Raw genomic sequence first — 144,179 nt, 5'->3', positions numbered from 1 at the left:
AGGGTTACATATCGATGAATTTTGATGCTCGATTACCTATCAGATTTGGACTCAATATTTATGAGAGGTTTAATTAGTGATTTGATCACTAATTAACTCAATTTGATTGAATAATTATTTTTGGATCAAGTCCAATTGAATTGGATTCAGTTGGGTTTGACCCGATTAGGTTAAGAGTTAACCTAATCGTCGAGATGGTTTGGTCCCTGATTTGATCAGGGGTTGGGCTTAATCAATTCTGATTTGATTAGGATTTTATTGAACCTAATTAAGCCTAATTTAGTTGGGTTTAAATTAGTCTAATTGGGCCTAACTTATTTGGTTCAATTAGGTTGGTTTAAATAATGAAACCACCTTGACCCATTCTCCCTGCGCCACCTCACTTCCACAACGTCCATTTGAATTCACGACAAGGAAGTTCTCATGAATTTTTTCTCACCAAAGCCCTCCTCACACCCTACTTTAATGCACCAAATGAGTGGATAAGGATGATTGGTTGGCCATTCAAATTCAAAAAAAGTTTGAATTTGAATGAGCAATCAATCTTAGCCCTTGACCTTATCCTCTTTTAACGCCCCATTTATTACATGAGAAAATATTTCTCATGAAATCACTCATGCACAAATTAAGCCACACCCTCCTCTTCTCACGCCTTAGTGGATAGGAAAAAATTGGTTTCCATTTGAATTCAAAATTTGATTTGAATTCAAATGTGCAATTACTCATCTTTATCCTCTCACATGGATAAGATGTTTGACATTGTTTTAAAAGGAGGAGAAGAGTGGGGCATGTGCAAGAAAAATTTTGGAAGAAAATTTGGGCATGAGGAATCCTTGTGTGCTAGGTGAAGGTCTATATCCTTCGAGAGAAAAAGAAAGAAAAGAAAGAAAAAGTATGCGCAGGGTTTCAGTGAGTTCTTCAGGGTTTCAGCCTGGAGTTCGGGAAGTGAGAAGGTGAGCTACGAGTGTCGTGAGCCCACCAAATTTTAAGAAAATTTTTAACATCCTCTCAAGCACATCTGCTGATGATTCAGAGCATCCAATGAATCGACAAACATCGATCGAAGAAGTTCGATCAGCATCAGCCGTCGAAAGGGCTCTACAACGAGCTAGCACTCGTGAGGAGTCGATCAGATCGGAAGCTTCGTGTGGATGATCCGCAGAGGCCAGACACGCTATATGGCTATATCACAATAATCAGACTCTTTCGACGGTGATCAAATTGTGGTGATCTACTGTCCGCACAAAGGTATTGTGTTCTGAACACATTACAATAAAGTGTTTACTGTTCAAATTCGAATTTTAAATTTAAATGCATGCATGCTATATATCATATTTAGATCCTAGTGTAGGATAAATTTTTATTAATTAATTAGATTAATTAATAATTTTTACTGTAAAATAGTGATTTTGAAAAAATTTTAAAATTACCATTTTACCCCTACACTGAATTTCCCCCCTTCATACACTTCACATCAAGAGTGGTTTGCTTCTTATGACAAAACCAATGGAAGAAGTGTGAGTCTTTAAAATGATCACCTATTAAGATTACTGGTATTGATACCATTAGGATGAGGATGTATGATAGAGTCATACGGACACTCACCAATGTCAAGTATGTGCCGGAGCTGAAGAAGAACTTGATCTCCTTGGATTATTTAGAGAAGTAGGGGTATGCTTTGTTAGAAAGTACTATGGTTTTGTACATATAGTTTAAAATTTTCTAAAAAATTTATGTAGCAAAAGTAAATAAATTAAAATATTTTTAATTTAATACACATACCAAATCAGATCTAAAAATCAAACTAAGGATCTTGACATGAATAAGAGACCTTGATCTAAAATTTGAAAAGAAAATAAACATCAGTAAAATAAAATCGGAGATCAGATCTCCATACCTTTGGATCCTGTGTATGTTTGAGGTTCCGATTGTAGCCGCACACACGTCCGACCTCTGTTGATATCCACACGAAGATGCCTGATCGAAGCATCAAGATCATCGGTGTGTTAGAACCTTGCAGATCTCACTCAGCCTTAGATCTGCATCTCTTCTTCTAGATCGTGAAGAAGATGATCACTGCGTGAACCCCTTCGCACAGATCCGATGGGATCTGAACCAGATCACCAAGAAGGAAGAAGAACCTTTCTTCTTTTCTTCTTCTCTTCCTTTTCTCTTTTAGATCTAATCTCTATCAAATCTTGGGCATGGAGGTTAACGAAAGAAAGAAAGGAGGCATCCCCTTTTAGAGGTTGTGTGGCAAGAAAGAAGACCATCTCCAAATTAGCGCATGCCGCCTCTCTTCACAAAATTTTTATCACACAAAATTAAGGTCTAACACCTTTCCTCTGAGACATTATCTCTTTCTTAGTTTGAATCAAATTCAAATAGAAAGAGAAACAAAAATAAGGAAGGATGACACATAGAGGAGGGGCACCCATTTTTTTTTTCTTTCTTTCATGCACGCAAACGTGTGTCTCATTTTTTTTTCTCCAATTTTTGTCACACAAAAATTCAACTCCCATGCCACATCTGATAAGGATTTGATCCTATTTTAAATCAAATTTAAATAAAAAATAAATCAAAAAGAAAGAGAATCCCAGATGGAGTGGGGCGCCAACTATTGGCACCCCTCCCCTTCATGCGCACAAAAAACAAAAGGGGGTGCATCTCCATGCTCTCCCTCCCCTTTTCTACATGAGATTTGGAGAGAAAGTCTCAGAGAATCTAAGCTCTATGAATCATGATTCATCTAATTCAAATTAGATCTCAATCAGATTCAAATCGAGTCTGAATCGAATCGAATTCGAAAGGCTGTCAAATCTAATCCTATCACTTGAAATCTAAATCTGATTTGAATAATTAAATCCTATTAGTATTAAATTAAATTTAACTTAAATTAATTAAAACTTGATCCATAATTTAATCAGTTCTAAAATAAATTATAATATTTACAATTAAGTCGCTACGCTAACAATTAGCAGCTGCCAAAACTGTAACGTTTACAAATTAGCAGTTTCTAAAATTCAAACTATCAATCTGATTGATAATTCGAATATGATCCAAGTCATTGATCAGGTCATGCTCCTTTTGTATGTGACCTCTCAGGTTCTATTCTATCTGGTAGTGAGATATACTGTGACCTCCATCACAGTATCATCGAAACTCTTTTCAATGGGCTGAAAAAATTCTGACTCACCTCAACAAGAATTAATGATCCAAAAATGATCCTAGTGAGTTCTCATGATCTACTCGACGTTTGGATAGATCGAATGATGGTGAAAAAATATTCAAGAACTTACTGATGCATGGTTACCTTATAATTCATCCCTTTGACTCTAATGCTCAAGGACGACCTAGGATTTAACTATCAATCTGAGATAAGTCATCCATATTATATTTCAATCTTTTTCAAATCCATCTCATAGATTATCTAAGCTCAGATTTTACTAAATTAAAATATATTGATACATTAACTCCTACTAATTTAGAGGGGTCAATCCTATCTTGATTCACTCATTGACTTGACAAGTATTTGACTGCACCTAGAAATCTTTTATCACTGAATTAGAAACTCAGTTAGTCTGGCACCAAAGTACAATGAGTTGCTTGGAAGTCACCATGGTAATCTTAGATCAAAGGAACACTTATACTCATACTCTTTGCAAGCTACTCTTGACAGCAGAGTGCTCCACAGTTGGTCATGTTTAGTGACGATGTACTCCTACATCTCATCTGTATGCCATACCAGTGTCTCCACACCATTTGGTTACGAGGACAACCAATACATATGGCACACAATGACCTACACTTGATATCACTATCATCTTAGTAATAGTGTATCGTTTGGTCATGAACCAATTTGAGGATTACGCGATAAATCTTTTTTTATCGATCAAAGTAGTCCTAAGAACTTCGTCATAACATAGGAGTTTGTTAGAAGATGTGACCTTATGATGAAAAAGATCAAATAATTTTTATTATTTATCAATTTATATATATTTATAATTAGCACAATCATTAAACGATTGACTTTAGGATATATTTTTCAACACCCCTCAGGTTCTATTCTGTCTGGTAGTGAGACATACTGTGACCTCCATTACAATATCATCGAAACTCCTTTTGATGGATTGAAATGATTCTGACTCACCTAAATAAGAATTATTGATCCGAAAATGATCCTAGTGAGTTCTCATGATCTACCAGTGATGCCTAGCAGTATGTCGTGGCAACCCAATAGAACTGAAAAGATAAACCTTTAGGTACAGTTATCGTGTGATACAGTCCCTCTATCGTGAGTCCTGACTAAATGGAGGTCATGAAAAACTTGTCAAACTCCATCGTCAGTCATATGCTAGATTGGCTCAACTTCAGTTCATTTATGAATCCCGTGGAAACTCTTTTTCAGTATTCACTCTTGCTCTGGCTAGAGGCTTTTGAACTCAATATTGCAAATCGTATAGGACTACTTTTTTTCTGTCAAAGTTGATAGATTCTATTTAGATACATCCTACTCCAAATAGTGAATCTAAACCTATAATAGCCAACATACATAGCAAGGATCTAAATGGCTAGGGACCAAGAGAACATGCAATCAAACTAAGTAGCCTCGTTGCGAATGGCCAACACATCGTAGGTCAAAGGATCAGTCACACCACTGCAGCATCGAAAAAATCAATGACGAATGAGTAGACATCCAAGTGATTTCTCATGTTGATTACGCTCAATGCAAGTTATTCTCTAATAACGACTTGCACTCTCACTCTAGTGTCTCCACACCGCAAACTTGAGACTCATCTGCCCTAAAGGGAGGTGATTCATGCACCGATCTTGAATAGATTGATCACTATCCTTCGTGATGATCCTTCGATCGGAAGTATTTAAAATTAACCACTAATGATGTATGTCTCAAATTTCAACACTTTGAGAATATATAAAATCATCTTTATTAATTTTTAGGATAAATCATAGACACATATGATATGATTGGTTATAAAGACTGTCCGTCAAGTATAAAACATATCCTAAAAGAAAGTATATGTCAGTCAAGATTGGCTTATAGGGCACACATCTAACAAACTCTCACTTACACTAAAGTCAATATGTCATATATCTGAGCCCCATCTTCTGAAGACAGGCTTCGGTGTTTAGCTGGCTAAGTGACTCAAGCCGAGCACATCTTATGTGGAGTCTACTCTCTGCACCTCCATGTATTTCTACTTGAGTTAATCGCATATATCCCTGCTTTATGTGCATGGACTTCTGGTAAGACTTTGGTTCCTTAGCGAGGGCTATGGACCATTATCTTTGCAGTACAATGTCATAGCATCTAATGGTATGACATCCAATTTCATAACTATCATAAGAACCAGAATATATCCTGCACATCTATAGCATATTCAATTTTCATTGGTTGATTACCTAAAATCCTTCCAATATATCAAACCAACATAACTCAAGAATACATGCTGATGTAGATATTCTACCATCAGCATTAGTGTATCTTTCCACTCTTAGCTCTAATCCTTCTTCAAAGATGAAAAATAATCTCTTAGTGCTTCTCAAGTATTTAAGGATATTTTTCACAGCAATCCAATGCTCCCAGCCTAGATTCAACTAATATCTGCTTGTGACTTTCACAGCAAGATATACCAAGTTGAGTACATAGCATGGCATACACCTATGCTTAAGAGGATAACGGGTCCCTCTTGAAGGTTTTAATGTGGAACCCTTTCAACACCTCTTCTATGTACTTATCTATGAAAATCAAATATCCTTTCAGGATCTATCTATATAGATTTTTATTTCTAGAATACAGGATGTTTGACCTAGGTCTTTGATAAAAAAATTTTATATGTAACCACATCATAACCGATGTCAGCATGAGACCCTCCCACTGACCTTCATGTAACTACATGATTTCTTACATCACGTCATTGTAGGTTTTGGGATTATCTCTATGTTCCAATCTCTCTCGAGAAATATTTCTTTGAATTCTTTGTAAGAATACCAAGTACCTTTCTAAAGGATGGAAGATCCTACTAGATCTATGAGGTGGAGGAGGTCCTGCATATACTGACTCATCTTGAATAGGTTGTATAGATCTTGTGACTTGTTATTTTTTAGAGACTTTTCTTTAAGTTCATCCCCCCACTGTTTCTAAGAAAACAATATGATTGCTCACAATCACATTGTGAACCACTGGCAAGAAAAAGTGACATTCTAAACCCTTTTGGGATACCCCATAAATGAGCTCTTATAGACCTATCCTCTAATCTATCCACCATATCATATCTCATATGGTGTAGTGAAACCAACTTTAGAGGGAACCTAATTTAAATTTTCAAAATTAAATCTTGTTCCTCGAGAAATAATAATTAAATTAGTGATATTTATGATGGAACAGACCATATCTCATATAGCGCCATTGCTCCTCATAGATATCCCATTGAGCTGAGGTGTACAAAAAGAATTTCATCATGAAACTGTGCCATTCTCTTTAGATAATTGATAAATTTTTTATTTGGTATTGCATCCTTGATCTAATCGAAGTATCTTTAGGATATTTTTGATTTACTTTTTTACTTCACATCTAAATTCTTTGAACCTTTCAAAGTCTTCAAATTTGTATCTCACATATATACCTATACCATGATTGCTCATTGGTAAAAGTGATGTAGTGAAAACCTCCTAATCAGGCTCATCAAATGGGCCATGCACATCGTATGTGTACTAGGATAAGTATCACAGTGGTCCTATCCCTTTGTCCCATAAAAGATAGCTTGGTCATTAATTCTCAAAGAGATGGTTCACAGACTAGACATGACTAAACAGTCAATGAGCCCAAAGTTTCATTTTTCTCTAGTCAGCAAATCATTTCTTCTCATACATGACCTAGCCAAAAGAACCATCTATATACTTTAAGTTATCTGGTTCTGGATCTCTCAGACCTAATGGCATTCACTATTTGCTCAAATAAGTTCATAAATACATCACCATGCAAATGATAAAGAACCAAATCCAAACGGTAATCATCAAGGTTAGGTACCCACAGCCACAGTGCAACTTTTGCGCCTTTGCCGAGTCAAAAGAGTCACTTCACTTTTTCTCAGTCCTTTTCCTTTCTTAGACCCTATACTAAAGTGCGTAATATGCACTAGAGTCTAATGAAAAAGAAAAAATTGTAAGATTAGATTTGAGCAACTCGACATATCTTCCAAAGGTATGTAAATATTTCTTTAGGTTCTCCAGGTATGTACCTCTGAACTTTTCAAGGTCCCTTAGTTGCCAGCATATTGATCAATTCAGTTAAGGTGCTATGATATTTATTCATATAATAGTTTCATAACTACCTATATGAATCAGGGATTGTAGGATCAAATCCATTAGTAATTTTTATGTATGTCATGTCGAGCTTCTCAAGGTCTTTAATATCCTTGATCATCGATCATGGACAAACTATCCATCACGCATCTCATGTACTATATGACTCTGGTCATCTCATAACTATTGCAGATGAATCAGCATATCATTGACAGTCTATATGTCCTTATGCATATATTGGATTTCATCGACCATGGACTCCAATTTATAGCATCCAACCTAATTGTCAATGTCCAACCATTTGTCAAGTGTAGCTCGTTGACTATAGATTGAACAAGCTGATGACATTGGATTAACCTAGTCAAGAATATGGCTTAATTTCTAAAAGCTAAAAACTATTCTTAGATTTTTGAGCCAGAATATGTAATTGGTTTCATTTAAGTGGTTGATATCTAGGATTCGAACTAGAGTATTGGAAGCTAACAAAATGAACCATAGAGAGTAAGGATTTAATTAAATGATTATACTTATAATAGTTTATTCTAGGGACTTTAAAAAAAACAAAGGCTCTCACTAATTTTTTTGAGTCTCTCACACTCCTCGGATGGAGAAAACGAAACTCTAACATGATAAGTGGTTCTAGTGGGTGCTGCGGCCCGTTGATGTATGATATCTCATCTAACAGTTATTGGTAACATGTATATCAATGTGTGGATAACTCTTTATCCAGATGCTTCTCCAAGCATATTGCTGCGACTTGGTCTCTAAGTTCTGTGGCCTCACCTAACAGTTATTGGTATATTTTTTAGTTAAGTCCAATCCACCGTTCACCAGTGAGTGCAAAGCCATCATTGGATCCCTCACCTAATAGTTATTGGGTCCAACCTCATCTTTACCCTGGAGCATCTAATGCCAATAAAGTGGTTATGCCTTATCGATGCAATCAAACCACTGTAACCAATCGAGAACGATCAACGTCGAAAAAGACACCCATATCTCTACAATAATGGAAGACTAGTAAACTTAATATTTAGTGAAAAGATTTAGGTTTATATCTCTTCTAATTAGTCACATACATCTAATGCAATGACTAATATGGTTTGGATCAGCACATCTCATGTCTGACCAACCTAGTCGGTATGGGTGAACTCGAGTCAATAAGTAACCTAATACAAAACATAATCTTTCAAAATGATCAGGTAAGTGAAGGTGAGTGGGGGTCCCCCCATTGCTTTTCTTAGACACCAATGAATTGGCTAGATCAGACAATGGAAATAATTAAAAAATCACCATCTAAGACTTGCCTTAGACACCAAATTGGTTGATTAGAATTAATTAGGTTAACCTATAGACCTGAGCTCGAACCGCTAAGCCAAATTCGATCTTGATTTAATCAATTCACATCATATATGAATCAATTTGACCAACTACAACTAAATTCAGTTTTGAGCCCCTTTGATCTAATTCCAATCAACTCTTGATTAGGTTTGATCAACTGCTCAAAATCAAAAAAGGTTCTAACCTGATCTAATCAATGACCCTAATTGTAGTTTAGTCTCTAAACCTAATTTGTTCAACCCATATGCGAAGCTCATATTTTATGCATTGAAATTTAGATCTTAAATTTATAATTTTATATCTTATAATTTTAAATCTTAATTCTCAATTGAGTGCATTATGTACATGGGTTTTAGTTTAGATATCGAAATAATTTTTGATCTAAACTATTTATATTGTATCTTATACAATTTTACTGTCTGTAGAATCGAGTCGACTCATCCCGATACTCGAATCGATTTCTCATAGTGAGTCGATACAATACTGAGACAAATGAAAATTTATAAATCTAGCCTTCATAATTGAGTCAGCTCATCAGCAAATGAGCCGATCTACCAAGATTTCGAGTTGACTCCAACAAAAATAAGTCGACTCACCAAGTACTCGAGTCAACCCAATCAAGAATTGAGTGACTCCATAGGCATGCTAGTCACAGTTTCATGCAAATAAAACCTAGGATTTTGGATCTGGGGTTTTGCAGAAATTATATTTTAGATCGTGTGTCAAAACAATATATCACATATAATGTTTAGTGATCTAAAACACATAAAAATGCATACATAATCTAAATTAAATCTAAAATATGTATCACATATAATTTTTCATTCGTTATTCATCTTCATAGGAACATCACAATTGGCACTCCTACACGTCATAAGAGAAACCCATCGAATGGGCAAGAGAGGGACTTTAATCCCTTTATCTTTTTATGACCGAACGGCCATGGTGATTATCCTAATTTGATTACTAAGCTACTAAGAGATTAATCTAACATATCACATATGTAATCAATTAAAAATTAAATCTAATTATATTTCACATATCAGATATATGAACAATAATTTTGAATCTATGCATGTATGAAAATTTTCAGCAATCATACTAGTTCCAATTCCAAATTGATATATTCAGATCTATAACTAATTTCAAATCTGAATAACTCATGATTTATTTCAAATCTGAAATAATTTTATATTCGAAACAATCCTGTAATCACATTACAATATACAGAAAATTCAGATCTAATATTAATTGATATTCTACATCATTCTAGAATAATCATTCAGCATAACAGGATTATGCTAGGGCAACCTTATTTCAGAATGATGTGGATCATCTAACTAACCTTCAGATCTGATTTCTATAAATCAAATTTCAGATCTAAGAAATTTTTATGTTCGTATCAGAATCTATGCTCTGATACCACTATTAGAAAGTACTATAGTTTCATACGTATAGTTTAAAATTTTTTTAAAAAATTTTATGCAGTAGAAGTAAATAAATTAAAATATTTTTAATTTAATATATGTACCAGATCAAATCTGAAAACCATACTAAATATCTTGACATGAACAATAGATTTTGATCTGAAATCTGAAAAGAAAACAAACATCAGTAAAATAAAATCAAAAATCTGATCTCCATACCTTCGAATCCTGCGGATATCCAGAGTTTCAATCATAGCCGTGCATGCGTCCGACCTTTGTTGGTATCCACATGAAGATGTATGATCAGAGCATCGAGATCATCGATGTGCTAGTACCTTGCAGATCTCACTCCTCAACTTTGGATCTGCATCTCTTCTTGTAAATCTCGAAGAAGATGATCGCTGCGTGAACCCCTTCGCACAAATCCGATCGGATCTGAACCAGATCACCAAGAAGGGAAGAAGAACCTATCTTTTTCTCTTCTTTTCTCTCCTTTTCTCTCTTAGATCTAATCTCTATCAGGTCTTGGGCATGGAGGTTAACAAAAGAAAAAAAGGAGGCATCCCCTTTTAGAGGTTGTGCGGCAAGAAAGAAGACCATCTCCAAATTAGCGCATGCCACCTCTCTTCAGAAAATTTTTGTCGCATGAAATTAAGGTCCAACATATTTTTTTTAGATATTATCTCTTTTTTAGTTTGAATCAAATTCAAACAGAAAGAGAAACAAAAATAAGGAAGGATGACATATAGAAAAGGGGTGCCCCCTTTTTTTTTCTTTCTTTCACGCATGCAAATGTGTGTCTCATTTTTTTTCCTCCAATTTTTGTAGCACAAAAATTCAACTCCCACACCACATCTGATAAGAATTTGATCCTATTTTGAATCAAATTCAAATAAAAAATAAATCAAAAAGAAAGAGAATTTCAGATGGAGTGGGGCTCCAACTATTGGCGCCCCTCCCCTTCACGCCCACAAAAAACAAAAGGGGTGGGTCTCCATGCACTCCCTCCTCTTTTTTATATGAGATTTAGAGAGAGAGTCTCAAAGAATATAGGCTCTATGTGTCATGGTTCATCTGGTTCAAATTAGATCTCAATCGGATTCAAATCAAGTCTGAATCGAATTGAATTTAAAAGGCTGTCAAACATGATCCTATCAAGCCTGAAATCCAAATTTGATTTGGATAATTAAATCTAATTTATATTAAATTAAATTAAATTAAATCTGATTTAAATTAATAAAAACTTGATCCATAATTTAATCAGTCTTAAAATAAATTATAATATTTACAAGTAAGTCCCTGCGCTAACAATTAGTAGCTACCAAAACTGTAATACTTACAAATTAGCAGCTTCTAAAATTCAAACTATCAATTCGATTGATAATTTGAATATGATCCAACTATTAATTAGATTATGCTCCTTTTATCTGTGACCCCTCAGGTTCTATCCTATTTGGTAATGAGACATACTGTGATCTCCATCACATTATCATCGAAACTCCTTTCGATGGGTTGGAACGATTCTGACTCACCTCAACAAGAATTATTGATCCAAAAATGATCCTAGTGAGTTCTCATAATCCACCAGTGATATCTAGTAGCATGTAGTGGCAACTCAGTAGAGGAAAAAAGATAAACCCCTAGGTACAGTTATCATGTGATACAATTCTTCTATCGTGAGTCCCGACTGGACGGAGGTCATGGAGAACTCGTCAAATCCATTGTCAGTCATATGCTAGATTGGCTCAACTCAAGTTTATTTATGAATCTTGTGAAAATTTTTTTTTAGTATTCACTCTTGTTCTGGTTAGAGGCTTTCTGAACTCAATCTTGTGAATCGCATAGGATTACTCCTTTTCTACCAAGATCGATAGATTCCATCTAGGTGCATCCTACTCCAAACAATGAACCTGAACCTATAATAGCCAACATACACAACAAGGATCGAATGGCTAGGGACCAAAGAAATATGCAATCAAATTAAGTAGCCTCACTGTGAATAGCCAACACACTACAAGTCAAAAGATCAGTCACACTACTGCAGCATCGAGAAAATCACTGACGAATGAGTAGACATCCAAGTGGTTTCTCATGTTGGTCATGCTCAGTCAAGTTGTTCTCTAACAACCACCTGCACTCTTACCCCAGTGTCTTTATACCACAGACTCGAGACTCATCTGTTCTAAAGGGAGATGATTTATATGTCGATCTTGAATGGATTGATCACTATCTTCCATGACGATCCTTCAATTGGAAGTATTTAGAAATTAACCACTAATAATGTATGTCTCAAATTCTCAACATCTTGAGAATATATAAAATTATTTTTATTAATTTTTAGAATAAATCATGGACATATATGACATGATTGGTTATAAAAATTGCCCATCAAGTATAAAATATTCTTAGAAAATGTATGTCTCAACCAAGATTGACTTCTAGGGCATACATCTAACATGCTTTTGGTAGCCAATCGGGCAATGGATGCTTAAAGATAACTAAGGGGACCTTAATGGTGGTGAGAGGGTGAATACTAAGCAATAATTTATATAGGATGGAGGGCTTAATGGTGACAGATAGTGCGGAGGTGCTTGCGGTAGCACAGGAAGAACAGCTTGTCTACCAGCTATGACACTTCGAATGGGGCGCATGAGTGACAAGGGGCTCACTGAACTAAGTAAGAGGGTTCTGATTCCAGCACTTAAAAAGAAGAAAATGACCTATGTGAGCCTTGCATTTATAGCAAATAGCATAGGGTAAGGTTTGCCAGCAATACCAAGAGGAGTGAAGGCATTTTGGAGCTAGTTCACTTGGATGTATGGGGACCCACACCTATTTAGTTAGGGGTGGAGCTAGCTACTTTGTTATCTTTATAGATGACTTCTTAAGGAGAGTGTGGGTGTATCAGATCAGAGAAAAATTAGAGGTGTTTGCCTAATTCAAAGCTTGGAGAGCTGAAGTCAAAAAAGAGACAGGGAAGCTAATGAAGTGCCTGAGATCTGACAATAAAGGGGAGAACACCAGCTTTACTTCAAAAGCTACTGTGTGGAGGATAGAATGAAATGTCAGTTCACAGTGAAGATGACTCCCGAACAAAATGGTATGGTTGAGAGGATGAACAAGATATTGACAGAGAAGGCCAAGAGCTCGAGGCTGCAAGCATCACTGCCCAAGTCTTTTTGGGGTGATGCTTTAACTTTTCATATTTTCTTGTTAATAGGTCTCTCCAAAAAAATTTAATGGAAGAATTTTAGAGAAGGTTTGAAGTGGAAAGAAGATGGAGCTTAGCCATCTGAAGGTTTTCGGCTGCCCAGCCTATGCATTAGTGGAGGGAGCCACGCAAAGGAGTAAGTTGGATCCAAAGTCACAGAAACTGATCTTCATCGGGTATCCACAGAGCATGAAGGGTTACCTACTGTGGATCCTTATTCTCAAAGGTCCATAATTAGTAGGAATGTCATGTTTGATGAGAGGAGCATTCTGAAGAAGCCAAAGGTTGTAGATGGAGCAAAAAAGGTTGCACAGGACAACAGTAGGTAGCACTCGCATATAGGTGATATACTATCAATTTCTACCTCTAATCATATTCATTTTGAGGTGGAGGTGAGCAGGCATGTTCTCACACATGTGGAGGATCAGCAAGGAGGGCCATCTATCTGGCAGGAGATGTAGAGGCAGCCACACACAATAGACTTGCAGGGCAGCACAAGAGGAGTGGCACTACACAAGCCGAAGCGCACCATCCACAAACCTATATGGTATGGCCTTGATGAGACCATCTCATATACTCTCATCATTGCTAGTAGAGATCCAGAGACATTTGAAGAGATCATGGAGAGTTCAGATTAAGAATCATGGATGCAAACTATGATGGAAGAGATGGAGTCACTAGAAAAGAACTAGACATGGCAGCTTGTAGATCTACCCAGAGATGCTCGGGCTGTTGGATCCTAATGAGTTTTCACTAGAAAAGAGGTACCTTCAGAGAAAGGTGGAGTGAGGTACAAGGCTAATCTTGTAGCCAAAGGGTACTCATAGAGAGAAGGAGTGGACTACTCAGAGGTTTCTCTCCGGTCGTCAGACAAACATCCATCATGGTGTTGTTGAGCATTGTAGCAGCTTAGGACCTGAAGCTAGAGTGATGGACATCAAGATGGTGTTCTCCATGAACATCTAAAGGAAAGCATATACATGGAGCAGCCACTAGGATTCAAAGAATCTGGATTAGAGGGAAGGTCTATTTGCTGCAGAAATCACTGTACGGACTGAAGCAGTTGTCGAGACAATGGTACCAGTGATTTGACACCTTTGTGATGAGCATCAGGCTTTTCAGGTATGAATATGATCCTTGTATATATGTTAAATCTCTAGAGGATGGGTCTAGGATGTACTTACTCTTGTATGTAGACGACATGCTAATAGCATGCAAGAGTGGGAGGGATGTGCAGGAACTGAAAGCAGTCTTATCTCGAAAGTTCGAGATGAAGGACTTGAGGCCTATGAGGAAGATTCTAGATATGAAGATTTTTAGAGATCGAGCCAAGGGGTTGCTGCATTTATCTTAGGGAGGCTACATACAAAAGGTCTTAAGAGAGATTTGGGATGAAGGAAGCCAAACCAACAGTGATGTCATTTATCGGGCACATCAACCTTTCGAAGATTATGTCGCCATAGACTGAGGTGGAGGCTCAGGAGATGGAGAGAGTGCCATATACCTCTGGTGTGAGGAGCATTTGTTAGATGTATATCCTAAAAGCCAATATGGCTGACACATTGTAATAAAGCTAGGATATAATTTTATACTTAATATATTGATTTGATCAATAAAAGAGCAAGTTCATTTTTTATTCAAGTGTGATGTATCTTTGAATCATCCATGGAATTAATATTTTGATACATATTCTCAAAGTGTTGATAATTAGAGATATGTATTTAATTTTTAAATACTCTCAGTCATAGTATCATAATAAGATGGTGATCGATCCAGATAGACCGATGCATAGATCATTTTCTTCGAGATAGATGAGTCTCTGGTCTATAGTGTAGAGATACTGAGCGATGAGTGTGGATAGTTGTTAGAGAATAACTAATACTGAGCGTGACCATACGAGAGATCACTTGAATTTCTACATGATCATCAGTGATTGTCTTGATCCTGTAGTTGTGTGAATGATCTTTTGATCTATGATATTATGACTGCTCACAGTGAGGCTACTAAAATTTGACTGACATATAAACATGATCTCAATGAGCCTTTGTAGTGGTGTTGGCGACAGTTGATCCACTATAGGAATAAGATGCGCATCAAGATGGGATCTATCGATCTTGATAGAAAAGAATAGTCCTATAAAATTTGAAAGGCTAAGTTCGAGAGTCTGTAGCCACAGCAATGTGATTGATGGAAAAGATTTTCATAAAGATTATAATTAAACTTGAGCAGATTGAATCTATCATATGACTGATGATGAGGTTTGATGATTTATCCATGACCTGGCATCTAATCGGGACTCATGATAGAGGGACTGAATCACACGTTAACTATATCTTAAATTTTTTTTGATTCTATTGGGTTGCTACTACATGTTACTAGATGTCACTGATGGATTGTGAGAGCTCATTAGGATTGCTTAGGATCGACAATCCTTAATGAGTTAGAGTGAAATTATTTTGACCCATTGAAAAGAGTTTTAATAATACAATGATAGAGATCATTGCATATCTCACTACCAGATAGAATTGAACATATGAGGTCATACAATAAAAAGATTAGATCTAGAATAAGCAATTAGACTTATGAAGTCTCAATTGGATTTAGAGAAACCATATTGGGTTCAGGATAACCTTGCTAGCATATGGTTAGACCCAATTTTCTCTTTACGTTTGAATTTCTTATTTGATAAGATTAATTCAAACTAAATTATCTGTTAATAACCTAAATGAATTAGATTCATTGGGCTTCAATTGTTAGGTGTCTAAAATTTTGGATCAAATGAATTAAGGGTTCAAGTCCTTAATTATTTTCCTTGATAGTTTTAATTGGGTGCCACTTGATTTGATTTTGGGCATGTCTATCAATTGGTGGGCATGTGGGACTAGCTTTGGGCATCCTATGGGTGCAAAGTGGGGTGTGTTTTTGTGGGTGCAAGGGCTCCAATAGTTGGCACCTAATTGATTTTCTAAAGGAAGTCAAATAACTAAAGGAATAAAGAAACATAAAGCAAGTAGGACTTGTATTCAGTGCTTGTTTGATTTAAATAGGATTCAAACCTTATTCCTATTTAAAGGAGTCTCCTTTAAGATCCCTAGGCACTTCAACCAGTAGCCCCATGCCCCCTTAGAAGAGCCCCACATCCATCATCTCCCCTCTCTTCTCCCTTGGAGGTCCAACGTCCATCATCTTGGATGTCCTCCATCTTCATGCCCAAAAGAGGTTTGGGGTTCCACTTGATTACTGCCTTCTAGTCCCTGGTTGCTTTATAATCTAAGAAAGAAAAAATAAGAGAAAAAGAGAAGAAAAAGATCAAGAGAAAGATCAAAGAGTTGATCGTGATTTAGGCTTCGTTCAGATTTGTAGGCTGATTTTTCTTAGAAAAAAAACTAATTTTAAGAGGACTGTTCCAGAATGATCCTGAGTAGATATTTATAGAGATCGAATATTTACATGGCTAAGAGAGAGCCTCTTCTCTTTCAGATCTAGATTTGAAGAAAGAAATTATGAAATAGGTATGTGATTCGATCACATATTCAATTTTAACATATGTTCAATTTCAGCATATAAAGTAGATCTTTGTAGTTTATATTTTATGCAACATGATATAGATTAAAAGATATTTTAATATTCTATTCTACTATTATATTTAGAAAAAAAATTTGAAATATATATGCATGCCCCGACATCAAAATTTCGATCAATGGTATCAGAGCCACGGATTTCATATGCATGAAATTGACATACATATCTTGAAAAAGATTTCAAATTTTGATTTTTTCTTAATACATGAGATGTATAGATAAATATTTTTAATCTAAAATTTATTTTATATTTAATTATAAAATATATAGTTGATATGTGATAGCATGCATAGATCTAAATTTTATTCTAGAATGATTTTTAGTTCATAATTATGTGATATGTAGATGCATGCATAAATCTAAAATTTTATTTGAGCTAATTCATAATTCTTATATGAGATATATAATTGCATATTTAGGTTAAAAAAATATTTTTGATATGATTCATGATTTATATATGAGATATATGATATCATGTCATGATTTGAATTTTAGTTTAGATCTGAATTTTATATACATATATGAGATATATGTTTGTATGTTAAATCTGAAAATTAGTTTCATGATTTAAAACTTACCTTTCATATAAAGAATTTAGATCTAAAATTTAGTTTTAGAATTTGAAATTTGTGTTTATGCATGAGAATTTTGGTTATGAAAAAATCAAAAATTAGGTCATATAATTAAATTGTATCTAGGATTTTTGATTCGAATGTTATGGGTTAAATTTGATTAAGTAATTGATCAAACTGAGTCAATTAATGATTAAGGTTAGATCAATTAAGTTATATGATCAATCAATTATTGTTGATCAAATCGATTAAATCCCATATGTAAAATCGATTAATCTAAGGACCTAATTCGGCTCGATGGATTGAGCCTGATTCGCTTGAGCTAATATATTTGGATCAATTGACCTATTGGTGTCTAAGGCAAGTAATTGAAAGATGATTATTTAATTAGTTCCGTTAGCTGATCTGACTAATTTATTGGTATCTCACGAAAGCAACAGGGGGGACCCCCACCGATTTCACTTATCTGACCAATTTGAAAAATTGAGTCTTTAATAAGGTTGCTTGACATTTTGATTTAACCCATGCCAATTATATCAGTCATATGATGATTGATTAGATGAGATCTAAACCTAAATTTTTCTATAAATATTAAGTCCATAGGTCTTTCACTGTTGTAGATTGCAGGCGTGCTACTGGTGTTGATTGTTCTTGACTGGTTACAGTGGTTCAGTTGCATTAGAACACGCAACTACTCTATTAGCAAAGAGTTGCTCCAGGGTAAGGATGTGGTTGGGCCCAATAACTGTTAGGTGAGGGATCTAAGGATGGCCTTGCACCTGCTTGTGAACGGTGGGTCAGGCTTAACTAAAGAGTATGATCAATAACTGTTAGGTGAGCCATATGACTTAGAGATCAAGTCGCTGCAACATGCTTAGAGAAGCATCTGGGCAGAGAGTTATCCACGTATCGGTGTGTATGTTACCAATAACTATTAGATGAGGTACATGGCATCGGTGGGACTGCAACATCTACTAAAAATTTTTTATCACGTTAGGATTTTTATTTCCCACTCGGAGAGTGGAGGGATCTAAAAAATTAGTGAGAGTCATTGTTTGCATCTTAAAGTTCCTAAAAGAAATATAACTTTAAAAGTACAAAAGTATAACTGGAATCTCTAGTCTCACAGTTAAACAATATCATCCTTAAACCCTCTAGCCCACATCCTTGAATCTAATCGTATGATCTAAACAAACTATAAAGACTGGCTAAGAAACCTCAAGATTTTTTTGACTTCTAAAAACTAGATCATGTACTTGATCAGAAATCCTAGTGTTACCAAACCATCCTACTGTTGAGCAAAGAGCTACTTATGAAAAATAAATGGATGAAGACAATCGAATCAAGTGTATGTGTTGGAATCTATATCAAATGAGTTACAAAGTCAGCATGAGCATATGCCCACTGCCAAGGCTACGATAACTCACTTACAAGAGTTATATGGTGAGCAGAGCGTACAGCATGCTTCAAAATATCCAAGAGACTCTTCAATTTGAAGATGTATGAAGGGCAGTCAGTCTATGAGCACTGTATGACAGTGATTAAGGATATTGAGGAGCTTGAAAAGCTCGGGCTTGCTATGCAAAAAGAATTGCAGATAGATTTGATCCTTCATTCTCTTACGAGTTTATATAGTCAATTTATTATAAATTTTTATATGAACAAACTCGATTGTACTATACTCAAACTGGTCAACATGTTGGTCACTATGGAAGAAACCTTGAAGAGTTCAAGAGGCACTATTCTCGCTGTGAAGCGGACTTCTTCTAAGAGAAAGTCTAGTTGGAAGAAGAAAACTAAATCCGCTAAGAAGTAAAGAAAGAGAGCAAGCCAAAGAAAGATGTTCCAAAGAAGGCTAAAGGAAAGGCAAAGTGTTTCCACTGTGATGCTGAAGGCCACTAGAGGAGGAACTGTCCACTCTACTTGGAAAGCCTAAAGACCAAGAAGGGTGATAAACCTTCAGAAGGTATGCCCGTAAATGAATCTAACCTTACATTTCTTCTACTTCTAGTTGGGTATTAGACTCTGGTTCGAGTGCTCATATATGTACCTCAATGTAGGATCTAATAGAAAGTAAGAGATTGAGGGAAGGTGACATGATCCTTCGAATCGGCAATGGAGTAAAAATTACTGCAGAAGCCGTTGGTACTTATCCTCTTCGATTATCATTAGATTTAGATTAGATTTAAAAGACTGTTATTTTATTCTTGTAGCTAGTCAGAATTTGATTTTCATCTCTATGCTAGCACAGAAAGGTTTTGAATTTAATTTTAATAAAAATTTTTATTTTATTTATTTATGAAATAAATTGGTTGCATAAGGTCTTTTAATTGACAGTCTATGTCACTTGTATGTTGATGCGAATGTAAATTTGAACAAGCAAATAGTGAGTACCGTAGGTCAAAAGAGATTCTGAGATGAAATTAATCAGAAGTACTTGTGGCATCATAGACTAGGCCATACTGGAGAGGATAGGATAAACAAGCTGAAAAAGGATGGGATCCTTGGCTCTCTTCATCCAGAGTCGTATCTAGCTTGCAATTTTATCTTCAAAAAAAAATGGTCAAGTTACCCTTTGTAGGACATGGGGATAGGGCCATTGAGTTACTTGTCCTGATACACACCGATGTGTGTGGGCCATTTGATGTGCAGGTTAGGGGTGGTTACAGCTACTTCATTATCTTTATCGATGTTCTGTCTAGGTATGAGTATGTGTATATGATGAAACACAAGTCTGAAGCCTTTGAAAAGTTTAAAGAATTTAGAAATAGAGTAGAAAAATAAATAGACAAACCCATTAAGGTTCTTCGATTTGATCGAGGAGGTAAATACCTTAGTCAAAAATTTTTGAGATATCTTAAAGACAATGGCATAGTCTCTTAATGAACTCCTCCCGGAACATCTCAACTCAATAAGGTATCCAAAAGAAGGAATAGATCCTATTAGATATGGTCAGATCCATCATGAGCTTCACTGATCTACCCTTATATCTTTGAGGACATACCTTATTAACTGTCATTCACTTATTGAATAGGATTCCATCAAAATCTATTCTTTCCACACCATATGAGATATGGTACTGTAAGAAGTCGAGTCTAGATTATCTTAAGACTTGGGATGTTCGGCCTATGTCAAGAGACAGATGGCTAATAAATTAGAGGATAGATCTGTAATAGCTCGTTTCATAAGGTATCCAAAAGAATCAATGGGATATTACTTCTACTTTTCACAAGATCACAATGTGATTGTGAGTCAAAATGTCATATTCCTAAAAAAATAGTTTATCCAGGATGGTGGCAGTGGGAGGTTAGTCGAGCTTGAAGAGAAGATCTCTGAAGAGCAAAGAGCTATAGATCCTCAAGAACCCATTATTTATGAGTCAGTAGTTGACGTTCCTCTACCACCTTGTAGATCTAGCAGGATCTCCCATCCTTCTAAAAGGTACATGGATATGCTTACAAAAAAGTAAAGAAAATATTTCTTATGGGAGATAAGGGTCATGGTGATGATCCTAATATCTTTGACGAGACGATGTCTGACATCGATTTCGAAAAATGGTTAGATGCAATGAAGTCAGAAATTGATTCGATGCACTTGAACCAAGTATAGACCTTAGTGGATCCACCTAGGATATAGTACCCATTGGGTGTAAATGATCTACAAAAAAAAAAAGGTGCCGATGGTAAGGTAGAGACCTATAAAGCTAGGCTTATGGTAAAAGGTTATAGCCAGCGTGAGGCATTGACATCAAAAAACCTTCTCATTTGTAGCCATGCTAAAATCATCTGCACTTTGCTTGCTATTGCAATTATTATGATTATAAAATCTGACAGATGGATATGAAAACTGCTTTTCTGAATGGATATCTTGAGGAAGATATCTATATAGAGCAGCCTTTGGGTTTCACATCTGATGATAGTGATAACAGAGTTTGCAAGCTGCAAAGGTCCATATACGGATTAAAGCAAGCTTCTCAGAGTTGGAATCATCATTTTGATAATGTGATCAAATCATTTGATTTCATCAAGAACGAAGAGAACCTTGTATATACAAAAAGTCAGTAGGAGTGCAATAATATTCTCGTATTGTATGTGGATGATATTCTCTCATTGAAAATGATATTCCCATATTGATCATGGTCAAAAGATGGTTGTTCAAGAAATTCTCCATGAAAGACCTAGGAGAAGCATCCTATATTTTTGGAATAAAGATTTATAGAGATGGACCTAAAAAGATGCTAGGTCTGTCACAAAAGTTGTACATTGAGAAAATACTGAAGAGGTTCAGTATGAAAAATTCTAAAAGAGGACTTTTACCCTTAGGTATGGTATTAATCTTTCTAAGATGATGTATTCGACCACATTTAAGGAAGTTCAGGCATGAGTAAGATTCCTTATGCTCAGCAATAGGGAGCCTCATGTATGCCATGCTATGTACTCGACTGTATTGCCCTTGCTATGAGTATCACGAACAGGTATCAGTCGAATCCAGACGAGAAGCACTAGATAGCTGTGAAGAACATCCTTAAGTACTTGAGAAGAACTAAAGATTTATTCTTGATCTTTGAAGGAAGTTCTGAGTTATAAGTCGAAGGGGTATACTGATTCAGACTTCATATCTAATCCTGATGATAGAAAGTCTACGTCAGGATATGTGTTCGTTTGTAATAACGGTGCAGTCAGCTAGAAGAGTTCCAAGCAACCCATTATTGCAGATTTGACTACAGAGGTTGAATATATCACTACTTTGGATGCTGCAAAGGAAGGTTTCTAGTTCAAAAAAATTATTGTGAAACTTGGGATTATGACATCGGATGCCATACCACTTTACTGCAACAACAATGGAGCCATAACACTTGCTAAGGAGTCGAGGTCTCATCAGAAATTAAAGCACATCAAACAGAGATATCATATCATATGCGACTACCTTGAAAAAAAATATATCGAGGTGCGAAGAGTCGACTGCATAGACAACGTGGCAGACCCACTGACAAAGCAATTAAGTCAGCCAAAAATGAAAGTCCATCTTGAGAGGATGGGACTTAGATTAGTGCCAATTGACTTTAGTCAAAGTGGGAGATTGTTAGATGTATGTCCTAGAAACCAATATGGCTGATACATTTAATAAAGCTAGGACATAATTTTGTACTTAATATATTGATTTCATCAATAAAAGGGTAAGTTTATTTTTCATTCAAGTGTGATGTGTCTTGAATCATCCATGAAATTAACATTTCGATACATATTTTTAAAGTGTTGAGAATTAGAGATATGTATTTAATTCTTAAATACTTTCGATCATCGTATCATCATGAGGACGGTGATCAATCCGAATAGATCGGCTTATAGATTACTTCTTTCAAGATAGATGAGTCTTTAGTCTATAGTGTAGAGACATTGAGCGACGAGTGTGGGTAGTTGTTAGTGAACAACTAGTACTGAGCAAGACCATACAAGAGATCACTTGGATTTCTATCCGATCGTCAGTGATTATCTTAATGCTGTAGTTATGTGAATGGTCCTTTGACCAGTGATGCATGACTACTCATAATGAGGCTGCTGGAGTTTGACTGACACATAAACATGGTCTCAATGAGCCCTTATAGTGATGTTGGTGATAGTTGATCCATTATAGGAGTAGGGTGCGCATCAAGATGGGATCTATTGATCTTGATAGAAAAGAGTAGTCCTATGGGTTTGAGAGGCTAAATTTGAGAGTCCGTGGCCACAGTAATATGATTGATGGGAAAAAAATTTTCATAAGGATCATAATTGGACTTGAACAGATCAAATTTATCATATGACTGATGATGAGGTTTGACGATTTATCCATGACCTGTCATCTAGTCGGAACTCATGATAGAGGAACTAAATCATACGTTAACTACACCTTGAGGTTCTTTTTGATTCTACTAGATTACCACTACATACTGCTAGGTGTCACTGATGAATTGTGAGAGGTCACTAGGATTGCTTAAGATCGACAATCCTTGATGAGTTAGAGTGAAATTATTTCGATCCATTGAAAAGAGTTTCAATGATACAATAATAGAGATCATTGTATATCTCACTACCAGATAGAATTAAATTTATAAGGTTACACAACAAAGGAAAATCTGAATAAGTAATTGGGCTTATGAAGTCTCAATTGGATTTAGAAAAATCCTATTGGGTTCAGGATAACCTTGCTAGCACATGGTTGGATCAATTTTTTCTTTACGTTTAAATTTTTTATTTGATAAGATTAATTAAAACTAAATTATCTACTAATAGTCTAAATAAATTAGATTATTGAGCTTCAATTGTTGGGTGTCTAAGGTTTTGCATCCAATGAATTAAGGGTTCAAATTCTTAATTATTTTCTTTGATAGTTTTGATTGGGCGCCACTTGATTTGATCAAGTTGGGTGTGTCCATCAATTGATGGGTATGTAGGATCAGCTTTGGGCTCCCATGGGTGCAAAGTGGGATGTGTTTTTGTGGATGCAAGGGCTCCAATAGTTGGCGTCTAATTGATTTTCTAAAGGAAGTCAAATAACTAAAGGAATAAGAAAACATAATGCAAGTAGGACTTGTATTAAGCACTTGTTTGATTTTGAATAAGATTCAAACCTTATGCCCATTTAAAGAGACCTCCTCTAAGGTCCCTAGGCACTTCAACCAGCAGCCCACGTCCCCTTAGGAGAGCCCCACACCCCTCTTTTCGTCTCCCCTTTCTTCTCCCTTGGAGGTCCAACATCCATCATCTTGGACGTCTTCCATCTTCATGCCCAAAAGGATTTGGGCATTCCACTTGATTGCTGATTTCTAGTCCTTGATTGCTTCATAATCTAGGGAAGAACAAGCAAGAGAAGAAGAGAAGAAAAGATCAAGGGAAGAATCAAAGAGTTGATCGTCATCTAGGCTACGTTCAAATTCGCAGGCTGATTTTTCTTAGAAAAAAAAATCAATTTTAAGAAAGCTATTCTAGGCTAATCCTGAGTAGATATCTATAGAAGTCAGATATTTGTATGGCTAATAGAGAGCCTATTTTCTTCTAGATCTAGATTTGAAAAAAAAAAATTATGAAACAGATATGTGATTGGATCACATATTCAATTTCAGCATATATTCAATTTCAGCATATGAAGTCTTTGTGGTTTATATTTTATGCATGTATGATATAGATTAAAAAAAATTTAATCTTCTATTCCACTGCCATATTTAGAAAAAAAATTTTAAAACATACATGCATGCCCCGACATCGAAATTTCCAACAGCATTATATACGCCATGGTGTTGTAGACCAGATCTAGCCCATGCAATGAGTCAGGTGAAAGTTATTACAAGCAGTTTTATGCATGCAATTTTAATTTTTTTTCAAAATTTAATGTAGTGGATGGAATTTAGATCAATCAAACCAAGTATGCATTAGATCTGATCTAACACTATCTATCATGGATCATATGACATAAAAATACATGCATAATCTGGTATCAAATAGCATAGATCATATTTATGAACAAGATCAAATCTACAAGAAGTTCGAGATCGAATCTCGACACCTAAGCATGGGTCGATATTCACTGCAGCTGATTTTCATGGACTTGTTAGTTGCTCCTAACTGCACAGATATCTGGCCTCCATAGGTATCCATACAAAGTTTCTCATTCAATCAGAGATTCGATGATGATGATCTCTTCGAGGTGCTAGCTCCCTTACAGAGATATGCTCCTGATGGCTGATCGAACTCCTTCATCAGGTCACTCAGACCTTCCAGAGGATGAAGAAAGATTTAGGAGGAGGGTTAGGTGGTGGAAGAAAATGAAAATGGGAACTTTATTCTCTCTTTTCAAAATCCTAGATAGAACTCTAGGAAACCCATGCCCTAAAGGACTCATGCCAAAAGAGGATGCCCCACTCTTTCTCATGCACAACCCCAATTTTTCCTTTTCAGTGCTCAGTGGAAAAAGTAGTTTGCACACATAAAAAGCAGCCCTTCTTAAGGTTGGTGTCCACAAGTGGTTAGGATAGGATAAGGATAAAAGAAGTTTGATTCAAATTCAATTCAAACTCAAATTCAAAATTTGAGTTGAATTTAAATCCAAAATTAACCCAAATATTATCCAACCACCTGGGTGATGAGAAGAGGGTGAGAAGCTCAAATTTGTGTGGAGAAACTTCACACAAGTTCAAAATTTGCATAAAGAAAAATGGGCATGGGTAAAGGGTGGCACAAGGGGAGAAGTCCAAACTTTTTGGACTCTTAGTTGATCTATTTTGGTTCTCATCCAAATCCATTTAGTTAGACCTAAATAGACAAGTGAACCTAATCCAATTAGACACCTCAATTAAATCCTAATCAAATAAGAAATGAATTGAGTCAAGTCCTGATCAAATCAAAAATTAATCTCCCTTAGCGATTAGGTCATCTCATAACCTAATAGAGTCAAGCCTAATTGAATGTAATTTAATTAGACCTAATTTGAACCTCAATACTCAATTAAATTAAGCTAATCAGTAATCAATTACTAATTAATCTTTTTATAATTTAATAATTATTTTATCATAACTTTTGTATAAGGTTAATTATCAATTATATTGATGATTGTACCCTTAAACGATTCATAATCATTGATCAGCTATCTAATCAGATAGGAACTTCTATTGTGTGTGACCCAATAGATTCGAACATTAAGCTGGTAGTATAGGAACTAATTTCTATACTAATCAAAATGATCATCTAGTAATGATATCCAACGTCCGGATAGGTCGAATTATTGTAAAGCAATATTCAAGAACCTTAGAATATGGTTACTGTATAATTCATCCCTTTGACTCTTAATGCTTAAGATGACCTCAGAGTGTAAACTATCAACTCTTAATCAGTTCATCCGTATTGTGTCTCAATCTAATAAATTCTGTGACTCCTCACATGGATTATCTTGGCTAAAATTTTATTTAATTAAAATACAGTGAAGCATTATCTCCAAAATATGGAGCGATCAATCCCATCTTGACTCACACACAGAGTTTGCAAATACTTGATTGTATCCAAAAACCTTCTGTCACTGTATTAGAAATATAGATAGTCTGGCAACAAAGCATAATGAGTTGTTTGTAAGTCACAATGGTGATCTCAGATCAAAGGGACACTTATACCCAATCCTTCTCGAGCTACTCTTGACAATAGAGTGCTCCACAATTGGGCAAGTTCAGTACAAATATACTTTTATATTTCACTTGCATGCCATATCAGTGTCTCCACACTCCTTCGTTATGAGGACAACTAACTCATAAGACACACAACGACCTATACTTGATAAATGTTATCATCTTTGTTAATAATACATCATTTTGTCATGAACAAGTTTAAGAACTATTCGATAAATCCTCCTTTATCGATTGAAAATAGTTCTAAAGACTTTATCATAATATGAGAGTTCTTAAAAGAAAGATGCACAGATTATGATGAACTGCCAACTAACTTTTATTAATTTATAACTCATATACAATTTACATACAAAGAGCACAATCGTCTATAGTTAGACGATTGGCTTTAGGACATAATTTCCAATATCAGGTTAGCAGGCTCATGGCACAGCTTGATAGGAAGCACTAACGAGCATTGAAGGGGATCTTCAAATACTTGGCAGGTTTTGTTGGAGTTGGCATGTGCTACAGACTGTGAGGAGGTGCTGAGGAACACTCTAACATATCCAAGAGGCTCGGGTGCAGATGGAAGGGTTCGTAGATACGAATTTTGGTGGAGACGTAGACACCCGATGTTGGATGATAAGGTTTGTATTCAGTTGGAATAGAGGTACCGTTTCATGGAGTTCTTGCTTGCAGCCCATAACAGCCTTATCCACCACTGAAGTAGAGTACATTGGCATGATGGAGATAGAGAAGGAGGCTTTATAGTTGAAGGGCTTGATATTGGAGATGAGCTTCACACAGGAAGCCGTCAAGGTGCACTATGACAGCTAGAGTGCACTGTTGCTTGCACAGAACTTTGACTATCATGCGAGGATGAAGCACATTGACATCTGGTACCACCAGATCAGAGAGCTCATGGAAGAAGGTGAGGTGGAGCTGGTGAAGGTGTTAGATTTTAGGTATTTTGTATGCAGATTTCAAAATAATTTTGAATTTAAATAGCAGAAGATAAGATTAAATCAGATTTAATCCTACACATGCATTGATCTAAATCAAATACCCATAGATCTAGTTCATATGATGATAAATATGATATAAAGTATCTGATTTTAGAGAATAAAATTAATTTTGTGATCAAATCACATATCTGAAATATTGAACTCCTTCAGATCTGGATCTGAGGATGTCTTTAGGTTCCGATGTAGCCGCAAACATATCCGTCCTCTACAGGTATCCACACAATGCCTGATCTGATTGGAGGCTCTTTGATCTCTCCGAGGTGCTAGCTCTCTTTAGAGATTGCTTTCTTGATAGTTGATTAGGATCTTCTTCAATCTCTAAGACTCTCTCAAAGAAGAAGAAGGCTAGGAGGAAGAAGATTAGGAAGAAAAAACTATGAGAACCCTTTCTCCCTTTTTTCTTCTCTCTTCTCTCTATGATCCCACACCCATAAAGGAGTCCCACACTCAAAACACATGTCCAAAACTGATCCAATATCAGGTCTCCATGTCCTAAAGCTCCTCTTTAAATAGGCATCCAAGTAGTTAGGGTAAGACTAGATTTTGACAAGATCGAAACTAATCAAACTAGGACTCCTTCTTTGATCCAATCAAAACCAGATCAAATAGATTTGATCCTTATCAAAAGAGGAGAAATAGGGAGCATGGAAGGGCTTTGGTGTGGCCCTTTGGTGGCACAAAAACAAGGGAGGTGATCTCCCTATTTGGTGTGGAGATGGGTGGTGCAAGGAGATAAAATCTCAGTCCAACTGGAATTCCTTTAAGGGCTAATTTAAATCTGATTTAATCATAACCAATTTAGGATTAGGTAGCATCCAAATTAAGTTAATTCTTAGTTCAATTAGGAACTCAATTAAATCTAAATTAAATCTTAATCTAATTAAGAAATTGATTGAATCAAGTTCCAATCAAACTTGGAATTGATCTCCTTATGTAATTAGGTTCTCATAATCCAATTGGGCTTGACCTAATCAAATCCAAATCAAACAAAATTGAATCTAATTCAATTAGATTTGATTTGAATCCCATAGCTCAATCAAATAGAACTAGGTAGTAATCAAATTGCTAATTGATTCTCCAATAATTTACTAATACTTAGCAAATTTGTTAATAGCAACTTTTGCATTACCAATCATATTGATAACTAAATCCTATTATGATTTATAATCGTAATTCAACCATCTGATCAGTCAAGAACCTCTTTTATGTGTGACCCCATAGATTCTACTCTATCTGGTAGTGAGACATACTATGATCTCCATCATAGTGTTATCGAAATATCTTTCGATGGGCTAGAACAATTTTAACTCACACCCAACAAAGATCATTGATCTAGAGTGATCTTAGTGAGTTCTCACAATCCACTAGGATGCCTAACAGTATGTGGTGGTAATCTACTAGCATTGAATAAGAACCCTAGGTGTAGTTACCATATGATTCAGTTTCTCTATTGTGAGTCTTGACAAGATAGAGATTATGGAAACTCGTCAAACCCCTTCATCTATTATATGAAAAATTCAATTTGCTTAAGTCCAGATGTGATACTCATGAAAACTCCTTTCCATCAATCATCTTGCTGTGGCTACAGAATTATGACTTAGCTTTTTAAATTTTATAAGACTACTCCTTATCTACTAAGATCGATAGATCCCATCTAAGTGCACACCCTACTCTTATAGTGAAGCTACTGCAGCCAACATCTACTACAAGGATCCACATGGCTAAGGATCATATTTACGTGTAGTCAAACTACAGCAACCCCACTATGAGCAGTCGAGATACTACCAGTCAAGAAACTATTCACACAACTACCAATTGAGAGGATCACTGTCACCCACCGACCCGAGATTTGAATCGAAGGTCATGGCAACCGCCGCATACTTATAGAATACTTTTTCATAAGCATGCAAGGCATCTCATCATGATATCTTCACAAACAGTTAAATAAATTTTTCAATATTTAATAATCAAACCTTAGTTCAAATAATAAATCAAAACTCAGTGTTCAAAAGAAAATAACTATCTGACAAAGTCAATACTAAAACAAAACTAAAAGTCTTAAATAAATTCTGAGAAAATCCTAAATCAATGAGCTAACTCCATCTCTAATCGCTCTCCCAACCGAAATCCCGCATCACGCTAATTTTCTGGATCTGTAAGAAAAACATAAAACTCATCATGAGCTAAATAGCCCAGTAAGCAGTGTATACCTTTAACTGAATAAATCAGGCAAATAATACTATACATATCAATTTACTAATAATAACAAATCAATATGTAATTTCATGAAATCATATTCATACTATCAATCATATATAAAAGTCAATTCATCATAATTTCAATTATGATTTTCATCTTAAATTCATCAATTTCTTAAGTTCTTCTTACCAACCATGACTATGACCACATTATCCCTGTGGCAGGGTCATAATATCGCGTATCTGTTGCGGTGGGCTGCGAATCATCTGGCAGCCAAGTCCTTTGGAACCGTGGTCTCGCTGGCGGTTTGTCGCTGGTCTCTCTGCGACATGTCGCTGGTCTCGCTGGCGACATAAATCCTCAGGACAATCAATTGCCAACGTATATGCCCCATTGGCGGGGTCCTCAACACAGTCAGGTTGTCAAATTCATATTATCTTCCAATTCATATATTATTTTCAAAATAATATAAATAAATGATATTCGAGTCAAATCAACCATATCATTTCTTTGTGATCATACATCATCATAATAATTATTCAACAATTAACTTCAATCATAAATAATTTCTACAATTAACTTTAATCATAAATAATTTCAAAATTATTTCAATAAATAATTTCAATCAGAAGCATGCATAAATTTATTTAATTCAGAATTTTATAACTTACCAGATAAATTCAATAAAAGTAAACACTACTTACCTCAAAAGAAAATCCAAACTAAAATTCTAGGAATCTCGAAAATCCTTCTCTGAACCTGATACGTCAAATATCATATTTTTAATCAAAATTTATCAAATTAAAACTAATTAAAATTATTAAAATCTAATGTCCCACGAGGATCAACTTGACAACAGCATCCAGGATTTTTGGACTAATCCATGGATATTCTAATTATATTTATTTATTTATTTATTTATTTATTTTATTTTCTTTTTATTTATTTCATAAATCCTAAAAATCTAAAAGAGAGAGAGAGAGAGAGAGTTTCTCTCTCCCCTATTTTTTTTTCTTTTTCTTTTCTTTTTCTTCTTTTTTTTCTTTTCTTCTTTTCTTCTTTTTTCTTCTTTTTCTTCTTCTTTTCTTCTTTTTCTTCTTTTTCTTCTCGCTCTTCCCGGCCGGAACAGGGGACCGGTGTGGCCCTTCCTTGGCGGGCCGTTCAGGCCGCGGCCACCAGCGGAGACCGACGGCAGAGGGAGGATGCTCCCCCGATTACGGAGGAGCATGGCCGGCGTCGATTATGATCGCCGGCGTCAGAAAATCAAGGAAAAAGAGCCCAAAAAGGGTCTCTTTTCCGATCGAAAATCGGCGACACCCGTCGCCGGCAGCCTCAAGCAAAGGTATGGGAAGAAAGGGAAGGAAAAGAGGAAGGAGAGGAAAACTCACCCGCCTCCGGTGACCTCACCGGCGAGCAATCACGGCGAGAAACCGAACGGTGTCCGCGCTCCGATCGAGAAAGACGGAGAGAAAGAGAGAGGGAGGAGGCCGATGATTGGTTTCTAGGGGGAGGGGGTCTTCTTATAGAGGGTCCTAGGACTTCGGGAGGTCCTAGGACTCCCAAATCGCTCAGGTTTTCGCCGGAGAAGAAGACTCCTATCGGAGTCTTCTTCCCGATTTTCCTCTATTTTTTTTTTTTTTGGGCTTGGATCTTGATGTCATGGGCTTGGGCATGGGCTATAATATTCTTCACCCCTAAAAAGAAATTTCGTCCTCAAATTTTTCATACCTGTAGTCTCGAAGAGCTGGGGATATTTTTGCTTCATTTCTTCCTCTAGCTCCCAAGTAGCTTCTCTTTCTGAATGTCGACTCCACTGTACCTTGACATAAGGATGTTGCGACGTCTCAGCACCTGTTCTTTACGTCTACGATTCGTATCGGATATTCTTCATATGATAAATCTTTTCTGGCTTGTACTGGTTCAAGTTCCACGATGTGACTTGGGTCTGGTAAATATTTCTTTAACATAGAAACATGAAAAATATTATGTACTCCTGTAATGAAGGGGTAAGGCAAGTCGATAAGCCACCTCACCAATTCTTTCCAAAATCTCAAACGGACCCACATATCTAGGATTCAATTTGCCACGAATGCCAAATCTTGAGATTCCTTTTAAGGAGATACTTTGAGAAATACATGGTCACCAACTTGAAATTCTAATTTCTGTCTCCTTTGGTCTGCATAACTTTTCTGTCTGCTTTATGCTGCTCGAAGTCGTTCTTTAATTAATTGAATCTTTTCGACTACTTGTTGAACAAGTTCGGGACCCAATATTCTTCGCTCACCAACATCATCCCAGTGAATTGGTGATCGACATCTTCTACCATATAAAGCTTCGTACGGTGCCATACCAATGCTAGCCTGATAACTGTTATTGTAAGTGAACTCAATCAAAGGTAGATGCTCATCCCATGAACTTTTCATATCCAAATACAGGTTCTCAACATATCTTCTAAGATCTGAATAGTTCTTTCTGACTGACCATCAGTCTGTGGATGAAAAGCTGTACTGAAATTTAATTTTGTTCCTAATACCTTGTGTAAGCTCTTCCAAAATTGTGATACAAATCTGGTGTCTCGATCCGATACGATGGTCACTGGAATTCCATGTAGCCTTACAATTTCTTTCATATATAACTTTGCTAGTCTTTCCAAGGTAAATCCAACTCTAATTGGTAGAAAGTGTGCGGACTTTGTCAATCGATCCACAATCACCCAGGCTGCATCATTTTTACTGGGAGTCTTCGATAGTCCAGTTACAAAATCCATAGTGATATGTTCCACTTTCAAACTGGAATATCAAGAGGTTGAAGTAGTCCCGTCGGTCTCTGATGTTCAGCTTTAACTTGTTGACAGACCAAACATTGAGCCACGAATTGAGCGATCTCTCTCTTCATATTATTCCACCAGTACATTTCTTTTAAGTCTCTATACATCTTAGTACCTCCCGGATGAACTGTATAACCAGTCTGATGTGCCTCCTGAAGTATTTCATGCTTGAGTACTGAATCATTGGGTACGCAAATCCTATTTTCGAACCTTAACGAACCATCTTCATGTATCTTGAATTCAGATTGAACACCAGCTTCCACTGAATTTCTTATTTTCAATAGTTGTGGATCATCATTCTGGGCAACTGTAATTCTTTCTATGAGTGTTGGCTGAACCCTCATGTTAGCTAATCGTACTGTCGAGTCATATATTCGGATGTCTAATTCTATTTTTCTTATATCCTCCAATAATTGGCTTTGGTGTGTGATTAAAACCGCCAAATTTTCCACAGATTTTCTACTAAGGCATCAGCAACAACATTAGCTTTCCCGGATGATAATGGATTGTTAAATCATAATCCTTCAACAGTTCTAACCACCTTCTCTGTCTCATGTTCAATTCTTTCTGAGTAAAAATATACTTCAAACTCTTATGATCAGTAAACACTTCACACTGCGCACCGTATAAGTGATGTCTCCAAATTTTTAAGGCAAAAATCACTGCAGCTAATTCCAAATCATGTGTCGGATAATTCTGTTCATATGGTTTCAATTGTCTTGAGGCATAGGCTACTACCTTACCATGTTGCATCAATACACAGCCGAGTCCCTTTTTAGATGCATCACTATATATTGTGAAACCTTCATCTCCTGTTGGTATAGTGAGGATAGGGGCTGAAACTAATCGTTGTTTTAATTTTTGGAAACTCTGTTCACAATCTTCAGTCCACTCGAATTTAACCCCTTTTTGAGTAAGACGAGTCAAGGGTGCAGCTATGCGGGAGAATCCTTCTACAAATCGTCTGTAATATCCTGCCATTCCTAGAAAACTTTGAATCTCAGAAATATTTGTAGGTCTGTTCCACTGCATCACAGCTTTCACTTTTGCTGGATCCACAGAAATTCCATCCTTAGATACGATGTGTCCTAAAAAGATTATTTTGTCCAGCCAAAATTCACACTTCTTGAATTTGGCATAAAGCTTTTCTTTCCTCAATATTTGTAGTACACACCGTAAATATTCTTCATGCTCCAATTTACTTCTCGAATATATCAAGATATCGTCAATAAATACGACAACAAACTTATCAAGATAGGATTTGAATATTCTGTTCATTAAATCCATAAAGGCTGCTGGAGCATTGGTTAACCCAAAAGGCATTACTAGAAATTCATAATGTCCATAACGAGTTCTAAATGCAGTCTTTGGTATGTCCTCTGTTTTGATTTTTAACTGATGATACCCTGAACGAAGATCAATTTTAGAAAAGACTTGTGCACCTTGCAACTGATCAAACAAATCATCAATTCGAGGTAGAGGATACTTATTTCTGATAGTATTTTTGTTCAACTCTCTATAGTCGATACAAAGTCTCATACTACCATCTTTCTTCTTCACAAATAAGATGGAGCTCCCCAAGGAGATACACTAGGCCTTATAAAATCTTTATCCAATAAATCCTGTAATTATTCTTTTAACTCCTTTAACTCCATAGGGCCATTCTGTAAGGAGCTTTAGAAATTGGACTGGTATTGGGTGCCAACTCAATAGTAAATTCAATTTCTCTATCTGGTGGTAGTCCGACTAAATCATCAATGAATACATCCGAAAATTCATTTACAATAGGAATATCTTGTAACTTTAATTCATCATGTTCTTTATTCTTTATTGATACCAGGTAACTCTACATCCCTTTCTTATCATCTGTCTAGCTTGCACAAATGAAATAATACGTGGAGGGGTGGTTCCTGTACTTCCATCAAAACTAAAAGTTAATTCTCCCAGTATGTGAAAGTTCACTCTCTTTCCATGAAATCCACAGAGGCATGATAAGTAGCCAGCCAATCCATTCCTAGAATGACATCGAAATCATGCATGTCCAGGACCACCAAATCTGTCATAATTCTCTTTCTCCTATCTTGATACTACATGACTTGCACACACTTTCGGTACTCAAAATACCACCTACTGGTGTCTCGACATATAATTTGGTTTTCATGGGTTCACAACCTATATCATGTTGTCTAATAAAAGTAGTGAATATAAAGGAGTGTGTAGCACCAGAATCAAACAAAATTGAAGCATGAATACCAGATACAGGAATGATACCTGTCACCACGCATTGGAGGCCTGAGCATCCTGTTGTGTGAGTGCATAGATTCTTCCTTGAGTTTTCGGCCTTTGACCTCCGTCCTTTGTTTGTGTTGATCTATTTTCATCCATCTGGGGGCAATCTGCAATCTTGTGTCCTTTCTGTCCACATCTAAAATACGAACCGGTATTCCATGGGCAATTAGAAGTCTCATGCTCTCTTCGGCCGCATCTCGAACATCTAGCTGCCTCATTCTCACGATTCTTATCAATTGCTGGCTTCTTTGCTGGAGCCTTATTGTTCTAATTTCATCCTTGAGTTCCACCAAATCTATTTCTCTTCTTCTGATTTCGTTCTCACTCCGCATGAGCTTCATTAACTTCTCTCTCAATGATTAGGGCTTTATTTACAACTGAGGCATAGGTAGTTAGCTCATAGGGTACAATTATTTTCTGATTTCTGTCTTCAGTCCCATTTAAAATTTGTGTACTCTGTCTTGCTCAATCTCAACTAATCTTGGAACAAACTTGGCTAACTCCATGAATTTAGCTTCATATTCTGCAACGGATCGTTCCCCTATCTCAGGTGAATGAACTCCTGTTCTTTCTGTATTCTGACACTTCGGGGAAATACTTATCAAAGAATATTAATTGTCACACCCCCGACCCAAGATTTGAATCGAGGGTCATGGCAACCACCGCATACTTATAGAATACTTTTTCCATAAGCATGCAAGGCATCTCATCATGATATCTTCACAAACAGTTAAATAAATTTTTCAATATTTAATAATCAAACTTTAGTTCAAATAATAATTCAAAACTCAGTGTTCAAAAGAAAATAACTGTCTGACAAAGTCAATAGTAAAAACAAAACTAAAAGTCTTAAATAAATTCTGAGAAAATCCTAAATCAATGAAATAACTCCATCTCTAATCGCTCTCCCAAGTGAGTGGTATCCTATCGTGCTCATATTTTTGTTTCAATATACGCCACCAGTTGTATGCCTCACCTTGTAACAGATATGTTGTGAAGTGGATCTTCTCTTCATCTTGGCATTCTTGCACAGTGAATGCCTTCTCCATTTCCATAATCCAGTTATCTGCTTCAGTGGCTCGATGGTCCCTTTGAAGGCTGGAGGAGCTAGCTTCTTAAATTCGATGATATTGTTTCTCTGCATCGGATGTTCTCCATGTCCAGGTGTTGGTGGAAATTGCTGATGGGGCTGTGCATGTTATTGTTGAAGTAACTATTACTGTGTTTGAACTACTCCGATCAGAGTTTGCATTAGTTGAGTCATGTTCGGCTCCTCCTGTACTGTCGGAGTATTATCAGTAGGATCAAGGATTCCTCCTACTGAGTTGTGCCGCTATTTAAATGGGGAGTATTATCACCAAGTGGATTTGATGTCCCTCCTACCGCTCCTTGAGTATTCCTCGCTCGTCATGGAGGCATATTGACCTATGATAGATTTGAGATAATAACTTATCCTTAATAAGGTTATAAACTTTACTTGAGACAGGTCAGCTCATAATCATCATAACTAACCTTTCATTTTCCTAATGTCTACCCCTCACTCACTCACTCTATTTTACATGTCTCTATCTATCTACTTATGCTCTGATACCATATTAATTGTCACGCCCCCAATCCGAGATTTGAATCGAGGGTCATGGCAACCGCCGCATACTTATAGAATACTTTTCATAAGCATGCAAGGCATCTCATCATGATATCTTCACAAACAGTTAAATAAATTTTTCAATATTTAATAATCAAACCTTAGTTCAAATAACAAATCAAAACTCAGTGTTCAAAAGAAAATAACTGTCTGACAAAGTTAATACTAAAACAAAACTAAAAGTCTTAAATAAATTCTGAGAAAATCCTAAATCAATGAGCTAACTCCATCTCTAATCGCTCTCCCAACTGAAATCCCGCATCACGCTAATTTTCTGGATCTGTAAGAAAAACATAAAACTCATCATGAGCTAAATAGCCCAGTAAGCAGTGTATACCTTTAACTGAATAAATCAGGCAAATAATACTATACATATCGATTTACTAATAATAATAAATCAATATGTAATTTCATGAAATCATATTCATACTATCAATCATATATAAAAGTCAATTCATCATAATTTTCAATTATGCTTTTCATCTTAAATTCATCAATTTCTTAAGTTCTTCTTACCAACCATGACTATGACCACATTATCCCTGTGGCAGGGTCATAATACCGCGTATCTGCTTGCGGTGGGCTGCGAATCATCTGGCAGCCAAGTCCTTTGGAACTGCTGGTCTCGCTGGCGGTTTGTCACTGGTCTCTCTGACGACATGTCGCTGGTCTTGCTGGCGACATAAATCTTCAGGACAGTCAATTGCCAACATATATGCCTCCATTGGCGGGGTCCTCAACACAGTCAGGTTGTCAAATTCATATTATCTTCCAATTCATATATTATTTTTAAAATAATATAAATAAATGATATTCGAGTCAAAGCAACCATATCATTTCTTTGTGATCATACATCATCATAATAATTATTCAATAATTAACTTCAATCATAAATAATTTCTATAATTAACTTTAATCATAAATAATTTCAACAATTATTTCAATAAATAATTTCAATCAGAAGCATGCATAAATTTATTTAATTCAAAATTTTATAACTTACCAGATAAATTCAATAAAAGTAAACACTACTTACCTCAAAAGAAAATCCAAACTAGAAATTCTAGGAATCTCGAAAATCCTTCTCTAAACCTGATACGTCAAATATCATGTTTTTAATCAAAATTTTATCAAATTAAAATTAATTAAAATTGTTAAAATCTAATATCCCCACGAGGATCAACTTGACAACAACATCCAGGATTTTCAGACTAATGCATGGATATTCTAATTATATTTATTTATTTATTTATTTATTTATTTATTTTATTTTTTTATTTATTTTCATAAATCCTAAAAATCTAAAAGAGAGAGAGAGAGAGAGAGAGAGTTTCTCTCTCCCCCTTTTTTTTTTTTTTGTGGGCTTGGATCTTGATGTCATGGGCTTGGGCTTGGGCTATAACAATCACTAACAAGTGAGCAGACATCCATATAATCTCTCATATGGTCACACTTAGTACCGATATTCTCTAACAACCATCTGCACTCTTGCTAAGTATCTCTACACCATAGACTCGAAACTTGTTTATCTCAAAAGAAGTGATCTATGCATCGATCTAACCGGATCAATCACCATCCCCATAACGATCCATTGATCTAGAGCAATTCAAAAATTAATTATATATATCTCAAATTTTAAGCTCTTTAGAATATGTATCTTTAAATTATTAATTTTTTAGATGATTTTCAGACACATAACCCAAGAATGGATAGAAATTATTCATTTTAATAGTTTAAGTATAAATATATGTCTTAGAATTATTATAATGTGTCTGTCATATTTGCTTCTATAACATACATCTAACAATCTCCAACTTGACCTAAAGCCAATTAGCCACTAACCTAAGTCCCATCTTCTCAAGATGGACTTCAGTCTTCTACTGGCTCAACTATTTTATCAGTGGGTCTACCATGTTATCCGTGGAATCTACTGTTAGCACCTCAATATATTTCTTCTCGGGGTAGTTGCATGTTATCGATTTTATGTGCTAGGAATTTCAGTGAGACCTAGGCTCATTAGCTAGAGCAATGGCGCTAATGTTGCAATATATTGTTATGCTATCCCATGACATTATGCCTAGTTCTGCAACAAATCAGAATGCTTCCTTAGCCACCTCATACGTAATGATATACTTAATTTTTTTAGTTCCATAATGATCGATTGTTTGAAACTCTTCCAATTTATCAAATCTTTGTTACATAAGAACACTCAACCTGATGTAGACTTTCTATCAGAATCAGACATAAAGTCTAAATCAGTGTATCTTTCAACCCGTAACACCGTTCCTCCTATATAGACCAAGAATAGATCCTTAGTTCTTCTCAAGTATTTAAGGATGTTCTTCACAGCTATCCAGTGTTTCTCTCCTAGATTCGACTGATACCTACTCATAATACTTACAGCAAGGACAATATCAAGTCGAGTACAAAGTATGACATACATGAGGCTCCCTATGGCCGAAGCATAAGGGATCCTACTAATGAGCTCAATCTCCACAGGTGTGCAAGGATACATCTTCTTGGAGAGAGTAATGCCACACCTAAGGGGTAGGAGTCTCCTTTTAGAGTTCTCCATACTGAACATCTTCAGTACTTCCTCTATATACATTTTTTGGGACGAACCAAGCATTCTTTTAAATCTATCCCTATAGACCTTTATGAAAAAAATTTGCGGTAGTGCAGTACATGCAATTAAAAATTTTATGCAGTAAAAATAATAAATTAAACAATTTAATCTTACTCATATATATAAGATCTAATCTTAGACTACTATATCAAGATCTTTGATATGAAAAATATGTGCTTTAGATCTGAAAATAAAAATCATATTGATCTCATCGATGCTGAAATTCTAGATCTAACTATTAGATCTACCATAGGAATCAAAGAAAGTTAGAGATCATTACCAAACAAATTTTTATCTTGATCTCCTCTTATCCAATGGTTGGATAGGGTGTTTCTCAAGTCACTCATAGTCACACAAAGTCGTCTGGCCTCTATAGAAAAATTCATGCGAAGACTGGCGCAGATCAAGGGCTTGGAGATGCTAGTCTGCGAACAACTTCGACAGTTGACCTCTTCCTTCTTCTATAAGCACCTTGGACACACCAAAGTGATAGGAGATCTGGAGGAGGAAGATAGAAAGAGGAGAAGAGGCTCTAAAAATAAAAAATCTATAAGGAAATTGATCATGGGATGTCCAAGAGAGGGGTCCCCTTTTTATAGACTAGGAATTAGGACCTTCCAAGAAAGGATGACATGAATTAATGCCAAAACCCCTTTTTGGCATCCCCAAAAATTCCATAAAAATCATTTGGATGTGGAGAAGAAATCTAAAATCTCACATGCCAAATAATTCTTCAAGAAAAATAAGAAAAAAATAAAATAGCTCCAACAATATACCATATACGAAAAATCTCTTTCCTAGTCTGCATCTTATCTCTAATTTAGATCGCATTCGAATTAGGCAAGAGATAATATTATAACTCATCAGCTATGGCCAACCACCCTTATTGGATCCTCTCTCGTGACACCAAAAATCACAACCCAAATCCAATTAGGCATGGAAAAATTGATGTGGATCCAGATGTGGTGCAAAAGATAAGGATAGAGTCCTAGTCTGACTTGGACTCTTCATTTCTAATTCAATTCTAATCCAAATCAAATTTGGATTGAAACCACTAATAGAAATGAACCAAATATAATTAAAAATATAAATATCTCATTAAATTTTTAACCCAATTAGGAATTAGCTGAGTCCAAACTCTGATCGAATTAGGATCAAATTTTTTTTGTAATCGGGTTTGATCATATCAATCCCAATCTGAGTCAAACTGAAACTAATTCAATTAGAATTATTTCAAAGCTCTTTACTCAATCAAATTGAGTCAATTAGTAATCTAATTACTAATTAATTTTTATAAATAATAGAGTCACGATCCCAGTGGGACTCTCCCACAAAGTTCTAGTCCAAGTAGGACTATTCATCAGAGTCACAATCCAATTGGACTCTTCAGCCATCAGATCTGACCAAATCTTCTAATGCATGTGACCCCATAGGTTCGAACCTAAGCTGATAGCATAGGAATAATTTTCTATACCAATCGATGTAACCATCAAGTAATGATGACCCGACGATCGGATGGGTCAAAGTGTTGCAAAGTAGCCTTCTAGAACCTACTGGCGTATGGTTACCGTATAATTCATCCCTTTGATCTAAATGCTCAAGGTGACTTGGGGTTTAACTGTCAATCCTAATTAAGTCGATCACATTATATTTCAACTTTTGAAATCCATCTCATGGATTATCCTGGTCAAGGTTTTGCTAAATTGAAATACACTAATGCATATCCCTTACCAATTCAGAGGGGTCAATTCTATCTTGACTCACACACCGACTTGATAAGTACTTGACTGCACCTAGTATCCTTCCATCACTAAGTTAGAAACTCAGATAGTCTGATACTAAAGTATAGTGAGTTACTTATAAGTGACCATGATGGTCTCAGGTTGGAGGGACACTTATACCCATACCCTTCACAAGCTACTCTTGATAGTAGAGTACTCGGCACATAGTCACATTCGATACGAATATACTTCTACATTCTATCTGCATGTCATAACAGTATCTCCACACTCTTTGGTTAAGAGGACAACCAACTCATATGGCACACAACGACCTACACTTGATATCGCTATCATCCTAGTAATAGCGTATCATTTGGTCGTAAATAATTTTAAGGACTTAACAATAAATCCTCCTTTGTCGATTAATATATATAGTCCTAAGGACTTCATTACAACACAGAAGCTAAAAGATGGTTAATTTGTATTGAAAATGCTAAATAATTTTTATTAATAAAAATTCATATACAGTTTACAAGATGAGCACAATCGTCTAACGATTGACTTTGGGATACATTTTTCAACAACTCTCACTTAGACTAAAGCCAATCGGTACAGTATCGTATACCCATATTTGATTTATGATCATCAAACTTTTTGATTTCAAGATCTTTAGTAAATAGGTCAGTCAGGTTCTCCCTTCCATCAATTTTTTGAAGGTCGATGTCACCTCGATCCACGATCTTTCGGATAAGGTAATAATGGTGCAGAATATGTTTGGTGCATTGATGGGATCTCAGCTCTTTGGCTTGAGCAATGGCTCTAGTATTGTCGTAGTATAATAAGACAGGACCATCAATGGAGGGTGCCACTTTGAGTTCGTCGATGAACTTCCATAACCATACGGCTTCTTTCACAGCATCAGATGTCATGATATATTCTGCTTCGCAAACAGAGTCTGCCACAATATTCTGCTTGAAACTTTTTTAGTAGATTACTCCACCATTTAAGATAAAAATATAACCGAATACAATCTTACTATCATCATGGTCTGACTGAAAGCTGGAGTCGGTGAATCCTACAAGTTTCAAGTCAGTTTCACCATACACAAGCTACTGGTCTTTAGTATTTCTTAAATACTTAAGAATGATCTTTATGACCTTCTAGTAGTTTTCTCCTGGATCAGATTGATATCTAATCACTACCCCTAATGAGTATGCCACGTTTGATCTCGTACATATCATGGCGTATATAATAGAACTCACTGTCGAAGCATATGAAACTCTACTCATACGCTCTCTCTCTTGAGGAGTTGTTAGACAATCTCCTTTCGAAAGAAAAATTTCTTGACCTATTGAAAGATAGCCTTTCTTAGAATTCTCCATGCTGAACCGTTTCAGCATAGTATTATGTACGTGGATTGGAAGAGCCTGTGCAGCCTCTTAGATCTATCCCTATAGATCTTCATCCCTAGGATGTAGGCTGCTTCTCTCAGATTCTTCATGGAGAATTATGACGACAGCCACACTTTTATTCCCTGTAATGCAAAGACATCATTCTCAATTAAGAAAATGTCATCCACATACAACACAAGAAATATAATTATCAAACTATTTGCCTACTTATATATGCAGGGTTCCTATCCATTCCTAACGAAGCCATACGTTCTGATCACCTTATCAAAATGTATGTTCCAACTCTGAGATGCTTGCTTCAATCCATAAACGGATCTCTGAAACTTGCACATCTTAGACTCATCTGTGGATATGAACCTTTCAGGTTGTATCACATACACCTTTTCATTCAGCTCTCCATTTAGGAAAGCTGTCTTCACATTCATTTGCCAGACTTCATAGTCTAGATATGCTGCTATCACAAGCATGATTTGAATGGATTTGAGCATTGTCATAAAAAAAAATATCTCATCATAGTCAATACTATAATGCTGACGATAACCCTTGACAATCAAATGGGCTTTATAGATCTCCACCTTTCCATCTGCGCCCCTCTTCCTCTTGAAGACCCACTTACACCCTATGGGCTTAACCCCTTCAGGTGGGTCAACTAATGTCCATATATCATTGACCTTCATAGACTCCATTTTGGATCTCATGGCTTCAAACCATTTATTAGAGTCGGATCTCTGCATTGCATCCATGTAGGTGATCAGATCCTCATCGTTCTCATCGAGTTCGACAGGATCTCCATCCCGAACCAAGAAACCTAAGTATCTGTCTGGCTGATGTGGTACTCTATCGGATTGCCTTAAGGATGTTTGTTCACTGGGCTCCAGGTTTGATCTCATCAAATTTGATTCAGATTCAATTATTGGTGTCAGTTCTTCTACCTGTCGAACTTCGTCAAGCTCGATTTTAGAGGCACTTATTCCTTCACTAAGGAATTTATTTTCCAAAAAATGTGCCTTACTGCTGACAAACACCTTTTATTTTGCAGGCAGATAAAAGTAATATTCTCTCATTTCCTTAGGGTACCCAATGAAATTACACTTATCAGACCTAAGACTGAGCTTATCAGTTTATAATCATTTAACATAAGCTGGACACCACCAGATCCTAAAGTAAGAGAGGTTTGGCCTACGTCCTGACCATATCTCATATTGGTGTCTTACTAACTGACTTGCTCGAAATATTATTGAGCACAAGACAAGCTATTTCAAGTGCATATCTCCAAAAGAAGATCGACAGAGTTGCAAACCCCATCATGGATCGAACCATATCCAACAAGATTCGATTCCTCCTTTCTGAGATGCCATTATGTTGTGGTATCCTTGGAGGAATCCATTGAGAGAGAATCCCATTCTCTCCTAGATATATCAGAAATTCACTGAAAAGGTATTCACCTCCTCAATTAGATCGAAGAATTTTAATATTTTTTTTAATTTATTTTTTTACTTCATTATGGAACTATTTGAACATTTCAAACGATTTGGACTTGTATTTCATCAAGTAGACGTACCCATACCTAGATAGGTCATTTGTGAACGTGATGAAGTAGCTATACCCTCCTCTGGCACATGTGCTCATGGGTCCATATACATCGGTATGTATTAGACCCAGCACATCACTGGCTCGTTCATCTTTTCCAGTAAAAGATGACTTGGTCATCTTTTCAAGCAAACAAGACTCACAGGTAGGTAACGATTCATAATCATGTTTAACAAGAATTCTTCTTGAGCCAACTTGTTCATCCTGTTCTTGTTAATATGACCTAGCCTACAATGTCAAAGGTAGGCATTTGTGACATCATCTATTCTAGGACATTTATTTGAAATGTACATTACATTAGGCCTAGATACAATATAGATATCATTGTTCAACTGTCCACGTAAAATTGTAACACCATTCAAAATGATATCATAAAAGTTTTTCTTTATTGACATTTCATAATTTGAATTGGCCAAAAGGCCTACAAAAATAATATTTAAAAGAAAACTATGATAGTAATGACACTCATTAAGAATAATATATTGAGACTCGAATACAAGCTTGATGATTCTTAAAGCTAGAACTAGAACTGATCTTTCATTTTCAAATTCAGAAATCTCTCACCTTCTCCAAATCTCCTAATGACCTGAAGACCCTACAATGAATTGCAAATATGAATAGGGCTTCCAGTATCCAATACCCAGGTCATTGTATCTATAAGAGAGAAGTTACAAGATGTTATCACATAAGTACCTTGTCCAGCAACTGATTGCTTCTTCTTTTTTGACCTGTTCGGGTCAAGAAAAGTGATATACTGAGGATAATTCCTCTTGCAGTGACCCTGCTTCTTGCAAAAAAAGCACTCTGTCTGACTTTGATCAGCCTTAAACTGGGGTTTCTGGGACTGACTCCCAGCACCAGGCACCTTCTTATTCTTCTTTTTCTCTTTCTTAAAGGGACGATGACTACACGAAGAAGATCCTCCCACTAGATTCACTGTCTCCTTGTGGAGCTGGTGATCTTTCTCAAAAGTCTGTAGCAACCCCAATAGACTGTGGTAGTTGACTACAGGCTTCGTCATTCTGAAATGATTGAGGAATGATAGGTAGTACTTGGGAAGAGGGTTCAGGATTGCATCTTTTCCCAGTTGTTCATGCAAAGAAAAATTGAGCTTGCTCAATTTTTTAATCTACTCGATCATGTACAATATATGATCGGTAACAGATGTACCCTCCCTCATTCGGGCATTAAAAATGGTGCAACTAGACTTGTCCTGGTCAACATCGTCAGGAGTACCAAAAGAAACCCTCAACACATGAAGCATTTCCTCTGGCGAGCTTCTTCAAACTTCTGACTGAACTCGTCATTCATAGAGGCCCGCATGATGCAATAAACTGTGGTGCGATCATTGAGCCACTTCAAATAAGCATCTCGGACTGCTCTTCGGGTGTTAGGAGTAGGCTCCTCAGGTGCCGGCCATATCTACATACACAAAAAAAATTCATAATCTAATTGTTATATGAATTTATTAATCTAAAGATTTGAACTTTAGTCTAAAGGCCCTCCCACTATTTTATACGAATTGGTAGCCTCTACTATCAATTGAAGAATTACCTTAATTTCATAGCGGGTATTAGAATCCATACAGACTACATATAGGCCCGAGGATGGCTTGGTCAACCCATATGCACTTATAGATAAGTTCTTAACCAATTATTTTTTCAAATATTTTTAGTATTTAATTTAGCCCCAATTTTATTTCAGTGGGTGATGAGCCTCCACTGAAAGTTTCGATTAGGTCAAACTATTAACATGAACCTACTCAGTGATTCTACCTAATGAGTGATCAGGCTCGAGGATGGCTCGATCAACACAACCATCATTAGATAGTTCATCAGAGTCATCATATGATGAATGATAATTTCATCATTCAAAGAGAACATCAGACGGATGGTGCCTGCAATGTCAATCAAAAATAATGGACCCATTATCACTCACCTTAATGGGAGGCTATAATCTAGTTATCACCATAACCAGCTCATTTTAAGGACCTAATAATTTAGAAATTTAATCGATTTAGAGAAAAGAGAAGAAAAGATCAATTAGTGGATCATAATTCTCTCACTGACTTCACCAAGTCACTGAATCAAGTTAGGTCATGCTGATTGAACTGGCACCTAGATCAGTCACACTAATCAACCTTAATAGCATGGGCTAACTCGAATCACTTAGCGATCTAATCAAAATTTAGTTCACCAAATTAGCTAGATAAGTGAGATCGATGGGAGGATCTGCTAAGCTTGCCTTAGACACCATCGAAATAGCCAGGTAACCCGCTCCCAATTAAAAACCATCGGTCAAATACCAAACTTATCTTAGACACCAATTGGTTAACTAGTTTTGATTTGACCAACCTAATAATTCAAGTTCAACCACTGAGCCACAATCAAGGTCCATTTGGTCTAATCAAAGATATAGACTTGACCATCTACAACTATTGTACTAGAGAAATTCCAATTAATCTAATTAACATTTGGTTAGACTTAATCAATTTCTCTATATGGTCAATCAATTCTTTGATTCTAACCTTAGGTCTAACCCAATTAAAGAGAAGGATCTTATTTGAGCTAACCCATGCCCCATGTTTTATGCAGTGTCATTAGATCTAAATCACAATTCTATATCCAATCAACTTGATACTTAATTCTCAATTAAGTTTTGCATCAATATGATTAAGATTTTGAAAATAATTTTTTATGTAAATATTTTACATCAAGTCATAAAATCTTTTAGATCAAATCTAAATTTTTTATGATTTTAGATCAAAATAATTTTGACTAAACAAGATTATATGTAACTAACTATCTTCACAACTTGCATCACATATAACAACACCTAGAGTTTCAAGATCTAGGATTTTGCAAGAAAGTAAGTTTTCTCTTTTTACTTTTTTTTTATGAGACCTCACAGTGGCACCCCTATACTCCATGAAGAGCATCCCATTGAATGAGAGGAGAGGGTCATGAAACCCTACTTGCTCCTATGATCGGACGGCCTAGTGATTACCTAATCTGAGTTCTTTGCTACTCAAACATCTAATCTAAATAAATAATAATCAGATCTAAAAATAAACTAATTTAGATCTAATCTAAATTATAAATAATTAGATCTAATAAAAAAAATTAGATCTAAAGTTATATTAATTTTTATCAAAATAATCTGGCTCTGATACCAATTGAAGAAATTTTACGATAGTGCAGTACATGCAATTAAAAATTTTATACAGCAGAAATAATAGATTAAATAATTTAATTCTAATTATATATATAAGATCTAATCTTAGACTACCATATTATATCTTTGATATAAAAAATATATGCTTTAGATCTAAAAATAAAAATCACATTGATCTCATCGATGCTAAAATTCTAGATCTAACTATTAGATCTACCACAGGAATCAAAATAAGTTAGAGATCATTACCAAACAAATTTTAATCTTGATCTCCTTTTATTTAATTGTTGGAGAGGGTATTCTAGGTTGTTTTAGCCACACAAAGTTATCTGGCCTCTATAAAAAATTCATGCGAAGACTGACACAGATCAGGGGCTCGAGATGCTAGTCTGCGAACAACTTCGACAGCTGACCTCTTTCTTCTTCTACAAGCACCTTGGATGCTCCAAAGTGATAGGAGATCTGGAGAATAAAGAGAGAAAGAGGAGAAGAGGCTCTAAAAATAAAAAATCTATAAGAGAATTGATTATGGGATGTCCAAGTGAGGGGTCTCCTTTTTATAGACTAGGAATTAGGACCTTCCAAGAAAGGATGCCATAAATCAATGCCAAAACCCCTTTTTGGCATCCCCAAAAATTCTAAAATAATTATTAAAATATGAAGAAAAAAATTAAAGTATCACATGCCAAAGGACTTCTCAAGAAAAATAAAAAAAAAAATGACTCCAACAATATACCATATATGAAAAATCTCTTTTCTAGTCTGCATCTTATCTCTAATTTGGATTGCATTCGAATTAGGCAAGAGATAATATTATGACTCATCAGCTATATCGACCACCCATATTGGATCCTCTCTCATGATACCAAAAATCACAACCCAAATCCAATTAGGTGAGGAGAAATTGGTATGGATCCAGATGTGGCGCAAAAGATAAGGATAGAGTCCTAGTCTGACTTGGACTCTTCATTTCTAATTCAATTTTAATCCAAATCAAATTTGGATTGAAATCACTGATAGTAATGAACCTAATATAATTATGAATCTAAATATCTCATCAAATTTCTAACTCAATTAGGAATTAACTGTGTCCAAATCCTGATCATATCAGGATCAAATTTTTCTTGTAATCGGGTTTGATCATATCGATCCCAATCTGAGTCGAACTGAATTTAATTCAATTAGACTTATTCCAAATCTCTTTACTTAATTAAATTGAGTTAATTATAATCTAATTACTAATTAATTCTTCATAAATGGTAGAGTCTCAGTCCCAGTGAAACTCTCCCACAGAGTCCTAGTCCAAGTAGGACTCTTCACCAGAGTCACAATCCAATTAGACTCTTCAGCTATCAGATCTGATCAAATCTGCTAATGCGTATGATCCTATAAGTTCAAACCTAAGTCAGTAGCATAGAAATAACTTTCTATATCAATCGATATAACCATCTAGCAATGATGACCCAACACCGGATGGGTTGAGGTGTTGCAAAGCAACCTTCTAGAACCTACTGGCATATGGTTATCGTATAATTCATCCTTTGATCTAAATGCTCAAAGTGACTTAGGATTTAACTGTCAACCTTAATTAAGTTGATCACATTATATTTTAACTTTTAAATCTATCTCATGGATTATCTTGACCAAGATTTTGCTAAATTGAAATACACTGATGCATATCTCTTACCAATTCAGAGAGGTCAATTCCATCTTGACTCACATACCGACTTGATAAGTACTTGATTGCACCTAATATCCTTCCGTCACTAAGTTAGAAACTCAGATAGTCTAATACTAAAGTACAGTGAGTTGCTTACAAGTCACCGTAGTGATCTCAGGTCAGAGGGATACTTATACCCAACCCTTCACAAGCTACTCTTGATAGCAAAGTGCTTGGTATATGGTCATGTTCGATGCGAATGTACTCTTACATTCCATCTGTATGCCATAATAGTATCTCTACACTTCTTGATTAAGAGGACAACCAACTCATATGGCACACAACGACCTACACTTGATATCGCTATCCTCCTAGTAATTGCATATCATTTGGTCACGAACAATTTTAAGGACTTAACGATAAATTCTCCTTTGTCGATTAATATATATTATCCTAAAGACTTCATTACAATACAAGAGTTCAAAGATGGTCAATTTATAATAAAAATATCAAATAATTTTTATTAATAAAAATTTATATACAGTTTACAAGATGAGCACAATCGTCTAACGATTGCTTTGGGACATATTTCTCAATACTTTATTCTCAAAATATAGGATTCCTTGTTTAAGTCTTTCATAAAGAATTTCTTAGATAATCATCTTTTGATCAAAGTTAGCATAGGAATATCATTCCCAATAAGAAGGACATCATCCACATACAGTACGAGAAATTTGACAGGGCTCCCATTGACCCTTTTGTATACACAAGGTTCTTTCTAGTTTTTGATGAAATCAAATGATTTGATTTGATCATTAAATCGGTGTTCCAACTCCAAGAAGCTTGCTTCAATCGATAAATAGATCTTTACAATTTGCAGACTTTGTGATCGCCATCACTGAAAGTGAAACCCAAAGACTGTTTCATATAGATATCTTCCTCAAGATATCCATTCAAAAATATAGTTTTCACATCCATCTACCATATCTCATAATTGTAAAAAACCACAATGGCAAGCAGTATGTGGATGGTTTGAAGCATGGCCACAAATAAAAAATTATTCTGATAGTCAACACCTTCACACCGACTATAACCTCTCGCCATGAGCCTAGCTTTATAGATCTCTACCTTACCATCGCATCTATTTTTCTTTTGTAGATCTATTTACATCCAATATGTACTATACTTTTTGATGGATCCACTAAGATCCATACTTAGTTCGAGTGTATAGAGTCAATTTCTGACTTCATAGCACTTAACCATTTCTCGAAGTTGATGTCTGACATCACCTCATCATAGGTCATAAGATCATCTCTATGACTCTTATCTTTAACAATAAATATTTTTTCTACATCCTTGGTAAGCATACCCAAGTACCTTTCAAAAGGATGGAAGATCCTACCTGATCTACGAGGTGGAGGCAGAACTACTGACTCATTGTTACTATGTTCGATGGATCCCACAGCTTATTGGTCTTTAAAGACTTTTTCTTTAAGCTCAATCAACCTCCCATGGCGTGTCGACTCACAATCACATTATGATCATTTAGAAAGTAGAAGCAATATCTTATTGACTTCTTAAGATACCCTATAAAGTGAGCTTTCATAAACCTAGCCTCTAATTTGTCCGTCATTTATCTTTTATATAGATTGGACATCCCCAAATCTTGAGGTGATCAAGACTTGATTTCTCACTATGTCATATCTCATACGGGTGGTAAGAATGAATTTAGAGAGAACCTTATTTAATAGATAAATTATGGTTAGTAGGATACATCTCCAAAGATTTAAGGATAAGTGAGTGAAGCTCATCATGGACTAAACCATATCTAATAGGATCCTATTCCTCCTCTCTGACACCCCTTGAGGAGTACTAGGAAGAGTCCATTATGAGTCTGTGCCATTTTTCTTAAGATAGATTAGAAACTTCCACTAAGGTATACACCTCTTCGATCTCATTGAAGAATCTTAAGGGTTTCTAATTTTTTTCTTTACCTCATATATGAATTCTTAGAACTTTTTAAAACTTCAAATTTATGTCTCACACATATACCCATACCATGAGAGATCAATGGTAAAGGCAATGGAGTAAAGAGAACCTAAAGAAAAAATTTACTTGATCAGATCAGATGCCAGGAGGGAAGAACATATTATAATTTAAAATTTTTTATAACTCCTATGAAAGTTACCTCGATGTGCAGCAAAAAATTTGAATCAAATCCAAACTTTCTAAACCATGAGGATTCCTAAAGGAAGTAGGAGAAGCACCAACTTGCGCCTCTCTCCTTATGCCACATGCCCAAGGGAACCCATCCTCCATCTTGGTCGGCCAAAAGGTGAGAGAATGCAAGAAAAACATGGCATAGTGTACCAAATTTAATTTGATTCGGATTTGAGTTCAATTCAAATCCAATTCGAATCCGATTTGAACCAAATTCAAAAAAGTTGCTAATTCTAATCTAATTAGGATTTAGGTCCAAGTCCAACTTAGATAATTAACCCAATTTAGCCTCAATAAAATCAATCCCAATTAGATTAGATCTAATCTAAAATAATAAAGACTTGAATCCAATCTCACATAGTTCCTTGAATCATTGATTTGATCAAATTCATCTCTGGAATCAAACCTTCATCTCATGTGTAGTGCTAGCTGCACATAGTCAGTGTTTAATTTTATATGATCATAACTTAATTCTTAATTAAGTAAATAATACTACCCTTGTGGATAGCACAACAAATAAACACTATTCAAAATATACCATAAGTATCAAAATGCACTTGATCAATATCATATCAATTTCTATAGTAAGCCTTGTAGATAGTACAACAAGCTCACTAAGATCTTGACATACTCTATCGACCAAGTTTGAAGGAAGATCCTTGTAGTGTCTACATCACTAATCAATCTAAGTCCAAAATTTAATAAGACCAAATTGGCCAAGTCAGTAGGTAGGAGGCTCCCCGTAGCTTTTCTTAGACACCAACAAAGTTGGCTAGACCAGCATACGGACCAAATTAGAAAATCATGTTTCACACTTTTCTCAACATCAATTGATCTAATGAATTCGACATTTGAATTGAAAGTGAATCCTGATATTACAACTTAATATAATATTTAAGAGAGTCTTTGAACTGGTCTCGGCACATCCTAACTACAACTACATAAAATATGCTAAACATATTATGTAATTCGATGTGCATCTACAAGTCATAATAAGAATCATATAATCATGCCAAAAATCATATAAGGATGTAATAGAAGATATAACATATGTCAAGCATATTCAAGTAATAAAGCAAATCCTAATCATATTAGGCATGCATAATATCGTTAACCAAAAATTGATTTTAGCATCAAGCTACCATGATAATATAAATTTTAAATTATCATAAATTATAATTTAATAACTAAAATTTAAATCTATAGTTCTTATAAAGTCAAAAATATTTTTTGAATTTAAAGATCGATGCTAAAAATCTAAACAATATTCTTGGCAATATATGAACAAGAACAATTCTACACTACTACTTTGCACTTGTTTGATCGAATTTAACAAGGGTAGCTCTGATACCACTATCAGATTTTAGCCATACAGTGAAAAATAATTTTTAAAATTTTAAAATCAAACAAGTCAATAGCTTTAATGATTAAAACTATCGAGCCAAAATCTAAACCCTAGAATCACCTTGTCGATGTCGATCAAAACAAAACAAGCATGCAAAAGGGATAGAATTTTTACTTTCACCAGAAAGATAATGTGGCATGTTGGTGATCTCCACAGACTCCAAAGTAGAAGCCCTCCAATGGTAACCCAATGAAAGTTGGCCAAGGTCCTTCCTATTCAAACAAGTCAATAGCTTTAACGATTAAAACTATTGAGCTGAAATCTAAACCCTAGAATCACCTTGCCGATGTCGATCAAAACAAAACAAGCATGCAAAAGGGATAGAATTTTTACTTTCACCAAAAAGATAATGTGGCATATTGGTGATCTCCATGAGACTCCAAAGTAGAAGCTCTCCAATGGTGACCCACATGAAAGTTGGCCAAGGTCCTTCCTAATCGATGCGTCGCCGTAGCCTTGTCTTCTTAAGAACACTGCCGGCTTCAAACTCAAAGATGATCACACCAAAGTCTAGTTGCTTTCGATCTTACCACCAAAATTATTCAAGAAGACACTCTTCAGATGTCTCATAATCTAAGATTTAATTTTGAGCTCCAACACATGAAAAAATTAAACCTTAGGGCACATTAGCAACACTTGCTAATTCTCTCACCACCCTTCTTATAACTTTTGCCACTCAATTTTGCCTTACCTTTTTCTCAGATCTTTTCCAAATTTTTTTCTCTGATTTACATGCCACCTATCTCTAGTTTCTACCTAGAAACCCAACACCTGGGCCATATGAGATGTCCCATATATATAAGGGACCAAGAGACGTGAGAAGGGACCAAGGGGCCCCAACCTTTGGTGCTCCACATTTTCATGCAGTGAATAAATTCATCATGTAGAATTTTTGGTGCAAGAGAGCCTTCACACAGAAGGGCTCTCCCTATTCTATGTGTCATAAAAATCTCAACTTAAATTGGTGACAAATCATTAGAGTTCTAGTTGATTATTTAAAGCAACACGTTAAGATAATTTCCTTCATGAAGATGGACTCTCCATCTTCACACACTAAATGAGTGGGGTGGCATTTATTTTTTTTTGGCATGGTATTTGATGGGTGCAGAGAAGTCCTTCTCCACTTAAAACTATTTAAGTTGGATAAGAATTTAATCAAATAGATCCAATCCCATTAGGTCAAAGACAACTGGTCTAGGTTAGCTCAAACACTTTGATCTAAACCAATTTAGAAACTTGGGTTAATACAATATGCTAGCATATCAAATTAATCCTTAAAATTTATATTAAATTATAATTAAATTATATCAAAACTAAATCTCAAAGTGTGTAATCCATTGGGTTCTAAATCTAGCCAGTAGTGGACCAAGACTTTTGACGTAACCCTAATCCGATCAAATTAGGTCACCCGAAGAGTCCCAATCAACTAAGACTCTTCCTAATTGATTCTTGAATTAAACTCTTTTAACTCTGATGAGTCACAAGTTAAGATTGATGTCTAACAATGTATCATGACTATCCAAAAAATTTAAAATTTTGATAAAAAATTATCAAAATATCTTTCAGTGGTGAGTTACCATGTAATTCAATCCTTCAGTCAAACAACATCCTAGATGAGCTGTGAGCATTAAAATATGTCAAACTCAATCACTTATCTTTATATATCTTGATTAGAAGGTGATGATTCAGTTGATGATATATTAGAAACTCTTTTCTAATTATCATCCTGCTTTGGCCAAAGACTTCCAGAATCATCGACCTATGAGATCACATAGGATGTTCACTCTTCTTATTAGAAGTGACTGATCCCTTATTGATCTCTCACAACCTCCATGCACACTTCACTACATCCAGAACACCCTATACAAAGATCAAAGAACCATGTTAGGAAGTGAACCAAAATATAGATTTATATACATAAGGTACCATGACGATCTCAGATCAAAGGATCACTTACATAACTTTCACTAGAGAATCATCAGCTGACATGTAAATAAGACTCCATCTGATGTTGTTTTGTTGGTCTATTCAGTGAACTCATTCTCTAATGAGTACTCATATCCTTGTATTAGTGTCACCATACAAATAATTATGAGATCAACCATCCTCATTTTTGAGCATACATAGGACATGCCGTCTTTTTGGTATTATTGATCTCGACTTATGAACCAATGACTGACAATATTCTAGGTCATGGCTATCAAAGATTTAGATCTCACTAGCGTGATCTCATCACGATCCTAAAACCATTGCCCAGATCTATGGGGTTCATTATAATCTTAAGAATAAAATGATGCAGCATATAATAAATCAAAATATCCTATTTATTAATATATTAATATCAATTACATGAGTCTTGAAGATAAATTATTAAAAACATCCAATCGCATCCCGTATGCGATTGGCTTGTAGGGCATTATTCTTTCAGTTTTCTTCCATATCAGATTGGTACCTACTCACTACTCCTAATGAATAGACCACATCTGGTTCGTATACGTCATGGCGTATATGATAGATCCCACTGTTGAAGCATATGAGATTTGACTCATATGCTCTCTCTCCTGAGGGGTTGTTAGACAATCCTTTTTGGAGAGAGAAATTTTTTGGCCTATTGGTAGATAGCACTTTTTAAAATTCTTCATGCTGCATCGTTTCAGCATGATATCGATGTACGTGAATTGAGACAACCTAAGCAATCTTCTAGATCTATCTCAATAAATCTTCATTCCTAGAATACAGGATGTTTCTCCTAAATCTTTCATTGAGAACTATGATAATAGCCATAGCTTTACACTTTATAAAATTAAAATATTATTTTCTATTAACAGTATGTCATCCACTACAGTACAAGAAAGATGACTGTGAAATCATTAGCCCACTTGTAGACGTAAGGCTCTTCTCCATTCCTAACAAAGCCACACATTTTGATCGTCTTATTAAAATACATGTTCCAACTCCTAAATGCTTGCTTTAGTCCATAGATAGACCTATTTAGCTTGCATACTTTAGATTCATTTGAGGATGTGAACCTGTCAAACTATATCATATACACCTCTTCTTCCAGCTCTCCGTTAAAGAAAGTGGTTTTGACATTCATTTGTTAGATCTCAAAATCTAAGTGTGTCGCTATCACAAACATGATCCAGATAGACTTGAGCATTGCCATAGAGAGAATGTCTCATCATAGTCAATACCATAATGCTGACAATATTCTTTGATAACTAGATGGGTTTTATAAATCTCCACCTTTTTATCCGCTCCTCTTTTCCTCTTGAAAATTCATTACACCCTATAGGTTTAATCCCTTCGAATGGATCAACCAGTGTCCATACACTATTGATCTCCATGGACTCCATCTTAGATTTCATGGCATTAAGCCATTTTTAGAAGTCAGGCCTTTGCATAGCATCCATATAGGTGATCGGATCCTCATCGTTCTCATCTAGTTCGACATGATCACCATCCCAAATCAAAAAATTATAGTATCTATCCGATTGATGTGATACTCTACTAGATCTCCTTAATGGTGCCTCTACAGGCTCTGGATTTGATTCTCCAATCAAATCTGATTCTATATGTACCGGTATTTCTACCTTACAAACTTCACTAAGTTTGATTTTAGTGGCATTAGTTTCTTCTCCAAGAAACTTTTTTTCTAAAAAACTATCCTCTTGTTGACGAACACCTTTTGCTCTTTAGCGAGGTAAAAGTAGTATCCTTTAGTTTTCTTAGGGTATCCTACGAATAAGCATTTATTGAATCTAAGTCTAAGCTTGTCTATCTTTAAATGCTTTACATAAGTCAAACATCCCCAAATCCTAAGGTGTGAGAGCACTAGCTTACGTCCTGACCATATCTCATATGGTATTTTATTTACAGACTTGCTCGAGACCTTATTAAGTATATAGCAGGTAGTTTCAAGTGCATATCCCCAAAAGAAGATTGGCAGAGTTGCAAAGTCTATCATGGACCGAACCATATCTAACAGTGTTCAATTTCTCCTTTCTGACACTCCATTATGTTGTGGTGTTCTAGAAAGGGTTCATTATGAGAGAATTTCATTCTCTTCTAGATATGTCAGAAAATCACTGATGAGATATTCACCTCCTCGGTCTAATTGAAGAGTTTAATACTCTTTCCAGTCTATTTTTCTACTTCACTACAGAATCGTTTGAACATTTCAAATGATTCAGATTTATGCTTCATAAGGTACACGTACCCATACCTCGATAGATCGTCAGTAAATGTAATGAAGTAATAATATCCTCTTTGGTACCTATGTTCATAAGTCCACGTACATTACTATATACTAGGCCTAGAACATCACTGGCTCGCTCACGTTTTCTCTTAAAAATGACTTGGTCATCTTACCAAGTAGACAAGATTCACAGGTTGGTAATGATTCACAATCATTAATTTTAAGGACACCCTCCTTGATTAACCTGTCTATCCTATTCTTATTCATATGACCCAGCCTACAATACCAAAGGTAGAAATCACTGATATTATTTATCCTAGGATATTTGTTCAATGTGTGCATTACACCAACAGGCTATGATAGTAAGTATATGTCATGTTTCAATTATTCTCGGATGATTTTTGTATCATTCATAATGATATCACAAAAATCATCCTTTATTAAAAATTTAAAATCAAGTTTGACCAAAAGACATACAGGGATGACATTCATCAGAAAGGAAGGACAATAACAATATTCATCTAATATGACACTACTAGACTCAAAACAAGCTGCATATTTCTAAAGCTAGAACTGAAACAAGACTTCCATTTCTAGCAATCAGGAATCGCTTGTTTTTTCTAAATTTTCTTCTGACCTGCAGTCCCTGCAATGAATTACAAATATTAATTAGACTTTCGATATCCAATACTCAGATAGTAGTATCACATATAGAGAAATTATAAAAAATTATCATATAAGTACCTTATGAAGAAATTGATTGCTTGTTTTTCTTGTTCTTTGACCTGTTTGAGTCAAAAAAAGCTATATATACAGGGCAGTTCCTCTTTCAATAATCCAGCTTCTTATAGAAGAAGTATTCTACCTAGCTCTTGTCGATTTTTGACTTTTTATCCTATTTAGACTTTGGATCGACGGCATGAACTTTTGACACCTTGTTCTTCTTTCTTCTCTTACAGGAATGATAATCTGCAAACGATCCTTCCATAATATGCACTGGCTCCTTCTGGAGCTGATGATCCTTCTTGAATATTTGTAGCAATCCTAGTAAATTATGGTAGTTCACTGCAGACTTGATAATTCTATAGTAACTCAAGAAGGGCAGGTAAGACTTCGATAGCGAGTTTAGGATAGCATCCTTGTCTAACTATTCATGTAATGAAAAGTTAGATTTGCTCAAGCATTCAATCTACTCGATCATGTACAATACATGATCTGTGACTGATGCTTCTTCTCACATACGAGCATTAAACACAACGTAGGAGGTTGTCTCTCAACATCCTCAGGGGTACCGAATGACTCATTCAATAATTGAATCATTTTCTCAGATTGCACATCCTCTAACTTATGGCTAAGTTCGTCATTCATGGCTGCCCTCATAATGCAACGTACTATAGTGTGATCATTAAGCCACATCATTTAAGTATCTCTCATAGCACGGGGTGCATTGGCAACAGATTCTTCAGATGCAGGATCCGTAAGTACGTCAAGATCTTTTTATACTCCAGGATGATCTTAAGCTTTTGATACCAGCTATAGAAATTTGATCTGATAAGCTTGTCATTATCCAATAATAATTGAAGCGATAATATGTTGGCCATAGCTAAAAAAAAATCAAAAGTCTATTAGTATATAAATTATTTAAATCCTAAAGACATAGACTTTAGTCTAACAGTCCTCTCGCTATTTTATATGAATTGATAACCTCTACCCCTAACTTGAGGAATTACATTAATCCCTTAGCACGTATCAGAATCCACACAGACTGCATTTGGGTCCGAGTGTGGCTGACCAACCCTAGTGTATCCATGGGTAGGTTCTTAACCAAGTATTTCATCAAATAATTTCTAGAAATTAAGTTTTGTCCTAGGCATCTCTTCAACAAGCGTGTGGCACCTCCACTAAAAATTCTGATTAGGTCCAACCATTAACATGACTATACCAAGTGCATCCAACAAATGAATATCCAAGTCTGAGTATGGTTCGGCCAACCTGACTATTGATCTGAAGGGCACAACAAGGTGGTCATATGATGAATGATAATTTTAATACCCAATAGACGTCAGGCATATGGTACCTTCAATATCTATTTAAAATATTAGATGCATTATCATGCACCTTAATGGGAGGCTATAAATTAGTTACCCCATAACTATATCATTTTAAGGACCTAATAATTTAGAAGATTTAATTTAATGATTTAAAAATAAGAGAGAGATTGATCTACAAGTCATAAATCCTCTCACTGACTTCATCAAGTCATGAAGAGGACTTGATACAAGCTGGTCTAGAGATATCTAAATCAGTCATACTGATTTACCTTAATGACATGAGTCAGCTCGAATCAATCAGTAACCTAATCAAAATATGATCTACCGAATTGATCAGATAAGTGAGACCGATGGGAGGGTCTACCTCGGCTTTGCCTTAGACACCATCGAAATGGCTAGGTAAGTGGACTACCCATTAGAAACCACTGATCAAATTATCATTGCAATATTGCCAAACTTATCTTAGACACCAATTGACTGATTAGTTTCAACTCAGTCAGCCAAAGGACTAGGCTAAACTTTTGAGCCCTATCATAGTCCAATTGGTATGGTCAAAAATATGGACTTGATCAAGCTACAACTATGGAGATTGATTTAAAAAAATTCTGATCTAATCTAATTCAATATTTAATTAGATATAATCAATTTCTTTAATTGATCCATATTTATTTCTAACCATGGATCAACCCAGTTCATGACTTGGTTCGTGCTAACCCATTATCCATTGATTTATGAGGTATCTTAAAATCTTCAATTCTTAAATCTAAATCTTTTTAAAACTTAATTCCAAATTAAGTGTGTGAAATGTGTATTTCAATTTGTAGAACTATTCTACCAAAATTTTATATGAAGCATACCATACATTTTAAATCAAAAACTAATTTTTAAATACTATATTTAACAATTAAATATATATTAATTTCATGTATACATCATATGTATCATAAAAATTTATATTTCTACATCATATGCAATCATACAATTCAAATCATAAAATTTAATTTTCATATCTAAATTTATTTTGCTAAAATTATAATTAACCATAAATTACTTTAGAATTAATCTAAATATATTCATGATCAAAATAACTTTAAATTTTTTTCACTATTCTTCATTATGAGATTTGATCACAATAGCACCCCTACACATCATAAAAGTACTCCATCAAATAGGAAGAGAGGATCTTTAAACCCTATTTGCTCTTATGATCAAATAACTTGGTGATCTTCTCAATTCAAGTACTGGACTACTAAGATCTAAAATTTAATTTTAAAAATCAATTACATCACCATGTAAATTGTCAAACAAATTAGACATGCACATGAATATGATCTTGTCATACATGTTATACATCTAATCTTATTAGATCAATGCATTAGATACATTATTTCAGATGAGAAATTATTTTTATATAGTATATAAAATTATTAATTTAGATCTAAAATAATATAAAAATTTATTCTAAATATATGTATGATTGAATAAAAAAATTTTGATTAGAGATGTGATCAAACATATATCGATATTATGCTGCAATCAGATATGAAACTTTATCAAACAAATTTAGATCTGAACCTAATTTAAAATTTAATTCTCTAACTAAATTACATCATAAAAATCTATCAAAACATATTTAAATCCATGCATAACAGGTATAAAATCAGTACAAAAATCTACATAGAAAATTCTGCTAAAATAGATTTTCAGCAGTCTGGATTCAAGGGATGATTTTGATTCGATACTCTGATCAAAACTAAATAAAAAATATATCAAAAAAATCAAAAGAGATCAAAGTTTAATCATATTAAAAATTTTGATTTAAAATCATATTAAAAAAATTAAAAATATCTCAAAATTTGACTATGCAATCATAACATACAGGCTGGCTCTGATACCAGTTGAAAGAAAAATTCATCCGATCGCATCGGATGCCAAGAAGATAGAATAGATTAGCAATTAAAATTTTTATAATATTTATAAATTCTCATTTTGATTCACAATGAAAAAGGATCGAGGTTGAAGAAGCTCCTCGATCAATATACTTTATGAGATTCGGATGCGCGAATCCTCTACTTCGCATGCACGTCAAATGCTGTAGGAGAGAGGGATAAACTCTTTCTTCAGAGACAAAGGAGAGGAACACTTGAGATCTGATGTCAAGTCTTTGGAACAGCCCATACGCCACCACAAAGGAAGGGAGGATGTCAACAGGAGAGAGACGCCCAATGTTAGGTGACGTCCAAAAGAAAGGGGACGCCCACACCAAGGGATCTCCACATCTAGCCCAATAATTGATTTATTTCCTCCTTCTCTACACTCCTTCTTATATAGGCAAGAGGTCCTAGATCAGATCAAACTCCTTTGGGTGCTAGGAAAAGGACTTTCCATGTTTGAATCAAATTCAAACTCCCTAAAACACAAGGAATCCTTATCTAAGTAGGAGAAATATCTCTTTCATTATGGCGCATGCCCAAAGGGAGGGGGTTATTTCAGCCCCTTCCCAACCAACTTAGCCAGCCCATAAGGAGAGAAAATACCTAAAAAAAGTAGCTAAGTGCACCAAATTAGATTTGGTTCAGATTTGGATCAATTCGAATCCAATTCGAATCTAATATTCAGAAACTGTTCGCCATCTCTGAATTTCCTACTACCTGAAGTCCCTACAATGAATTGTAAATATTAATTGGACTTCCGATATCTAATACCCTAGTAGTAGTATCACACACAAAGAAATTATATGGAGTTATCATATAATTATCTTGTCAGACATCATATTATTGCTTTCTCTTGCTCGACCTGTTGGGGTCAAGGGAGGCTATATACTGAGGATAATTCCTCTTCCAGTACCCCAGCTTCTTACAGAAGAAGTACTGCTCTTGTCAACCTTTAACTTTTTATTCTGACTGGACTTTGAAGCCCCAGCACACTGCATCTTCTTCTTATTATTTTTTTTCCTTTCTTAAAGGGATGATGCCCAAAAGAAGAACCACCCACCATATTTGCTAGCTCCTTTTGAAGTTGGCGATCCTTCTCAAAGGTCTATAGTAATCCTAGCAAACCATGTTAGTTTACTGCAGGTTTAGTCATTCCGTACTGACTAAGAAAAGATAGGTAGGACTTGGGTAAAAAATTTAAGATCGTATATCTTTCTATCTACTCATGCAAGAGAAATCCGAGTTTGCTTAGGCACTCAATTTGCTCGATCATGTATAATACATGATCAGTGACTGATGCCCCTTCCCTCATCTATGTGTTGAAGACAACACAAGATATTTTGTGCCTCTCAACGTCATCAAGAGTGCCAAAGGACTTCTTCAATATTCAAAGAATTTTCTCCGACTAAGCATCCTCAAATTTGCAGCTGAACTCATCATTCATAGCCATCCTAATAATGCAACACACAGCGACTCGATCATTGAGCCACTTCTGGTGTGTCTCTAACCGCACCAAGAGCGTTCGGGGTGGGCTCATTAGGTGCTAGATCTGTAAGTACATATAAGATTCTCTCATGCTCTAAGGCAATCTTGAGCTTTTGATACCATCTATCAAAATTAGATCTGGTAAGCTTGTCACTGTCCAATAGCAAGCGGAGCGATAAAGTATTAGCTATTATTGAAAGAAAAAAATAAGACCATATTAGTATATAAATTATTTAATCCTAAATATTTGAACTTTAGTCTAAAGGTTCTCTCACTATTTTATACAAATTGGTAGCATCTACCTCTAATTCGAAGAATTACATTAATCTCTTAGCAGGCACTAGAATCCACATAGACTGCACACGGGCCCGAGTGTTGCTCGACCAACCCCTATACATCTATGAACAGGTTCTTAACCAATTATCTTTTTAAAAAAATTTTAGTAATATATTTTGCCCCAAGCTTCTCTTCAACAGACATGTGGTGCCTCCACTAAAAATTTTGATTTGGTCTAACCATTAACATGACCATACCGAGTGCATCTAACAAATAAATGCCCAGGCCTGAGTGTGGCTCGACCAACTTGATCATTAATCTGAAAGATATAGTGAGGTTGTCATATGATGAATGATAATTTTAATACCTAATAAACACCAAGCGTGTGGCACCTCTAATGCTTATTTAGAATACTGAACCCATTATCATGCACCTTAATGAGAGGCTATGAACTTGTTATCCCCACAATATTATCATTTTAAGGATCTAATAATTTAAAATTTTAATTAATTGATTTAGAATAAAGAGAAAAAATTAACCAGCATTTCGATACTCCTCTTACTGACTTCACCAAATCATCAAAAAGGATCAAAAATAAGTTGGTTCAAGAACACTTGGATCAGTCACACTGATCAACCTTAATGGCATGGATCAACTCAAATCAATCAGCGACCCAATCAAAATATAATCTACCAAATTGGTCAGATAAGTAAAATCATTGGGAGGATAGCTGATGCTTGCCTTAGACACCATATAGGTCAGGTAAGCATGCCTCCAATTAAAAACCATCGATCATACTATCGAACTTACTTTAGATACCAATTAGTCGATTAGTTTCAATTTGATCAGCCAAAGGACTTGAACTCGACCACTGAGCCATAATCAAGTCTATTTGGTACGATCAAAATATGGACTTGATCAAGCTACAACTTTTAAGATTGATCTAAAAAAATCTTGACCTAATCTAATTCAACTCTTGATTAGATTTAATCTACTTCTTTATTTAGTCTATATTTATTTCTAACCCTAAGTCTAATCTGATTAGATGATCTGATTCGAACTAACCCATAGGCCTAATGATTTATGAGGTATCTTAAGATCTTTAATTCTTAAATCTAGATCTTTGATTTCTACATCTTAATTCTCAATTAGTGTATGAAATTCTGTATTGAAACTATTTCAGTTTGTAAAATTATTTTACAAAAGATTTTATGCAAAACTTACGTCATATATCATTAATTTTTAGATTATGAAACTTATTTTCAGATCTGAATATTTTACATAAATCAAAAAAAATTAATCATAAATCTTTTAGATCTAATCTAAACTAATTTATTATTAGAACAATTTCAAAAGGTTCTTTTTGCTGTTCTTCTTCAAGAGTTTTAATCACATTGGCACCCCTACATATTATAAGAGAATCTATCAGCAGGGTAAGAGAGAAATTTTAATCCCTACTTCCTCTTATGACCAGACGATCATGGTGATCAACTCAATCTGAGTACTTGACTACTAAGAATAATTCTATACTACATATCATATATGTAAAAGAAAAAATTCTGGTTCATATCATATTCATAACATGACGGCATGCAAAATTTTATCTAATCTAATTAGATCATTACTACAATATAAAATTTTCAAGTCTGAACCTTAATCATATCATCACATGAATCATTAATTTTAGATCTAAAATAATAATAAAATCTATTCAAAATATATGTATGATTACATAGAAAAAAATCTGATTTGAGACATGATCAAACATTTGCAGATATATTACTCAAATCAGATTTGAAACTCTATCAAAAAGATTTAGATCTAAGCCTGATTCAAACATCAATTCTATAATTAAAATACATCCATAAAAATCTATTAAAAATAAATTTAAATCCATACATAATCAGGTTTGAAATGAAAACAAAAATCTACACAGAAAATTCTACTAAAACAGATTTTTAATAGATCAGATTCAGGGACTGATTTTGATTTGATAATCTGATCAAAATCAGATTAGAAGAAATATAGAAAATATCATATCAAAATAAAATTTAATCATATTAAAAGTTTTGATTCAAAATCAGATTAGAAAAAATCAAAAAAAATTCAAAATTAGACTATGCGATCATGACATACAGCCTGGCTCTAATATCAGTTGAAGAAAAAATTATCCGATCAGATCGGATGCCCAATGGAAAGAATAGATTATAATTTAAATTTTTTTATAACTCTTATGAAAGTTACCTTGATGTGCAGTAAAAAATTAATCGAGGTTGATTGATTTTTGAAGATCGTTGCTTCACGAGATCGGATGTCCAGATCCTCTACTTCGCTTGCACGCCAAATAACGTAGGAGAGAGAGATCAAGAACTCTTTAGAAGAGAAGGAGAGGAGAGGCTTGAGATCAGATCTTCAAACTGTTAGATGTGTGCCCTAGATGCCAGATCGGCTGACAGATTTCTATACAGATCTAAGGGCAAATTTATAATTTTGACTACAAATGTATAAAAGGGTTATTCTTCTATCACATTGTGTACATTATGTCTGTGATACATCTTTTGAGTTAGTAGGAATGTAAATTCATATTTTCAAGAGTTAAAAATTTAAGGCATGAATTTACATAACTAACTCATAAACAGCTCCTGACCATAGGATCATCACGAGGATGGTGATCAATTCGAAAGGTTGGTGCACGATCGCTTTCTTAAGGTAGATGTATCTTGAGTCTACGGTGTGGAGACACTGGAGTGAGAGTACAAGTATTCATTGAGAATGAGAGTACTGAGCGTGACCACTTTGAGCAGTCATAAGGAAGTCTACCTTCTCGTCGATGACTAGCTCGATGCTGCAGTTGTATGTCTAGTTCTTTGACCTGAGGTGCATCGACAGTTCACCTTGAGTGTGTTATAGTTTGACTACACCATTACTCGATCTCCTAGCCATTCAAAATTCTGAAGTGTATGTTGGCTGTAGCATATTCATTGTAGGAACTAGGTCGCATCAAGATGGGATCTATCAACCTCGATAGATGAGAGAACAGTCCTATGATGATCGAAAGATTGAGTCCTTAAGCCCATGGCCATGGTAGAGTGAAATAATGGAAAAGAGTTTTCCATTAGGGTTTCACATCAAACTCGGATCGATCGATTAACTTATATGACTGATGTTGGGTTTGACGAGTTCACCTTAACCCTAATTCAGTCGGGACTCATGATAGAGGAACTCAATCACATAGGTAGCTGCATCGAGAGGTTCATCTTTAATTTTGATGGGTTGCCACCATATACTGCTAGATGTCACTGGTAGATTTTGGGAGCAATTAGAATGATATTGATGATCGATCATTCTAATTGTCTGAATCAGAAGAGTTCTGGTCCATCGAAAGGAGTTTTGATGATATCGATGATGAGGTCACGACATATCTCATTACCATACAAAATTGAACCTAACTGGGTCACACAAATAAGGGTTAGGGTCTGGATGTCATCAATTGGGCTAACCCAATTGATTTGGATAAGATCCAATTAGGTTCAAAGAAATCATGCTAGCACACGATTGAGCCTAACTTTCTCCTCATGTAATCTTTTCTATCTCTACTGAGCCAAATATGATTTGACTCATCCAGAGAACCTTAGAAAAGTTTTTCTTAGTCTAAATGAAGCTTGTCCAGCTTAGAAAAAGCTTGTCTTAATTCATGAGATAAATTTAAGACAACACCTGTTAATTCCTAGCACCTGCCAATTTCATTTTAGAACATCTGTCAAAAGTTGTCATATGGGTCTTAAACTGAAGAGGGATCATTAGAAGATATTTGTAGAGTGTCCATATGCCAAAACCTAATTGAATTAGGTGCCATAATCAGATTATGGCATGAGCCCAATTGGATTAAAGTGGGCACCTCAAATGGATAAGAACCAAAGAGTCCTGATAAACATGGACTCTTTGGCACCACCTCTATTTGTGCTTATCCAATGTTAGCACCATCTTTTGGAGATAAGGTGAGATTCTTATCTGATATGATCAAATGACATCACTCTACCAATCAAATTTTTTTAGAATTTATTAGAATTTTTTGATTGGTTGAATGATGTGGCACTATGCAGCATACAGGGTCTATATAAACCCTGCTACGCCTAGAGTTTCGTGGAAGAAATTGTTTTATGCAAAAAACCTAATAGCTGCCACCCCCTATCCTCTTCTCCATATCTTTCCTACTCTCTTTCCTCCCCTCTTCACTTTCAAAGAGTTGGATGTCCATCTGGTAAAGATCCAAGGTGTGGTGACACCTGGAATAGAAGGCTGCAGGACTTCTTCGACAGGCTACTGCTCCAACTTCAGGAAGACTTTTGAAGATCTTTCTAATCAGATTTAGATTTGAATTTTGGAGCATAGATTTATAAGGAGAATACATTTTAGATCCTACCTGAGTGGATACCAGTAGAGGCTAGGTGCTTGCATGGCTACATCAGAACCTCGGGCTGTGCAGAGATCATCTACAGGGTAATCAGATTATCCTTGAGGTACTTCTTCTTTCATCATGGTTTTAGATTTAATTTTAGATTTTAAATATCAGATAATAAAATTAAATCTAGAGAATTAGATCTAAAATATATAGGATAAATTTTTTTTTAAAATTATTCCGCTCTAGATTTGATGAAATCTGAAAGATCCTACGAGGAAAAGCGGTTTTCCTCCTTCAACTGGTATCAGAGCCAGGTTGTTAGCTCTATTTCAGATCTAATTTAGATCTGATTTTAATTTTTATTTATTTGATATTAAATATTTCAAATGTCACATCAGATATGATAAGATCTAAAATTAAAATATTTAAAATTAAATCTAAGAAGATCTAATATGCATAAGATGCATGACTAGACTAGGATTAGTTGAATCCATGAATAGTCTTAAGTTTTATATTTTAATGAGATTAAAATATGAATTAAATCTAATTTATTCTTTATTTTTTGATGTTATAAGTGTTATAATCAAATTAGAAAATAGAAAATAAAATTTTAGTTTTTTCATAAAATTGATCTGCGGCATGTCTAGACTAGTTGTAGAATTGTCCTAGTAACTTATCTAGAATAGATTTAATTTTGAATCGTTCAATTTAAATCTTATTTTTTAGATATTACATGTAATGTATCATATCTGAAAGCATGTTAATTAGATTGATTTTTGATACATGAGATGTATGCAAAGCATGTATTAGTTAGATCTTAAATTGTATATGTGATATGTTAATTTAGATCTAACTAGTTTTGTAGTTAAATTTATATTTCTGATTAAGGTGTTCCTCATGGCCGTCGATCATAAGAACAAAGTAAAATTTTAAGACCCTCTCTTCCCATTCAATGGGTATTCATATGACGTGTAGGGGTACTGCGCATTCATCCTTAATCAGAAATCAAAACTTACTTTTCTGCAAAACCCTAGATCCTGAAACCCTAAGATTTATTTTACATGCTTTGTTTATGAACCCAAACTTAATTAATGAATTAAGCTTATGAAATTAAGATAGGTCTAAAATTGAGAATTTCAGATCTAAGATATTTTCATAAAATTGGATTCAGGCTTGGATAGCTCAATTAGGTCTAGTGGTTGATCAAACTGAATCAAGAGTTGGTTTAGTGGGATCATGAAAGCTAATAATTGACCAGCCTAATAGGATTAAGTCTAGATCAAGATCGAATCACATTTAGATGTGACTCGATCAAGTTAAGACCTAATTTGGCTCAGTGGTTAGAGCCTGGATTGTAGGCTAACCCAATTAGTTCTGGTTCGATAATTTGGTGTCTAAGGTAGGTTGGGCAGATGCGACTGACTGGTTTTTAATTGGGAGCTACTCGACTCGAATGCGTTCTTGTCGAATTAATGGCATATCCCTCCCACCGATCTTACTTACCTGGCCATATGTGTCGACTCAGTTCTGATTAGAGGTGGCTAACAATTCGAGCTAACCCATGCCACTAGGTTAGTCATAATTGTTATGACTATGTCAAGTCAAGTTTAATGAGACCTAAATCAAATCTTCCTAAGAAAATATTAAGTCTAGGTCTTCCACCATTGTGGATGTGCGGGCCCTTTCCGGAGTTGATTGTTCTCAGCTGGTTACAGTGGCTCAGTTGCACTGAAAAGATGCAACCATGTCCATTAGGCATTGGATGCTATGAATTAGAAGATGGGTTGGGGTTAATATTCCGGATACGGTGAGGGACCCAATCAGGAATCTAGTTCGTGCAAATGATGGGTTTGACTTAACTAAGGATTGGAGCAATATCCCAGACATGGTGAGCTTCATGAATTAGAGACCAAGTTTTAGGTGCACCATGATTAGAGAATCATTAGACAAGAGTTGTCCACTCATCGGTTGACCCATCATCAATAACTATTAGGTGAGGTGGTGAGCCAGTTGGTGAGACCGCACCATCCACTAGAAATCACTGATCACGGAGATTTTCACATCTCTACCAAGAGAGTGTAGGGATCTGAGAAAATAATGAGAGCCTAATTTATTTAAAAATAAAATTTTTAAATAAATTGATTGAGTCTGATTACAAAATCTAACTAGAAACTTTTGACTCTCTACAGAAAATATGTCTGCCTCAAACCCCCTGACCAAAATATTAGACACCCACAGATTGACTGGATCCAATTTCAAAGACTGATTGACGAACTACAGAATTATTTTGGATTTCAAAAAATTGACTCATATCTTGGACCAAGACCCACCTGCCATACCAGCATGTCCGACTGCTGAACAGAGAGTGTCTCTAGAAAAGTGGATGGATGATGATAATAAAGTAAGGTACTATATGTTGGGTGCAATGTCTGATGACTTGCAGTGCCAATATGAGAATATTTTGATTACCTGCCAAATGTTGGCTCACCTGCAAGAGTTGTTTGGTGAACAGAGCCACGCAGCCAAGTATCAAGTCTGTCAAAGGCTTTTTAAGACCAAGATGCGTGATGGGCAGTCAGTCCAAGATCATTGTTTGACAATGATCAAAGATCTTGAGGAGCTTGAGAAGCTCGGTATCATCTTAGACAAGGATTTTCAGATTGATGTGATCCTTCAGTCCTTGTCTGATGCATATGGTCAGTTCATCATGAACTTTCATATGCATAAGATGTAGTATACCTTGGCCGAGTTAATGAACATGTTGGTTACGGCTGAGCTTTCTATGAAGGATTCAAAAGGCTCAGTTCTTACTGTGGAATGGACTTCTACCAAGAGAAAGTCTTTTGGAAAGGAAAAGAAGTCTGTGAAGAAGCAAAAGGTGAATGAAAAAAGGAGGAAGCGAAACTATCCTCAGTACCTGGCCACCCTAAAGAATAAGAAGGATGGTCCTTCTGGAGGTATGCTCGTTATAGAATCTAACCTTATGATTTCTTCTGCATCCAGTTGGGTGCTTGACTCTAGTTCTAGTGCTCATTTGTGCACTTCTATGTAGGATCTTGAGGAGAGCAGGAGGCTGAGGAATGGAGAGATGATCTTACACATCGGGAATGGAGCAAGAGTTGCTGTCGTGGTCGTGGGAACCTACCCTCTACGATTACTGTTAGGATTAGATTTATTTCTTAGAGACTGTTATTATGTGCCTGCAGCAAGCAAGAATTTGATTTCTATTTCATGTATAGCATAAGAAGGCTATGTGATTAGCTTTCATAAGGACCATTGTAATATTTTTTATGAAAATAATAAAGTTGCAAATGGTTTTGTCATTAACGATCTCTATCAGTTCCATGTTAATGTATCTGTATTTAATATCGAGCAAAATGTGAATGCCATAAGAATTAAAAGGCCTAGAGATAGTCTAAATGATAGGTATCTATGGCACCTAAGGTTAGGTCATATAACGAAAGACAGGGTTAACAAATTGGAGAAATTCGGTTGACTTCTGAGTCATATCCAGTTTGTGAATCATGCCTTCAAGGCAAAATAACCAAACTTTCTTTTGTAGAACATGGGAAAAGGGCCACAGACCTACTTTCCCTAGTACATACGGATGTGTGTGGCCCATTTGATGTGTCGGCTAGAGGCAACTATGTCTACTTCATTATCTTTACCGATGATATGTCTAGATACGGATATGTATTTCTAATGAAACACAAGTTTGAAGCCTTTGAAAGGTTCAAAGAATTCAGACATGAAGTAGAAAAATAAACAGGAAAACCCATTAAGATTCTTCGATCAGATCGAGGAGGTGAATACCTTAGTCGGGAGTTCCTAGACTATCTTAAAGACAATGGTATAGTCTCTCAATGGACTCCACCTAGAATGCCTCAACTCAACAGGGTTTCAGAATGGAGAAATTGGATCCTATTAGATATGGTCTGTTCCATGATGAGCTTCACGGACCTCCCTGAATTTCTTTGGGGATATTGTCTCATGACAGTAATTTTTGTATTGAATAGGGTTCCTCTAAAACCATTCCTACCACACCATATGAGATATGGCATGGTAAGAAGCCAAGTCTGAATCATCTCAAATTTGAGGTTGTCCGACTCATGTCAAGCGATAGTAGGCGGACAAGTTAGAGTTCAGATCTTTTAAAGCTCGATTCATAAGATATCCTAAAAAGTCATTAGGATACTATTTTTATATTTTGGAAGACCACAATGGGATTGTGAGTCAAAATACTATTTTTCTTAAAAAATAGTTTATTCAAGATGGTGGCATCAAAAGAATAATTAAGCTCAAGGAGAATGTCTCCCAAGAGCAACCAGCTAAAGAACCTGAGGAACCAAATCAATCAGAACCAGTCCTAACACAACCTCTTCTACCTCGCAGATCGACTAGGGTTTTTCGTCTTCCTGAAAGATACTTAGGTACCATACATGAGGATGTAGAGGAAATATTTCTCACAAAAAATGGGGTTCATAGTGATGATCCCAAGACCTATGATGAGGCGATATCAGATATCGACTCTGAGAAATGGTTAGAGGCAATGAGATCAGAAATTGACTCAATGCACTCAAACCAAGTCTGGACCTTGGTAGATCCACCTGAAGGTATTATACCTATTGGGTGTAAATGGATCTTCAAGAGAAAGATAGATGCAGATGGGAATGTGGAGACATTCAAGGCTAGGCTCGTAGCGAAAGGTTATAGTCAGCACGAAGGCATTGACTATCAGGATACATTTTCGTCTGTAGCCATGCTAAAATTCATCTGCACATTGCTTGCTATTGCAGTCTATTTCAATTATGAAATATGGTAGATGGATGTGAAAACGGCATTCTTAAATGGATATCTTGAGGAAGATATCTATATGGAACAGCCGCTTAGTTTCACATCCAGTGATGATGATCACAGGATCTGCAAGCTGCAAAGGTCCATTTATGGACTTAAGCAAGCATCTCGGAGTTGGAATACTCATTTCAATGATGTGATCAAAATGTTTGGTTTCATCAAGAATGAAGAGGAACCATGTGTGTTCAAAAAGGTCAGTGGGAACACAGTTATCTTCCTCATATTGTACGTAGATGACATTCTTCTAATTGGGAATGACATTCCCATGTTGACCTCAGTCAAAGTATGGTTGTCTAAGAAGTTCTCTATGAAAGATCTAGGAGAGGCATCCTTTATACTAGGTATTAAGGTCTATAGAGATAGACCAAATAGGATGCTGGGACTTTCACAGAAGATGTACATAGAGGAGGTGCTAAAAAGGTTTAGCATGAAAAACTCCAAAAGAGATTTATTACCTTTTATACATGGCATTCATCTCTCCAAGAAGATGTGCCCTAGCACACCTGAGGAGATTGAACGCATGAGCAAGATCTCTTATGCTTCGGCAATAGGGAGCTCATATATGCCATGCTATGTACACGACCTGATATAGCCCATGTTGTGAGTGTCACAAGCAGATATCAGTCGAATCCAGGCGAAGAGCACTGGACTTCTGTGAAATGTATCCTTAAGTACTTGAGAAGGACTTAGGATATGTTTCTAGTCTTTGGGAATGGAGAACTCCAGATTCAGGGATATACAGACTCAGACTTTATGTCTGATATAGATGATCAAAGTCTGAGAGTCTGTTCATTTACAATGGTGGTGCAGTTAGCTAGAAGAGTTCCAAGCAGACGATGATTGCTGATTCCACCATGGAGGTAGAGTATATTGTTGCATCAGAAGCTGTGAAGGAGGTATTCTGGTACAAGAAGTTTGTCGCAGAGCTTGGAGTGATGTCATCGGATGCCATATCTCTTTACTGCGATAATAATGGTGCATAGCCCTAGCTAAGGAGCCAAGGTCTCACTAGAAGTCCAAGCACATCGAGCGGCGATTCCATTTGATCCATGATTACCTCAAAAGGGTTATGTCGAGGTCAAGAAAGTCGACTCCACAGATAATGTGGCAGACTCACTGACTAAGCCATTAGGCCAACAGAAGATCGAAGCCCACCTTGAGAAGAAGAGACTTAGATATGTAGCCAATTGGCATTAGGTCAAGTGGGAGTTTGTTAGATGTGTGCCCTAGATACCAGATCGGCTGACACATTCTGTACAGATCTAAGGATAAATTTATAATTCTAACTACAAATGTATAAAAAGATTATTCTTCTATCACATTGTGTACATTGTGTCTGTGATACATCCTTTGAGTTAGTAGGAATGTAAATTCATATTTTTAAGAGTTGAAAATTTAAGGCATGAATTTACATAACTAACTCACAAATAGCTCCTGACCATAGGATCATCACGAGGATGGTGATCGATCCAGAAGGTTGGTGTACGATCGCTTCCTTAGAGTAGATGTGTCTTGAGTCTACGGTGTGGAGACATCAGAGCGAGAGTATAGGTATTCATTGAGAACGAGAGTACTGAGCGTGACCACTTCGAGCAGTCATAAGGAAGTCTACCTTCTCATCAATGACTAGCTCGATGCTGCAATTGTGTGTCTAGTTCTTTGACTTGAGGTGCATCGACAGTTCATCTTGAGGTGTTATAGTTTGACTACACCATAACTCGATCTCCTAGCCATTCGAAATCCTGAGATGTATGTTGGCTGTAGCATATTCATTGTAGGAACTAGGTTGCACCAAGATGAGATCTATCAACCTTGGTAGATGAGAGGAGTAGTCCTATGATGATCGAAAGATTCAGTCCTTAAGCCCATGGCCATGGCAGAGTGAAATAATGAAAAAAGTTTTTCATTAGGGTTTCACATCAGACTCGGATCGATCGATTAACTCATATGACTAATGTTGGGTTTGACGAGTTCACCTTAACCCTAATTTAGTCGGGACTCATGATAGAGGAACTCAATCATACAGGTAGCTGCATCGAGAGGTTCATCTTCAATTTTGATGGGTTGTCACCATATACTGCTAGGTATCACTGATAGATTTTGGGAGCAATTAGAATGATATTGATGATCGATCATTCTAATTATCTGAATCAGAGGAGTTCTGATCCATCGAAAGGAGTTTCGATGATGTCGATGATGAGATCAAGACATGTCTCATTACCATATGAAATTGAACCTAACTGGGTCACACAAATAAGGGTTAGGGTCTGGATGTCATCAATTGGGCTAACCAATTGATTTGGATAAGATCCAATTAGGTTCAAAAAAATCGTGCTAGCACACGATTGAGCCTAACTTTCTCCTCGTGTAATCTTTTCTGTCTCTACTAAGCCAAATATGATTTGACTCATCCAGAGAATCTTAGGAAGGTTTCTCTTAGTCTAAATAAAGCTTGTCCAGCTCAGAAAAGACTTGTCTTAATTCATGAGATGAATTTAAGATAACACCTGCTAATTCCTAGCACCTGCCAATTTCATTTTAGGACATCTGTCAAAAATTGACATATGGGTCTTAAACTGAAGAGGGCTCATTAGAAGATTTTTGTAGAGTGTCCATATGCCAAAACCTAATTGAATTAGGTGCCATAATCAGATTATGGCATGAGCCCAATTGGATTAAAGTGGGCACCCCAAATGGATAAGAACCAAAGAGTCCTGATAAATATAGACTCTTTGGTGCCATCTCTATTTGTGCTTATCCAATGTTGGCGCCATCATTTGGAGATAAGATGGGATTCTTATCTGATATGATCAAATGATATCACTCTATCAATCAAAATTTTTTTCAAAATTTATTGAAATTTTTTTATTGGTTGAATGATGTGGCACTGCGTAGCATACAGGGTCTATATAAATCCTGCTGCGCCTTGGGTTTTGTAAAAGAAATTATTTTATGCAAAAAATCCAATAGCTACCACCTCCTATCCTTTTCTCCATGTCCTACCTACTCTCCTTCCTCCCCTCTTCATGTCCAAAGAGTTGGACATCCATCTGGCAAAGATCCAAGGCATGGTGACGCCTGGAACAGAAGGCTGCAGGACTTCTTCGACAGGCTACTGCTCCAACTTCAGGAAGACTTTTGAAGATCTTTCTAATTAGATTTAGATCTAATTTTTGGAGCATAGATTCGTGAGGAGAAGATGTTCCAGATTCTGCCCGAGTGGATACCAGTAGAGGCCAGACACTTGCATGGCTACATCAGAACCTCGGACTGTGCAGAGATCATCTACAGGGTAATCAGATTACCCTTGAGGTACTTCTTCTTTCATCATAGTTTTAGATTTAATTTTAGATTTTAAATATTAGATAATAAAATTAGATCTAGAGAATTAGATTTGAAATTTATAAGATAAATTTTTTTTTAAAATTATTCCATCCCAGATTTGATGAAATCTAGAAGATCCTACGAGGAAAAGTGGTTTTCCTCCTTCACAAACTAGGAAGGAGCCCACACACCACACTATGAAGGGAGAGGGAGGATGCCCAAGAGGAGAGAGATGCCCCGGGAGAGGGGATGCCTAAGGTGATCTCATGCCTAGATCACTTCTCAATTGCTTGATTGATTGATTTCTCTCTTCTCCACACCCCTCTTTAAATAGATAAGAGATCCTAGATCAAATCAAACACCTTCATGGGTTAGAAATAGGACTCTCCAAATTTGAATCAAATTCAAACTCCCTAAACCATAAGGATTCCTAAAAGTAGGAGAGGCACCAACTTGCACCTTTCTTTTTATGCTGCACGCCCAAGGGGACCCCTCTTCCATCTTGATCAGCCAAAAGATAAGAGCATGCAAAAAAAATATGGTTGAGTACACCAAATATAATTTGGTGTAGATTTAGGTTCAATTCAAATCCGATTCGAAGCCGATTCGAACTAAATTCAAAAGGCTGCTAATCCTAATCTAATTAGAATTTAGGTCCAAGTCCAACTTGGATAATTAACCCAATTTAGCCAAAATAAAATCAAACCTAATTAGATTAAATTTGATTTAAAATAATTAAGATTTGTATCCAATCTCTCATAATTTTTTGAATCATTGATTTAATCAAATTCATCTCCAGAATCAAACCTGTGCCTCATGTGTAGTGCTAGCTGTACATAATCAGTGTTTAATTTTGTATGACCTATAGCTTAATTTTTAATTAAGTAAATCTATATATTCAATCAAGTTTCATACTTCTAAATTGAACACATAGATTTTGGATCAATTCTTTCCTACATCATTGGACTTTGTGCGTGACTTCATGGTTCGAATACTAAGCCGGTAGCATAGGAACTATTTTCTATGCTAATCGAAGTGATCATCTAGCAATGATATCTGACGTCCGGATAGATCGAATATTTATAAAATAATATTCAAGAACCTCAACATATGGTTACCGCATAATTCATCTCTTTGACCCTAATGCTCAAGACGACCTAGGGTTTCACTGTCAACCCTGGATGAGTCATCTATATTGTATTCAATCTTTTTCAAATCCTGTGACAAATCACATAGATTATCCTGATCAAGATTTTACTAAATTGAGATATAGTGATGCATTAACTCCTATAATCTGGAGGGGTCAATTTTATCTTGACTCACACACTGACTTCACAAGTACTTGACTATACCCAGTAGTCTTCATCACTGTATTAAAAATATAGATAGTTCGATACCAAAGCACAGTGAGTTGCTTGTAGGTCACTATAGTGATCTTAGATTAGAGAGATACCTATGTCCATATTTTTTGAGAGTTGCACTTGACAACAGAGCGCTCTATAAGTGAGTCACTATTCGATGACGCTGTACTCTTACATCTCATCTGTATGCCATACCAATATCTCCATACTCTTTGGTTAAAAGGAAAACCAACCTATATAGCACAGAATGATCTATCCTCGATAAATATTATTGTCCTTCTTAATAATGTATCATTTGGTCGTGAACAAGTTTTAAGAACCATTCAATAAATCCTCCTTTATCGATTATATTATAATTTAAGGACTTCATCATAACACAAGAGTTCAAAGAAAGATGTACTTTTATGATAAATTTACTAAAAATAATTTTTATTTATTAATAATTTATATATAAATTACAAAGTGCTCAATCATCTACAGATAGACAATTGGCTTTAAGATACAATTCTCAACAAAATCACCCTTGGCCCGCTCATCAAATGGCTGCTTACATCAAAATATATCAAGACAAGCATTTTAGTGGTCCTCACCCTATGTCCCATAAAAAGTTTAGTTTGACCATCTTTCCTTGAAGATAGAATTCATAAATCAGAAATGACTCAAGAGTCGATGAGCCTAAGAGCCCATAATTTTTTAATTTGTATATTCTATCTTCTCCTATATAATCAAACATGAGATACCAGACATACTTTGGGTTTATCTCATCTTTGAAACTCTTAGATCCTACGACACTCACTATCTACTCAGATACTAATATTGAGTAGATCTAACATATCTTCTGAAGGCATATCCTCTATTCCTTTTCTTTAGGTTCTCCAGATACACAAGATAATTCCTATTCCAATGGCCGTCAGTTATGGAAATACTTTTCTTTGTCTGCAGCCCTTTTCAGAGTGCCCTTCTTTGGCCTTTTCTTATTCTTCTGTTTCTTCGCAGGCTTATTCTTCTTCTTTCTAAAAGACTTTCTTTTAGAGGAAGATGCCTGCTCCACAGTAAGAATAGAGCTCCTTGAACTTTCAAGGTCCTCTCTTTAGTCCCAACATATTGACGAGTTTGGGTAGGGTGCAGTCCAACTTGATCATATGGTAATTTACAATAAACTGATCGAATAAACTAGTCAAAGATTGTAGGATTAGATCCACTTACAATTCTTTCCACATGGTCAAGTCAAGCTTCTCAAGCTCCTCTAGGTTCTTGATCATTATCAAACAATGATCATGGATCGACTGCCCTTCATGCATTTTGGAGTTGAAGAGTCTCTCCGAAACTTCAAAATGTGCTGTTCAGCTTGGCTCACCATACAACTCTTACAGGTGAGTGATCATAGCTATGATAGTTGGCATGTGTTCATGCTGGCTTTGCAACTCATTTGTCAGAGAAACTAGTATGTAGCACTTGACCTGACTATCATCATCCATCCATTTATCCAGTGCAGCTCTATACTCAGCACTAGGATGGCTTGGCAAAGGAGGGGGGTCCTGATCAAGAACATACCCTAACTTTTCGGATATCAAGACAATCTTGAGATTTTTAAGTCAGTCCTTGAAATTGGTTTCAATCAAATGGTTGGACTCTAGGATACAAGCTAAAGGATTTAAAGCTAACATGGTTAACTGCAAAGAGTAAAAATTCTAACTAGATATTTATACTCGGATTTAAAATTTGTTCTAGGGATTTTAAAAAATAAATTAGCCTCCCACTATTTTCATGAATCGCTCACACTCCTCCATGGAGATGCAGAAATCCCAATGCAATTAGGATTCCTAGTGGATACTGTGGTCCCATCGATATGCGTGCATCTTATTGTGCTCAATTATTGCTGTTAGAAAATCGGATAGGGTTGCATGCATAGATTTTGAAACCTTTTTGAAGTAGCAGCAGAAATGATCTAGGTTAAACATTTTAATCTCACATGCAATAGATCTAATCTATATCTATCCAAGCTCTAGATTAAAAATATATATATAATCTAAAAATTAAAATAAAAAAATTGAGATTGGATCTCAAAACTTTGCGTGGGTTGAAATACACCCAATCGATGATCCTAAATCTGAAGGTTCCTGAGCCGCACACATGTCCGATCTTTACAGGTATCCATCGAGATCAATCTTAAATTTTTCTTCTCATTAGAGATCCATCTTCTCCAAGATAAATCTCAGTCTTTGGACCTTTGATCAACTTTTGATCTTGACCATGATCTCAACGTTTGAACTGTAGCCTTTCTTCTTGTTCCTTATTGTAGAACAAATCACCCTCAACTCAAACGTATGGGAAGATGGGATGCCCAACCCTTGGGCATTGGAAAGAGAGGAGGAAGAGGAGATGGCATGGTGGAGAGAGGATATAGATTTGAATTCACAAATCAATTAATTTTAAAATCCTAGAGACCATCTCTTATATAGACCTTTTCTTGATTCCAAATCAATCTCCAATTAATCTAAAAAGGCTAGTCCTTATCTCATAAGAATTTTTATCTTTTAATCTGATTTTTTTTTCAAAAAAATCAAACCTAATTGAAAAGATCCTCACTTCTTTTGGCAAGTAGATGGGGCACCCCACATCAAAATAGGTAAGTTGAGTGGGTGCCCTCATCAAAAAGGGGCAAGTAGTTGGCACCCCTCTAGGATTTTTGCACATGAGAAAGGAGGCATAGCCCCTCTCTCTCTCCTTCCACACCAAGGCAAAAGAGGGGACAGGCTTCTCTCTCTTTCTCACGCCCACCCCAAGGGGTTTATGCCCCTTGGACTTTCCAAAAAGGGAGGCATGCGCCTCCTCTCTACTTCCAATTATTCCACACCACACAAGAAAATAACAAGGGAGAAAATAAGGAGATTAGTTTGCCAATTAATTGACTTGATCCAATCTTTTTGGGCCCTCAAATAGGTATCCCACTAAATCTAAATCAAAATAGATCTAGTTAAGGTTCATAGCTATAGACTTGATCCAATCCTTATCCAATAAAGAATCCAAGTCCAGAGAAGAATTGGGTTTAACCATGTGCTAGCATGGTTTTCTTAAACTCAATAAGATTTTCATAAATCCTAATCCAATTAGAACTTTATAAGTCTAATTGGTTAATTCAAAATTAAATCCCTTAATGTGTGACCTATAGATTCCATTCTATCTAGTGGTGAGATATATTACGATCTCCATCATAATATCATCGAAACTCCTTTCGATGGATTGGAATAATTTCAACTCTACCCTTCGAGGATCATCGATTATCAAGATGACTCCGATGAATCCCACAATCCATCAATGACATCTAACCGTATGTAGTGACAACCCAGTAGAATGAAAGTATGAACTTCTAGGTACAGTTATCGTATGATTCAGTCCTTCTATCATGTGTCCCGACTTAACAGAGGTCATGAAGAACTCGTCAGACTCCATCATCTATCATATGCTAGATTGGCTCGACTCGAGTTCACTTGTGAATCTTGTGGAAACTCTTTTTCATTGTTCATACTTGCTTTGGCCAAAGACTTTCTGAACTCAGTCTCGCAAATTGCATAGGACTTCTCTTTTTCTATCAAGATCGATGATTCCATCTAGGTGCATTCTACTCTTAACAGTGAATCTGAATCTACTGTAGCCAACATACACAGCAAGGACCTGAATGGCTAGGGATCAAAAAAATATATAGTCAAACTCAATAGCCTCGCTGTGAATAGCCAATGACACCATAAGTAAAAGGACCACTTATACCACTGCAGCATCGAGACAACCACTGATGAGTGAGTAGACATCTAAGTAGTTTCTCATGTTGGTTACGCTTAGTGCAAGTTATTCTCTAACAACCACCTGCACTCTCATCCCAGTGTCCCTACACTGCAGACCCAAGACTCATCTACCCAAAAAGGAGGTGATCCATGCATCGATCTTTAAATAGATTGATCACTATCCTCTGTGATGATCTTTTGATCGAAAGTATTTAGAAACTAACCACTAATTAATGTATGTCTCAAATTCTCAATCCTTGAGAATATACAAAATCATCTTTATTAATTTTTAAGATAAATCATGGACACATAAACATAATTAAAAATAAAAATATCTTTTATTAATAATAAAAATATTATAAATACAAAGTTAAGTCCTAAAATTATAAAATATGTCAGTCAATAATTGACTTCTAGAGCACTCATCTAACAAACTCTCACTTGACCTAAAGCAATTGGCCATATACCTAAGATCCATCTTCTTAAGGTGAGCTTTGATTTTTTACTGGCTGAGAAGCTTAGTCAGTGGGTCTGCCACATTCTACGTGGAGTCAACTCTCTGCACTATAATAAACTTCTACTCGAGATATTCATGTATGATGTAGAACCACCGCTCTATATGTTTGGACTTTTGATGAGATCTGATCTCCTTAGCAAGGGTTATGGTGCCGTTATTGTCACAGTGCAGTGCAATGGCATCACACCCAGCTCCACAACGAACTTCTTGAACTAGAAAGCTTCCTTAGCAGCTTCAGGCGATGATGTACTCAGCTTTCATAGTCGAATCTTCAATGACCGACTGCTTGAAACTTTTCAACTAATCGATCCTCCATTATATAAAAAAATATACTCTGATGTAGACTTTCTATCATCGACATCAGTCATAAATCTGGATCGGTGTATCCCTCCACTTTCAGCTCTGATCCTCCATCAAAGATCAAGAAAAAATCCTTAGTCCTTCTTAAATATTTAAGGATATTCTTCACAGCAATCCAGTGTTCTTCATTTGGATTCGTTGATATCTGCTCATGACACTCACGGTAAGGGCTATATTAGGTCGTGTAATAATATGACATATCTGAGGCTCCCTATTGCCGAAGCATAAGGGATCTTACTTATGCACTGGATCTTCTCAGGTGTGTTGGAGCATATCTTCTTGGAGAGAAAATGCCATGTTTAAGGGGCGAGAGTCTCCTCTTGGAGTTTTCCATGCTGAACCTCTTCAGCATCTCTTCTAATACATTCATTGTGAGAGTCCTATCATTCTCTTAAAATCTATCCCTATAGACCTTTATACGAAGAATGTAGGAAGCTTCTCTTAGATTTTTCATGATGAATTCTTTTGACAATCATACTTTGATCGATGTCAGCATTGGAATATCATTTCCAATCAGGAGGATGTCATCCATATACAATATGAAGAATGTGACAGCACTCTCACTGACCTTTTTATACACACATGACTCCTCATTTTTTATGAAATTAAATATTATGATCACATTATTAAAGCGAGTATTCTAACTCTGAGATGCTTGCTTGAGTCCATATATGAACCTTTGCAACTTACAGATCTTGTGATCACTATCACTAGATGTGAAATCCAAAGATTGCTTCATATAAATATCTTTCTCAAGATATCTATTTAGGAAGATAGTTTCACAACCATCTACCAAATTTCATAATCATGAAAAGCTACAATCACAAGCAGAGTTCGAATGGATTTCAGCATGGCTATGGGTGAAAAAATTTTTAATAGTCAATACCTTCACGTTGACTATAACCTTTCACAACTAGCCTTGCCTTATAGGTCTCTACCTGATCATCTGATCCAATTTTTTTTTATAGATCCATTTACATCCAATAGGTATAATATCTTTAGGTGGATCTACTAAGGTCCAAACCTGGTTGGAATGCATGGAGTCAATTTCTGACTTCATCGCTTCCATCCATCTCTCAGAGTCAACATCTAATATCGCTTCATTATAGATCTTGGGACATTCCTAATGTCCCTATCTTCCACAAAGAATGCTTCCTCTAAATTTTTTGTAAAAATACTAAGTACCTTTCAGGAGGATGGGAGACCCTACTTGATCTATGAGATGGAGGAGGTATCACATCTACTGGCTCACTTCTTGGTTAGGTTCTTGGACTCGATGTTCTTTAGAGACTTTCTCTTCGAGCTCAATCTTCCTCCCACTTCCTCCATCTTGGATAAACTTTTTTTCAAAAAGACAGCATGATGGCTCACAATCACATTGTGATCATCAGGAGATAGAAGTAGTATCCCATAATTTTTTTAGGATACCCTATAAAATAAGTCTTAAAAGACCTAACCTCTAACTTATCCGCTTGCTGTCACTTGACATAGGCCAGACATCTTCAAATCTTAAGATACCCAAGAGCTGGCTTCTTACCATACCATAACTCGTATGGTGTGGTAAGAACGGATTTAGAGAGAATCCTATTTAAAAGATGAATTGCAAAAAATAATGGATATCCTCAGAGAAAGATAGAAAGATCTGTGAAGCTCATAATGGATTGGACCATATCAATATGGTTCAATTCCTCCTTTCGGATACGCTGTAGAGCTGAGGCATCCCTGGAGGTGTCTACTATGGAGTATGCCATTATCCTTGAGATAGGTCCAGAATTTTTTGCTAAGGTATTCTCCTCCTCAATATGATCGAAGAACCTTTATGGGTTTTCTGATCTATTTTTCTACTTCATGTCTGAACTCAATGAACTTTTCAAAGGCCTCAGACTTTCGATGCATCAAATACACAAAACCATATCATGAATAATTATCGATAAAGAAGTAGACATAGCCACCCTTAGCTTATACATCGAATGGACCACATACGTCAGTGTGTATCAGGGTTAATATCTCAGTGGCCCTTTCCTCTTATCCAATAAAGGATAATTTAACCATTTTTTCTTGAAGACAGGACTCACAAACCAGATAAGACTAAAAAATTAATGGCCTAAGAAGGCCATCTTTCTCTAGTTTGTTGAGTCTGTCCTCTCCTATATGGCCTAGCCTAAAGTGCCACAAATATTTTTGGCTAATCCTATCTCTAAGTCTCTTAGACCCTACGATATTCATAGTTTGCTTGTTAATATTAACACTCACATCCATATGCAAATGATAAAAATCATCAATCAATAAAGTACATGCAACAACTTTATTTCTAAAATAAATTACATACATATCTTTATTAAAATAAAAATTATAGTTATCTTGTGCCAACACAGATATAGAAATTAAACTCCTACTAGCTATAGATATACAATAACAATCTTTTAATAATAATTTATATCTTAACAACAGTCGCAGAGGGTAGGTCCCGATGGTGACAATAGTAACTCTTACTCCATTGTCGACCTGAAGAGTGATCTCGCCTTCTCTCAGCCCCTAACTTCTTCAAGATCCTGCATAGAAGTGTACAAGTGAGCACTTGAACTAGAATCTATAACCCAATTAGAAGAAGAAGAAACTATTAGTTTAGATTCTATTATGAGCAAATCAGACATACCTTCAGAAGGCCCATCTTTCTTCTTATTCTTCACGATCGCCAGGTTGGTTGGACAGTTTCTTCTTCAATCACCTTCGACATTGTAATGAAAATACTTTTTCTTATCGTCGGCCTTCTTCAGAACCTGCTTCTTGGACTTGACCTCATTCTTTTGCTTCTTCTCATGCTTCTTCTTTTTTTTGAAAAAAAAATTTCTCTTAGAGGAAGCCCACTTCACAGTCAGAACCGTACCCCTTGAACTTTTCAAGGTGCCCTCAATTGTCACTAGCATGTTCAGTAATTTAGATAAAGTGCTATTAATTTTATTCATGTTGTAGTTCATAATGAACTGTCCATATGAATCAAGAAGAGATTGGATGATCAAATCTACCTGCAATTCCTTATCCATATTCATCTCGAGCTTCTGAAGCTCTTCGATGTCCTTGATCATTGTCAGATAATGATCATTGACGGACTGTCCATCACGTATTTTCACTCTGAATAGTCTCTAGAAGACCTCAAAATGAGCTGTGCGACTCTGCTCATCATACAACTCTTGCAGGTGACTTAGCATCTCCTTGACAGTCCTCATGTCTTCATAATATCGTAGAAGATCATTGGACATGGATGCTAGAATGTAACACTTCACCTTATTATCCTCATCTATCCACTTCTCAAGTGTGGCTCGTTGATCAGGGGATGGACAAGCTGGTAACACAGGTGCATCCTGATTTAGGACATGAGTTAGCTTTTCAAAATTGAGAATGATTCTCAAATTTCAGAGCCAATCTTTGTAGTTCATCCCGATCAACCTATTTGTGTCAAGAAACTGGGCTAAAGGATTTGAACTCGATATGATTATCTATAGAAAGAACAATTTCTAGCTAGATATTTATACTTATTAAATATTTATTTTAAAAACTTTTAAAAATAAATAAGGCTCCCATTATTTTCTCGAATCTCCCACACTTCTGGGTGGAGAAATAGAAACCTATATGCAATTGGCTTCTAGTGGGTACCGTGATCCTATTAATATATACACACCTCATCTAACAGTTATTGGTGAGCACAGATCAATAAGTGGACAACACCTTATCCATTGTTTCACTAAGCAAGATGCAGCAGATTCGGTCTCTAAGTTCTGTGGCCTCACTTAGCAATTATTAGCATATTTCTTAGTTAAGTCAGACCCACCATTCACCAGCAGCGCAAAACCATCATTGGATCCCTCATCTAATAGTTATTAGACCCAACCCCATCTCTATCTCGGGGCATCTAATGCCAATAGAGTGATTATACCTTTTCGATGCAACCAAACCACTGTAACCAGTCGAGAATGATCAACACCAAGAAGGCACCTACATCTCTACAATGGTGAATGATCACTAGACTTAATATTTAGTGAGAAGATTTAGGTTTAGATCTCTTCTAAGTCATCAGATTTGATATCTGACTAATCAAGCACATTCACATATCTGACCTACCTAGTCGGCATGGGTGAACTCAAATCAATAAGTAACCTAATTCAAAACTTAAATATTCCAAAATGGCCAAATAAGTTAATATGAGTGGGAGTCCTCTCATTGCTTTCTTTAGACACCAACGAATTGATCAGATTAGACAATGAAACTAATTAAATAACCACTATCTAAATACTTACCATAGATACCAAATTGATCGATTAGAATTGATCAGGTTAATCTATTGATCCGGACCTAAACCACTGAGCCAAATTTGATCTTGAGTCAATCAATTTATATCAAAATATGAATTAATACAACCAACTACAACTAAACTTGACTTTGAGCCTCTTTGACCTAATCCTAACCAACAATTGATTAGGTTCAATCAACTGCTCAAAATCGACAATGAGTTCTAGCCTAATCTAATCAATTAAGACTAATTATAGTTTGATTACTAGACTTAATTTATTCAACCCATACCCACATATAATAACATAATAAAAAAAATTTAGATTATATTTCATTGCATATTGTTGGTGCAAAAATCTGCCTGCGTCGGAGAAGCTGGAGTCGAGGGTGTCGCGGTCGCCGTCGGGACCTACAAAAGAAGTCTAAACCGGAGGTGGGGTTGCTCCGCAAGACCCTCCGATGCTCAAGTCAGTTCTCTGCCTCAACAAGAATGGAGTGCTCGAACAAAAATTTTAGCAGAGTTTCTAGGTAAAAATGAGGGCTTAGAGAATAACGTATCTGGGGTCCCCCTTTTATAGGAGGAGGGGGCAACAGACTGATAGCGATGTCTGTAACCGTCTGGCAGTGGGCTGCCCAGAGTCAGAAAGAGTTTGTTGCAAAGAGTAGTGGAGTGGAATCGTGGCTATCACCGGGACATGCCACGTGGAATCTATCGTGGGAGTGAAGCGGCGTCCGTTGTTCAACTTGCCAGAGGATGGAAGAATCGGCGGTACCCATCGCAGGAAGTGGAGCAGGATCATGGGCATCATAGCGGTTGGCCAGGGAGTAATGGAGCCACACGAAATCCGTCGCAGGAAGTGGAGCAGAGTTATGGCCGTTACTGCGGCCACGCCAGGGAGTGCAGGCTTGTCGGCTGAAGCTCGGTTGGAGTGTCTAGTGGGGAGAGGTGGTTAGCTGCCCATTTGAGAGGAGCCCAAGTCTGGTTCCCGTAGGAGTTCAGATGAAGTCTTCCTTCATTGAAGTCGGGGACGAGGTCTGGCTCCCACAGGAGTCCAAACGGAGTCTTCCCACAGCTGGAGCTGGAGACGAGGTCTGGCTCCCGTAGGAGCTCGGGCGAAGTCCACCTGCAATCAAAGTCAGGGGTGAAGTCCGGCTCCCTTAGGAGTCCGGATGAAGTTTACCAGCAGTCAGGGTCGAGGACGGGCCCGACTCCCGTAGGAGTCCGGGCGAAGCTTTCCCACGGTCGAGGTCGGGGATGAGATCCGGCTCCCGTAGGAGTCCGGGCTGAGTCTACCTGTAATCAATGTCAGGGATGAAGTCTGGCTCCCTTAGGAGTCCAGACAAAGTTTACCTGTAAGTGAAGTCGTGGGCGGAGGCTGGCTCCCGTAGGAGTCCGGGCGAAGTTCGCGTGCAGCAGGAGTTGGGAACGAGGTCCGGGTCCCGTAGGAGTCCGGATGGAGTCTTCCCGCAGCTGGAGCTGGAGACGAGATCTGGCACCCGTAGGAGCCCGGGCAAAGTCTACCTGTAATCAAAGTCAGGGGTGAAGTCCGGCTCCCTTAGGAGTCCGGACGAAGTTTACCAGCAATCGAGGTCGAGGACGGAGCCCGGCTCCCGTAGGAGTCCGGGCGAAGCCTTTTCACAGTCGAGGTTGGGGATGAGATCCGGCTCCCGTAGGAGTCCGGCTGAGTCTTCCTGCAATTGGAGTTGTGGGTGAAGTCCGACTCCCGTAGGAGTCCGGACGAAGTTTACCTGTAAGCGAAGTCGTGGGCGGAGCCCGGCTCCCATAGGAGTCCGAGCGAAGTCCGCGTGCAGTCAGAGTTGGGAACGAGGTCGACTCCCGTAGGAGTCCGGGCGGAGTCTTCCTGCAGCTGGAGCTGGAGACGAGATCTGGCTCCCGTAGGAGCCCGGGCGAAGTCTACCTGCAATCAAAGTCAGGGGCGAAGTCTGGCTCCCTTAGGAGTCCGGACGAAGTTTACCAGCAATCGGGGTCGAGGACGGAGCCCAGCTCCCGTAGGAGTCCAGGCGAAGCCTTTCCGCAGTCAAGGTCGGGGATGAGATCCGGCTCCCGTAGGAGTCCGGGCTGAGCCTTCCTGCAATTGGAGTTGTGGGTGAAGTCCGGCTCCCGTAGGAGTCTGGATGAAGTTTACCTATAAGTGAAGTCGTGGACGAAGCCCGCTCCCGTAGGAGTCCGAGCGAAGTCCACGTGTAGCCGGAGTTGGGAACGAGGTCCGGTTCCCGTAGGAGTCCGGGCAGAGTCTTCCCGCAGCTAGAGCTCGAGACGAGATCTGGCTCCCATAGGAGCCCGGGCGAAGTCTACCTGCAATCAAAGTCAGGGACGAAGTCCGGCTCCCTCAGGAGTCCGGACGAAGTTTACCAGCAATCAGGGTCGAGGATAGAGCTCGGCTCCCGTAGGAGTCCGGGTGAAGCCTTTCCACAGTCGAGGTCGGGGACGAGATCCGGCTCCCGTAGGAGTCCGGGCTGAGCCTTCCTGCAATTGGAGTTGTGGGTGAAGTCCGGCTCCCGTAGGAGTCCGGATGAAGTTTACCTGTAAGTGAAGTCGTGGGCGGAGCCCGGCTCTCGTAGGAGTCCTGGCGAAGTCCGCGTGTAGCCAGAGTTGGGAACGAGGTCCGGCTCCCGTAGGAGTCCGGGCGGAGTCTTCCCGCAGATGGAGCTGGAGACGAGATCTGGCTCCCGTAAGAGCCCGGGCGAAGTCTACCTGCAATCAAAGTCAGGGGCAAAGTCCGGCTCCCTTAGGAGTCTGGACGAAGTTTACCAACAATCGGGGTCGAGGACGGAGCCCGACTCCCGTAGGAGTCTGGGCGAAGCCTTTCCGTAGTCGAGGTCGGGGATGAGATCCGGCTCCCGTAGGAGTCCGGGTGAAATCTAGTAGTTGTAGGAATCTACCGTCGGAGAAGTTCAGTCGTTGATGAAGTTCGGGGTAGTTTGGATTGGAGTTGAACCTGGCTGGAAGAAGTCTGGAAGGGATTTGGTGAACAGCTGATAGTCGTAGAAAGTCGGCTGGCGGCAAAGCTTAGTGAGCACTTGGGGCGGCTTAATGGATAACTGGGGGAACTCATGTTGAAGGAGCTCGGGTGGTGCAGTTGGAGTTCGTCCGTCGGGGGAATTCAGTCAGCACTGTGGGAATCCGTCTGTTGAAGAAGTTCAGAGAGATACCATCTGCGGTCGAATGCCGGAGGAGTCCTGGGAGGATCAATCCTGTTAAGAACTTTGACTGAGGATATTTTATACCCAACACTAGTCTCCCTACTTTCGAGTTCGAATTTCGAATGAAGAAAGTATAGAAAGTTTGTCACAGCCGAAGTTGCTCCCTTGATGTCCGCGTGCAATCATCCTCAGATATTTTGGCATTTAATGTGCGTGCGCTGGAGTCTTTTCAAATCGAGGCGATCCGAAGAGGTTCTTTTGGAACCTGCAGCGGAACGGTGCTCAAGGCGTGGCGCAATAAAGGCACTGTCAGCCGTTTGCCACTTTTTAACCGCCCGCTATGGTGAGTGGGACACACGGCGAAAAGAGACCGGTTAGAGGGGATTCGCAATCGTCATTATGCCGGATCTCAGGGCCTATTTAAATCCGCACTCCTCCTCCAAGAGTCCCGCTCTATCCGACGGTCTCATTCTGGCATCCTTCTTCTCCTTGAGAACTTTGATTTTTCTCAGCGCCCTTTCCAGCCTTAGGCGTTCCTCGAGCCATCCCCATTTTTGCACCTTCATACCTCTCCGAATCGCCTAGGTTAGTCTCAGAACTCCTTCCTCTTTTTGTTCTTCCTTTTGCCATTCGATCTTTCTTCCTCTTGCTCTGCACATCAGTCCCCCGAGACCTTGTCCATGATTTTCCTCGATTTTTAGGGATTTCGCCTCTGTAAGTGGTCTTCGTGTGATTCTAGATGTCTTCCGGGGGTTCTTCTTCTAGCGGCTCTAGGAGTTCATCTGTCTCGGTCTCCCAGAGTCCTCAGGCGATAGATGAACCAGTAGGTAGAGCTGAACCTCGTTCGATTTTTGCACCGGATGCCATTCCTTATTTTCTGACTCTGGATGAACTCCAACTGATAAGAGTTCAGTATGGGGTTCCTCCGGAGTATGAACTGAAACTTCCTGGCCCGTCCGATCGGGCTAGTGCCCCTCCCCTCGGCTGCTTCTGCCTGTACCAAGAGGCCTTCCGTGTCGGACTCTGGCTTCCTCTTCCGCCCTTCGTCATTACTCTTTTTGATTTCTGGATATTTCTCTAGCTTCGGTTGCATCGAACTCCTTTAGGTTTTTGATAGGGTTCCTCTCTCTTTGTCATGTAGTCGAAGTCCAGCCCACCCTTTCCTTGTTTAGATACTTCTACACCTTCAAGCGTCATCCCACGATGAAGGATTGGTGGCCCCCACAGTTTGGTAGGAAGGGGTTACTGAAAGGTGCCCCTTCTTCTATCCATAACTGGAAGGAGAAGTTTCTTTATGTTCGATACCCGACCTTGAGGCTAGAGTTGCCCCCTTGGGGCTCCCTGAGGGACTCCGTCCGTCGGGCACCCAGCCTGGGGGGAATGACCATCAAGCCTCCCAGAAACTCCTCAAATATCTAACTCTTTCTCTCCCCAACCTCCTGAAGGAGCAGTTTCTGTTCAACATCGGCCTGAGCCCCCTGGATCCTGCCAGTATTTCATCTCTCTCTTTTTTTTTCTTTCTTTTCCTTTCCTTTCCTTTCCTCTCTTTCTCCTACTTCTCCTCTTTTCTTCTTTTTCACGCCCTTTTTCTCTTTTCTCTCTTTTCTTTCTCTCTTTTTTTTTTTTTTTAGGCATGGACGCCGAAGAAGCACAGATGCTTGCCAGGGGCCTGAAGGCTCTCAAAAGAAAGGGCGCCGCGGCCTTCGGGCCGACGAAGAGGGCCAGAGTGGAGGGGACGAGTTCGGCCGTGCCCGCCCAAGCGACCTCAGCCGCCGACGTCCTCGCAGACACTGAGCGTCCCATCGCCCGGGCTTCCCCGAGGGGTTTGAGTTCTCCTACCGAGGTCCCTGCTTCAAAGATCCATCCTGAGGAGGTGCCAGGGGGTGAGAGGAGGAAGAGGAGGAAGACCTTGGCCCGCAGGGTCGGCAGTCACCGGGCTACCACTGAAAAATCCCGCGGCTCTGAAGAGGAGCAAGGGGATGATCCCTTCAGTGATAGGGATCTAATAAAAAAGCTGGTAGATGGGTGCTCACTGCCCGAAGTCGTCCAGAGGATCGTCCGCGTCGATCCTACACAATGAGTCGGGACTCGCTGGGGGCCTTCCTCGAGGTAAGTAGATTCATCCTCGTTTTTCCTTTCGCTTCTTCATTTAATTAACTTCCCAGCTCCGATTCTGACCCTCCGGTCATCCTTGTAGCTCGGGCACCAACTCCTCACCAACATCGAGACGACAAACAAGGTGGTGGAAGGTCAGCAGGCCAAGGCTGCCCGCCTTAAGGAAATGGCCCTCGAGGTGGCCGGTCTCCGAGAGGCACTTGAGAGAGAGAGACAGACCTCGGCGGAACAGAAGGCCGACCTAGAGGAGATGGTGAGGAGGGCGGAGGCCGAGGTTGCCAACATGGCGGAACAGATCCCGACCCTGATCTCGGAGGCCAGGGGTCAAGCAGTGGAGGAGTTCAAGGCTTCCACCAAAATGAAGAAGTTGAAGGTTGAGTTCGGCCAAGCCACATTCAATAGAGGGTTCGAGCTCTGCCAGGAGAAGATGGTCATGAAATTCCCCGAGCTCGACCTCAGCTTTTTGGATGAGGCGTCCGAGGATGAAGCCGGACCCTCCACCACTGTTGCAGCCACCGCGGTCCACCCCCCAGAGGTGCCGAGTCCCCCCGTTGATCCAGAGGTCCAAGACCTCTAACCTTGTATTCTTCCTTTATTGCCATTTTTCTTCTTTCTTTTGTCTTCAAGAAACGTTCAGTCAATAAAATTGGTCTCCTCCTTGTGGGGGACTTTTCTTCTCTTCTTTTTCTTTCTTTCTTTCTTCTTCTTTGCAATGAGCTGCGTCTTAATGCGTTGACCTCCCGATGGCAGCACCCCACCGAAGCACTTCCCTTGCCTCAGGGGATTCCGCTGAAGTCTACAATCCAGCGGCTGAAGAAGGAAGTCCTCCATTTAACAAAAAGGTCGAAGAAGATGGAAGGCGAGCTTCGCAGTTTGAGGGAGAGTCATTCCGAAGCCACCGTGGAGGCCACCTACTTTCGAAATCTCCACGTGAAGGAGAACATGGAGTAAAGCCGGAGGAAGGCGAACTTTGAGAAGGAGCTTGAGGAACACAAGAAGAGTGCCAGCAATCAAATTTGGGCTCAAGCTGTCAAAATCAGTTCCCTCAGGGTGGAGCTGTCGACTGCCCAGGAGAGGATTGGCCAGCTGGAGGAAAGTTCATCCCGACTTTTGACTCGGGCCGACAGCAACCGGGAGTGCTCGAAGAAGGTCTTCGACCTCCAGCAGCAGCTCCAGGATGTCGAGGTGAGCTACGATGCGTACCGAGCTGGCTGGCGTAAGCAGGTGGATGAATACAAGGGGAGGCTCCGAATGGCGACCGATGAGGTTGCCCGCCTCCGAAGGTAGCTAACTGAGGGGGCTCAAACTACCTCCGCTCGAGATTCCGACGAACTCCAATCCCTGAGGAGGATCGCAGAAGAACTATCCATCGCTCTTGGGGAGGGGAAGGCCGAGCTGCAGCAATTGAAGATCCAGCTGGTATGCGAGCAGCAGGCCGTCAAGGACGCGGAGGCAGAATCTGAGGTCCTGAGAAAAAGGCATCGAGAGGTAGAGAACGAAAGCCAGCGATCTCATCAAAGATACATGGAGATATTAATGAGAGAGAGAGAATTGGAAGCAGAAGTCGAATGTTTAAGGGGTTCCCTGGCGAGGATCGAAGTCGAAAATCCGAGGTCGGAGGAAGCCGGGTCCCCTTAGGACTCTTTTTGTCCTTCCGTCTTCCCATGTATATATTTTTTCTTTTGTTGTTTTATCTTGTTCTTGTTGTTTTGCTTTTCTTCCTTTAGCCTGCTGGGCTTTGTAGTGTATATTTTGTGAATGAAATGAAAAGGGGATTTTGTGTTACCTCGTCCACGTGTTGCATTAAATCGTCGTCCGTCGAACTTTTTTTGTCTCTTGACTTGTTCGACGTCGGTGTCATTCGGAGGTGCCCAGTCGTCACCACATTGATTTGCTTTTCTTGTCGTCTATGGCCATAGACTCGAGCTCGTGGTCTGAACTTCGCATTACCTTGGAGGAGTCATTATTTTCTTGACCCGTGTCGAGAGCCTTCTTAGAGACCGGGGATGTGCGGTAGGAGCTCCCATCTTTGTTGAGATGAAGTTCCCTATATTTTTGGTGTAGTTTGTTTTTCATCTATTGCCGATGTAGTTTGTCGCTTCCCTTTTTAATTTTCCTTCTCTTTTCTGAGTGAGGGTCCTCCCCTTGCTTTTCGTAGGGTCGCGTAGAGGTGTGGAGGTGCCATTGAGGGGATTTTCCTTTATCCGATCATGTTGGGTGACCAGGTTTTTGTCATCGTCAGGATGAGGTCCTCCTTCTGTTCTTGACGTAGTCGATCTCAGCTCAGGTTAGGATGAGGTTCTCCTTCTGTTCCCAACGGGCCGTGGGGGCACATAAAGGTCGTTGCGAGGGCCTCTCCCCCCATCCGGTCTAAAAGAACCGGGTCTTCGACTTTGCTCATGTCAGGATGAGGTTTTCCTCCTGTTCCTAACATGACTGTGGGGGCACATTAGGGCGTTGTAGGGCCTCTCCCCCCATCGGTCTAAAAGAACCAGGTCTTCGACTTTGCTTATGTCAGGACGAGGTTTTTCTCCTGTTCTAACATGATGTGGGGACACATTAGGGCATTGTAGGGCCTCTCCCCCCATCCGGTCTAAAAGAACTGGGCCTTTGACTTTGCTCATGTTAGGCGAGGTTCTCCTCCTATCCCTAACATGGCTGTGGGGGCGCATAAGGGCGTTGTAGGACCTCTCCCCCATCCGATCTAAAAGAATCGGGCCTTTGACTTTGCCTATGTTAGGGCGAGGTTCTCCTCCTATCCCTAACATGGCCCTGGGGGCACTCAAGGGCCGTTATATGGGTCTCTCCCCTGATCCGATCTTAAAATAATCAAACTTTCACTTTGCTCATGCTAGGATGAGATACGACTCCTGTTCCTAACATGACCATGGGGGCACTCAAGGGCCGTTATATGGGCCTCTCCCCCGATCCGATCTTAAAATAATCAGACTTTTATTTTGTTCATGTTAGGACGAGATTCTCCTCCTGTTCCTAACATGACCTTATTTTAATTATTTGAAGGGGTTATCCCCAGTCGTAATAAGTCCATGCCAAAAGGAAAAGACATGCAAAGTTGAAAGGAATTTCGATTCAAAGCAAAGTCGTTAGTAATACATTTACAGGCTTTTCGAGTCCCATGGTTATGGAAGGTCTGCTTCCCCTTGGGGTCCTCCGGTGATGGAGTTGATGATCTCGATTGGAGGTCGATCTTCGGGTTGCTCTTCCCTCCTCGATGGCTCGGCTGCGGCAGGGCCCTTGGCCGATCTTCTCTATCCTCAGGCCGGCGTTGAATGAACCTATCGAGTCGACCTCGCTGGATGAGCTCCTCGATCTCATCTCAGAGCTGGATGCATTCCTCCGTGTCGTGGCTGTAGTCGCGATGGTAGAGGCAGAACTTGTTGGGATTGCACTTTTCGAGGTGTGTGCGCATCCTCTCTGGCCTAGGGAGCTGCTCTCTGACCTCCATTAGCACTTGAGTTTTCGAGGCATTGAGGGGGGCATAGTTGCGAAATCTTTTCGATGGAGAACCCCACCAAACTTCACGGTCCGAACTTCTCTGTCTACGTACCCGAGGAGGAGTATGGACACGCTTGTGCCCGGGAGGAGTTCGAGAACGTGGCCGAGCTTCTCTCAGCCCTTTTTCGACTGCAGGCTTACTCAAGTCTCCCACCTGCCGTTCTCTCACAGTCTCCTCATCTTTATTTTGAAGGCTTCTTCCGCTCGGGCGTACCCTTCGGTCCAAGCCAACAGATCAGCAAAATCCCTGGGGTACTTCTTCTCCAGGGAGAACAAAAGGTCATTCTTCTGAAGTCCGCCCTTCAGAGCGGCCATTGCTACCGACTGGTCCAAGTTTCGGACCTCCAGCATGGCGACATTGAAATGGTTGATGTAGGCTCGAATGGACTCCCCCTCCCTCTGCTTGATATTGATGAGGGACTCCGAACCCTTCCGAGAGCGCCGGCTGCTGACAAAATGGGCCACAAATTGGTGGCTCATCTGATCGAAGGAAAAGATGGTACCCGACTTCAGCATCGAGTACCAGTTTCTCGTCGCTCCCTTCAAGGTGGATGGGAAGGCTCGGCATAGAATGGCATCGGGTGCGCCATGAAGCAGCATCATCGTTCGGAAGGCCTCCAGATGATCAACCGGGTCCGAAGTCCCGTCGTAGCTTTCGAACTGGGGGAGTTTGAAGTTTGACGGGATCGATTCCTGCATGATCATTTAAGAAAAGGAAGGGTCAGTGCAAATATCCTCACCATAAGCAGGGGAGCGTGGCAGAGTTCTTCGATCGTCGGTTCATCTCCTGGAGCCTCCGATCCAGGAAATCCTCTCGACTACTGGTCTCGAGGGTCCTCTGACAGAATGGGGGTAGAGATCTTCCAGAGGTGGAGTCGTGATCCGACTGAGGGCTCTCCACCCTCGAGTTCGTCTTTTCGGGAAAGACGGGGCGGCTGGCCCAAGTGGCCCGCCCTACCGTCAGATTTTGGTGTTCCGGTGACACTCTTTCAGGTGCACTGATGCTTGTGGCTGCTGCTGCTGCTGTATGGCCTGCACAGCTTCAGTGAGGCCTCTGACTTGCTGCGCCAGCAGATCAAATTACTCCGTGCCAACCGCCATTATCGGAGGAGGAGGAGGAGGCTGGGAAACTGGAGGTGAGGCCGAAGCCTGAGATCTGGCCATGGAGGCGTGGATCATCGCGTGGATGCCTTGTGGGAAGGCATCGGGCAAAGACCAAGTAGAGGGAGGAGGAGAGGATGCCGGAAAAGATGCCCGGGGCGGTCCCGTTGAGCGCTCCTTTAAGAACAAGGGTACTGCGAAGACACAGGCCCTTCCTCTAGTGCCAATCCTGTTGGTGCAAAAATCTGCCTGCGTCGGAGAAGCTGGAGTCGAGGGTGTCGCGATCGCCGTCGGGACCTGCAAAAGAAGTCTAAATCGGAGGTGGGGTTGCTCCGGCAAGACCCTCCGATGCTCAAGTCAGTTCTCTGCCTCAACAAGAATGGAGTGCTCAAACAGAAATTTTAGCAGAGTTTCTAGTAAAAATGAGGGCTTAGAGAATAACGTATCTGGGGTCCCCTTTTATAGGCGGAGGGGCAACAGACTGATAGCGATGTCCGTAACCGTCTGGTAGTGGGCGCCCAGAGTCAGGAGGAGTTTGTTGCGAAGAGTAGTGGAGTGGAATCGTGGCTATCACGGGACATGCCACGTGGAATCTGTCGTGGGGAGTGGAGCGGCGTCCGTTGTCGCGACTTGCCAGAGGATGGAAGAATCGTGCGGTACCCATCGTAGGAAGTGGAGCAGGATCGTGGGCATCATAGCGGTTGGCCAGGGAGTAATGGAGCCGCACGAACCATCGCAGGAAGTGGAGCAGAGTCATGGCCGTTACTGCGGCCATGCCAGGAGTGCAGGCTTGTCGGCTGAAGCTCGACTGGAGTGTCTGGCGGAGAGAGGTGGTTAGCTACCCATTTGAGAGGGGCCCAGAGTTGGCTCCCGTAGAAGTTCGGACGAAGTCTTCCTTCAGTTGAAGTCGGGGATGAGGTCCGGCTCCCACAGGAGTCCGGACGGAGTCTTCCCGCAGCTGGAGCTGGAGACGAGGTCTGCCTCCCGTAGGAGCTCGGGCAAAGTCCACCTGCAATCAAAGTCAGGGGTGAAGTCCGGCTCCCTTAGGAGTCCGGATGAAGTTTACCAGCAGTCGGGGTCGAGGATGGAGCCCGACTCCCGTAGGAGTCCGGGCGAAGCTTTCCCACGTCGAGGTCGGGGAGAGATCCGACTCCCGTAGGAGTCCGGGTGAGTCTACCTGCAATCAAAGTCAGGGATGAAGTCTGGCTCCCTTAGGAGTCCGGACGAAGTTTACCTGTAAGCGAAGTCGTGGGCGGAGCCCGGCTCCCGTAGGAGTCCGGGCAAAGTCCACGTGCAGCCGGAGTTGGGAACGAGGTCCGGCTCCCGTAGGAGTCCGGGCGGAGTCTTCCCGCAGCTGGAGCTGGAGACGAGATCTGGCTCCCATAGGAGCCCGGGGAAGTCTACCTGCAATCAAAGTCAGGGGCGAAGTCCGGCTCCCTTAGGAGTCCGGATGAAGTTTACCAGCAATCGGGGTTAGGACGGAGCCCGCTCCCGTAGGAGTCGGGTGAAGCCTTTCCGCAGTCGAGGTCGGGGATGAGATCCGGCTCCCGTAGGAGTCCGGGCTGAGTCTTCCTGCAATTGGAGTTGTGGGTGAAGTTCGGCTCCCGTAGGAGTCGGACGAAGTTTACCTGTAAGCGAAGTCGTGGGCGGAGCCCGACTCCGATAGGAGTCCGGGCGAAGTCCGCGTGCAGCCAGAGTTGGGAACGAGGTCTGGCTCCCGTAGGAGTCCGGGCGGAGTCTTCTCGCAGCTGGAGCTGGAGATGAGATCTGGCTCCCGTAGGAGCCGGGCGAAGTCTACCTACAATCAAAGTCAGGGGTGAAGTCCGGCTCCCTTAGGAGTCCGGACGAAGTTTACCAGCAATCGGGGTCGAGGATGGAGCCCACTCCCGTAGGAGTCCGGGCGAAGCCTTTCTGCAGTCAGGTCATGGATGAGATCCGGCTCCCGTAGGAGTCCGGATGAAGTTTACCTGTAAGTGAAATCGTGGGCAGAGCCTGACTCCCGTAGGAGTCCGGGTGAAGTCCGCGTACAGCTAGAGTTGGGAACGAGGTCCGGCTCCCATAGGAGTCCGAGCGGAGTCTTCCCCAACTGAGCTGGAGATGAGATCTGGCTCCCATAGGAGCCCGGGCGAAGTCTACCTGCAATCAAAGTCAGGGGTGAAGTCCGCTCCCTTAGGAGTCCGGACGAAGTTTGCCAGCAATCGGGGTCGAGGATGAAGCCCGGCTCCCGTAGGAGTCCGGGCGAAGCCTTTCGCAGTCGAGGTCGGGGACGAGATCTGGCTCCCGTAGGAGTCCGGGCTGAGCCTTCCTGCAATTGGAGTTGTGGGTGAAGTCCGGCTCCTGTAGGAGTCCGAACGAAGTTTACCTGTAGTGAAGTCGTGGGCGAAGCCCGCTCCCGTAGGAGTCCGGGCGAAGTCCACGTGCAGCCAGAGTTGGGAATGAGGTCCGGCTCCCGTAGGAGTCCGGGCGAGTCTTCCCGCAGCTAGAGCTAGAGACGAGATCTGGCTCCCGTAGGAGCCCGGACGAAGTCTACCTGCAATCAAAGTCAGGAGCGAAGTCCGGCTCCCTTAGGAGTCCGGACGAAGTTTACAGCAATCGGGGTCGAGGATGGAGCCCGGCTCCCGTAGGAGTCCGGGTGAAGCCTTTCGCAGTCGAGGTCGGGGATGAGATCTGGCTCCCGTAGGAGTCCGGGCTGAGTCTTCCTGCAATTGGAGTTGTGGGTGAAGTCCGGCTCCCGTAGGAGTCCGGACGAAGTTTACCTGTAAGCGAAGTCGTGGGCGGAGCCCGACTCCCATAGGAGTCCGGGCGAAGTCGCGTGCAGCCAGAGTTGGGAATGAGGTCCGGCTCCCGTAGGAGTCCGGGCGGAGTCTTCCCGCAGCCAGAGCTGGAGATGAGATCTGGCTCCCGTAGGAGCCCGGGCGAAGTCTACCTGCAATCAAAGTCAGGGGCGAAGTCTGGCTCCCTTAGGAGTCCAGATGAAGTTTACCAGCAATCGGGGTCGAGGATGGAGCCCGACTCCCGTAGGAGTCCGGGCGAAGCCTTTCCGCAGTCGAGGTCGGGGATGAGATTCGGCTCCCGTAGGAGTCCGGGCTGAGCCTTCCTGCAATTGGAGTTGTGGGTGAAGTCCGGCTCCCGTAGGAGTCCGGACGAAGTTTACCTGTAAGTGAAGTCGTGGGCGGAGCCCGACTCCCGTAGGAGTCCGGGCGAAGTCCGCATGCAGCCAGAGTTGGGAACGAGGTCCGGCTCCCGTAGGAGTCCGGGTGGAGTCTTCCCGCAGCAGGAGCTGGAGACGAGATCTGGTCCCGTAGGAGCCCGGGCGAAGTCTACCTGCAATCAAAGTCAGGGGTGAAGTCCGGCTCCCTTAGGAGTCGGACGAAGTTTACCAGCAATCGGGGTGAGGATGGAGCCCGGCTCCCGTAGGAGTCCGAGCGAAGCCTTTCCGCAATCGAGGTCGGGGATGAGATCTGGCTCCCGTAGGAGTCCGGGCTGAGCCTTCCTGCAATTGGAGTTGTGGGTGAAGTCCAGCTCCTGTAGGAGTCCGAACGAAGTTTACCTGTAAGTGAAGTCGTGGGCAGAGCCCGACTCCCATAGGAGTCCGGGCGAAGTCCGCGTGCAGCCAGAGTTGGGAACGAGGTCCGGCTCCCACAGGAGTCTGGGCGGAGTCTTCCCGCAGCTGGAGCTGGAGACGAGATCTGGCTCCCGTAGGAGCCCAGACGAAGTCTACCTGCAATCAAAGTCAGGGGCGAAGTCCGGCTCCCTTAGGAGTCCGGATGAAGTTTACCAGCAATCGAGGTCGAGGACGGAGCCCGACTCCCGTAGGAGTATGGGCGAAGCCTTTCCGCAGTCGAGGTCGGAGACGAGATCCAGCTCCCGTAGGAGTCGGGTGAAATCTGGTAGTTGTAGGAATTTACCATCGGAGAAGTTCAGCCGTTGACGAAGTCCGGGGTAGTTCGGATTGGAGTTGAACCTGGCTGGAAGAAGTCTGGAAGGGATTCAGGAACAGCTGATAGTCGTAGAAAGTCGGCTGGCGTGGAGCTTAGTGAGCACTTGGGGCGGCTTAATAGATAACTGGGGAAACTCATGTTGAAGGAGCTCGGGTGGTGCAGTGGGAGTTCGTCCGTCGGGGAATTCAGTCAGCACTGTGAGAATCCGTCTTTGGAGAAGTCCGAGAGATACCATCTGCGGTCGAAAGCCGGAGGAGTCTGGGAGGGTCAATCCTGTTAGAACTTCGGCTGAGGGTATTTTATACCCAACACATATATTAGTGACTTATGATCGTGAAACAGTTTCAGATCTAAATCTAATATTATATATCGTATATATCTTAAATTACAGATCTAAAATAAGAATTACACATATAAAATATATATAAAATCAGATCTAAAATAATATTTAAAATATCTTTAAAATATTTTTCAAAAAATTGATTCGTATCAAACTAAAATAACCTTTTCAATATAGGGGGTAAACCCTATATCAGGATAACCTGATACCAATCTGATGTAAATTTTTAATTATTCTAATTACAGATCTTAAATAAATAAAGACATATCAATACATCTATTTTTATATCTAAAAGATTGATCCCAATGTTTCAAAAATAGTTTTTAAATTGATTAATCTTGTGCTAGAGCAACTATTTCAGTATACAGAGTTAACCCTGTAGCAGGACAATGTTATACTAACACAAGATCAATTTTAAACCATTCAAACTTTTAGATCTAAACCAAAAATTAGATTATACATGTTACCACTATTAAAAAATTAGGTAGGGTTGCATGCATAAATTTCAAATTTTTTTTAAAGTAACAGCAGAAATGATCTAGGTTGAACCCTTTAACCCTACATGCAATAGATCTAATCTATATCTACCCAAGCTCTAGATTAAAGATATATATAATCTAAAAATTAAAATAAAAAAATTGAGATCGAATCTCAATATCTTTCATGGATTGAAATATACTACAATCAATGATCCTGATCTGAAGGTTCTTGAACCGTACACGTGTCCGACCTCATATGTATCCATTGGAATCAATCTTGAACTTTTCTTCTCGTTAGAGATCTATCTTCTCCAAGATGAATCTCAGCCTTTTGGATCTTTAATCAACTCTTGATCTTTGACCGCGATCTCAATGCTTGAACTGCAATCTTTCTCCTTGTTTCTCGCTTTAGAACAAATCACCCCCAACTCAGGCTTGTGAGAAGATGGGATGCTCAACTCTTGGGTGTTGGAAAGAGAGGAGGAAGAGGAGATGGAGAGAGGATGGAGATTTCAATTCACAATTCAATTAATTTTAAAATCCTAAGAAACATCTCTTATATAGATCTTTTTTTGATTGCAAATCATTCTTCAATTAATCTAAAAAGGCTAGTCATTATCTCATAAAGATTTTTATCTTTTAATCTAATTATTCTCAAAAAAAATAGACCTAATTGGAAAGGTCCTCACATCTTTTGGCAAGTAGATGGGACATCCCACTCAAAATAGGTAAGTTGAGTGGGTGCCCTCATCAAAAAGGGGCAAGTAGTTTTTGGCGCCCCTCTAGTGTTTTTGCACATAAGAGAGGGGGTGTAGCCCCTGTCTCTCTCTCCTTCCTTGCCAAGGCAAAAAAGGGGGTGGGGCCCTCTCTCTTTCTCATGCCCACTCCAAGGGCTTTGCACCTCTTGGACTTTCCAAAAAGAGAGGCATGCACCTCCTCTCTACTTTCAATTATTTTATGTCACATAAGAAAATAACAAGGAAGAAAATAAGGAGATTAGTTTACCAACTAATTATCTTGATCTAATTCTTTTGGGCCCTCAAATAGGTGTCCCACTAAATCCAAATCAAAATGGATCTAGTTAAGGTTTAAGGCTATAGACTTGATCTAATCCTTATCTAATAAGAAATTCAAGTCCAAGAAGAATTGAATTTAACCATGTGCTAGTATGGTTCTCTTAAACCCAATAAGATTTCAATAAATCCTAATCCAATTAGAACTTTATAAGTCTAGTTGGTTAATTCAAGATTAAATCCCTTAATGTATGATCCTATAGGTTCCATTTCATTTGGTAGTGAGATATATTACGATCTCCATCATAATATCATCGAAACTTCTTTTGATGGATTGGAACAATTCTAACTCTATACTTCGAGGATCATCAATCATCAAAATGATGCCCAATGAGTCCCATAACCTACCAATGACATCTAACAGTATATAGTGGCAACATAGTAGATGAAAGTATGAACCCCTAGATGCAGTTATTGTATGATTCAGTCCTTCAATTATGAGTTCCGACTTAATAGAGGCCATGGAGAATTCATCAGACCCCATTATCAGTCATATGCTAGATTGACTCCACTCAAGTTCACTTGTGAATCCCATGAAAATCTTTTTCAGTTTCACACTTACTTTGGTCAAAGATTTTCTGAACTCAGTCTCGCAAATCGTATAGGACTTCTCCTTTTCTATCAAGATTGATAGATTTCATCAGATGCATTCTACTCCTAACAACAAATCTGAATCTATTGTAGTGAATATACACAGCAAGAATTCGAATGGCTAGAGATCAAGAAAATGTATAGTCAAACTTAGTAGTCTCACTGCGAATAGTCGATGACACCGTAGGTCAAAAGACCACTTATACCATTGCAGCATCAAGACAACTACTGATGAGTGAGTAAATATCCAAGTAGTTTTTCATGTTGGTCACCCTTAGTGTAAGTTATTCTCTAATAACCATCTGTACTCTCACCCCAGTATCCCTATACTATAGATCTGAGACTCATTTATCCAGAAGAGAGTGTTCCGTGCATCAATCTTTAAATAGATTGATCACTGTCCTTCGTGATAATCTTTTAATCGGGAGTATTTAAAAATTAACCACTAATTAATGTATGTCTCAAATTCTCAACACCTTAAGAATATATCAAATTATCTTTGTTAATTTCTAGGATAAATCATGAACAAATAAATATGATTAGAAATAAAAATATTCTTTATTAATAATAAAAGTATTACAAACACAAAGTTAAGCTCTGAAATTATAAAATATGTCAGCTAAGATTGGCTTCTAGAGCACTCATCTAACAATTGGGCCATGCTATACTGATGAGTGGACAACTATTATCCAATGCTTCTCAAGAATGTTATAGTGATTGGTCTTTAAGTCATGTAACCTCACCGTGCTTGATTATTAGTCCAATCTTTAGTTAAGTCTGACCGACCATCCAATGCATAGGTAAAGCCATCATTAGGTCCCTCATCATGCCCGATTATTGGGCCCAACCTCATCATTACCTAGCAACATCTCATGCTAATAGGGTGGTTGCATCTTTTCGGTGTAACTGAATCACTATAACAGCCAAGAACAATCAACATCAGTAGGATGCCTGCACTCCTACAATGGTGGAAGACCTAGGACTTAATATTTGTGTGAAGATTTTAATTTAACTCTCATCTAATTAGTCATCATATGACTAGTCTTATTGGTATGGGCTAAACCGAACCACCAAGTAACCTGATTCAAGACACAATCTACAAAGTTGGCCAGATAAGAGAAGACGAGTGGGAGGCTTCCTCTTGACAATTCAAAGCTCCCAATTAAGTAACCACCATCTAGCACTTATCTTAGACATCAATTGGTCAATTAGTTCTAAATAGGTTAGCTTAAGTGATTGAGATTCGAGCCACTGAGCCAAATTAGATCTTTGGATCAATGGATTAAATAAATAAATTTCAATTGACCTGACTAACTATAACTATTGATTTGATCGTGAGCACTCTTGACCTAATCCTAATCAACTCTTGAATAGATTCGATCAACCACTCAAATCGATTGGATTACGTTAAGTTCAAATCAATTACCCTAGGTGTAATCAAATTACTTGACCTAATTTGATTTAGCCATGTCCAATTGTTAATCCAATTAACATAAAATTCATATCTTAATTCCAAATTTTAGATCTAAATTATTTGAATAAATTAACATATTATAATCTCAAAATAATTTTTAGATTTTATCTCTAAATTTTAAAATTCAGATCTAAACATGTTATGGTATCGAAGCTAGTTTTCAATTTTCAGATCTATGAAATAATTTCAGATCTAAGTCACTACTCATATATCTCATATATGATAAATAATCAAATTTAAAAATAAATTTTTAGATCTAAATTAATAACCACATATCTCATACATGATTTAAAATCAGATATAAAATCATTCTACATTGATATAGGACAACTTTTTTAATATAAGGGGTAAAACTTATACCATGATAACATTGTTTCATATCAATGTCGAACAAATCATGATATATCAAAACTAAAATTATTCATATATTTCATGCATGAATAAAAGTTAGATCAAAAACTTTTAAAGATACTTTTCAAAACATCCAACATCGATATAAGACAACCTTTGCAACATTCAGGATAAACTTTATGCCAGGACAACCTCATATCATATCGATGTCAGATCTATATTAGATTAATTTCATATCTGATTTAGAAATCAGATCTCATCTTATTCTCATGCATATGAACCCATAGTTCTGATAGCACTGTTAGATTTTAGGTATTTTGTATGTAGATTTCAAAATAATTTTAAATTTAAATAGTGAAAGACAAGATTAAATCATATTTAATCCTACGTATGTATTGATCTAAGTCAAATATCTATAGATCTAGTTTATATGATGATAAATAAGACATAAAATATCTAATTTTAGAGAATAAAAATAATTTTGTAATCAAATCACATACCTGAAATGCTGAACTCTTTCTTCAGATCTCAATCTGAGGATGTCTTCAGATTTGATGTAGCCGCACATACGTTCGGTTTCTACAGATATCCATATAAGATCTGATCTGCTCAGAGGCTCTTTGATCTCTCTGGGGTGCTAGCTTCCTTGTAGAGATTGATTTCTTGATGATTGATTAGGATCTTCTTCAATCTCTAAGACTCTCTCAAAGAAGAAGAAAACTAGGAGGAAGAAGATTAGGAAAAAGAAACTATGAGAACCCTTTCTCCCTTTTTTCTTCTCTCTTCTCTCTATGAGAAGGTTCACACCAAAGAAAATTCAGCTGATGCACTAACAAAGGAACTTCTATGAGACAGCTTTCACAAATGTATGGCACTGATGGGATTGATGGATAGGATGGAGTTTGTTGAGGTCTTGGGGCACCAAGATAGAGATTGTAAGACTTGGTGTGGTGCTCCCATAGCTTAGGAGATCCGGAAAAAGGCCAAGATCCAAAATTCATGAGACGTTCATGGGGGTTCTAAGGCTAGTTTGAGCCTTAGGGTGAAAGACTATCAGCCTTCACAGTTTTAAGATCCAGGAGATTTGAGCCTTGAGGGCCTAACTATTATATTCTAGTCATGCAACAGAATGTAATTTTCAAAAAAAAATTCACATGCCTTCAACTATTGAAAATAAGTTTTAACACTTAAAACATGCAAATCGAAACACAAACCCTAGGACTATCTTGTTGATTACAATCAAATAAATCAAACGTGCATCTAGGGTAGAATTTATATGTTCCTGAAGATGAGGATCTGGTGAACAATGTTCTCCATAAGATATCAAAATAGATATCCTCCAACGATGATCCATATGGGACAGATTAGAGTCCTTCCTAATTTATTGTAGTGCTGCAGCCATCTTCATAAGTGCACTACAGGAATCCTTCTCAAGGATTGGATTGCACCACCACCCGAATGCCTTCAATCCTCCACAAAAGCTATACTATAGATCCTTTTTCAAAAGATCTCACCACACAAATCATATTCAGATATCCAATATTTGAATAATCAAAACCCTAGGACAAGCAACAATTGCTTTCTATATTTCCTCTTGACTTTCTTTCTATTTTTCTCTCCCTTTTTCTTATATTTTTTTAAAAAGATTTTTGCTGCCATTTTTCCTTACAACCTCACAACACCTAAAATCCCTTAAAATTGGCTACCATATCACATATGGAGTGTCCCTTAAATAAAGAATGAAGGAGCACCTCATACAACCCCAAGGGGTGAAAACTCTTGGCATTCTTCCTTTCTCACGTGATGAATTAATTCACTGAGGAAGTTAGTTAGGTGTGGAAGTGATTAATAAGCAGAAGGACTCTTTTTTTCTGCATTAGGAAACCAAGGTGCCATCAGATGGCGCATCCACATGGAAATAGTATGGAAAACAATGAAGTGGTAGGGAGAAATGAGAGACTTGCATTAGAACGACTCTTCCTTCTTAATTGCACACTTAAATGAGGCGTCTATAAATAAATGGCATGGAAGAGCCTTCACATAGAAGGACTCCTCCTCTTCTACACCCACAAATTTCAAGAGCCATAACATGGCACATCCCACTAAAATATGGTGGAATAAGTGGCAAGGAGATAAACAAGAGTACCCTAGAAGGACTCTTCCTTATGGGCACCATTTATTATAGATGACATCTTTATTTTTGCATGTGGTGGCATGGAGGAAAATTCAGATAACATGAAACACTTTCATGTTTAAATAAGTTAAGCCATCTCATGTCTTAAGGTTTGAACCTAATCACCCAATTGAAAACTTGGGTTAATTCATGTGCTAGCAATTTAATTATTCCATAGAATTTATAATAAATCTAATTAGATTAGATCAAGATCAAATTTCTAATATATGTGATCCATTGGATTCCATATCTAGCCAGCAGTAGACTCAGACTCATGACATAAATCAATCCAATTAGAATAGGTCAGTCTAAATGCATCAATTAATCAGAATACTTTCTAATTCATTTCAGAATTAAATTTTTTTAATTTTTGTGAGTCCACGAGTGAAGATTGATGTCTAGCAAGATGTCATGACTATCTAAAAGATATAAAATTTGATGAAAAAATTAAAATGATCCTTTCATGGTGAGTTACCATGTAATTCAATTCTTCGATTACACAACATCTCGACAAGTCATAGGCATGGAATCATGTCAAGCCCAAATACCTATCTATATATATCTCAATCTAATGATGATGACTCGATTGATGAACTAGTAGAAACTCTTTCTACTCCCTACTTTAGCCAGAGGCTCTCTGAGTCATCACCCTATGAGATCACATAAGATGTTCTCTCCCCTTACAAGGAGTGATTGATTTCTTGTTGACCACTCATAATCTTTATGCACACTTTATCATACCCAGAACATCCCACATATGTCTCAAAAAGTTATGCTGGAGAATGAATCAAAGTAGGGATCCATATACATAAGATAATTGTGATCTCAAATCTAAGGATCACTTGCACCATTCCCACTGAATAACCATCTTTTGACATGCTGTAAGGCTCCATCAGATGTTCTCTCTGCGGATCAATTCAGTGAACTCATTCTTCAATGAGCACCTACATCCTTGTATTAGTATCTCACATAAGTGATTGTGAGATCAATCATCTTCTCCATCGAGCATATATAGAATGTATCAGTCTTATTGGTATCATCAATCTCCGACTCGATGATCTTATGACTAAAAATATTTTAGACTAGAGCTATCAAGATTTTAGATCTCACTGGTATAATCTCATCATGACTCTAAAATCATTATCCTAATCTATGGGATTTATCATAATCATAAATAAAATATGATACAGCAAATAATAAAATATAATGCCTCATATATAAAATAACCAATATTATGTATATGAGTAGGAAGATTATACAAAATAATCCCATCGCATCATCCATGCTATTAGTTTGTAGTGCATTATTCTTTCAATCTTTCACTTACATTAAAGCCAATCATCCCTGTACCTGATGTCTATGTGATACATGCAATATTATGACATAAGAAGTATTAAAATATTTAATAATTAATCCCTATTTATGTAGAGTTTGATACTTTTTATTTTTTAGTTCAAAAAATTTGTCACGAGAATCAATTATGCAATTAAAAGCAGATGAAGTCATAAATTTGAAGCTTCTTATTTTTTAAGATAGTCCATAACTTATGTACCCTTAAAGATTAATTTGAATTGGATTCAAGTCTAAAGAAAATAACTAGAAGATTTGGGCCCAAGTAAGCAACGCCCACATGCCATCTGCCAAAGACAAGGGGGACACATGTGGCATTTGGAAGAAAAGAAGAGGATATGTGTGGCATGAAATGGCTCTGATATGGGCATTTAAGAGGAGGGCCCATGTTGGCTTTTAAAAAAAATTCAAAGAGGAAAAGGGTGGTGGCATGGTGCGGCTTGAAGCTAGAAACCAGGGATTTAAATACGCTGGGCCAGGGTGCATTTAATGTATCAGGAAGAATAAAGAGGGTGGCTGGATTTCAACCATGTGGAAACAGAGATTCAAATAAACGAGCGACTGACATGGCCTGAGGTTAATCATGCGGATTCAAATTCATGCGGCTGGGATGCGGGTCCACGAAAAAAATCATGGTGGCTGGTCGAAGAAAGAAAGTTTCATGCGGGAGCCGACGAGCGATCAAGATGCGGACGTAGATATACGACAGGGATATACGACAGAATAAAAAAATATAATAATAAAAAATTATTTTTTTAATCCTATATCAAAAATAAAAAAAAAATTTCCTACTTACATCTATAAATAAAGCTCTATACTTCTCTATTAAAAATATCTCTTCTCACCTCCTAACCTCAAACCTCTTGTTCTTATTTTTTTCATCCTTTCAACACACGAGAAGAAGAGTCAGATAGAAGGAGATCAGCCCAAAGCCAGATTCTATGGGATTAGATTATTAAGAATTTTTTTTCTTATTTTTTTTTATTCCAACTCTAAACCCTGTGAATGGCTTAGAAGTAAATAATTTTTGTATCAGAGATTTTCTTTCTGTAATAAAAATTAGTTCTTCTTTCTTTAATTTAATTTCTGTAATTTTTAATTTCAGCATTAGGATAGTTTAAATTTTTATATTTATTTTTTTATAATTTTTTAATTTTTATAATTTTAAATTTCTATAATTAGCATAATTTTTTTATTTAATCTTAGAGCTTTAGATTAAATTATGTCCAGCTAAACAACCACCATAGGATTTACAATGAAGTTAGACCATGATTAGAAGCTTTTTTCTTTTGAATTTTTATTTTTTAGAGTTCTTCCTCCTCCATTCTTCTTGCCAAGAGACTTGATGGGCTATAGTTGAGTTAGAATCCCTTCATAGTTCATGCTTAATTCGGTACGAGAAGGATAATGGGTAGAAGGCTCACAAGTGTTTTAAACTCCTTTCTTCATCTTTTTTGTCGAAAACTTTGATAGATTATAGTTGGTTTAGAGCCCCTTCATAGTCCATACTTGAGTAATACAAGAGAAGTGGTTGAAAGAAAAAATTTATTAATTAGGATGAAAGCGAAATACTTGATGGATCATAGTTAAGTTAAATCTCTTCATGGTCCATGCTTATTCATACTTTACACCTTAGTCAAGAGATATCATAAAAGAAACCATAAAAAGGCTATCTAATTCATTGATCTAGTGGATTCAAAGGCCTTAGATCTTTTAGATTATTTATTTTTATATTTAATTATTTTGCTACGGTAATAGTTAGTAAACAAACAATCTCTTCTCTTTTTCTTTAAAGCTCGCTTGAAAAAGTATTTAAATGCAACTTAAAAACATAATTTCTCATGAGATCGATCCGTACTTACTGAATGTGCTACATTACACACTGTGTGTTTGCAGTATAATTTAAGACACATCAAGTTTTTGGCACCATTGTCGGGATCATACTGCTACTATGATTAGGCTTAGTGAATAGGTCCATAATGCAGTTTATTATATCAACTCACTCTATAATCACATCATGAATGAGATGGAGGCACCTTAGGATGTGCGTGGGTTTCTAGTGAGACCACACCCAACTCAGTGATGAGCCCTTTCATCATACGACTTTCCTTAGCAATCTTCACTTGCAGTAATATACTGAATCAACTATAGTTTACTGTTTGAAACTCTTTCAATTCACTGCTTCTCTAGTACTTCTCAAATACTTAAGAATGCTTTTCATAATTTTTTAATGATCTTTTTCTGAATCTACCTGAAAACTAATGCACAAAGCATAAGCCACATCAGGCTTGGTACATAACATACATGGGTAAGTAAACACTTTTACATCCATCTATGTTGAACCTCTTCAACATGATATTAATGTACCTAAACTAAGACAAGCCTAACATCCACTTATATCTACCTCTATAGATACCAAGTATATCGTGTGCTTCTCCCAAGTGTTTCAAGGAAAAAGGTATTGATCGATTGCAACATCGGGATATCAATCCCAATATACAGTATATCATCTATATATAAACTAAGAAGACAGTGGCACTCCCACTAGTCTTCTTATATATACATGGTTCATTCATATTTTAATAAAGTCAGATGATTTGACTATCTTATTAAAATAGATGTTCCAACTCCTCGATGCCTGTTTTAATCTATAAATGAATTTGCCCTCCCACTAGAGACAAACTTTCTAAATGGTATGTAGCTATAGCAAGCAACATCCGAGTGGACATTCCTATTAGTAACCTATTGGGTCACACCCACAGGTACTTCAACCAAAGTCCATACTTGGTTGATATACTGGGAGTCCATCTTAGATTTCATGGCTTCAAGCCATCTGTAAGAGTCCCTACTCATGACTGCTTCCGAATATGTCATAGGATCATTATTCTCAATAATATGTAGTGTGTTGTCATTCTTAATGACAAACCCATATCAAAGTAGTACATTACTCTAATTGACCTTCGAAGAAGAGGTGTGTGTCATGGTTGTGCATCAAAAGAGGACATATCTAGTCAAAGATCAACTTGTGGACTCTCCACAGGTTATGGGGGGATAGTATGTAGGTCTTGAACTTTTCAAGTTTAATTATCCTTCCACTGTTCCTTTCTTGGATAAACATTTTTTCAAAAAGTGACATACCTACTGATGAATACCTTTTGTCTAGTAGGATGATAGAAGTAGTATCACATACTACTTTAGGATAATCTACAAACCTATACTTATCTACTCTAGCATGAAACTTATGTACATCAACTCTTTTCACATGAGCTGGGCAACCTGCCTTTTTTTTTTTCATATCTCATATGGAGTGCTAGTAACATATTTTGATGGTACCTTATTCAAAACATATGCAATAATTTCTAGGACATGTCCCTAGAATAAGATTAAAAGATCTGCGAAGCATATGATGGACCATACCATATCTCATATGGGGTATCCATCCCTGACTTGAGTTGTTATTAGCCTTTATATATCCATATGTATGAGGCCTAACAACTTGCTCACCTTTTTTCATGTCCATTAAATGAAAATCTTGATCATTTTATCCATGAGATAAGAATTATAAATTTTATATGATTCAAAATCATACAGATCAAAGAACTCTTCTTTGTATTACTTGTTGATCCTTGACTCACTAAAATGGCCAAGTTGGCAATGCCAGAAATATGTGACATTCACATTTTCTTTTCTTCTTTTTCTCATCAACATGAAGAACAATATCATTGAGTGATAGAAATATGAGATCATTATTATAAAATTTATAGCCACAAAATTTACCAGAAGGAGAGTAACCTTTGTCTTTTACATTAATTTCAAAATCATGTTACAATAACAAAAGAATTAAAATAATATTTTTGATAAATTTAAGCATATAATAATAGTCTATTACTTTCAAAATCTTGCCAGAAGGTAACATATATAAATAGGTTCCTTCAGCTTTAGCCAGGATGGACTCTCCATTAGTGCTAAACGACATGAAGTTATCTTTTTTCAGCTTTATAGTTCCTGCAATAATTTACATAAGTGAGTCACCTTTTTTCAGCTTTATAGTCCCTGCAATAATTTACATAAGTGGGACCTACAGATGGTATCTAATACTCAAAAATCTAAAGCTGAAGCACTCAATGATAAATTAGTCTGTATCATATACAAACCATTAGCATATACAACTTTTGCATCCTGCTTCTACTTCACACTTGCAAGAAACTCTTGCAATTTCCTTTCCATTACCCATCATTGCTATAATGAAAATAGGCACCTATGGTGGAGACATTCTTTGCCTTGTTTTTCTAGATGATGCTAAAGAAGAAATCTAAGAGAGTTAGCAGAATCAAATCCTAAATTAACTCACCATCCATGATAAGAATCTAACTGACCAAATTGCATAATTAAGTCGATCAGGATACATTTGACAGCCATACTGTCATCCCGCCATATCTCATATATGGTTTTTTCTTCTTTTAAGCATCATCCCCGATTGAATCGGGATTAAGAGCATAGGAGACTATCTCCTAAGTGAGAACTATTCTCAGATTTCTCAACTAGTCTATGTGGCTCGATCAATTTAAAAGGTACTATGCAGTGATAGTGAAGATGCAAATGTATATATATATGAATAAAAATATAGAAGGACTATTCATGATGACATGCATAATTTAGATGAGATCTTTCATCTAATCGTGTCTCCCACTTATTTGACAAATTTCATAGCCCTGTAGTATGAAAAATGAGAAATCCTCTCGTCAAGTTTCTAAGTGGGGTTGATATCTCAATTTCTCATAAAAAGCTTTATAGATAGAACAACAAACTTCTATGAGTTCAAAGATAAGTAACTCTTACCAATTATATCTCATACAATTTTTAACATAATTTTTGTATCTAAATATTTGTAGCCTTATGTATAGCACAACAAACTACAGTGTTTTAGTTAAGTCTTATCCTTCATTCCCATATGGTCATATCTGAATAATACTATCCTTATGGATAGCACAACAAGGCAATAGTATCCAAGTATGCCATAAGCACCACTAAGTCAACATCACATCAAGCCTTATAATAAGCCTTGTAGATAGCATAATAAATTTATTATAGTTTTTGACATACTCTATTGACTTAGCATGAGCTAAATATACCATAAGCATCATTATGCACTAAGACAGTATCATGTCAGTCTCCATAGCAAGCCTTGTGGTTATACAACAAATTTACTATGGTTCTTGACATAATATTGGCTTAGTATAAAGGAAGGCATGGGTAGTATTTTTAACACTTCACCATTATGATTTAATATTTTCTAAATGAGGACTTAGGTCTCAAGCATATCCAAATAAATCCATCATATGCAATTCATATTTAATTTTAACTACCAGCATATAAAAGCAAATAAAAGAAATCGGATGGTTATAGACTTTTCTAATGTAATCTATCTGAGGTACTAGATGGATTATGAGTCTAATCCTAGGTGCATCATAGACTGAACCATCTCATGGTCGATCTACATGCATCTCTATTCTCTAATCACCTGGTAGTCCTATCTTCATCTCTATGATGGCTTCTACGAATGCTCCATCTTTATCTAAAAATAGAAAGAAATAATTTTTATCTATTTTTAAATAAAATTTTTTATCTTTAATTTTACATCAATATATAAAAGTCCCAATCAGTAGTTGAAAATATTACAAAAGAAGGATCAGTAAGGTACAGCTAAAAATATAATGCATCAAGGGCATCCAACCCCTATTACAACTATTGTAAATACATCTATACAATCAGCCAATACAGAAATATTCATACATACATCCATCACATGGGTGTATCAAGTCTATAATCATAAATCATGTATTTTATAATAATTATATAAAGCATGAAAATAAACTACCCATGATATTTTACTTGTGATATCATTCATGATAATATCATTTAAAATATTTAATTCATGGGCGCAGGACCCATCTAGCATTTTTTATTCGGATTCAACTCTTGATCCAATTTTAATTTTGAGTTAACCATATATCACCCTCTTGAGATAAGTTAATCATTTCTTAAACAAATCTTAATCAAATTAGGTTTACTAAGATTCGATCGACTATGACTCAAGTCCTAATCAAATTAGGTCAATGACAATTAGATCAAATTTAATTAAATACTATTTCTAATCTAATTAGAACTATGAATCTAATTTGATCTACAATCATAAACCCTAACCTGATTGGATCAACGAATTGTAGTCAACATCAAATCCATCAATCAAAAACCCCTAATTCATCTTCCATGATACAATTTTTTTAGCCCCACATATGCCTAGGACAAGAACCATGATGGAAGACCCACCATGATGAATGCCCAATCTATGACAACCAGCCCTTGGGTCTAGGGTGAATGCATCATATGCAACAACCCCATGTCTTGCCAATGTACATCACATATAGCATTTCAAGGTTCCGCACATTGCATGCACAAGACTTACAATTCTATGAATAAAATAGATCGCAAGATCTATCCTAAACTTGTCACACAAGTCTAAAGGTCATGGAATTTCATACCAAGGTTTGATCATGGACTAATAGCTTTTCTTCTTAACCAAAGATGCATCAAACCAACAATTAAACACCAGTCAGAAAATCTGATTTTGACATAACATGAATTTGATCCAATCAATATCACAACAACAACATGATGTTTGATTGAATCAATCAAGGATGGCTCTCATACCGCTGCTAGATTCTGATCACATAGTGGAATGTGATTTTTTAAAAAAATTCACATGCATTCAACTATTGAAAACAAGTTTTAACACTTAAAACATGCAAATCGGAATGCAAACCATAGGACTACCTTGTTTATTACAATCAAACAAATCAAGCATGCATCTAAGGTAGAATTTATACCTTTCTGAAGATGAGGATCCGATGAACAATGATCTCCATAAGACACCAAAATAAATATCCTCCAATGGTGATCCATACAGGACAGATTAGGATCCTTCCTAATTTGATATAATATTGCAGCCATCTTCACAAGTGCACTGTTGGATTTTTTTTCAAGGATCAGATTGCATCACCACCTGAATGCCTTCAATACTCCATAAAAATCACACCATATATCTTTTCTCAAAAGATCTCACCACACAAACCATATTCAGATATCCAACACATGAATAATCTGAATCCTAGGATAAGCAACAATTGCTTTCCATATTCCCTCTTGACTTTCTTTCTATTTTTCTCTCCCTTTTTCTTATCTTTTTTTTTTTCAAATTTTTGTAGTCATTTTTTCTTACAACCTCACACCATATCACATATAGAGTGCCCCTTAAATTAGGAATGAAGGGGTGCCTCATACAACCACAAGGGGCGCCAACTCTTGGCATTCTTCCTTTCTTACATGATGAATTAATTCACCAATGAAGTTAGTTAGGTGTGGAAATGATTAATAAGTAGAAGGACTCTTCCTTTCCCTATTAGAAAACCAAGGCACCATCAGATGGTGCGTCCACAAGGAAATAGCATGGAAAACAATGAGGTGGCAGAGAGAAATAAGAGACTTGCATTAGAAGGACTCTTCCTTCTTAATTGCACACACTTAAATGAGGCATCCATAAATAAATGGTGTAGAAGAGCATTCACATAGAAGGACTCCTCTTCTACACCCACAAATTCCAAGAGCCATCACATGGCATGTCCCATTAAAATACGATGGAATAAGTGGCAGGGATATAAAGAGGAGTAATCCAAAAAGACTCTTCCTTCTGGGCACCATTTATTGTGGACGACATCTTTATTTTTGCATGTGGCTGCATGTAAGAAAACCAGATAACATGAAACTCTTTCATGTTTAAATAAGTTAAGCCATCTCATGTCTTAAGTTTTGAACTTAATCCTATTCGGTTAAGGCTTCAGATTTAGGGTTAGCTCAAACAACTTTGAACTAAATTCAATTGGGAACTTGGGTTAATTTATGTGCTAGTAATTTAATTAACCCATAAGATTTATAATAAATTTAATTAGATTAGATCAAGATCAAATCTTTAATGTGTGTGATCTATTGAGTTCCATATCTAGTCAGCAGTGGACTCAGACTCATGATCTAAATCAATTAGATTAGATTATGTCAGTCTAAATACATCAATTAATCAGAATACTTTTTAATTAATTTTTAAATTAATTTTTTTTTAATTTTTATGAGTTTACAAGTCAAGATTGATATCTAGCAATATATTATGACTATTTAAAAGATATAAAATTTGATAAAAATACTAAAATTATCCTTTCATGGTGAGTTATTGTGCAATTCAATCTTTCGATCACGCAACATCCCAAACAGACCATAGATATGGAATCATGTCAAACTCAAATACCTATCTATATATCTCTCGATCTGATGATGATGACTCAATTGACGAACTAGTAGAAACTCTTTCTACTGTTCATCCCTGCTCTGGTCAAAGACTTTCTGAGTCATCGTCCTATGAGACCACATAGGATATTTTTTCTTCTCATAAGGAGTGATTGATTCCTTATTGACCACTCACAACCTCTATACATACTTCACCATACCCAGAATATCTCACACATATCTCAAAGAGTCATGCTAGAGAATGAATTAAAGTAAGGATCTATATATACAAGGTACCATGATGATCTCAGGTCTAAGGATCACTTGCACCACTCCCACTAGAGAATCATCTTTTGACATACTGTAAGGCTCCATCAGATATTCTTCCTGTGGATCAATTCAATGAACTCATTCTCTAATGGGTACCTACATCCTTGTATTAGTGTCACCATATAAGTGATTGTGAGATCAATCATCCTCTCCATCGAGTATACATAGGATGTACCAGTCTTACCAATATCATCGATCTCTGACTCGATGATCTTACAACTGAAAATATTTTAGACTGGGGTTATCAAGATTTTAGATCTCACTGGCATGATCTCATCATGGCCCTAAAATGATTATCCTAATCTATGGAGTTCATCATAATCATGAATAAAATATAATACAGTAAATGACGAAACATAATACCTCATATATAAAATAACTAATATCATAATATCATACACATGAGTAAAAAGATTATACAGAATAGTCCCATCGCATCATTCATGCGATTGGCTTGTAGGGCCCTATTCTTTCACTAACTTATTTTAGGCTAGGTTTGATTCCAAAGGAGGTGAAATTGGGTCAAGTCATGAGTGTACATGGGTTTGGGTGAGTGCAATCTTATATTGGGTTAGCCATGAAAGTTTTTGGATTAGGTCATATTGACTCTGTATAAATATACATTGTATTAGGTTCTGATTAAGCCAATTAATATAAGATCATTTTCTCCCTCACTTTCTCTCTCCTCATCTCTCTATCTCTCTGGTTGCTACCCTCCTTTGGTGTGAAAACCCTAGCCACCATCTAGGGCTAAAGGAGGATGCCCAAGCCTTAGCTAGCTACCCCCATCATCTTCTCCTAGTTCGAATAGGAGAAGGTCCTTACTGCCCACAACCTAATATCCCTGGTTATTCTAGGACTTTGGGATGCCTAAACCATCATAATAGTTGTTGTTCCTGATCTCCTTGCCCCTCTAGAAGTTGAGATTGGTATCCCTAAGCAATCCTAAAAGGATTAGGAAGAAGAACAAGGGAAGTTATAAGAAGACTGGTGTCCAGAATTTTCTGCAGCAACACTCTTGTATTTCAATGCCTCCATAGCCCTTGTTACTGGTTCCAAGATCGCTACGCTCTAAGGGAAGATCACAGAAGATCACAACATTATAGCCTTGTAATAGTAGTTATGACTGTTGGTGATACCTTCTATAATGACTACAATACCTAGTAATTTGGTATGGGCATATCCGTACTAATCCCTTTTCCATTTGCACCTTGAAACCACATGATATGCCAATTTTCACCATATGTGTTGCCGCTGAAATTTGAGACTCAGTTGGAAAGGCTACAGCAGTGGCATATCCTTTCAAAAGAAAAGCATGTAAAGTAAGTCTTAGTCGGAGTTGGCTCTGACGAGGACCCTTCGATGCTCCAGTCAGAAATCAAGAAAACTAGATAAGGAGTACAAAAAGAGATAATGTGCATGTACTTAGGGGTCTCTTGGAGGTTTTTTGTAGGTGAGGGCTAAAGAGCCATTTTGAACAAGTTATGTGATCGATTTAGATGTGATATGGTGAGATTTTCGATCGAAATTTTTGAGATCGGATGGTTACACCTGTCTTATCTGTTTCAGAGCCAAATAAGTGTCATGGGTGCTTTTGAATTTGAGGATGCACATTGGATCGGATCACCTTTTTTTATTGAGGCTTCGATGTGGTCCGTTGGAGGGGGTTGCTGAAGGGAAGAAGCGGCTGGAGCCTACTACGTTCAATGAGATAAGACCAGCAAGGATTGAAGTATACCTACGATTGAAGTCGAAGATCAGCCAGTTCAGATGTCCGATCGTATATAGAAATTGGACAAATGTCGAATGTCAACTTCCATAGAGACTGAGACAGGCTTGAGACCAAAGTCAAGATCGGCTAATCCTGGATGGTCTACTTAGGGGAATTACTAGGAGTCATGGATCATTAGAGGTCGAAGCTAGGATCGAGAGGTCCTAAGTTATGCACTGAATGACTTTAGATGGTTCTTTTATGATACAGGAGAAACACATATTCCTTCGAGACTGAACACTTCCATCCCTGACTGTACGTGACATCATCCTTGCATACCACATTACCTACCTTTCCACTAATCCACGTCTTCGATCTGGATGATAAATTTTCTCTCAATATATACCCCCTACTCTTGAGTTCGGTGCAAATGTAGGAAGTACTTGAGTTTTGATTTGCCGAAAACATGTTGTCCTTCTTATCAGAATGACACATGTGGTCCTTGGGTGGAGCGAACGGTCTTATCAATAAATAATCATGACCGAAAGGTGATTAGCGAAATTAAAAGTGGTATGGCTCATTTTTCACACAAATTATTAAAGGGCCAACTAACATCTTCTACACGCCAACAGAATCAAGCCAAGTATCAGTCATCAGACGATTGGGTAGGATTCGGTATCTAGATAGTTCTGATCTTCTATGCCTATGAAGGAAGGTTGTGCTTTCTGTCTTCTTCTTTCATGCTTCTAGACTCTTTCAGGCCTTTTCTTCTTCTCCTTTGGTTCTCTTTCCTGTTTTGAGAGCTTTTTCGATCACCGACGGCTCCTTTTGTCGGGAGAACGATCAAAGATGAAATATCCCAATGCAAATAAATAAAATAGTAGTATAGGGTGCGTCAGGTGTCAATTTCACAGGGTCAGAAGGTTAAGTAATAGCAAAACAATGATGAATAAAATAGAGAAAGATTTGTTTTAAAAATATCGATGATCAGAAAATTAACTAGTTGCAGGAAAATAATAATTTAACAAGATATCAGATAGGAAAAGGTCTTAGTTAGGAAAAGCTCAAGATTTCGATTTTATCTTTAACTATAATCTAACTATTTCTCTTTTAAAAATAATTAGATCAATTGATTAAAATTTTTTATATTCAGATTTGATCATAACCTATCTCACTCGAGTACGGATCGTATCTTCCGATCACGGCCCATCTCCGCAAAGCATAAGCTATTCAAACTTAAATCACAAGAAGAACAAATAAATAGATCTATGTGTTGGGTCTTAAAATAGCTTATTTCATATGAGTACGGACCATATCTCTCGATCACAATCTGTCTCAACGAACATATAAACTATTTAAAGATGAATAACATATAACATTAAGCACAATATTTTAAAAGCAAAACTAAAATTTATTCATTAAAATTCAGGGCTCAGAAGATTATCTAATTGTATGAAAAAAAAATACAAGATTAAAATTTAAAGAATCAATTTATTCCCCGAAGATTTGAGAAATAGAAAAAATAAAATGAAAATGAAAATACTAAATTAGTATCTCATCTCATAGCCTTCCTCTACAGAGCTTCCTCTTCTTCTGATTCTCGCACCTCTCCTTGACTGACTCTCTTTCTTATATACTGGAAGGGTGGAAGAAATGGGAACAACGTGGTTAAAAAATTTAAAAGATGGGTATTCTCGTTTGTCACACGGATCTTTATAAGAGTTATGATATAGTGAGAGATGTCCAAGAGTAAAGATATTGAGATCTTTTTATAGATATTAGGAGAAAAATATTTTTATATTTTTTTGATACGGGACTGTAAAAAAAGAGGATAGGTATTTGTTTTCTCTTAAAATTACCTCTTTTGTTCCATCGCCAGGCATCCGCGTACTGCATCCTTTCTGCATCGTACACGCGTGAAACTCTTCCGTATCGCTGCTTTGGGCCACTTACCGTGTTGCGCCCGCGTCTTTGACCACATCCCAGCATGCGTTCCAGCCTTCTTTCTATGTTCACGTTTGTGCACCACTTCATTTTACCAAAAAGAAACAAGCTTTCCTTTAAATGCTGCACGAATCCCTTCTGCGTTTGAAAGAACCCGCCTGTTTGAATCCCGCTCGCCTCGCGTCTACACCCGCCTGAACCCATGCCATGCTTGCGCCCATGCATCTGCTCATTTGAATCCTGCCTGCGCTTGGACCCGTGTGATCGCACCCACTCACCAAAGCCCAGCTGCAAGGCAACGTGCTTTCACGTTCGTGCGAAGGCGCCAGCATGCACGCGTCCCGCTCCATCAGGCATCAGCGCCCGCATCCATTCACGCGCACCCTCCATCCGCAGGCCCATGGGCCAAACAGTCCATTTGGCGCCTTTGATTTGCATTAGTTTGAACTTAGGCTAGGCCGTTTAATTTATGAATAATTCTGTAAAACAAAATAAAAAATATCAAATTCTACATAATAAAGAATAATTATCAGAAATTTTAATATTTTTTATGTTATTTTACTATATTTATCTCATCCCTCAACTTAAATTTTACTCGTCCTCGAGTAAAGGAAGAATCAGTAGTATGAACTGATTCATTTAGATGTGAAAATTTCTTCAGACAATTTTAAGATGAATTGATACCTTATCAGAGAATTAACAAGATATACCATCAGATTATTAATTCAATCTCCAGTAGAGGTTAAGTAAAGAACATAAAATTTTAGAGCTTTTTCTCGACCAACTCCCCATTTTATTCTTTAAATCCTTTAGTTTAATATGGGCCGGAGATATATTTTTTTTTTTATAGCCAATGCAATGTCTTAAGTCATCAAGCTTTTGTCTAACCCTTGTAGTGAGCTTTCGACCAATGACTCCTAAATCAGTTGATCTTGGGGCACTAGACGTAGAACACCCCTCGAACTTACTGACTCGAGTCAAACAGGCTACAAGTTAAGACTGACTGTATAACAGAATTTCTTCATATCTCTATTTTTTGATGTGAGACTCACGTTTGCTTAGATGGAAGGGCTCGATTACTCGATGAGATAATATTAAAAATTTATTTTTATTTAATTAAATATTTTGTATATATTAATATTTTTCACTCATACCCATGTAAAGTAGATTCTTTATTGATATAGGTTAGAAGAATGTTTTAGGATCATTCAAGAATTTGTTCTGTTCTAGACTTAACCATTTATTAGATTTTCTCAATAATTGAATTCTTGGTATTTCAGAAATTCTCTAGACTATTAATCAATTATTGATTAAATTGCTTGATTAACTTCAATCAAGATGAAATTAGGTACATAAGATTAATTATTATCAGACTCACTACATAATTAATTTATTTACTCTCCCCCCAACTTAATTAACTTTATTCTCAATGGAGGAAGAAAATAAAGGATGTAATAGATAAAAAAGAATATGAAAGAATACACCTGATTCGCTATGTTCTTAGTCCAGCAGGGGTCTTCAGATATCCTTGTGAGGGTATATTTAGCTCTCCCCCCAACTTAGTCGACATAGGCCTCACTGAAGCAACTGAAGTAAAACCTAAATAAAAAGAGAAATTAGAGTGTAAGGAGTTGAGTTGCCTTCTAGTAAGCACTAAGTTTAACATCTTCAGTCAGATTTTTATTAAGATTATGATTTTTATTAAGGCTATTCCTAAAAGGATTGGGTTACCTCCAACAAATGTTAAGTTTAACGTCTTCAACCAGACGTCTCACGATGCTTATCCTACTCCTCCCTGAATCTTAATGTGAGTCTATAATTCGCTATGTGATTTGGGGTCTTCCTCATAGTATTTCCTATGTGGGGCCATTGTGTGACTCATCCCCTTGACAACTAATAATTCTTCCTCTATAAGTAGATCTAGATCTGACTTAAATATTGGTTGGGGTTCTAAAGGACCTAGATCTATATACTTGAGGTGCTGAGGGAGTGTTTCAAAATGCCTCTTTGTTGCCTCCTCCTTTGTAGGCAAAGGTTCAACCAGTGTCATGAGGGGTTCAACTACTAATTTTGATCTTAGTTGAATGCAATGGTCATTAAGTGTGGATACCTCATTAATATTTTCAGCTTCAGGTATCTCCTCCAATTTTTCAGACCTGAATATTCTCAACTGGTCAAACTGGTCTTCTTGCTTAAGTTCTAGACCATTCTGGGCTCTAGGGTTAACCTCAAATTGGCTTGGTAATCTACCATCTTCTTGTTTACTATCCATTGTATCTACTTGGCCCAATTGTATTAAAAACTGGCTAGCGGTTTGCATGAAATTACTGAGAGTATTTGTTATGTCTGAGGTTAATTGTGCCAAGACTTCTAAACTTCTTTCTAATATGTGGACTCCTTCCTCAAGATCTAAATCTAGTTGATTGTTCAGTGCTTGGTTGGGCTTTAGGTAAGACTGATAAAAAATGTGGGCTCCTAATGTTGCATCTTGTGACCATGCAAAATTGGGATGATTTCTACATCCTGCATTATAGGTTGGTGCATAAGATTTATTCATATCTTTTTCATTGGCTGCACTCCTCTGTATGAACCCATTTTGGATTGGACTCATCAAAAAGGCACACTTCTCCACAACATGATCTAGTGTATCACATCCAGTGCACATGGGTGCTAGCACATGGTTTAATTGAGTATGTCTTTTGCATTCTAGGGCTTCAATCCTATTGGTCAAAGTTGCAATTCTAGCTTTTACAGGCTTCCATATATAAATGTATGCATCTTCAATTCCAATGAATTTAGGATGCATGTTAATCGATTGAGGTCTAATTGCAAAATTATTAGTTGGAAATCTAATTCTAGATGGTTGGACAAAACCAATCAGGTAACACGTCCTGCAAGATTTTAGGTTGTACAATGGAATCCATTTCTATCTTAATAACCTTATAATCTTGTAAGCTTAGATTGTGTCTGACCATTCATCATTTTGTCCTAGTTGGAAACTTTTTTTTTTTAGACAAAGCGAGAAGAGAAAGGAGAGATAGAAGAGAGGATAATTCTAAAGGTGAGAAACCTAAAGAGTCCTAAATCTAGAGACGATAGATGAGAGAATTTTTTTTTTAATACAAGTTAGACAACAAATTAAACTCTAACCTAAGATTTGCCTAGATCTAAACAGCTCCTAACTTTATAAGTTCATCTACAAGTCCTCTAAGCCCAAGGCTAGCCAACCGAACTGGCCAGGTAAGTGTAAGATCAATGGGAGGCTCCCCGTCCTCTCGCAATGAACCCAATTAGAGAACCATCTTTCTTCGAAATATAGTTTCTGAACCACTTTTCTAGACACTATTTGATTAGGTAAGTCCAAACCTACTTCAACCTTCAGTGACCTTACCTTAATTGAGCACGAGTTCCTTAGAGGTCAACATCTAATAGATTTTAAATTTAAGGCTTAGGTCAATGCAAAATGAAGGTGATGATTTTGGGCTAAGAAAGGATGATGAAATCTCCATCTTATCTTATTTAATAGGATGTGCCCTTAAAGTATTTTATGAGTATGCGATGCAAATAAAGCAAGATGTCCAAACAAATAAGTTCTCTCTTTAATGTCCATAGATGTGTTATGAATATATTTTTTTATATATTTTTTAAAGTTTTGCTATCACCATGCTATTGATCTCCAAGAACGATGATAAAATTTGATGCGCTCTTGTCGGGAGAGCAATCAAAGATAAAATACCCCAATGCAAATAAATAAAACAGTAGTATAGGATGCATCGGGTGTCGATTCCACAGGGATCAGAAGGTTAAGTGGTAGCAAAACTATGATGAATAAAATAGAGAAAGATTTGTTTTAGAAAATATCGATGATCAAAAAATTAACTAGTTGCAGAAAAATAACAATTTAACAAGATATCAGATAAAAAAAGGTCTTAGTTAGTGTTGGGTATAAAATACCCCCCAGCCGAAGTTCGTGACGGGAGTAACCCTCCGGGGATCCAACTGACTTTCGACCTCCGGCAACATCTCTTCAAACCTCCCGGGCGGCCGAGCCTTCGCCACACTCCTAAGTTTTGCCGACCAGCAGGACCCCGCCAGCATCGACCGGATTCTTCACGATGTCCGGACTCCTACGGGAGCCGAACCTCATCCCCGATTCCAATTGCAGGCAGACTCCGCTCGGGCTCCTACGGGAGCCGGACTCCGCCCACAACTCCAGCTGCAGGTAAACTTCGTCCGGACTCCTATGGGAGCCGGACTTCGTCCCTGACTCTAATTGCAGATAAACTTCGTCCGGACTCCTACAGGAGCCGGACTTCACTTCCAACTCCAATTGCAGGTAGACTTCGCCCGAACTCCTACGGGAGCCAGACTTCATCTCCAGCCCCAGCTGCGGGAAGACTCCGTTCGGACTCCTACGGGAGCCGGACCTCGCCCACGACTTCACCTGCAGACTCCACTCGAGCTCCTACGGGAGCCAGACTCCGCCCACAACTCTAGCTGCAGGTAAACTTCGTCCGGACTCCTACGGGAGCCGGACCTCATCCCCGATTCCAATTGCAGGCAGACTCCGCCCGGGCTCCAATGGGAGCCGGACTCCGCCCACAACTCCAGCTGCAGATAAACTTCGTCCGGACTCCTACGGGAGCCGAACTTCATCCCTGACTCTAATTGCAGGTAAACTTCGTCCGGACTACTACGGGAGCTGGACTTCACTTCCAACTCCAATTGCAGGTAGACTTCGCCCGAACTCCTACGGGAGCCAGACTTCGTCTCCAGCCCCAGCTGCGGGAAAACTTCGTCCGGACTCCTACGGGAGCCAGACCTCGCCCATGAATTCACCTACAGACTCCGCCCGGGCTCCTACAGGAGCCAGACTTCGCCCACAACTCCAGCTGCAGGTAAACTTCATCCGGACCCCTACGGGAGCCAGACCTCACCCCCGACTCCAATTGCAGGCAGACTCCGCCCGGGCTCCTATGGGAGCCGGACTCCGCCCACAACTCCAGCTGCAGGTAAACTTCGTCCGGACTCCTACAGGAGCCAGACTTCGTCCCTGACTCTAATTGCAGGTAAACTTCGTCCGGACTCCTACGGGAGCTGGACTTCACTTCCAACTCCAATTGCAGGTAGACTTCACCCGAACTCCTACGGGAGCCAGACTTCGTCTCCAGCCCCAGCTGCGGGAAGACTCCGTCCGTACTCCTGTGGGAGCCAGACTTCATCCCCGACTTCAACTGAAAGAAGACTCCGTCCGGGCTCCTGCGAGAGCCGGACTCCAAGCTCCTCTCAGATGGGTAGCTAGCCACCTCTCTCCGCCAGACACCCCAGCTGAACTCCGGCCGATGGACCATCACCCCCTGACAGGCCGCAGCAACAGCCACGACTCTGCTCCACCTCCTGCGATGGATTCCACGCGGCTCCATCACCCCCTGGCAGGCCACAGCAACAGCCACGACTCTGCTCCACCTCCTGCGATGGATTCCATGCGGCTCCATCACTCCCTGGCAGGCCATAATAATGGCCATAATCCTGCCCCACTTCCTGCGACGGATACCGCATGATTCTTCCATTCTCTGGCAAGTCGCGACAACAGACGTCACTCCACTCCCCGCGGCGGACTCCACGTGGCACGCCTCGGTGATAGCCACGGATCCACTCCACTACTCTCCCCAACAAACTCCTCCTGACTCTGGGCGGCCCACTGCCAGACGGTTACAGACATCGCTATCAATTTGTTGCCCCCTCCGCCTATAAAAGGGGGACCCCAGATATGTTATTCTCTAAGCTCTTTTTTTTACCTAGAAACTCTGCTAAAATCTTCGTTCGAGCACTCCATTCTTGTTGAGGCAGAGAACTGACTTGAGCGTCGGAGGGTCTTGCCGGAGCAACCCCACCTCCAGTTTAGACTTCTTTTGCAGGTCCCGACGGCGACCGCGACTCCCTTGACTCCAGCTTCTCCGACGCAAGCAGATTTTTGAACCAACAGGATTGGCGCTAGAGAAAGGGGCTGTGTCTTCACAGTACCCTTATTCTTAAAGGAGCGCTCAACGGGATTGCCCCCGGACATCTTTTTCGGTGCCCTCTCCTCCTTCCTCCACTTGGTCTTTGCACGATGCCTCCCCGTAAGGCGTCCACACGGCGATCCACGGCTTCCACGGCCAGATCTCAGGCTCCGACCTCGCCTCCAGTTTTCCAGCCTCCTCCTCCTCCTCCGGCAACGGCGGTCGGCGTGGAGCAATTTAATCTGCTGGCACAGCAGGTCAGAGGCCTCACTGAAGCTGTGCAGGCCATGCAGCAGCAGCAGCAGCCGCAGGCATCAGTGCGCCTGGAAAGAGTATCACCAAAACACCAGAATCCGGCGGTGGGGTGGGCCACTTGGGCCAGCCGCCCCATCTTTTCTGGGAAGACGAACCCGAGGGTGGAGAGCCCTCAATCGGATCATGACTCCACCCCTGGAAGATCCCTGCCCCCATTCTGCCAGAGGACCCTCGAGATCCGAAGTCGAGAGGATTTTCTGGATCGGAGACTCCAGGAGATGAACCGACGGATCGAAGAACTCCACTGCGCTCCCCCCGCTTATGGTGAGGATATTTGCACTGACCCTCCCTTTTCTCAAATGATCATGCAGGAATCGATCCCGCCAAACTTCAAACTCCCCCAGTTCGAAAGCTACGACGGGACTTCAGACCCAGTTGATCATCTGGAGGCCTTCCGGACGATGATGCTGCTTCTTGGCACACCCGACGCCATTCTGTGCCGAGCCTTCCCATCCACCTTGAAGGGAGCGGCAAGAAACTGGTACTCGACGCTGAAGTCGGGTACCATCTTTTCTTTCGATCAGATGAGCCACTAATTTGTGACCCATTTTGTCAGCAGCCGGTGCCCCCGGAAGGGTTCGGAGTCCCTCATTAATATCAAGCAGAGGGAGGAGGAGTCCATTCGGGCCTACATCAACCGTTTCAATGTCGCAGCGTTGGAGGTCCAAAATTTGGACCAATCGGTAGCAATGGCCGCTCTGAAGGACGGCCTTCAGAAGAATGACCTTTTGTTCTCCCTGGAGAAGAAGTACCTCAGGAATTTTACTGATTTGTTGGCTCGGGCTGAAAGATACGCCCGAGCAGAGGAAGCCTTCAAAATGAAGGATGAGGAGACTGTGAGGGAACGACAGGCAGGAGACTCGAGTAAGCCCGCAGTCGAAAAAGGGCCGAGAGAAGCTCGGCCACGTTCTCGATCCCCTCCTGGGCACAAGCGTGTCCATACTCCTCCCCGGATATGTAGGCAGAGAAGTCTGGATCGCGAGGTTCGATGGGGTTCTCCACCGGAAAGATTCCGCAACTATGCCCCCCTCAATGCCTCGAAGACCAGATACTGATGGAGGTCAGGGAGCAGCTCCCTAGGCCAGAGAGGATGCGCACACACCCTGGAAAGTGCAACCCCAACAAGTTCTGTCTCTACCATCGCGACCACGGCCACGACACGGAGGAATGCATCCAGCTCCGAGATGAGATCAAGGAGCTTATCCGGCGAGGTCGACTCGATAGGTTCATTCGACGTCGGCCTGAGGGTAGAGAAGATCGACCAAGGGCCTTGCCGCAAACGGAACCGTCAAGGAGGGAGGAGCAGTCTAGAGATCGGCCTCCAATTGGGACCATCAACTCCATCACCGGAGGGCCTCAAGGAGGAGCAGACCTTCCACGACCATAGAACTCGAGAAACCTGTAAATGTGCTGCTCACGACTTTGCTTTGAATCAAAATTTCTTTCGACTTTGCATGTCTTTCCCTTTTGGCATAGATTTGTTATGATTGGGGATGACCCCTTCAAACAATTAAAACAAGGTCATGTTAGGAACAGGAGGGGAACCTCGTCCTAACATGAGCCAAATGAAAGTCTGATTATTTTAAGATCGGATCGAGGGAAAGGCCCGTATAACAGCCTTTGGATGCCCCCTGAGCCATGTTAGGGACAAGAGGAGAACCTCGCCCTAACATGAGCAAAGTCAAAGGCCCGGTTCTTTTAGACCGGTTGGGGGGAGAGGCCCTTCAACGCCCTTACGCGCCCCCACAGCCATGTTAGGGACAGGAGGAGAATCTCGCTCTAACATGAGCAAAGTCAAAGGTCCGATTCTTTTAGACCGGATGGGGATAGAGGCCCTACAACGCCCTTATGTGCCCCCACGGCCATGTCAGGGACAGGAGGAGGACCTCGCCCTAACATGAGCAAAGTCGAAGGCCCGGTTCCTCTTAGACCGGATGGGGGGAGAGGCCAAACAGCGCCCACATGTGCCCCCACAGTCTTGTTAGGGACAGGAGGAGAACCTCGCCCTAACATGAGCAAAGTTGAAGGTTCGGTTCCTTTAGACCGGATGGGGGGAGAGGCCCTTGCAACGACCCTTATGTGCCCACACAGCCCCGCTGGGAACAGGAGGAAAACCTCATCCTAATCCGAATCGAGATCGACTACGTCAAGGACAGAGGGAGAACCTCGTCCTAATGATGACAAGGACCCGGCTGCCCAACGAAATTGGATAAGGGGAAAAGTCCCCTCAATGGCACCTCTACACTTCTACGCGACCCCTTAAAAGCAAGGGGAGGACCCTCACTCAAAAAGAGGAGGAAAATTGAAAAGGAAAGCGACGAATTATGCTGGCAACCAACGAGAAACAAACCACACCAAAGACCTAAGGAACCTCATCTCTGTAAAGATGGAAAGTTTCTACCAAACATCCCCAGTCTCTAAGAAGGCTCTTAACACAGGCCAAGAAAATAACGACACCTTCGAGGTAATGCGGAGTCCAGACCACCAAGCTTGAGCCTACGGCCGCGGACGACAAAAAAAGCAAATCAGCGTGGCGACGATTGGGCACCTCCAAACGACATCGATGTCGGAAAAGTCCCCTCAATGGCACCTCTACACTTCTAAGCGACCCCTTAAAAAGCAAGGGGAGGACCCTCACTCAAAAAGAAGAAAAAAATTGAAAAGGAAAGCGATGAATTACACCGGCAATCGATGAGAAACAAACCACACCAAAGACCTAAGGAACCTCATCTCTGTAAAGATGGAAAGTTCCTACCAAACATCTCCGGTCTCTAAGAAGGCTCTTAACACAGGCCAAGAAAACAATGACACCTTCGAGATAATGCGAAGTCCGGACCATCAAGTTCGAGCCTATGGCCGTGGATGACAAGAAAAGCAAATCAGCGTGGCGATGATTGGGCACCTCCAAACGACATCGACGTCGGACAAGTCTTAAAGACAAAAGAAATTTGGCGGACGACAACTTAATACAACACGCGGACGAGGTAACACAAAATCTCCTTTTCATTTCATTCACAAAATATACACTAAAAAGCCCAGCAGGCTAAAGAAAGAAAAGCAAAATGACAAGAGCAAGGCGAAATAACAAAAGAAAAAATGTATGCATGGAAAGACGGAAGGCCAAAAAGAGCCCTAGGGAAGCTTTGCTCCTTCCGACCTCGAATTATCTGCTTCACCCCTTATCCAGGACTGCCTCAGATTTTCAACTTCTTCTTCTAGCTCTCTCTTTTTTAGCAACACGTCCTGGAGCGCCCGATGGAGTCGCTGGCTTTCGTTCTCTGCCTCTCGACGCCTCTTTCTCAGGACCTCGAATTCCACCTCCGTATCCTTGACGGCCTGCTGCTCGCATGCCAGCTGAATCTTCAATTGCTGCAGCTCAGCTATCCTCTCTCTAAGGGCGACAGAAAGCCCTTCGACAGTTCTTCTTAGGGACTGGAGTTCATTGGAATCCCGAGAAGAAGCGAGTTGAGCCCTATCAGCCAGCTACCTTTGAAGACGGGCGACTTCGTCGGTCGCCACCTTGAGTCTCCCTTTATATTCATCCACCTGCCTGCGCCAGCCGGCCCGATGCACGTCATAGCTCACCTCGACATCCTGAAGCTGCTGCTGAAGGTCGGAGACCTTCTTCGACCACTCCCGATCACCGTCGGCCCGAGCCAAGAGCCGGGACGAACTTCCCTCCAGCTGGCCAACCCTCTCCTGCGCAGCTGACAATTCCACCCTGAGAGAACTGATCTTGGCAGCTTGAGCCCAAATTCGATCGCTGGCGCTCTTCTTGTGTTCCTCAAGCTCCTTCGCGAAGTCCGCCTTCCTCCGACTGTACTCCATGATCCCCTTCACGTGGAGATTCCGAAAGTGGGTGGCCTCCGAGGTGGCTTCAGAGTAACCCTCCCTTAACCTGCGAAGCTCGCCTTCCATCTTCTTCGACCTTTTTGTCAAATGAAGAACCTCCTTCTTCAGCCGCTGGATCGTGGACTTCAGCGGGATCCCTTGGGGTAGGGGAAGTGCCTCGACAGGACACTACCATCGAGAGACAAAAGCGTCAAGGCGCATCTCATTGCAGAAAGAAAAACAAAAAAGGGGGAAGGAAGAAAGGAGAAGCCATCCACGATGAGAAATTTGACTTTATTGAGTGAATATTTATTAAAGATAAAAAGAAAAAGAAAAATTACAGTAAAAAATAAAATAAAATAAAATAAATATAAGGTCGGAGGTCTCAGACCTCTGTGGTAGGAGTTGGGGAGCTCGGTGTCCCTGAAAGGGGGGCTGCGACAGCAGTAGCGACAAGAGAAGGACCGGCCTCATCTTCAGACTCCTCGCCCAAGAAGCTGAGGTCGAGCTCGGGAAATTTCCTGGCCACCTTCTTCTGACAGAGCTCGAACCCCTTGATGAATGCTTCCTAGCCGAATCGGACGTTCAGGTCTCTCATCTCCACGGAGGCCTTGAACTCCTCTACCGCAAGACCCCTGGCCTCCGAGACCAGGACCGAAATCTGCTCCACCAAATTGGCGACCTCGGCCTCTGTCTTTCTCACCGTCTCTTCCGAGGTCTGTTTCTCTTCCTCCCGGGCTTGCTTTTCTCTCTCCAGGGCCTCTTGGAGGGCAACTACTTTAGCGGACTTTTCTTTGAGGCGAGCGACTTCGGCCTGACGATGCTCCTCTGCCTAAATGGCATCCCTCCTCGCCCGGTTCGTCGCCTCGATGTTGGTAAGGAGCTGGTGCCCAATCTGCAAGGGCGGCTAGGGGATCAGAACAAGGGTCGGAAAGCCAATTAAGTGAAGACTTGTTTACCTTAAGAAAGGACCCCAGGGAGTCCCAAACCCGCTGCTCAGGATCGGTGTGGTCGATCCTCTCGATGACTTCGGACAGAATGCAGCCGTCGATCAGCCGCTTGATCAAGTCCCTGTCATTAAAGGGATTCTCCGGCTCTTCTTCGGAACCAAGGGACTCTTCAACGGTGGCTCGGCGGTTACTCCCCCTGCGGGCCACCGACTTCCTCCTGATCCCCCTCTCGACTCCGGGCACCTCCGTGGAACGGACCCCCGAAACGGGAGCCCCAGTCGGCAGACTCCTTGAAGAGGCCCGGGGGGCCGTTGGTTCGGCGTCCAAAGGAACGTCGATCATGGGAGCCGCCTGGACAGGCGTGGCCAAGCCTGTCTCCTCCACCTTGGCCTTCTTTGCTGATCCGAAGGCCGCGGCACCTTTTCTTTTATGGGCCTTGAGGCTCCTGGCGAGCATCCGTGCTGCTTCGGCATCCATTCTTAAAAAAAAAAAAAATCAGAAATCAGTAATGGGGTGAAAAAGGAAGAAGTGACACGCAAAAAAAAAAAAGAAAGAAAAAAGAGAAGAAAAGAAGAGAGAAGAGAAAGAAAGAAAAAGAAGAAGGACGGAAGCAAAGAAGAGAAAAGAAAAGATGGAGTACTCGCAGGATCCTGGGGGCTCAAGCCGATGTTGAACAAAAATTGCTCCCTTAGAAGGTTGGGAAGGGAAGGAGCGGAATAGTCAAGAAGCTTCCGGGCGGCCTGGAGGTCGTCCTCCCCAGGCTGGGAGCCCGGCGGACAGAGTCCCTCAGAGAGCCCAAGGGGGCAGGCCCAGCCTCAAGGTCGAGCAGTGGACGAAAAGGTATTTCCCCTTTCGGTTGTGGATTGAAGAGGGGGCACCTTTCAGCAACCCCTTCTTGCCAAACTGAGGGGAGAAATACCACCAGTCCTTCGCCGAAGGGTGATGCTTGAAGGTATAGAAATGCCTAAACAGAGAGAGGGATGGCTGGACCTCGACTACATGGCAAAGGGAAAGAAATCCTATCAAAAACTTAAAGGAATTCGGAGCAACTGAAGCCAAAGAGATATTTAAGAAGCGGAAGAGGGCGACAACAAAGGGCGGAAGCGGAAGCCAGAGTCGGCACGGAATGCCTCCTGATACAGGCAAAAACGATCGGGTGGGGGAGTGCTAGCCCGGTCGGAGGGGCCAGGAAGCTCCAGGTCGTACTCCGGAGGAACTCCATACTGAACCCTTATCAGTAGGAGTTCATCCGGAGTCAGGGAGCAGGGAATGGCACCCGGCGCAAAAGCCGGGCGAAGCCCAGTCCCATCAGTGGGTTCTTCTATAGAGCGGGGCTCCTGGGGGGCTGAGGCGAAAGAACTCCCAGAACTACTAGAGGCGAAGGTGCCGGAAGATATTTCGAATGACTTCAAATGAAGACCCTAAAGATCCTGGAGAAATCAGGCGGGACAAAGGACGAGAGGTCACGGGAGATCAAATTAGAAGAATACGGCAGAAGAAAATGGAGGAGAAAAGGCCCCTAAATAGCAAGAAGAAGAACGAAGGTTCTGGGACTAACCTAGACTGCCCTGAAGGATGCAGAGGGACGAGGACAGGGATGACTCGAAAGACGCCTAGGGCCAAAGAAGACGCCAAGGAGGGTCAGGGCTCTCAGAGAAAAGGCGGATGCTGATGGAACTTTCAGGTGGAAAGGTAGGTTTAAATAGACCCTGGGATCCGGCACCATAATGATCGCGAATCCCCCAGGCCGACCCACGCTCGACACGTGTCCCACTCACCACGACAGGCGGCTAAAAGCGGCTGACAACTGACGGAGCCATTACTATGCCGTACCTGGGCCAACGTACCAGCGGAAATTCTGAAGGGTCCCTTCGAATCGCCCTGATTCGAAAAGACTCCGGTACGCGTGCATTTAATGCCAAAATATCTGGGGGCGATCGTGCACAGGATTCAAGGGATAACTTCGGCTGCGAAAATTTTTTTGTACTTCCTTCATTCGAAATTCAAACTCGAAAGTAGGGAGACTGGTGTTGGGTATAAAATACCCTCCAACCGAAGTTCGTGACGGGAGTGACCCTCCGGAGATCCAACTGACTTTCGACCTCCGGCAACATCTCTTCAAACCTCTCGGGTGGCCGAGCCTCTGCCACACTCCCAAGTTTTGCCGACGGGCAGGACCCCGCCAGCGTCGATCGGATTCTTCGCGACGTCCAGACTCCTACGGGAGTCGGACCTCATCCCCGATTCCAATTGCAGGCAGACTCCGCCCGGGCTCCTACGGGAGCCAGACTCCGCCCACAACTCCAGCTACAGGTAAACTTCGTCTGGACTCCTACGGGAGCCGGACTTCGTCCCTGACTCTAATTGCAGGTAAACTTCATCCGGACTCCTATGGGAGCCGGACTTCACTTCCAACTCCAATTGCAGGTAGACTTCGCCCGAACTCCTACGGGAGCCAGACTTCGTCTCCAGCCCCAGCTACGGGAAGACTCCATCCGGACTCCTACGGGAGCCGGACCTCGCCCACGACTTCACCTGCAGACTCCGCCCGGGCTCCTACGGGAGCCAGACTCCGCCCACAACTCTAGCTGCAGGTAAACTTCGTCTGGACTCCTACGGGAGTCGGACCTCGTCCCCGATTCCAATTGCAGGCAGACTCCGCCCGGGCTCCTACGGGAGCCGGACTCCGCCCACAACTCCAGCTGCAGGTAAACTTCGTCCGGACTCCTATGGGAGCCGGACTTCGTCCCTGACTCTAATTGCAGGTAAACTTCATCCGGACTCCTACGGGAGCCGGACTTCACTTCCAACTTCAATTGCAGGTAGACTTCACCCAAACTCCTACGGGAGCCAGACTTCGTCTCCAGCCCCAGCTGTGGAAAAACTTCATCCGGACTCCTACGGGAGCCGGACCTCGCCCACGACTTCACCTGCAGACTCCGCCCGGGCTCCTACGGGAGCTAGACTCCGCCCACAACTCTAGCTGCAAGTAAACTTCGTCCGGACCCCTACGGGAGCCGGACCTCGCCCCCAACTCCAATTGCAGGCAGACTCCGCCCGGGCTCCTACGGGAGCCGGACTCCGCCCACAACTCCAGCTGCAGGTAAACTTCGTCCGGACTCCTTCGGGAGCCGAACTTCGTCCCTGACTCTAATTGCAGGTAAACTTCATCCGGACTCTTACGGGAGCCGGACTTCACTTCCAACTCCAATTGCAGGTAGACTTCGCCCGAACTCCTACGGGAGCCAGACTTCATCTCCAGCCCCAACTGCGGGAAGACTCCGTTCGTACTCCTGTGGGAGCCAGACTTCGTCCCCGACTTCAACTGAAAGAAGACTCCGTTCGGGCTCCTGTGAGAGCCGGACTCCAAGCTCCTCTCAAACGGGTAGCTAGCCACCTCTCTCCGCCAGACACCCCAACTGAACTCCGACCGATGGACCATCATCCCCTGACAGGCCGCAGCAACAGCCACGACTCTGCTCCACCTCCTGTGATGGATTCCACGCGGCTCCATCACCCCCTGGCAGGCCGCAGCAACAGCCACGACTCTGCTCCACCTCCTGCGACGGATTCCACGCGGCTCCATCACTCCCTGGCAGGCCATAATAATGGCCACAATCCTGCCCCACTTCCTGCGATGGATACCGCGCGATTCTTCCATTCTCTGACAAGTTGCGACAACAGACGCCGCTCCGCTCCCCGCGGCGGACTCCACGTGGCACACCCCGGTGATAACCACGGGTCCACTCCACTACTCTCCGCAACAAACTCCTCCTGACTCTGGGCGGCCCACTGCCAGACGGTTACAGACATCGCTATCAATTTGTTGCCCCCTCCGCCTATAAAAGAGGGACCCCAGATACGTTATTTTCTAAGCTCTTATTTTTACCTAGAAACTCTGCTAAAATCTCCGTTCGAGCACTCCATTCTTGTTGAGGCAGAGAACTGACTTGAGCGTCGGAGGGTCTTGCCGGAGCAACCCCACCTCCGGTTTAGACTTCTTTTGCAGGTCCCGGCAGCGACCACGACTCCCTCGACTCCAGCTTCTCCGACGCAAGCGGATTTTTGCACCAACAGTTAGAAAAAAGTCTCGGGGTTTCGATTTCATCTTTAACTATAATCTAACTATTTTTTTAAAAAAATAATTAGATCAGTTGATTAAATTTTCTTATGTTCAAGTTTGACCATAACCTATTTCATTCGAGTGTGGATCGTATCTCCTTATCATGGTCCGTCTCCTTAAAGTATAAGTTATTCAAACTTAAATCATAAGAAGAACAAATAAATAGATCTATGTGTTGGTCCTTAAGATAGCCTATTTCGTTTGAGCATGAACTGTATCCCCGATTACAATCCATCTCAACAAATATATAAACTATTTAAAAATGAACAATATATAACATTAAGCATAATATCTTCAAAGCAAAACTAAAATTTATTCATTGGAATTCAGAGGCTTACAAGATTATCTAATTGCATGAAAGAAAAAAATACAAGATTAAAGTTTAAAGAATCAATCTATTTTCTGAAGATTTGAGAAACAGAAAAAATAAAATAAGATCTCTTCTCATAGCCTTCTGCAGAGCTTCCTCCTCTTTTGATTCTCGCACTTTTTTTTGGTCGATTTTCCTTCTCATGTGTTGGAAGGGTGGAAGAAAGTGAGAACAAAGTGGCTAAAAAAATTTAAAAGATAGGTATTTTCATCTATCATATAGCCCTTATAAGAATTATAATGTGGAGAGATATCTAAGAGTAAAGGTATTGAGATCTTTTTATAGGTATTAGGGAGAGGAGATTTTTATATCTTTTTGATGTGGAATTAAAAAAAAAAAAATACGTACTTGTTCCCTCTTAAAATTACCTCTTCTGTTCCATCGCCAGGCATCCGTCTCAGGCTCCCATGTACTGCATCCTTTCTACATCGTACATGCGTGAAACTCTTCCACGTCGCTGCTTTGGGCCGCTTACCGCATTGCACCCGCATCTTTGACCATATCCCAGTCTGCGTTCCAGCCTTCTTTCTGCATTCACGTTCGTGTGCCACTTCATTTTTCCAAAAAGAAACAAGCTTTCCTTTAACTGCCGCATGAATCCCTTCTGCATTTGAAAGAACCCGCCTGTTTGATTCCCGCTCGCCTCGCATCTGCACCCACCTGAGCCTATGCCTTGCTTGCGCCCGCACATCTACTCATTTGAATCCTGCCTGTGCTTGGACCCATGTGACCGCACCCACTCACCAAAGCCCAGTCGCAAGCCAACATGCTTGTACATTCGTGCTAAAGCGCCAGCATACGTGCGTCCTGCTCCATCAGGCATCAGCGCCCACATCCATTCACGCGCGCCCTCCATCCGCAGGCCGAGGGCCAAACAGTCCATTTTGCGCCTTTGATTTGAAATTAGTTTGAACTTGGGTAAGACTGTTTAATTTATGAATAATCCTGCAAAATAAAATAAAAATGATCAAATTCTATATAATAAAAAATAATTATTAAGGATTTTAATATTTTTTATATTATTTTACTGTACTTATCACCTAAGCCAAGTGGTAGGGTCGGCAATTCTCCTCCTAGAATTGGCTTGTATGAAGAGGCTTTCAAAATCGGACTCAAACTTCTTATCCATCTCTTTGTTGTCAAGCTCTTATACTTTTTTGATCTTTCCCATTGTTCTGTCTTTCCAAACTCCTTTCATTTCATCATCAGCCTTCTTATTCTTTGTTCTAAAGTCTGAGTCCATCATTCTCTTTCTCTTTTCTGATCTTTCTATACCATAAAGAGGTGTGCCGGTGATTGATCGTACGTCTCTCCTCTGAGGGGGATCTTTGTTTTGACAAGGAGGGCTCCTTCTTCGATGCATAGTTGGAAGGATCGGTTCTTTTTTGTTTCGAATCCTTCTATAGAAGAGTGGAGGTTTTTACACTGGGGTCGATCGAGGAATTCTATCTTCCGCATCCTGAAGCTAAGAGATGAAGACTTAGAGCACTCCGCAACCTTAAGGAGATATGAAATTTTTTCGTTAAAGAAGTTGTTATCAGAGCGAGCTTTCTTCAATGCTGACATCAGTTTGGCTGACCCTAAAGGTGAAGATTTCTTCAATCTTTTCGATGCTCATTCTTTTTATTTTTACAAATGTTGACTCCTCTTTTATTACAGAAATGAAGTCTAAAGAGGTGAAGAGGCTGATGAGAGGCTCATTGAAGAGGAAGGTGCCCTCTTCATCCATCGATGCTTAGAAAAAGTCCAAGACTTCGGATGAGAGTGACAAAAAAGTGGTCCCCCTGACTCTAGCTCAAGCGGGATCCATTTCAATTTCTCCCCTCCAAACTCGGCCCCTAAAGCTAGTTGCGCTCCCTCCTCCCAAACCAATTCAACCCAGATGGGGTCAAATTCAGTCGAGGGGTCGATAGACCAAAGACAGGGTTCAGATTCACTATCCTTCTAGGATGTCTTCGATGTTTGGAAGACCACCAACAGCATCTTTCGAAAGATGCTTTTTGATGCCGGCTTGAAAAAAGTCAAGGGGGAGAGCTCCGTGAAGCAACAGAAGTGGATGGTATCCTTTATAATGCGAGTGAGTTTTTTCTTTCTCTTTTCTCTCTCCCTTCCTTTTTCTTTTTCTTTTTTTTTTTTGACTTCTTGCTCTTTGGGTATAGGCGGGTCACTACACTGCCACCCTCATCAACAGGTTGGGTGATGCTGAGGGGGAACTGGTTGAAGCACATAAAAAGCCCGAGATGACCAAAACTTCTTAGGTTGAAGCCAAATCAAAGGTGGAAGCTGCTGAAGCTAAGGTGTTGCCCAGCTATGCAACCCAAGAGGAGGGGGGGGTAAATTGGGTTATTAAAAATTTAAGTGAAGAGTGAATCATAAAAATTATGCTTTGAATATGATATGTGATGTGTAAGGACAAGAGAAAAGGATATGCCAGATACTAACATAATTAAGTAAGAAATTAATATAAGAAAGCAATAAGAAAGATCAATACATCACAAACAAGAAGGTTTATGGTAGGTCAGTGCCAACCTTGCACCTACATCTACTCCCTAAACTTTTACTTGAGAATTTCATTCCACTAATTATTTTTAATGATTATACCATCGGATCCCATCGATCCTAGCTATCTCAAGCTAGATACTTATTATTTAGGTACAAGCCAACCTAATACACTCTGATTTAAGGCTTAGATCAATTTTTTTCAAGTTTTAAAATCCTACCAAAATTTGAACACTCAAACACAAAGTGAGGAAAAGATTTTTACAATGAATATCACACTTAGCTCCTTAATGAGTATAATAAAATAGTAAAAGCACTTTACACAATGATGAAGAAGCTTTTATGAATGTCCTCTGATGGAATGAAGAGTTGAATGAGCCTTGGAGAGGTGGTAGAACTTGAATTAAAAGCTTTTTTTTTGACTTAAAGCTGAAAACTCGTTTGAATGCTTTTCTCTCTTGATAAGCTTTGATTTTTTTTTATTTGAATGTCTTTATATCCTCAATCAATGCTGGAGAGGGTTTACTAGCTGTTTAGATCTATTGAAGAGTGTTTAGAAAGTATTTAATATGCCAAAATCGAGCTGAAAGTTAGCCATTGCAGATTTTCATTGTAGGGGGTGCCCCTTTGGTCGAACCCTGGAAAAGGGTCGGCCCATGGGTCGCCCCATGGGTCACCCCTTTTTCCACGGTCAAAAAAAAAAAAAACTTTTTGTTTCGGATCAAGAATAGTAGGGGATGACCTAGGGGTCACCCTTTTTCATATGGAACTTCCCAGGGGTCGCCTCTTTTCGCATGCCACTCCAGAAATCCTATGTATCAGCATGCCATTCAGAAGGAGTTGACTTAGGGGTTGCTCCTTTTTACTCAAACTTGCTTTTCTTTAATTTTAAGCTTCTAAAAATTTTGAAATTATCTCCAAACGATTTGATATCAACTTGAATGATCTTGAGACTTTTGAAAAACTTCAATTACATCTCCAACTTGATGAATTTGCTACTTTGGCCATCTTTAAATATTTTTATAAATCAAAAATTTCATGCATCTCTTAAAATTAACTTTTAAAATATCTTCAAAGATAAAAATCATTAGTATCCCTCTCTAATATTTTGTACTCATCAAAATCAATCTTTTGGGGCAACAATCTCTCCCTTTTTGATGATGACAAAATATTTGAGTATAAGCAAAATGAAGTAAATTTAATATTGGAGAAAGATAGTACCATTTAAAATGAAGGAGCTAGAGATCAAGATATATGCATATATGATCAATTCAATGCATCTTGTAAAGGCATTCACTTTTATTTGATAATTTTCTTTTTAGAGGAGCTAAAGGGTCATGTACGCAAGTATACATTTGTGCTTATACTATGTTGCACCAAAACACTCCTCCTTTTTGACATATCAATGTAGGAAAATAAATTTTTATTTTTGGTTAAAATATTACTCCCCCTAAAATTTTTAAATTGGTAGAACCTGCTGCATAAATGACACAAAGCATACAATAAAGGGCTAATAAAAGTCACATTATTTCTAAAAATTTTACTTTCTAAAAATATTGCTTATATACCAAATAATATATTTACATACTCCCCCTTTTTGACATCATTAATTAAAAACTACTCCCTCTTTTTGATTATATAAAATGAATCTGCTACATAAATAATAAAGATACCAAAAAAGATACACAAGATAGTACCAATAAGAGTTGCATTTTTCATTTACTTCAAAATATATACCAGAAAGCCACATGACTTCATATAAATGAAATATACATAAGTCTAGTACATCAACCTTGATTATTTAGTATTAGCCCTGAAAAAAAACCAGCATCTATAATTTCATCCAATAAAATAGAATATTAAAACATACATCAAGAATTCAAAATAGTGCAAAGTGTAGCATCTATATTTCAATCAAAAAATATACAATAAGGATCACATAACCATATCCATAATAACTAAACATAATGTATTTCAATTAACTGGCCAATATGAATCATAAAGTGACAAAGTAAACATATGTGAATAGATACTTCATGAAAATTTCAATTTATCTAAATTCAGATTTTAGATATTTGATATCAATTTTTATACAAGTATATATACTAATTTGATATGATCATTTCAAGCAATCAAACATATGAGTATATCAATCAATTTAGGAGCAATAATATGAGTATATTAATCAATTTAGGAGCATCTCAAGCACATACTCACACACATCCTGTCCCTCTTTTGGTAGCATCAAAAGGCTCAAGGCTTTAAAAAAAATAAATCATCAAAATCAAATAAAGACTCAAAAACTAAAGATATTCAATTTTTAGAATTTGATTTAAGTTCTCTTCTTTACAAATTAAACTTGAGTTTAACTTTTAAATTTAGAAAAAGACTTCTCTCTCTCTTCAAAAGTATAGATTCAAAAATACTTCTCAAATTCAAAAAAAAAAAAAGAAAGATCGAGCTCATTCAAAACTCAAAATTTTAAAGTATCAAAAGTAGGCATAAGATATGTTTAATCTTTTCAAAAGACATCTCATCATTTCTTTTAAGAGGTATCATACCATTAAGTTCAGAAAAATTATAAATTTTTCAAATTTATCTCAAATAGTATCATATCAAAAATATATTAATGCAAAATAGATTTGAGACTAAAATATTCAATTTTTTTGCCAAAAATAATGCAATAAAGCACAAGGTAAGAGAGATGCTATTGAAACTAAGTGTGAAAATTTTCTTTAAAAGAATCTTCTTGATACCAATTATTTTGAGAATCGACTCAAATAATAATTTACTGAAAAAAATTTCTTGATACCACTTGAAGATTTAAGAAGAGCAAGTTTTAAACTTATTTAAAAAAAATCAATCATAACAAAATACAAATCCATATTTCAAATTTGGCCCGATACCAATAAATTGCCAAAAATGATGATATGATTAAATCATGCGAAGTATGAATAAATAAGTCAAATGATCAAAAAATATATGATTGCTCAAATCAAAGTACAAATATTTATCAAAATATTCTCTTTTCAGTATAATAATGTTTTTTTTAAAAATAAATTAAATGAATAGAATAATCAAAATATACAAATAGATCAAGACAAATAATCATCAATAATTTCTATTTTTATTAAGTTTCAGAATAATTTCTCCTATTTAGTTCTAAGGAAGATTTATCTTTTAATATTCGAATAAAGTTTACTCTCCCTATTTTTCATAACAACTACTAGAAAATCTATTTTTCTTGATATTCCCACTTTTTATCCAAATTATGCATAATTAGTTGATTTTAAGAGAAAGAGCTTTATATTTTTCTCTCCTTTAGATTTATAAATAGAGCGTACAATGCATCAAGCAAATAAGTATAAATATCAAACAACTAACAATCATTAAGTATGCTCAGTTTTTAAAAAGAAATCATATTTTTATTGATTTTCAAAAAGTGATTATATCATTATATCCAAAAAAATTGAAAGAAAAATCTAGTGAGATCAAAGAGATAGCACTAAGTGTAAGGATCCAAAATTTCTAGTTCTCTTTTAATTTCATAAAATCTATTTTCACTTAATGACTTTGTAAAAATATCAACTAATTATTTTTTAGAGCAAATAAATTCAAGCAATACATCATTATTTTGAATATATTCTTTAATAAAATGGTGTCTAATTTCTATGTGTTTGGATCTTGAATGTTGTATAGAATTTTTGGTTAGATTGATTGCACTAATATTATCATATCTTATGAGAATATTATTAAGTTTCATACCAAAATCTTCGAGTTGTTGCTTAATCTATAAGATTTAAATATGACAACTTTCGACTATAATATATTCGACCTTGACTATAGATAATGCTACTGAATTTTACTTTTTACTAAACTATGAGATTAAATTTACTCCAAAAAATTGATAAATTTTACTAATACTTTTTTTATCTAATTTATATCCAACAAAGTCTGCATCTGAATATCCTATTAAGTCCATGGATGATTGTTTGAAATATCATAAACCTAAAGTTTGAGTACATTTTAAATATTTTAAGATTCTTTTAACAGCATTTAGGTATGATTCTTTGAGATCAGATTGAAATCTTACACACATATAAATACTGAATATGATATCAGGCCTACTAACAATAAGATATAGCAAAGATCCTATCATGCCTCTACAAAGCTTTAAATTAGCACTCTTACCATTCTCATCCTTATCTAGTTTGCATGAAGGGCTCATGGGCATGCCAATGCTCTTGGAGGTCTCCATCCCAAATTATTTTAATAGCTCTCTTATGTATTTGCTTTGGCAAATAGAGATCTCTTTTTATATTTGTTTAATTTAAAGTTCGAGGAAGAATGTAAGTTCTTCCATCAAGCTCATCTTGAACTCTCCAACATGAGCTTGGTAAAATCTTGACATAAAGTTTCATTAGTAGATCCAAATATGATATCATCAATATATATTTATATAACAAGAATATCATCAAGCTTTCTTTTTATGAAAAGAGTAGTATCTACTTTTTTTCTTGAAAAATTATTTTCTAGCAAAAATTTATTAAATCTTTCATACCATGCTATAGGTGCTTGTTTCAAACCATATAAAGCTTTATTTAATTTGAAAATATGGTTTGAGAAAGCATGATTTTCAAAATTGAGGGGCTGCTCTACATATACCTCTTCAGTAATAAAATTATTTAGAAAAATACTTTTGACATCCATTTGAAATAATTTAAAATTCGTGAAACAAGCATAAACAAACAAGAGTCTTATAGCTTCTAATCTAGCTATGGATGCAAAAATTTCATCAAATTTTTTTTTTTTGATTATACCCTTTAGCTACTAATTTTGCTTTATTTCTACTCACATTTTTATTTTCATCCAATTTATTTCTAAATACTCACTTAGTTCTTATTATGGGATGATCTTTAGATCTAGCTACTAAGGTCTATATATTGCTTCTTTCAAATTGATTAAGTTCTTGCATTACGTTAATCCAATTGTGGTCTTTTTTAGCTTCATCTATAGTTTTTTATTCAAAATAAGAAATAAAAGTAAAATGATTATATGCATCTCTAAGTGATGAATAAGTTCTCACCCCATGAGAAGGATCACTGATAATAAGTTTTTTAAGATGGTTGTGAACATACATCCATTCTTTTGGAAGATCATGTATATCTTGAGCTTGCTCTTGTTGATCTTGCTACTTTTCATCCTCATCATTATGATCATCTTCATGCTTTTTCTCATTATTTATGGTTGAGTCATTTAGGGCAGGCTCCTTTACTCCTACAATTTGATTTGCATCATCAATAATTTCTTTCTTCCTTGATGAAAGATCATTTGTCTCATCCAAAATAATATGCACCGATTCTTCTACAACTAGGATCCATTTGTTAAAAACTCTAAATACTTTCTAGAAGTAGAATAACAAAAAAAAATAGCTTCATCAAATTTACATCAAATTTTTCTAACTTATCTTTACCATTATTTAAAATAAAACACCGGCAACAAAAAATATGAAAAAATACCATGTTGGATTTTCTTTCTTTCTAAAGTTTATAAGATATTTTCTTTAAGATTGGTCTAATTAAAGTATAATTTAGAATATAATATATTATATTAATTACTTTCATCCAAAAATATTTTGAAAGATTGCTTTCACATAGTATGGTACGAGTCATTTCTTCTAGTGTTTTATTCTTTATCTCTACTATATTATTTTATTGGATGTCCTAGGTACTGAAAAGTTATGATCAATTTATTTTTTAACATAAAATTTTTTAAAATCTTAATTTTTAAATTCAATTTTATGATCACTAAAAATTTTAAGGATTGAAAGACCTTTTTTATTTGAAACTTTTCAATAGAACTTAGTAAAAGCTGAAAATGACTCATCCTTATGTGCTAAAAATAAAATCCATATAAATCGAGAAAAATCATCGATAATTATAAAATCATATCATTTTCCACCTAAGCTTGTAGTTCTAATGGGTCCAAACAAATCCATATGCAATAATTCCAAGGACCTAGAAGTTGAAATAATATTTTTGGATTTAAATGAAACTCTGATTTATTTGCCTAGTTGATATGCCTTAGAAATTTTATCTTTTTTAAAATTTAATTTTAGGTGTGCTAATAACCAAATCTTTTTTGATGACTTTAGAAAGAGAATGCATGCTTATGTGTGCAAGCCTATAGTGTCAAAGCTAATTAGTCTCATTAATTTGGCATTCATAGCTATTAGGCATCGCATATTTTTTAAGGATAGATCATCCAAACCTATCATATAAATAATACCATGCCTATATCCAATGAATCTCATGCCATCATTATTGAGACTAGTTACAATGCATATAGAGGATTCAAAAGTAACTTTAAAATTTTTATCACAAAGTTGACTAATGCTAAAAAAATTATACTTGAGACCATCTATCAATAAAATATTTTTAATAAATATGGAGAGAGTGATATCAATGTTATCTAATCCAATGATCTTTTCTTTGTTATTATCTTAAAAGGTGATTATCCCTCCATCTTTTTCTTCAAGAGTAATTAATTGAGATTCATCACCGATCATGTGTCTTGAGTACCCACTATCAAGATATCACTTTCATTTTGATCCTTGGAATGCAAGACACACACACAAAATCAAGCTTTAACTTTTGGTATGCAAGCTTTCTTGGATTCTTTTGGTTAGTTATAATGGTTCCTTTTGGAATCCATATTTTCTATACATTTGAACCATCAAAGCTATTAAAAAAATATGTATACGATTTATGTCCTACTTTCTTATATTTGAAACAAGATATATTTGAAAGCTTATCCTTTGATGAATTAACAAAAATATTTTTTAGAAATTTTTATTTCTTTAGTAGGTTATAACCAAGACTGGCTTTATTATACA

This window comes from Elaeis guineensis, chromosome 8 (assembly GCF_000442705.2).
Source record: "Elaeis guineensis isolate ETL-2024a chromosome 8, EG11, whole genome shotgun sequence".
NCBI lineage: Eukaryota > Viridiplantae > Streptophyta > Magnoliopsida > Arecales > Arecaceae > Elaeis > Elaeis guineensis.
This window is presented reverse-complemented; position numbering follows the sequence as displayed.